General features: G+C 37.2%; 6 protein-coding genes across 8 annotated transcripts; 4 read left to right on the top strand and 2 right to left on the bottom strand.

The window, feature by feature from the left end:
- The first annotated feature begins 53,391 nt into the window (after positions 1–53,391).
- Positions 53,392–55,395, top strand: si:dkey-5n18.1 (uncharacterized protein LOC570444 homolog). Its single transcript, XM_056764770.1, has 2 exons — positions 53,392–53,884; positions 54,891–55,395. Exons 1-2 carry the CDS (start codon positions 53,414–53,416, stop codon positions 55,059–55,061), a joined length of 642 nt encoding a protein of 213 aa, XP_056620748.1. The 5' UTR covers positions 53,392–53,413; the 3' UTR covers positions 55,062–55,395.
- Positions 55,396–55,936: 541 nt separating this feature from the next.
- On the bottom strand, positions 55,937–67,864 carry dsc2l (desmocollin 2 like). Its single transcript, XM_056764769.1, has 16 exons — positions 67,566–67,864; positions 65,317–65,410; positions 64,639–64,829; positions 64,430–64,543; positions 64,188–64,343; positions 63,926–64,070; positions 63,183–63,337; positions 62,922–63,056; positions 61,857–62,042; positions 61,190–61,437; positions 60,337–60,479; positions 59,651–59,872; positions 58,834–59,070; positions 57,656–57,771; positions 57,289–57,555; positions 55,937–57,151 (listed from the first exon to the last, which is right to left on the bottom strand). Exons 1-16 carry the CDS (start codon positions 67,605–67,607, stop codon positions 56,939–56,941), a joined length of 2,664 nt encoding a protein of 887 aa, XP_056620747.1. The 5' UTR covers positions 67,608–67,864; the 3' UTR covers positions 55,937–56,938.
- Positions 67,865–76,293: 8,429 nt separating this feature from the next.
- dsg2.1 (desmoglein 2, tandem duplicate 1) lies at positions 76,294–87,178 on the top strand. Of its 3 annotated transcripts, none has more exons than XM_056764961.1 (15): positions 76,294–76,535; positions 78,092–78,220; positions 78,578–78,739; positions 78,864–79,005; positions 79,161–79,324; positions 79,684–79,815; positions 79,903–80,088; positions 80,248–80,569; positions 82,180–82,348; positions 82,460–82,602; positions 82,961–83,182; positions 83,308–83,544; positions 84,185–84,312; positions 84,398–84,682; positions 84,779–87,178. In XM_056764961.1, the coding sequence occupies exons 1-15, from the start codon at positions 76,482–76,484 to the stop codon at positions 85,979–85,981; spliced, it is 3,678 nt and encodes a 1,225-aa protein (XP_056620939.1). In that variant the 5' UTR covers positions 76,294–76,481; the 3' UTR covers positions 85,982–87,178. The 3 variants fall into 3 exon arrangements, with proteins under 3 accessions (XP_056620939.1, XP_056620941.1, XP_056620940.1); XM_056764963.1 differs by having other exon boundaries at positions 76,295–76,535; positions 80,248–80,497; XM_056764962.1 differs by having other exon boundaries at positions 76,295–76,535; positions 80,248–80,515.
- An 8,616-nt stretch (positions 87,179–95,794) lies between these two features.
- Positions 95,795–107,792, top strand: si:ch73-74h11.1 (desmoglein-2-like protein). The gene is given in 16 exon segments (XM_056764815.1): positions 95,795–95,851; positions 96,972–97,073; positions 97,811–97,969; positions 98,208–98,346; positions 99,425–99,471; positions 99,473–99,595; positions 99,675–99,809; positions 99,913–100,098; positions 100,263–100,924; positions 101,744–101,886; positions 102,036–102,257; positions 103,144–103,383; positions 104,439–104,557; positions 105,577–105,672; positions 105,793–105,852; positions 105,972–107,792. Coding segments are annotated over 16 exon segments (3,279 nt in total). The 3' UTR covers positions 106,761–107,792.
- Positions 107,793–116,777: 8,985 nt separating this feature from the next.
- ttr (transthyretin (prealbumin, amyloidosis type I)) lies at positions 116,778–121,888 on the top strand. The gene is made up of 5 exons (XM_056764273.1): positions 116,778–116,850; positions 116,981–117,137; positions 118,514–118,653; positions 119,635–119,770; positions 121,221–121,888. Coding segments are annotated over exons 1-5 (543 nt in total). The 5' UTR covers positions 116,778–116,848; the 3' UTR covers positions 121,329–121,888.
- Positions 121,409–135,689, bottom strand: b4galt6 (UDP-Gal:betaGlcNAc beta 1,4- galactosyltransferase, polypeptide 6). Its single transcript, XM_056764272.1, has 9 exons — positions 134,909–135,689; positions 131,781–131,897; positions 131,556–131,669; positions 129,541–129,662; positions 128,181–128,297; positions 127,684–127,871; positions 126,589–126,711; positions 126,285–126,386; positions 121,409–124,657 (listed from the first exon to the last, which is right to left on the bottom strand). The coding sequence occupies exons 1-9, from the start codon at positions 135,021–135,023 to the stop codon at positions 124,510–124,512; spliced, it is 1,146 nt and encodes a 381-aa protein (XP_056620250.1). The 5' UTR covers positions 135,024–135,689; the 3' UTR covers positions 121,409–124,509.
- Between the last annotated feature and the right edge of the window lie 8,490 nt (positions 135,690–144,179).

The raw sequence follows: 144,179 nt of genomic DNA, 5'->3' as shown, positions 1-144,179 counted from the left end.
TATAAGAATGTTTCCCAAAAGCATCTTTATAATGACAACCAGAAAGTGGACCAGAAAGCGGAAAAATATTATTTGTTTCAGAAATTACACTTTGAAATTGAATTCTGACGTAACAGGATAGCATGAAAAGTATTCATGTTTATCTTATTAACAGTGCCACACGTAGCAGGACAAAATCTAGAAATGCAATAAGCTCAACTACACACTTTAGTTTAAAAAATAGATCTAAAATTAAAGTAACCACTAATCAGGAATCCAATAAACAAATTAGCAAGAGGAGTACTTGCCATTAGGCTGTTACACAAAACCTCATTCAAACACTTTACACGTAAAGTGGCCGTAACTCAGACAGTTTCTGCATGTCTCATGTTAATCTTGAGTACTTACAGAATAGTATCACATCCTTCAAATATCCATAGAGTCTTTAGTTTGATCACATTTACAGACGTGCTCAAATTTGTTGGTACCCTTACAGCTCATTGAAATAATTCTTAATTCCTTCTGAAGAGTGATGAAATTAAAAGCTATTGTATCATGTATACTCCATCCAGGGTGTATCCTGCCTTGATGCCCGATGACTCCTGAGATAGGCGCAGGCTCCCCGTGACCCGAGGTAGTTCGGATAAGCGGTAGAAAATGGAATGGAATGTATCATGTATACTTGCATGCCTTTGGTATGCGGAAAGAAATGAACTATTGCTTAATCTACAAAGATGTTCTAAAAACATTTGTTGGTACCCCTTACAAAATATAATACATATTTGGATTATAGTGATATTTCAAACTAATTAGTTTCTTTAATTAGTATCAAACAGGTATCCAATCTTGTAATCAGTCATTCAGCCTATTTAAACGGAAAAGGTAGTCACTGTGCTATTTGGTATCATTGGGTCTTCAATTTAACATAGAAATGAGTGCATATCCGTGCGCAGAAATCATTTTAGGACAGGGTTTGTTTGTAAAGAGATCACTGCTGCAGGCAACAGCAAACCGAACTCCAGCTGAGGTTTGTATTTTTTATTGGATATTTATGTTTTGTAAATAATTAATTGTTTTACTATTTTTACATTGAAAGCATTGTTGGTTTTATGCTTTGGTTGCATATTGCATTAAATTGTAAAAAAAAATAGCGGACTTCAGTCTTAAATAACTTTGTCTTATACTTTGAGTTATAGTAATGTTTTAATGTAAAACTGAATGTTGATGTGAATTAAGCCCTAGTGATCATTTTTTTAAGGTGAAATAAAATGTGTATAAAATGTGTAATGATTTTAATAAAAAAATACTTTGGGTGAAGAGAAAAAGGTCTGTGCCGGAGGAGACGGATGCATGTTTCTAAACAGGATCTAATGCTGCTAATTTGTATGTTAGTTCTGTCTGTCAATTGCAAGAACCAGCGTTCTTCTGCCCAGGGTGCCGCCAAACCAACCGGATCCTGTCACACAACGCCAAGCAATTTTAAGCTTCATATACTTCATTAATGTAATGAAAATAAGAAATCACATTGGAATCTATTTTTACATTGTCTTACAGTGTACACGAACTGAGACCTGTCGTGAGATTTGATCGTAGCAACTGGTCAAGTAAATTTTGATAAATGGCAAGTTTTGCTGGAAACGACTGTACGTCCTGTTTTCGGTCGTACGCTCATTTTATAAATGAGGCCCTTTGTGTGCATCACACTGAACATGGACATGAGAAAGCAAAGGAGAGAGTTGTCTGAGGATGAGGCTCAGAATGAAAATGAAAATAATGGACAAGCAAGGTAAAGGCTACAAGCCCATCTCCAAGCAGCTCGATGTAACTGTGACAACAGTTGCAAATATTATTAAGAAGTTTAGGTCCATGGAATTGTAGCCATCCTCACTGCGCGCGGCCGCCAGAGGAATATCGACCCCAGATTGAACAGAAGGATGTGAATGGTAGAAAAAGAACCAAGGATATCTGCCAAAGAGATACAAGCTGATCTCCAAGATGAAGGTGCGTCAGTTTCTGATCGCAGCATCCGTCACTTTTTGATCAAAAGTGGGCTCCATGGAAGAAGACCCAGAAGGAAGAAAAACATAAAAAGCGAGATTGGAATTTGCTAAAATTCATATTCACAAGCCACAATCCTTCCGAGGTAATGTCGTTTGGAAAGATGAGTCAAAACTGGAGCTTTTTGTCAAATCACATGAGCTCTATGTACACAGATGAAAAAAAAAAGCTTTCAAAGAAGTGAACACCATACCTACAGTGAAACATGGAGGAAGCTGGGTTGTGTTTTAGGGCTGCTTTGCTGCATCTGGCACAGGGTTCCTTGAAACTGTACAGGGCACAATGAAATCTAGACTATCAAGACTATCAAGGCATTCTGAAGCGAAACATACTGCCCAGTGTCAGAAAGCTCTGTCTCAGTCGCAGGTCATGGGTCCTCCAACAGGATAATGACCTAAAACGCAGCTAACATCACCCAAGAATGGATAAGAACAAGACACTGGACAATTCTGAAGTGGCCGTCTATGAGTCTTGATCTGAATTCTATTGAACATCTATGGAAAGAGCTGAAACTTGCAGTATGGAGAAGGCACCCATCAAACCTGAGACAGCTGGAGCAGTTTGCTCAGGAAAAGTGGGTCAAACTACCTGTTAACAGGTGGAGAGTTATCATTGAGAGCTACACAAATGTAGCATTCTTCGTTTTTGTTGAAGGGTACCAACAAATTTGAGCATGTCTGTATAAAAGAAAGATACCGCTGTACGATTCCGAATACTTAAGAAGCGTGCAGGGTGGGGGGTATTGGGTGCAGAACTAAAGCACGTGTGCACCCATTGCCAACAACATACAGACCTATGACTCAGTTTCACTTATCGCTTTCGTTTCATGTCCGGCATCTTTTAGCACTCGGACCGCGCTGCGCCCTCTTTCAGTTTCAAATGATCTCCAAATCCAAAGGTATATCGACAGTTTATATAACATTCCTCACCAAAATACAGTGAAAAGGACAAACACAGCTAAATTCGAGAACGCAGTGCTCTCTCTCTCTAACTCCAGCTGGTTGATGCGTGGGTGTGCTATTTCATCTGGCTCTCCCAGGTTGACGCGTGGGCAACAAGGAACTAAGAAAAGTTGTTACGAATTGGATTTTCATGTTAAAAAAAAACTTTCTAAAACCCATACGAACGCTGGGGGAGTGTATCAAGCACAGAAATACTACGTCCAACTCGTTTTTTGACAAGTTGACAATGTCAAGCATGAGAAGACAGCACGTTTAACATTGGAATGAAGTCAAAAGACAATATGACTATTGTAGTCTAATGTCTATTTACAGTGTATTGCAAACATTAATATAGTCAGAGCAATTGCATACACTCATATTAGCTCTTATACACTCATATAGCAAACTCCATTTAACAAAAAAATGTGTTTCTTAAATCTCATATAATGCCCAATATTACTTATTCTAATTATTGTTTGGATTAATAATCATTAAAATGATTTAAAGAGTTGTTATCACCAAACATTTACAGCCTCTCTATGGCAGAATTTAAGCATCACTGGAGCACAACAAAATTTCACCATGCAGGTACCAAAACATTTGTATACACATTATGAAAATCTTTCTTAGTGACATTATTTCCATTGAGCTCAGTGTTTACATTGTGTGCACATTTCATGCAATGTGATTTAACTGCATTTAGTTTGATCGGTTCTCTGCTTTGACCGATATGATGGGAGCTGAATATGACGGCACAAATTGCTGTAGTAACAAGTAAACACATTTTCTTATTTTTATTTTGTTAAAAATGAACTGACTTATAACGAAATAAGTTAAATGTTTTTTTCTCATTTTGTTTCTATCTGAAGTATATCTAACTTTTTTTAAATGTCGATTAGGCAGTGTCAAATGAATGATTATACTGTTATTATACTGCACTCACTCAGCATCAGAATGACTTTGACTGGCTTTAAACACAAATCATGCAGTGATCCACAGAATCAAAGCAACAGGTGTGTTCCACTTCATGAAGTCATCGGAGTATGACATCAAAGTACCACGAGGGTGCCTCAAAAGCATTGATATATGCTTAAAATCTAACACTACTGGGATTCGTGCAACTTTTCCTTAGAAAAATCGTATATCAGGGTCGTGTTATTTATAGTCTGAATCTGCGTCAAACTATTTTCGGCCATCTGTAAATAACAATGAATTGTTTTCTCTTACGCAAAGGAATACAATCAAGTTTTATAGATTCAAGCTACAAACAATAAAGCATCTTACCTCGTTTTTTTTTAAACACTCATTTGACAACATCTATCCATCTGACATGATCGCAGACTTTCAATGCTTAGAATTCAGAAAGTCTGTTAAAAAAGAAGTTTGTGATCCGCTTACACAGGTAGACCAAAATCAGTACTAAAATAAAAGTCACATTTTCACGTCATGAAAAGTTAATAAACAGGCCTGGTTTAATTCAGAAAGTTTTCTGACCAGACAACAGAAAATCTATATAAAGTAGGTATTTATAGTATAATATAATATAAATATAATTAGGTACAGAAACATTAGAAATTAATTTGATTGTTTATTGAGTAGCATGCATGGCCCACTGCTTCTCCATTGGATGCCATCATTATATACTTGATGTAATACCAATAGTCAAAGTATAACCAAATTAGATAAAAAGAAACATAATTCTAATTTAGTATTTTGAAAGTGAACTCATTGAGTGTCACTCAGGTTATCTGATGGCGTCTCATATTATACATCAATTTAAATACAATTAAATAAGAAAGCCTACATTTATTTTAAGTGAGAATTTAACATTTAATATTCAACACTGAAGTAAACAAGTTTAATTGGAAGTTTACTTTGAAAATGTATTTTAATTTAATTGGAAGTTTTAATTTGATCTTAAATAGTGTAACTCAAATAAATAAGTAAACTGTTTTATACAGTCTTAACCATTAACTGTGTGTGTGTTTGTGTGCGTGCGTAGATGAATGTGTGCGTGTGTGTGTTTGTGAGGCATTAAAAATACTCTGCAAATAAGCCCATTTATACACTCTTATGTCCATTAAAATTAGATGAATTTGAACACTTTGCTGAAAATCAACCCAGTCCAACAGAAACTGCAGTAACCATGCTGGAATATGAGATGGACTAATGGTCCCTCGAAGTAATGTTGGCCAATCAATTTCATTTCATCACCAATGGTGTTTTTATTCTAACTTCCCAGGAAACAGTAAGGTGTGGATTATGAATGATTCTGATTAAAAGCAGCTGCAGCGTGTGTGAGCGTACGTTGAATGACTTGATTTGAATGGTTTGCAAAGTGACACTGTTGGATGTGGCATTCAAAGGGTTCCAGCTGTGAGAAATGCAGAGCCTTTCCACTTATCAGCACAAATGCAGTAACACGAACACGCACATCTACATACAAAAACATATGCAGCGTAAAACACTACATCATTTTCTTTGCATTCGAAAATGTCGATAAACATTAACATTTGTTCACAGCACATTGTGTTCGCCCTCTGAAAACAAAAAACACATCACATCATTTGTAGCAGATTCGTATGAATAATCACATGCAGTCATAATCTTGTGTCAAAACCTACTTTGCCACTTTTATGACATTATTCTGTATTCGAAAATCTCATCAATATTAAAATGGATCGAAGATGGCCGACAGAATAAATAAATAAATAAATTGTAATTATAATGAAAACCAAAAAGCGTGATTGAGATGCTCATGTGGAATAATTTTTATACAGTGGTGTGTCTCTCACAATGACTGACAAACACAGAAACCCACTTACCAATGGCACTGAGGTGTTTACAAATTTATGTCTAGTGAGACACGAGTTAGCTCAGTTTTCGAGGTAAGAGAAGGTTTCGTAAGAGCTTCCCAGAGGTTTCTGGACATTTTAAAAGATTCACCTGATCGGAATATTTTGTCTGCATTTAGACAATCGTCTGTAATTCTGCCATTATTTTCTACAGTCCCTTCTATTATTTCAACAATCCTTCATGTGTCTGTAATATTGTTATTTTATGCTGCAATACTGCAGTGTGGAAACTGAAATCTTATGAATGAATTCAGCGTTTAACTGTGTGTCAAACATACATGAGTCTCTTCAGTACATCTTACCATACCGCTCTTCCATTTTAAATTGGACTTTGTTTCCTAAAGGCTTTCCATTAGTTATCATGCAAGCACTTTGTTCAGTCAAGGAAAGTTTCTTTGTTCCTTTGGGATTAGTTGGAAACAGAGGCGGAGCTAGAGTTTAATTTATGGGGTGGCCAGGGGGTGGTCAAGGCAATTTCAGGGGGTCCACAGACCACGGCAGAAAATGTGTGTGTAACCCTGACCTGTGACATTTGTACAGTATACAAAACAGCTGCACAACTTAATGGCATTGATGTAATTCTGAATGTATTTGGATTAAATACATTATAAGATATAAACAATGAAAATGTTGAAAACATAGTTTAACCATGACAACTTGTTTAATTTAAACAGGAACAAAGCAGCACCAGAGGTGTCTTTAAACTGATGTGGATCAGAGTAGCTTACATGTTTGATAAAACATATACTCATTCTATGGGACTGCAAGATTAGAACAAAATCACTGCTGATTATTGCCCCTTGATGTTTCTTGATCTTGATTATTACTTTCAGATAGTATTATATTGTTCATGATTACAAGCTACAAAACAAGCTGAGAAGCGTTTATGAATTATTGTATTGATGTTTTATTGCCGTTTTAATTCTCTAAGTCTAAGGCACATAAACATCAGTTAATCAAACGGGAAATATATAGAAAACAAACAAAAAACATTAAACATCATAAAGGCTTAACATAACCTAAGGCTTTAGGTTATACAGTAAAGAATTCTACTAATGAATCACTTTCTTACATGCCTCTGATTGGCCAGTATATTCATGCCATGAACTTCATTGGCTGTAATGCTCAAAGCTTTAGAGAAAAAACACTGTCGTCCGTATTCGTTTCACATAATCTTATTAAGATTAATCTGTTAATGGAGCCTAAGGTTAATTTACACAATAAAAAGTTCTTCGCACATTCAGTCGTATGCGTTTTTCTGTATTTCGCTTGTTTGTACGGTGTCTCATACTTGTCAAAACGCCCCTCAAAATGCTTGCTCTGTGAAAAATGCAGGTGGAAAACCTGCCCAGTCCAAATTTTTTTATGACGGACCAAAATATCGAAGGCAGTCTGTAAATGCGATTGACACAAAGTGAAATCCTATTGATTTTTTTATCGCGCGCGGTGACATGTGCAAGCACTGTAGCCAAACATCAAAATAAAAACGCAACATTACATAAAATATAGAACAAACAGATCTATATTTGTAAGCTGTCAATTGCAGTAGTTTTTTGTAGAGTAAAAAATGACTTTTTTCTTCAGGTCGCAGCTACTGTATGTGTGAATTATGTGATTGCATTAACTATATTTGTACTTTAATTTAAGAGGCGCAATCTTAGTCATGTCATACAAACAATTAAAGCTGTAAAAGGGCAAGAAATCACAAATGAGTACAATTACAACATTATTTCAAAGATTCTAAGAAAGACTTTATGTTTCAACTTTCAAACACATAATTCAAGATTATTGATTCTTTAAACTATTGAGGATAGTATTATTTAGCTTGTGGGTGATTTTTAGAGACATGATTTAATTTGTTTAATAAAAGCATGAGATCATTATAGCTTCATCTATAGATTTAACTGCTGCCTATAGGACAAACAGCTGATACGTTAGAAAGATTTTGTTTATGTTTCTCTTTTCACTTAATGGGGCAAAAGCGTTTTACATAGCAAGGACAAATGATTTTGGAATAAACCCAGATTCAGATATTTAATCATTCAGCTCATGGTTTTGGTAAGTGTCACTTACGGTGCCCTGTCTGTAGGCCCATGATCCATCAGTATTCAGCTCATAGGTACCCAACATAATTACAACTGCTAAATGTCACAAAATATCACAATTCAATACACGGGCTTGAGCAAAATATCACTCTTCTCTTTCAGACGCTGATGCACTTTAGACTCTCGGCAAAACATGTTTTTCAGGACGATTGGTCGTTAATGCTTTGTATTTGTCTGAATATGTGGATTCATTTGTTCTAAAGCTCATGGTGTTGCTCACTGCTACAAAACAGCTTCTATAAACAAACAAAACGTGTAAAAACGAGCCCTTTAAGAATAAAGGCATGATAAAAATACAAAGCTTTTACAAAACAGTTTTTTGTTATAAAACTTTATGAATGATAACGATGTTTATTTATTCATGCATTAATTATTTAATTCAGTTTATATTTACAGACGTTTATGTCATTTCAACATGTATGTTGTTGTTGTTTTGTTCAAGGAACACAGAATTTTTTTGCTGCTTTTGTTTACTGGAAAAGTTTAGTTATACCACATTTAAAAAAAAATGTTTTGTTGAACAACTGCATTGTTCGATTACAAACTGAACTCATTGAGCGTGTATTCTAAAGTTCACAGTTTTCAGCTCCCAGTTGCAGTCATTCACAAGATGGCTCAATAAAAAGGAACATTATCAGCTCTCAATAAATTATAGCTTTTATTTCAGTAATCATATGACCTCAAAAACTTGTAAAATAGTATTTTATGTTCTTTTTGGAACCTGACATACCCACTTTCTATGTACTGTCAACGTAAAGAAAAGAGTGACAAGAATATTTTTCAAACCTCCCCTACTGTCTCCCACAGAAATAAAAGCATACCAGTTTAAAATGTGAGTAAATAATATTTTTGGCCCTAACAATTCATCCCCATTTCTTTAACACAGTGTAGGACATGTGTAATTATTCTTTCGCTATTTCTCTTGTGGAGGGACAGGCTCATATCAGCATGAAGTTCAAAGCCAGGCCGGTGGACTGCTTTTCCATGGCAGGCTTTGATCTCCCTCTCTGTTCTTTTTTCCCTCTAAAGTAAAATATCGCCTTTGACACGTCTGACCAGAGGCATCATTGATTAAACCGTGCACTTGACTCAAATGAGCAATGCCGTTCAACAGATCTACAAACAGACTCCACGGTCAGCAGATCTGAGGTCTTCTCTGTCCATCTTCCATCACTGACAACGCAGATAATCTGTCATACATACAAACTAGCAAAGCATTACAATAAAAATAGCCACCGGGGTCGATCCATAATTAAATACGATAATGTGTGGAAGGCGATGCAAAACGAACAGATGTTCAGATGGGTGGAAAATGAACCAAGAGAAAACTCCAGCTCTTTTCTTTTTTACTTTATTGAAAGAAAAGCAAAAAGATACATTAACTCAACAAATCCAAGTCCCCGGCTTGCACAGGCCTGTTGTTGAAAGTCTATTGTGCGTTTCGATCCGTCTCACGCAATCAGCCTTGTTCAAGGGGATTTGGGCGAACCATCGATTTCTACCAGAGACGCTGCCCACAATGGCCTTTTGTAGAAAATGATCATTTTCAGATTTCTGAAGCTGCACAGGTTTGCTGAAGATCGCTTTATGGGCATGTCTCATCCCCGTTGTGAAAAATAAAAAAAGAGATGAATCAGTATATAAATAAATAAAACAAAGACAGCTGAAAAGCTGCTTCTCTTACCTGCGTAAACTGGATTAAAAAACTGGTGTTATATTAGCCATTGTTGACCTTACTTTTGCCGGCACTATTTGCTTCCTCATTGGAGAAAATGTGTATTTGATCAAGCATAATTTTTCCTTGCGAGTCACGAGTTTGGATTAAAGTGATAGTTCACTCAAAAATTCATCATTTACTCAACTTCTTGTCATTTTTAATCTGTTGAACTTTCTTTCCTCTGCAGAACGCAAAGGAAGTGGTTGTTAAGTGGCACCCATTCACTTGCATTGGTTTTGTGTCCATACAATAAAAGTCAATGGGGGCCAGTGCTGTTCGATTGCCTACTTTCTTCAAAATATCTTTTTTTTTTATGTTCTGAGAGGAAATATAGTCAGACATACTTGTAATAACAAGAGAGTGAGAAAACGATGACCACATTTTAACTATCACTTTAAAAGAAGCTGCTTCTAGTCTTTGTTAGACTACATTTGGCTTGTTATGTACAGTTTAAAACCTTATTCCTTCATTCTAAATTATATTGAACGTCATTTTCCTGGGACGATTTCCTCCAGATATGGTTACAAAAAGCTGTGACAGGGCATCATTTTCTGCACAGGGCACTTCACCAAGAGTAATTTAAAGTTAACAGAAACATTTAAGTGTTTTCCCCCCCATCTGCTAGGAAATCTTGTGATTACACAGTCAGTTGCGAGGATCTAATTGCATTGAAAGATGCCTGCGAGCGGCGAGCGAAAGAACGATTAGCATATTTAAAAGTCTGCACATAACGATGCAAATTCCCTTTGAATGTTAGAGGCGACAGACAAGCGAATGTACTGTGCAATTATATCTTATTACCATACAGACCAGCATACAATGCTCTCCATCCACCTGCCGCCCACTATCCAACTCCCACACGCACGTATACACAACCATTCACACGCGCACACATAGTTTCATCCAAGGTTCCTTTACTTCACAATGAATGGTCTCGTAAAATAAAATTCAATAATGAAATGATGAGAAATTATTCTAAACCGTTTTTAAAAGACTGAGTCTGGACCTGATTTGCATAGAAAAAATCCTTTCATGCAAGGTTACTAAAGAACACCAACATTGTAATCACCGCCATAGGGTTCGAGCGCACTGTCGTCTTTGCTCCTCTCTCAGCATTCACACACACACATACACAAACACACACTCTTACTCTAACTCACTTTCCCTCGTAGACGACATCTCAACTCCCTGCAGTCTTCGCTGCATTGACTCACTGTAATCTATTTCTCAGCGGGTCTCTGACACAGTCTGATCAGCTCCACTACTCCACACATCCAGGCTCAGTCCACGGCTCTCAGGAGAACATATGTCTTCTTAAATGACAACAGCACTGCATTGAAATGAAGTTGTTAGGCCAAGTTACTCTGGTCACGGGTACCACTGCTGCCCAAGTCGTTAATCTTAACTTGTTTTTTGGAAGGTGAGAGAGAAATTTTGCTGTTGAAAGCTCTACATGTTTCTTTACAACTTATTTTGCATATAATAGTGAATCATGCGACACAGTTGAAAAGCTGAACACTCCAAATTAAATATTCTGTCATCAGTTATTCACCCTCATGTCCTTGAAAACCTTTATACTGTATGACTCTTTTCTCAGAAACAAAAAAGAAGATATTTTGAGAAATGGTTCTGCTTGTATACAATCAAAGTCAATGTCCTTTGGTTACCAACGTGCTTCAAAATATTTTCTTTTGTGTTCTGCAAGTCATACAGGTTTTAAGGTAATTTTCATTTTTGGTTGAACTATGCTGTTTAGTTTCTTTGTTCTGCAAAGAGCTTCAATGATTTCAAACATTCCTACTTTGGGACAATATAAGGGTGGGAAAATTGTGACGCAATTTTCATAATTGCTCTTTCAAGGTAAACGTTTTCAAGGTTAACGTATGTTTTCTAAATATATTCTTGGAAAACCAAAACTAAGGACTATGAATCAAGTGACTTGTGACATTGTTGGAACTAAAAAAGAACATCGAGTAAGACGTCTTATGTTCCAAAAAGGCAATTGGGCCTTTTTCATTCTCTTACACTAACTTTTGTCCTCTTGAGCTTCGAAACATTTTATTTTCGCAGCTCGGTAAAATTTAGTGCTGCTCATTTTCCTGCTGCTGAGAACCAAAAAAATGACTAAGAACAAAGAGGGTCTATTTTTATGACACGCTTTTTTCCTCGTAACCCTAAACATGGCTCATTAAAATGTGTTATTTCCCTAGAAACCTTAGAAAAATGTGCAAAAGAAGCTTCAAATAAATCTCTCATTTCATGAGATAAATGCTTTCTTGTGCATCTTATTTCTCCCCTAACGTTTGTGTCCTCAATATGCTTCTTTTAAGCACATGAGCATAAAGTCTCTTGCACATTGACACATAACCTGCACATAATTACTTCTTTTGTAAAAGAGGCTTGTTGTTTTCCATGTCATTATGAGAGCAGTCATTAAAAACACTTTATCCAACTCTTTAAACACAAATAAAAATATAATTTTGAGAGTCAAGCCATACAATTACAAATAACTCAAATTATATTTGTATTATAATTGGGGGTGAAAAAAATAAAACCCAGGCTCATTGGCAGTATGTGACTCTGCCTACATTTCTGCATAACTTGAAACAAATGTCACTAAACAAATCATTGCATCTTTCTGTTGGAATGTTTTCTCCGAAGGTTTATTAAAGGTCACAAAAAGACATATACACAAATTAAAACCTGCTCATCTTGTTTCACTATTTGTAGTGTAAAACTTTTTTGCTGCCTTTGCGAACTTACAAACTTTGGTGTTGGTTACGTTGACGTACTGTAACTTTAAAAATAAGTGAAAGTTGTTAACTTATTTTGATGAGTTGACGTAATGCAAACACACTTAAAATGCAAAATAGTGTGTTTCGAAAAACCAATTTAATTGAATTTATTACTTAAGGCACGCAAATACATACATGGCATGACTATGCAACCTACACTTTCCTTTCAGTTTAATTTTAACAAAACATACCTGACTATTACACAAATGTATTTTTCAGTTGTCATTGTTTCTTGTGCTGTAAAACAAGTTGTTGTGTTCTGCCAAACACGATCAACCCGAAGAGTAACAAACATCAGATTTGAATTGTGTATCCACCTGTCATATTAAAAAGAAAATACTCATATTTTTGGAATCCGTCAAAAGCTTGTTTTGAGCTGAACATTTTTATTGTTGTTCACTATAACAAACTGCCATTAAACCTCTCTCAGAAGTCAGAAATTAATCAAGTGTAACGTTCAACAATTAAAATGTATTTTTTCATTATGAACTGCAAGTAAATAACTGAAAATTCTGTCTTTCTTGTAAAACGGTAAAATCCAAGGATGACAACATCCTATATTTTAGCGTTAGAAATACTACTGTAACTAAAGAGCTTTTATATACTGGTGGATTAACCATTACAGAAATAGGCCTATAACAAATGATTTTGGTAATCACCAATATAAGTTTAGGGCATCTAACACATTTCTTTATACAGTATAAATAAAATAATAGCACACGACAGGATACGTCAGAACTTTATGTGCTGACAATGACATACATTTACACATAGCATCACCACAAGGCAACATCAGAAACTATCATTTGCATGACAACTCGAGGTTTTAATCCAGCATAAAATAACAGGAGAGCCTTTCGGTATCTGTCTCTCACCGTTGCAACCGAAATGAGGCTGGTGACAAATCTATACAGAGGCAAAACTGAAAGGCTCAGTTGGGCAGCACATCAGTCAGCCGTAAAAGAGCATGCTGTCTTCTCTCACGCCTTTGTCTCTTATTCCCTTTCGTGGCGTAACTTTGTACTTGCTTTTTGTTCTCCCTGCTTGCAATTGGAATAAAACTTTTATAACTTACGTCTGTCTGTTCACAGTGGATGCCTAAGAGAAGCTGGAGAGAAAGAACTAGGTCACGATTCGCATCTGTTTCGCATAAAACGGGAGAGACGGGACCGAGGGGTCTTGCCAGTATTGATGGAGAGAAAAGGTTGAGATCGGGAATGTTGTGCGGTTCACCTATTTGCAAAACAACCAACAGTCAACCACAATCCTCTGAATTAAATGAGCTCCATTAAACACCCCAGTCTATAGTCAATGAAGGAAATCGACTCCGCATGTCACAGTCTTTTAAGAGGAGAAGGAATGAAGCAACACGTTGAAAAAATATATATCTGACAGAGCTTCCAAGGCATGAAGATTCCAATATTAATTGCCTTTCCATTAGGACGACAAACACACTTATCTCATGAGACATCAGCTGTGTTGGTATTTCCTTGCAGTCTACTCTATTAGCACCAGCGTGTCACCAGCTGGTCTTTCACAGTTTAAAGGGATTGAGCAGTGTCAAAGTAAATTAGCCACATGTGGTCTTGGTCTGTTCTAGCACGCTGGTGTGGTCTGTCTGTATGACCGTGTTGGCCAGAGAGCATGCTAGGATTGGTCTGGTGTTGCGGTGCAATTGTCGGTCTCTTTTTGTGTCGGATACGGCTAATGTAGCCTCTAGCCACACGACGACACGGTGATAATTGATCTGTGAAGATTGTTGAGAGCTACTGGCAACTCCAACCCGATCGCAAACACCCAGATTGACAGAAACACAAAATTGACTCCGGTACTTCCAGAGACACCCTCACTGTTGCTGTTTTCGTCTTTGAAATGCTGTATTTGTGTGTAACCAAGGGGCTTTTCGGAAGACGGCATTGATGCATTAGCCTAAGGCCCTTTTGCTAATCAGGTTGTGGGTAATATCATTCTGTGACCTTTTCTCTTAATAACAAATTTTTTGCACAGCCTAATCCCCAAACCCCTCCTTTCCTGTCATACCGTATCTCATTCCCTCACGCTCTTTTCTCACCATCCCTCGCTCGCGTTACTTCAAACACAGCATAATCTTTTGTCTCTGATTGCATTAGTTATGAGGGGAAAGCAGCTCTCTAATGCAAGTCGGTACGGGGAGGAGGTGCGCCGATTTCATTTCCTTTGGCCTTGTCAGGGGGCATTTAAAGAAGGAAAACTACAACTGCACAAAACATGCCAATGCATGCAATACATCTACGTGCACATTCCAGTAATATTATTAGGCTATAACTTAATGCATAGAGGTCAATACAGAGACAAACCTAGAATAAACATGCATGCATGGACTTTGATGTCTAGTTACACATCAGCCGCTACTGGGGAGTGCATCGCAGATGTCAAAAATATGTGTGAAATCATGCTCTAACAGCAATAAAAACACATTGAAAGAAAGAAATGCTGACCAGGTTTCCCAAATCCACGCTATTCCCACTGAATTTGACTACTTTTAAACACAATCCGCAGATTGTCTTTTATTCCACGGGTTGAAGAGTTAACATATTCATAAAATATAGTTGATTTAAATTCATTCCTTGATTGGACTATATGACTGGACAGAGTAAGCATGTTTTTGTGAGGCAGGGGCATTGGTTTTCATTTCTATGCTAACAGATTGGCGGGTCTTGTCATGATCGTGTTGAGTAAATAAAAAATTTGTTCATCAACTGTAAATTTTAAGGCATAATCTAAAAATATACTACGTCAATAATTTAGAGATGCACCGATATCTGAGCCAATAATCGGTATAGATTGATAAAAGTAATGTTTTACACTATCGGCTAAAAACAGCCAATGACCAGGGCCGATTTATTCTGTCATATAAAAGAAGACAGGAAAATGTAATGACTTTGTCCTCTGTGTAATGTTAAAAAACATCACAAGTTTGATGTGTAAAATTCTTTCATCAACATTCATAAAATTAGGAAATATGAATTAATTAATTACTGATCAATAAAACCACAACACTATCGGCATCGGCAGATATTACTCTGAATAGTGGACTATCGGTATTGATGAAAAAATGTAGTATCGGTGCATTTCTACAATAAATACCACTATAATAATTATTATTAGATGTTATACCATGGTCTGTTTGAATACTCCATTCTGATTTGCTGGAAGGTGTGCATTAAAACCCTTTAACGGATGGATAGAAGTCAGTTTGATTACAATTTAAATTAACTCATAAATAAACTTGTTCGATCTAAATTACAATGTAAACATCAATAAAAGCTTTAATTTGGTATAAGCGGGATAATCCACAGCTAGCCGTGCGTTAAAGGATTTGAATGCACTTCATGGAGATTTGTGGCCTCCACGTCGTGCATTAAAACCCTTCATTGCACGGCTAACTGTGGATTATCCTTTACATAATTTTCATTGATTGAAGGGTCTAATGCGTTACAGTGACTGTAAAATCTGTATTTTAGGTATTAGAGTGGCATTTTTTGAGTGTGGTGTTTGTGGCAATTTTTGGGGGCTAGTTTGATTGGCCATTGGAAAGATTTTCTTATAAACATCTGGCAACCCTGTGGTTTTCATAATGCACGCATGACGTTAAATTGGGCTTCATTTTAATTCATGACAGATATTTCCTTGTTTCGTATTTTGAGTCCTTGTTAAAGATTATCGCCGTTTTCCCAAATACAACTCATTCAATGTTTCTCCCCACACACCTTCAGTCAATTCGAGGGCCTTCTGCACGCCCAAACAACAACAACGGTCCAATTAAAACAACAAATGCCATATTCATGAGCCTATCGCGGATACCCGTAATGGATTATTCCATAATTCATTAGCGATTAAAGTGAGTAATTAGTATTGAGAGGACTATGATAAAGCGGCGTGTTGAAGGTCAGAGAGGACCTGATGGAAAGCAGCCTCACTCATTGGGAGGCAGTTTGGCATCCACTGAGTCAGTGCACCCTGCTAATGAGAACATAATGTAATCACAATGTGCCTGAAGGTCAACGTGGGGCTTTGAAAAATATTCTTGTTCCTCACTATGAGAAACTAAACTCAGCCAAATTCAATTAAACGGCGTAATCTGGGGGCAGGCACACTTCCGTGTTAAAAACGAGGGGAAACAGGCTAAGACAGTCAAACACATTCAAGGGCAAAGATAAAATGTTAAGATTTAAATTTGGGAAACTGTGTTTCCTACGTTCAGAATAAAAGCCTGAATCATATGTTTAAATTTGTGACTCTAAATATGACAACCAGGTTAAAGTCTCATAATCTAATGAGCCTCAACATTGGGTTTCAGCTATTCATTTCACTAGGATTTCAATCTTTGACATGTCTTTAATCAGTTTATATTTAAGATATACAATATGTGTAAATTTGATTTTCATTTATTGAAAATAGGCCATTAATTCTGTGTAGAAAATGGTAAATAAAAAAGACTTTAGTTGGGTTTTCACAGTCAGGGTCACATGGCAGACAGTTTTATATGTACCTGCTAAAGATGACATGAAACAGATGCAAGAAGCAGTTTCCGTCCCTTGGACTTGCATTTATGACATAACTTTTTATTTAAATCACATTTTTGAAGTTGTCTCATGTCTTTAAAAAATGATGGCCTTTCTTTCTTTCAGTGATTTTTATTAAATGCGACAGCTGCTGTTTTTATACAATAAAAGTGTTTAGTTGGATTACAAATTATAACAAACACACCATAAGAAATCAATCAAAAGAAAAAGAAAACATCGTTTTGGAAGGGGCAACCTGTAATTGTTAAGAAAAACCAAATGGCAGTTATATACTACAATAGAAGAGGCAGTCTGTGAAAAAAACACTGCGTATCTTTATTGGAATTTCATTTCAAAATGAAAGATAAACGTATAAAATGTAGTTTTACTCAAGAGACATTACCTCATTTTCAAGGAGTGTATTAAAACAGGGAAAATATTTTTTAAACGGCTAGTTACCAATTTCTGAAGACATTATGGAGTGATAAATGGTATTTCATGAACAAATATGATCATCCAATAACACTCCCTCTGCTACTATAGCAACCCCACAGATAGGTTTCTATTTCCGAAGCTAATCATTAAATGCAAAAAGCAATCGAAATGGAATTGTACCTCAAAAGGATAACTATAGGCTAAATATAGATGAAAGATTGTGAGTCTACAGTGCATAGAGATGCATTAGAAGATGAGGATGGCAATTATGAGTTCAGAGATGATTCTGGCTGCCATCTCTTTCCCTCAAAATACACTGACACACACACACACAGGTTCACAAAACACATCCCAACACTCCCAGCCTAATTACAAGGCCATGCAATAGCTCTCCTCAGGGAAGATTATATAGCTCGATTTCTGACAGGTAAAAATTAGATACCTAATGGAATGAAGCTTTCTACCAAGAAGAGGACAGTAGAAAAATGTACTTTTTAAAAGCCTCTTAAATTAGATTTTAATTTGGAGAGTAGCATGAAGGAACTAATAGACTAAATCAGCTAGTTTTCGTCTCAGTTTATTTCTCTGTGTGTGTGTACAGGCATGTGTGGGTGGATGGATGTTTGTACGATTGGTTCACTTTTCTTCCGTGCTTAAAATTTAATGAAGACTGTTCATTAACGGGCCTAATTACAAAACTTCGAAATCTCCCTCATCAGCCCTGTCACAATCAAGAACTTCTGATGGAAGATGTCAGTGGTCTCCTGGAGCAGTGATTCTCAGCTGGTGGGTTGTGACCCAGAAATGGGCGGCAGGTCTATTCTGATAGGGTCACTAAGACGCAGGAATAAACAATGCTAAATGCAATTCATTAAATGCAACCAACCTAAAAGCAGTGAGAAGGACAAAACAAAAATCGCTGAACTATACATCGTCACATAATCATTTCTGATGTGTGTGTCAATAGAGCTGCTTGTGTATCGTTCGGGCATCACGTTTAAAGTTAAGCTGAGTACATAATCCAACCCCTACTGACTGCTTTGACCATGTGAGCGGTAAAATCCACATTCCAAATAAATAACTTTTGTAATTGCTAGAAAAATCTGCGCATGTCGAGCAATATCAAGACCAAACTCAGGACCTTATTGTGTCTGATCTTTTCATTTCAAAAGGCTACCTAACCGTGCTCAAAAAAGTTTAATCCATTATACAATTTTATAACACAGCTATGGTTTTGAATCAGGATATTATACATTTAACCTATACAGGTAAGCAAATTTAGAATGGTCTTTTATATATTTATTTATTATATTTATTTTTCTTATCTTCATCAATCTTATTGCGTTTCAAATGGTCTAAAATGTAAGACTTTCCCTTCTCTGTTAAACAGTTTACAATATACAACTGATAACATTAAATGCCTTAATTATGTCCAGGAAAAACTGATTTGTCTCAAAATACATACATTTTGTATATTTAGTGCAGCCCGGCCCTACTTTTCACTTTGTGGAAGCTCAAATCAAACCTCAAATGATGCAAGTGCCAAACATCTCCAGGTTGTTGCATGCTTCAAAAACTATGCACTGCAGGTGCAAAATGAGCGAAGGTAAAAGAGACCCAGGCTACATTAAATACGAGTTCACTTTCAGAGAGGATAAACATGGCTTGTGTAGACCACAAATGTGTTTTGTTCTGAAAATTGCTGCCAACTAAAAGCATGAAATTATTGACATTCAAGATAAAACTAGAAAGCTAAATTGAGTTTATGGTTATATATTCAAAATGCTATGCTTGATTTTAGGGACATTTTTCAGTTATTTATGTGAAAATATGCATGCATCTCTTTCTGTAGACTCATCACATTGTAGTGGAGGTTGAATATTATGTTGTTTTTTTGTAGCTGGTTAGATGATGATGCTGGTATGCCAAAAAGATGCCCTTGCCATACTCGATCAACAGTTTCACCAGCTATGGTTCATTCAGCCAGTGAACATCAGCTGGAATAGCACCAAACCATTCTGAAACCAATAAACTCTAAATCAATCCTGCCCGAAGATGTTATTTTCAGCAGGGTTACTAAGTAACGCAATGTGATTAGTTCACATTGAGACTTCGTATAATGTAGATATTTCATGTAACATTTGCTTGTAACAATGAAATCGCAGATGCTCTGACACCAGCTGCCGTATTACATGAACTTTCTATTTTAAATCGTAAGTTAAAATCTGACAAGTTTATTGTTCTAAATGGAATCTTCATAAAAGTCACCATGGTAACTAAACGAATAAAATAGGTTTCGGAGTTCTAAGGCTTTTTTTTCCCAATACTGCCCACTAAGCCCAGTAATGGATGACCATGGATGGACACCATATGTACACATTCACATTAATGTAATGCACATTTGCAGTACGGACTTACATAGTGCGCTAGGCAAGATCTCACCAAAGGAAAACAAAACAAAATACTGTAGTTTTACAACATCTTAAATTCTGCCAGATCCTGTCTCACCGGCAAGTCCAACATTGCATCATCAAATCAATGAGTTGTGGAGCACAAAACTAGAGACTCTGTATGTGGTATCTTTCGAAAGGTTAGAACTTCAGCTTCCTTATTAGTTCACTTGAAAGACCGTAATAAGAGCCGAATTTATCTTTGTCTTAAATTCAGGTAAAAGAGCCAAATATGCACCTCAAAGAGCAGTGTGGAGATCTTAGCGGCATCTAGGGGTGAGGTTGCATATTGCAACCAATGGGTTAACCCACCCCTCCCCTTTGAAGGCACTACGGTGGCTGACACAGCACTAAGATGTTGTCAAGTTTTTGCTTCTTTGCCAGAGGAAACACGCTCTGTAGAGTAGTTTGTCCGTTTAGAGGTACTGTAGGAACAACATGGTGAATTCCATGCAATGGGACCCAAGGTGTATGAAGATAGAAATTGCTCATTCCAAGCTAATAACAACATAAAGCTTCAGTATAAAAAGTTCTTTATACACCTCTGAAGATTAGATATATTATACGTTATATGTTATATTATATTGCATTTCTGTCAATAGATCCTCCAAAACAATTACACACTGGACCTTTAAAGGAAAGTTAAGTTCTTCTGCTGCAAAGTAGAAAAAGCATGAAAGTACTAACACTTTAACATCAAAACAGATCAACTTTCTCTGCCCGCTGTGCAAGCTGATCATTTTATGTAAATAAAAAGAAAGCAGGCAAATCCCAGTTACTAGGTCAATATCTATGACGACATGTGTGAATGAGAGAATTGGTTGTGTTTGCTCTGTAATGGTTTTGTGGGATGTGTGCGTCTGTCTGCTCCAAGCTCAAAAAACTCTTGCAATACCCCAAACATTTGCATGGAGACAAAAACAGTCAATTATTGTACAAATGAAATATGAGAATGAGAAACGCAGGCAATTTCTTCCCAAATCAAATAAACACAAACATGTAACTATTCCGTGAAATACGGACCGGTGCCTGAGGCTCTCAAGAATAGAGCTGGAGAGACACAAAGGCAGAGATGGCAAAACACAAGAGGAGACAAAGCCAGAAAGACATGGAGAGCTCTTAGAAGAGGCTTGTTCACACAACGCCAAATGCTGCAGGCCAGTGCAACAGACAGTGAGCTGGAGGGTCTGAAATGATGGCAGCTAAAGCCACAAAAATGCAAAGGTTACACTGTGCCAGCAGGGTGTATGTTCACTTTTTAAACAGAAACACAATTTTTGATAAAGGTTGCACGCAGAAACATGCATGTTGAACAATCCATGTGAGAAGTTTTATTTAAAAAATTAAGTAGCTTCAGCTGGTTTTCTATTCTGGTTTACTCTTCTGACCATACTTTACATACTCACACATACGATGCAAGTCAATATACACAGTAGAATTGGTAGAGCGAGCGAGCAAGAGAGAGAAAGACAAACAAAGAGGTCATACTCTGTCCTCTTGTTTCATTAATGCAGTCTGTCAACTGCCGGTGCCGTACCCAACCACATCTGAAGTTGTCTGCATTCATCAGACAGATGTGAATCGTGCAACAAAAGAGTTTTTGGCAAGGCGGGCTTCACAGCAGGTCAAACTTTGCAAAGCACGCAACTCATTGGATCTGACTGCAATCAAGGGAATAATGTATATGGGCTCTCTTCCCAATCACGAAATCACATTGCATTTGTCAAACAAACTAATACATCCATCAGACTAAACGTATAAACAGTTGCGTACAGAAGTCCTAATGAGAACAGAAATTAACATGAGGTGAACCGCCATATTAACCCCCATAAATGCTTTTATTGCACTGCCGTGGAATATGATTTGTTGATTAAAGGGGAACTGCAAACGCACGCTGCATTCATGCTTTCCGTCTGGCGTCATAATTAGACGACGATTCTGGGAGCAGAAAAGGTCTTCCAACCTGAAGTGGAGGTTTGATTAAAGATGCATTATGCAAAGCAAGCACCCAAGCATACTTACAGGGACTTTGATGTTACGTGACGGCCTTAGATGATTCTCAAGTTAATTCTTGCCCCCCAATTAGCTCCAAATGTGTTTTACTGATGGAGGAGGAAGGAAACTAGAAGACCATCAGGAGTTGACAAAGAACTCTGGAATGGCCCAAACTCTGGAATGGCCTCCTTTTATCCATTAGGTTGATCACTATAGAATCTTTGTTTACAATAAAACTAAAGATTCACATTTTAGAAAAAGCCTATAGCATGCGAGTCATCCGGAGTGTGCTCCATTTGTATACTTTTTTATCTCTTGTTGTATGTCTTTGTGTGGTTTTTACTATTTATATTAGAAAAACTTTTATAAAGCACAATGGTTCAACGACGTTGTTGTATTGTGCTATATAAATAAAAACCAAAAAACAGAGAATGCTTACAAATAACTTTCAGTTCGTCTTTTTTAGACTTTGCCCTTTCGAAGCCACAAAGAATATGATGCTGAGCGTTTTCACAGTATCACACGGGTTACATTAAAAGTGTGAAAATGAGTAAAAATACTCACTGCTCACAGTATGACAGAGGAGTTGTTATGTCCCCCCCAAGCACAAGCATGCACACGAACACACACTGTGCAAGTTCTCTTAAGGGCTAAATTCTCAGTAAAGCTAGTTTCAAAACTGTTAAAGGTTAGATGATGTACTGTTGTTTATTGTTTTATACTATTATATCAGGTCTACTTATGACATTCGGGTGGTTTTAACATCCAAAAACATCAAAATCAATAAGTAAAAGGCTATGTTCTACCCAGGTTTTGAAGCCAGCTCTGGAAACGTTCGGTTTTAATGGGCGTGCCGCATTCAAGACACTTGGAAGTAAACGCCCACCGCTTTGATTGGATAGCAGTTTGCATAGTTGGAGCTTTCTGTGAATTTGGTTAGAGACGTAACGTTAGGTTACACATAAGCACCATTCACAGTTTTCGCGGGGCATCAGTATTATCTGGAGACCTGCTGTGAATTATAAATGACCTCCCCACATCAGTATTTCATGTGAGGCAATCGCACAGGACGATTTAACTCAAATTTACTGAATTATTTCCCTGGTGTGATGGCAAGGCTTTGCGTATAGCTTAGTATTAGCTCCCGAAATAATACCAAAACAAATCAAAGCAGACTCCATTATTCTCAAACGGTGGATACAACCTTCAAAAATGATATATGAGCCACCAAATCACAGAGATTGCGATTCGCACAGGCTTAAGATCACAGACAACCTCTGCAATTAATACAAATGACTAGAGCTCTGAATAGTGCTCAGGGCAAAGCGAAGCGATCTCTAACAAAGCATAGTGACGCATAGTACAAAAAGGTTTTACTCACATAAGATTGCTGCACCATTCCTATCGGATCCAATTGAGGCCCCGGCACTGCTTTTTAATTTTAAACTCTCCACAAATCCAGTGTCGATCTGCCTTGTTCACAAAGGAATCCTTGGAGAGATGAAACGAAAAAAACGCTCCATGTTTTTCCCACAGGAGCTGGAACGTCTTTACAAATAAGCTTGAACCCCACATTCTTAATTTAGGATTCCGAGGGAAGGTTATACAGTGACTGTATTCTTCCATAACCAGGGTTGGCACAATATTAAGCTATCTTTAACGGCATGTTTGTTTATTGCTTGCTCGCTCCATCTGGTTCCGCGCCACTGGCTCTGTAATACGCGAACCATTGGGGGGGGGGCTAGAGAAGTAGTCGTTGATATTTTTCATGGAGGCGGTGTTCAACCTATCAATGTCATCATAGATAGGTGCATTCCAGAACATAGCGATCGCTGGGCATGGTGTCGATAACAGATGTACTCTCCGTAACAAGGGCGTTTTCAGTTCTAACACTTATATGATGTTCACGTGAATACGATTGCCTCTTATATATCAAAAGCTTGGGTTACAATTGTGATTTTATTTTATCGCAACTTTAAAGCTTTTAATTATGCATTTAAGTGCTTTTTTGGTATTATATTTTAGTAATTCCTTATGACAATAAATAAGTCTTTGCTTTGGATATTTTTTTATTAGCTGGAGAAAGAATGAATTTTGTATTCCCTGTAAATCATAAACCATTGTGAGTAGTTGAGAAATGCAGTCGTCATTGTGTTTTTCATTCAAATATCTAGTGTTTATTATGATTAGGGGTAGGTTTAGTGTGATGGAGAAACTTGAAATTATATTTTTTACTCCTTATGCGTCTATTGTTGCAAAATGCCAATTACTATCTAAAAAAACCAACAGCTATGTATTAACTGTGTTTATTAATAAAGGGTAGATACTTTTTAGTAATGAAAATGTCATCATTTGCTCACACCCCCAAGTTGTTCCAAACATATATTAATGTATTGGTTCCACACAACCAGTGTTGGGTAAGTTACTCTGAAAAAGCAATTAATTACTAGTTACTCATTACATATTCAATAGTGTGATTAGATTACTGTCCAAATTACTCTGTCCAAAAAGTATTTAGTAACTCATTACTAATTACTTTCTATGTCCTACATCAACCTTGATTAGTTAAGTGATTCAAGGATAGACATGAAACGGCTTATTTAATTCATTCAAATAAATAATATTATTAACCAAAGTATTACAAATGTGAGAATTATACATTAAAGCACAGATTTTAAAGTAAGACTTTGAATTATGATGTCAATTACACTATTGCACACACATATATTTCAAAAAGTATTTAGTTTAATTACATCAAAAGTAACTGTAATTAAATTACAGAAAACATACGAGTAATCCCTTACTTTACTTTTCAAGGGAAAAGTAATTAAATTACAGTAACTAATTACTTAGTAACTAGTTACACCCAACACAACTGAATGATATTCGCAAAAAATTACTAAAATGACTAGTCAATGGCGCCCCATAACTGATTGGTTTCCCACATTCTTTAAAAATACCTTTTTTTGTGTTTAACATAAATACCTTTATAAAGATTTGTAACAACTTGATGGTGAGTAATCAATGACCGAATTTTCATTTTCGAGTAAACTATCCCTTTAACCATTATTTCAAGCTGCAAACTGTAACTGTTGCTTTAGGTCTGTTGAAAAACATCTGACATTTCCTGCAAAATCCAACAGGACAGCTCAAGTTATGAATCATTGTTGTGTATTGTGGTAGGGTGAGGACTTGTTTATATAAGTACTTCCTCAATCATTTATTTTCGTTTTATTTGTAACAACGTTTTTATTTAAAGATGTTACTTCTTGCAGATTAAGTATTTCATTAAGAACAACGCCAAAGTCTATTCAATCATGTCAAATGACATAATCACATTAGATCACATTTGTTTATTAGGTTGAAAAACAAACCGGATCAGATTTGAGTCTTGTGTGCTCTTTAAGCGCTGACAGACAGAAATAGCTTCAGCATGCAGTCGGGTTAATTAAACTGATAACAACGTCTGCCTCATTACTGAAAATGCTGTGTCATGCTCCCAATGTCCGCTATTGATCACCGCTACACCGCAACAGATGCGCTCGCATGGATGCACATACACATATAGAATTTTTCTAAAACATCGATTCGTTCTTTTTGTCTCCTGCCTACCTTTTTTTATGCTCTCTCTCTCTTTCTTCGACTTTCTCTAAAGTGTTCTTAACATTTATACCTGTAGACTCTTTGCTTTCCGAACAAACAAAAGTTACAACGTTGCATTGTCTTCTTGGTTGGGTTTATGCGTCAACTTTCAAATTGATTCCTTTTTTAATGCAAGTTGTGTGAGACTTCAATGGCATTTTATTGGTCGGTATTCTGCCTGCAGTGTCGTTTAATCTTTTTCGATTAATCTTTGCTCCAGTTTAAACCACGAATCACGATAAGATCTGGAACCCAAATGAGGGAGAAAACATAACCGATTCCATTTTAAACAAGCTTGGGTGTGAAAACGTCTAACAGATTCTCACATTTAACCTCTCTCACACTTTTCTTATAGTCTCCTTTGTTTGCTCTCCCTCTCGCTCTCTCTTTCGTTTTGACAGCACATTTATCACCTTCTCTATTTTAGGTGCTTTAATTAGATCTGCACTTAAAGCTGCTGTCATTGTGCCGCCGTGGCGCACAGCGCTCGTGTCAAGAGGCGCTCATGCATAGGGCTACCCAGATCGTGCGCAAGCGCGTGGAGGTGGCGGGGGGGCTTCACCTTTGCCAGCGGGGAGGAGATGAAGTGAAACGTACTTATCAACTCGTTCAATGGGCCTCAGTGAATTTGTTAACTTTTCTGCTTGAGAAGAATGAAAAGCAGCGGTTGTCACGGTTCTTGAGATTTACGCGTTCACCTGTTGTCTTTCTTTAACTGCAGCATCATCGATATCATCTTTGACGTGTTTTCTCGGATGTGTCAAGTTCTTTGGAGATCATTTGTTTATGTGGCCTAAACATGGTCTCATGATTGAAGCATAAGAATCCCCGCTGAGCCTTTTAGCAGATGAAAGCTTGAAATGTGTAGAATGGAGAGCGGAGTAGTTTGGAGGGGAATGTTGTTTTGTAAATGGCAAACATCCATCTCTGGATTCAGCTGGATTTGTAGATTTTGCGAGGACAGAAACTGTTTACATTTTATTTAAATACATTCCTATATCACATTAGCAATTGCTTGGCTGGCAAAAAACACCCAACCACAGCCACTTGAAGAGGAACCATAGAACTTTCTGAGCCAAGAAAATGACCTCTTCAAGTAACAGCATTTGCCAGCGTGAACAGAACCTGTCAAACCCTGACCACTGATCACAGGTGCTCGGGCTAAATATAGATATAAATTTCTGATTGTTATCAGATCACTGCAGTTGGGGAACTCAATTTTTAATGAACTCAGACTTGTCATGGACTCATATGCAGGGCCGGACTTTGGGAGGTGGGGGCCGCTGGGCTCGAGTCGATTTCGTCCCCCCTACGGTTTAAATAGAATAATTTGCTACATGTGTTTGTTATCATTAGGAAATGATAACTGAGCTTTTTATTCAGTGTCTTGATTTACACGTTTATAGTTCTTGCTTTGACAGTGGAGGCATTCTTACAAAAAGTCATTCTTAGGCATTCTACTATGTGTTTCCGGTGGATCTTGAGAGATTATGCCTGTCGAATTGGAAATTTGGGAACCCCTGCATTCACATGAAACCAACAATGACCAATACAGTTCTCAGAGTTTATTAATCTTGTTTATTTTTAGTTAATGACAAATACAGTTGTTCAAGTTAGTAACTTACTGGATGCCTCCAGCAGGTGATGGTCCTCTGGATTCTCTGCCTAAACACATCAGGATGTGGTGCCACAGTGTAAGAAATCTAGTAGCTATTTTCATTTCTTTTGCATTCTTGTCTCTCAGTTTTTTTGTTTTCTTTTTAGCGCAGCACAGCGATAGCACTTATCAGCCATTTCAACAGTAGTAAACTTCACGGGTAGGAAGGATCCACCAATAACCAAATCATGAAACACCAACATGACTGACGGATAGTTTAGCCAATTAAACAACATCCTTCCTTACAAAAGGCTGTAGTAATAAATCGTCCTAGACTACTGAACAATCTTTAAACTAAAATTAAAATGACTGGCATATTACTAAACAAATCAAATGAAAGAGAGCATGCGAGGCCTCCTAAAGGGCCTGGCCCATGGGCTGGAGCCCAGTCAAGACCAATGGTAAGTCCAGCCTTGCTCATATGAATTTGTACTCTGACATTTTGGACAGGAACATTTTTGAGAGTACAGTTGAGTCCAGACACTTGATAAGTAAAAATTAAATTACTTCAATTATTTAAAAAAAATTTGACATAGCATTGAGCATAGGCAATCGCTTACATTTATGTTAAACGCATGGGCGTTTTAATCTGAGGTGGGTTGGCATCAGGTTGGAATGCACAGAATTTGCTCTAAACAGGTGTTTAGGAGCAGCAGATTAATTTCCCCTTATAACCAACAAGGTCAAGACACGATGTAATAAAAGATTCACTATGTAGTGGAGACCACTTGCAAAAGTAAGAGTGCAGAATGTGGTAAGTAACATCAATAAATGGAATAGAAAAGAAAAACCCTTATTTTGTAATCACAGGTAAACACATTGTTCGATAAACCTTTTAAAGACCCCCTGAGGAGATAATCAGGTTTTTAATGTTTATGTGGTGTTTTTAATATGCTTTAAGACAAACAATGTGCAAATTTATTGTTGAGGATTTTCCCCAGGAAACTGCAATTTACCAAAGACAGTTTAAACACGTGGTTTGAAACTGCACCGGTTAATGATGTCATAAATATGTAACCAATCACAAACTCATTTGACCACATAGATCAGCAGTTTAAGGCATAAATATGCAGAATAGATTTGGCCTAAAATTAATCACTGCACTTCTGTGTCCGCTCTCAGTTACACTTTCAGGTTAAGCAGCGTCTAGACCTGCCAAATGTGTAGGAAGGGCCAATTTGCATCTTCATGAAATGCATTAGTTTAATGAAGCTGCGGTGTAGAGTTACATTCAAGATATTTTAAGACAGGAGTTTTTTTATACTAGAAAAACATAAAATATGTCATTTTGATGTCCACATGTGGACTTTAACTAATATCTAACTCAAATATTCAAGGTAACACAACAGACAGTTTTAATTAATGATCTAGGAAGCGGATTCAGACGCACCCAATGATGTCTCCTACAATCACTTGTGAGATGCATGTCAATACCATTGTGAACAAGCCCAGAGCAGAGATTATTATATAACTTCCCTTTGAGTATTAATGAAAATTCCTTCAAATTCTAAACAAACTGACTTATAGCTGCAATTCATAACTTTGAAAAACAGTCCATAATTTGCTGTACATCATCTCTGAATCCTAAAATTCTACCTCACTTGATGTACTTACTTTACATAGGTGCAAGTCAAATGATGTCTAACCATCCACCTCATTTCTACATGAATCACGCATAGTGGACTAGATAGGGTATGATTCAAACTGTGTAACTGTTAACACACCATTAAATGCAGCTTTCCAGGGTGACTGTGCCGTAAGCAAAACTGGTCAAGTTAAAAGGGGGCGGGGCCACTCAATGTCTCATGATGTCTGCATTTTAAAATTACATCAACACATCAAATAATGCTCCAATGTGATTCACTGGGCATTTAAGTAAGGATACAATCAATGCATCAACTGTTTTGTTACACAAATTCTTGGAAACGTGTCTTCTACTGTAGTGCTTCGATATAACACACAATAATAATAGTCCAAAACCTTCGAAAGTCCAGAATGACTTTCCGGTTATAAAATCCATACATGGACAAACTCACCATTGAAATTCTATAGCCGTAGCTGTAATGTGTTTTTCCATAACAAGCTTCTTGTGCCTTTGTTGACTTCGAAAGCTAATGATTCTTGAAACAAGAAAATATATTTTCACTACTAAGCAACAAGGAACACATTTACAGTGTGACTCGGTGTCTTTACACAGAAAAACGTCCAATTGTAAAGCTCCCTCAGGTATTCATTAAAATATTAGGAGTACCACGACCGCAGACTTTCGTTCTCTATTTTGTTTCACTAAATTGCAAACATTTTTCTGAATAACATTAATTTAGTGGCGCTATTAGAGAAAGCTTTACTCACATGTCAGTCACGGTCTCTGGTGACTAGTGTAATTAGGTCACTGTGGATCGCATGTTAATCTAAACACTGTCGTGAATGTTTATGAGGAAGAGAACATATCAACGCAAATGTGAGATAGGGACTTCAATTCATCCAAATGCTGTGTCAAATCTTTTGTGCAAGACATGATAGGATAAAGGCTAGTGGCTGACAGACTCAGTCCTCATTTACTTTCTTTATATACCAAAAAGATCCAGTGACTGTAAGTGAAAGTTTAAAAAACCGTCAGCGGGAGTAAAACCTAAAAAATTTGTGGCAAACTTTCCATTTAAGCTTTCCCTGCCTATCATGTTTCAATAGATAAGATTCATGTCACGGTGTATTTAACATTGCCAATATTATTGATAACATCTAAATTGCTTGGATATTATCAGACTGATAAGAAAAAATGATATGGGTTTGAAATGGTCTGATATTAAAAAAGCAGATAAGTGGTGGGTATATAACACAAACGCAATGACAGTAGACTTTCATGTTTAACATAATGTTAATCTCAGGCAGCTGAATATGAATAAAATATATAGGCATTCAAATGTATTATTAGTACTTACCTTACAATTGTTACGGTTTATATGCACAGAGTCCACAGACATGGAGAGATCAGATCTATATGGTGATGAAGACATTAATGGCAGGTGGAGTGATGGCAAACGAGAGACAGGTGAGGGAGCATGGAGGATACTGGGAATTGAAGTCCATGGGGAACACACAGGAGAAACAGGCTTGGGAATTGTCTGGGAGGCAGACAGGACCATGAAAATAATATTTGTATATTATCTTTGTGGATATTGTGTGTCAAATGCTGGCTTTACATCCCAGTGGCCTTCTTATGTACAAAATAGTAGCACGCTATATAGCGGGCGAACAGACAAAAATATCATCCAGTTGTAAAAATGTATCTGCAACTAGGCCTACCGATAGTTTGCAAATTGCTAATTTTGACCTCATATTTCGTTAATGCAGATCCAGTAGTCTATCCACACTAACCAAACCTTAGTCAGACAGACACACATCATTGAGCTTTTGATGAGATGATTAGAAATTGATTTGAACAGTTTAATGACTATTAACAACTGGCATACGTCCACACACCACTAGTTAATGGACAGAAGCCTCTCAATGGACAGAAATTTAAGCGTGATTGACAGATATGTGGAGACTACAATTTCCATAATTTCATCATTGTCATTTGATGGGAGACAGTGGGGTTTATTAATTTAGCTGCAAACGTGGGTGAGTCCATTACATTTTCGTCTCTCAAACCACTTTGGGACACGTCACGCATTAGCTGCATTCAGTATCACATTCAACAACGTACTAGAGATCAAAGAGATGATTGAGACATCACACAGGCAGATGCAAACACTCACATGTACACAAACAGTGATACTTTAGGGCAGAATGCATGAATTAGTCTGTTGGTGTAATTAATCTCACTGCCATGCTATTTTGGCTGCTGTACTCATTAGCTCGAATAAAGAGATTGACTTTTATCAGACAAGTCTGTGACATGCAAAAAAATATTTTAAGAGATTCTCTAATTGTTGCGGAAAAAAGATTTAGCATTCCTTATTCGTTCCATAATCTGTTAAGGCCTGCTCATGCCAATAATGATCCATATAGAGAACGATAACAATGAACGTCCTCTCCAACAAACAATAATGTTTAATCCAAGCAAAAGTTTCCATTTTGAAACGGCCAAGCCCGTTGAATTGAAATCGGCTTGTTCATTAGCTTGGAAAAAAACATTCTTAAAGTGATCCCAACTATGTTATTATTATATATTACTATAGTTCTGCTGTCCTCTGCTATTTCCAACATAACTATTTTTAAAACACAATCTTTTTAAATTACTATTATCACATGTAAATGCGTAAGACCGGAAATGCAAGCTCCTGCTGAAAAATCTGCAATTTCGCATCTTTTTCGCATTTTGAACTGCGAACCAAAATTTTAAGTTTGGAGAACTCTGACTTCCAAATTCGTATCACGTGATGACAAGGTGTGTTTCGTTCGACCTTTTTAAAGTTCTTGTGGTGCTAATTTTTGTGGTAATATTTATTTTCATGTATCGATAATTTAGTGTATTATCTAAAGTAAATTTTGAGCTTATATCATTGATACGATATATCGGTATATTGCAAATAAACAAAAACATCTTATTTCCCAACTGTCACTGTCAGAAAATTCTAGAAATTAATTTCTAAATATTATCTCAAATATTATTCGTTACGCACATATTAAATATCTGTGCAATATCTAACTGAACCAGTTAAGATTACTCCGCAGTACACGAGCCAATCAGAAACAAGTATTCCGGACGATATTCCTGTCATTTGCCAGGTTTCCATTACCATTTAAAATGCGCAAATTGAAATTGCGCAATGAAAATTTGGCCAATGGAAACACGTCAATTTCGCAAATGTACAAAAAGAAGTACAGCCAGAATGACTTATCGCAAGAAGAATCAAAATATAGTTTAATTGAATAACATCATTTAATGGAGTCATGCCGAGATATTGTTTAAGTTGAAATTTAAAAAACATTTCTTAAATTTTGCGTAAATCTGTAATTTTGAAGAATTATAACGAGAGCAGTTTGTAACTCCCCGTTTTGACATTAAGGATACTACCCCTGCCCTCAACACGATCGTGAAGGGACCTGTTTACCATAAGCTTACTTACAATACCTTGTCCATTTTGGAAAACGTGCAGAGACTGCAGTGCAGATGCATCTGTCCCAGACCCCCTTATCGCATGCACGCATAAACACTGTGGGACGATTCACATTTCCCATCTAAAACCGTGCGAAAAACCAAAAATGAAAATAAACAACAACGTCTATATTGGATATCCAGTATCAAAATAAATACAAATTAAATAAATATATTTTAAATACATTTATAAAGTTCTAATTTCATAAAATCTTTCACAACTTATTGTACTTACAATTAGCATGTAGCTATGCATGATCATACAGTATATAAAACACTATAAATCAGTGACTTGTCTCCTTGTAGCAGCAGGTCTCAATCATGTTGTGGCAGATTCTGCATGTATTTGCTGTGCATTAATAATCCGTGCAGTGTGGAAGGAGCCATCAGTGTTCTCGTGGCAGAAACGAGCTGTTTGATGGAACGCTGGGGACACACATGCTGACTACTGCATCAAGGGACTGGAGTGTCTTTGAGGGCAGATGTGCCTGGAGGCCACACATACAGGGAAAGACAGACTGATTGGATGGAAACACAAACGAGGTAAAGGACAGCTCTTTCTCCATCACGGAGCCGCTTTGGACAGATGCCAAACCCAGAGACAAAGAGGAACTTGGCTTGTAGTCCTTGGAAAAGTGAAGTCATTCTACAGTACAATCCTGCTTGTCTTCCCAGAAACAGAGTGTATAATGTTCACAGACAATAGCAAGGAAGTGAAGGAGCTCTGTTCACAGCACAGAGGTTACAGGGTTGACAGCTCTATGTCGACGTGTTATATTATTTTGTTTTTCTTTGCATTCTAATTTACCTGACTGACTCCTCAGAGATTGAAAAGGGACTGACAGGTGACAGAAAGTAAAGAAACTCGGTCTGCATAACTGTCATTCTGCTCTAAAAAAAAGTAATACGATGTCTGTTAGAAAAGACGGGTTGGAGAGCGTGATGACATTTGGCTGGAAGGAAACAGACATAGAAAAAAGACACCAGTAGAGTGTGGGGTCAAATCCCTACTTTGTGAAAACATCCAGCAGACATTTTGTATATACCAGTGGCGGATAGCTAACTTGATAGTTTTACATTGCATCGTTTAATTTGGTTTTCCTGTTCAACCACTAGATGGCAACACCAGACATGAATTATACATACTGTACAGTATTTTTGTAAAGCTATATCAATTTAAATGTCTCAAATACAATACATTTGGTTCCACAATAAAACATTTCCACCGTGACCATCAGCCGATACATTGTCATCTACTAGTTAAATCACTGTTGGCACAGTCTACAATTTATAGCCATCATGGATGCCATAGGGCTAATCAAATCAAAACATATTATATTATCTTCAAAACTGTAAACATAATACAACAATTACAATTCAACATTTGGAAAGTACAACATAACACAACTTACCATTTAATAACACACTCACTCATCACTTGTATTGAAATTTTGACTGAAATTTCCCCCAAGGAGGCGGGGCTACTGGTTGGAGAGTGATATTCAGGCTGCTGATTGGACAATAATATTAAGACCTTTATACAGACTTAGACCGGCAAAATAAACTCTTTTATCCCCTCTTTTTTCATGTGGCTGAAGGAATACCTACTTTGTGCCAACCCCCCCTGGTATATACACTAAGTTTATATCCTGTAGAAAAAAAAGAATAGTTTCATGATATAAAACTACATTAAATGATTATTACCGAGGCTGTTCTCAGTCGCTCCCTTCAAAGCCGTGTTCCGGGGTCCCCAGCATAATTAATGATATATGAGAGTTCTAAGGGAGAAATAACACAACGGGAGGGTGGTGGGTGGATACTCCCGGCCAAAACAGGAGTCTTGTCAGGTAATGCATGTCCATGCATAGTCGGGCATCGAAGACCCGTCAACTTATAAAATAATACGAAATAATGGAATATATCGTTCGTCATATGATATATCAGGCCATTTCTTAATTTCAGTCTCTATCTGTGTTATACATCACAGGTGAGGAAAATATTTACTGTTTTTAAAGGTGTTTTGAGCAAGCTCCCACCAAATTGTTTTCCAGCCGGTAAAATGGAAGTGACAAAATTGAAGTACGTCACAATGTTTACTTAAAAAAGTTAATTTGTGACACTGACCTTGTCAGGTTTATACAAGTTTTAAATGGCTTTTGTGAAACAATGGTAGCTTGAGTGCGTGCTATCAATAAGGCAATAAGGTAAAATTGTTGTTTTGATCATATGTGACCCTGAACCGTAAAACCATTTATAAGAGTAAATGTTTGAAAATCGAGATTTATGCATAATCAGAAAGATGAATTATATACTTTCCATTTATGTTTGGATTGTTAGAATAGGAAAAAATTTGGCCGAGATACAACTATTGGAAAATCTGGAATCTGAGGGTGCTAAAAAAATCACAATATTGAGAAAATCGCATTACACTTGTCCATCAGAGGCGCTGTAGCAGGCGGTTGCTGAGAAGAAAAAGTGTTTTTTATTCTGTCTATTCGCTTACTGCTGTAATGACGTTGAGCAGAGAGTAGATGAATCCGAAAGCAGAAGTTCTAAGCTCACAAATAAATCAAACTTGAGTGAGTAATTCCCGAAAGAGCGAGCAGCAGCGAGTAAAGGCCTATTTATGGCCATCTTTGTTTGCGGTTTTGATGCATCCATTCACAAAATAAAGTGTTTATATACTTACTGTAAGAAGTGTAGAAAATGTACATAATAAATCTACATAATATCCTAATATTTTTTGCATTAAAGAAAGATTTTGACCCATACAATGTATTTTTGGCTATTGCTACAAATATACCCGTGCTACTTATGACTAGTGTCCACGATCACATACAATTGTAATAAAAAATTGTATTCAGTTCCAAAAGTTCTAAATAGGTCTTTCTGGACCCACAATATGATTACATAAGTTAATTACTTAACAATATATAGAACGTTTTTTTTTTAAATCTCCTAATAAGCTCCATTTTGAACATTTTCAACCTTTGTTAAATCAAATGCTTTTAAAAGAGGATTAAGCTCTGCCTCTGGGCCATTTCTGAGTCTCAGAGCTTCTCTCTCTTGAATACACTGCAAATATAATTACAATCACATTATAAAAAAAACTATGTCACACAAGCAAAGCAAAAATGCTTTTAAGCATTGAAAAGCACTGTGTCAGATCACCTAATCACAGCAGTTGATGAAAGCTGTGAAGCACCTTCATAAGGAATAATAAGTGCAATATGTGTATTAAGAGGCGCGGGCACATTAAAAGATACAATACACAAACGTTTTGAATAAAGCTCATCAGAGAGACAGAAAACATGAAGAAAACAGAATTACAGGAGAGAGAGTTTGAGAACGGCACGATAGAAAGATTATTGAAATCCGTATTAAGACAGACAACACAGCAAAGCAGGTATTTTTAAAAATGAAAGAGAAAAAGCTCAAAAGCATTTAAGGGTCTTAAAAAGTCTTTTTCATCTCGATAGATTACACTTTGCTTTCATTCAGCCATCTTGAGGAGAGCTCTCTGTCACACACACTTAAATACACATTTGTACATATCCACAACAAAATTCTATTAACCTTTTCGTATAAATCAATGGATTATGGTGAAAAGTCGTGACCAATGCATCTTTCCTCGACAGGGCATCACATGCCATTGAATTTTCAAGGGCAGTTTATCATAATTCTGCATGTTTAGCAGCATGAGACATGTTAGAAGATTTTTTTAAGTATATATAATAAATGACAGCCAAGTTGATATAAAACTTGAATTCAACAATAAATAAGGGTGAAAATGTGTTTTGTAAAACTTGTAAAAGGTGTCATGATTTGTATTTTCCTCTTAATCAAACTCGGTAATCTGACATCTATATCATCATCATTATTATTATGAATTACTTGTATTATTATTATCAACATGTACCATTTGAAAATGGCTGTTTTACACTTTAGTTTTATACAGTTGGTTGCTTTTTTTGTACTCTCGGTGAATCTACAGAAAATTAGGTGACATTTATGCAATATGCAAGAAAGAGATAATGAGAACAAGAAAAGGGGACAAGACCAAAAGAGATTTGTTTAGTGTTCAAAAACTTAACATCTATCCTTAAGGCTATACTAAAGAGAGTCAGAGATGAGAGAGCATAAGATTGACAGAGAGCTGCAAAGTGACAAGGATGATTTCTTGGTGTTTGATTCTCTAGAGACTGGTGAACAAAACAAAGTGTGCTGCGCTAATGGAGTCTTTACTGAGCGAGATTCACCTTGTTGTTCTGAGTTTAGACACGACTGACATCAAAAATATCAGACTCCCCTCCGCCAGACTGCTCGATAGACTCATTGAGGCTCTCAGTGGGAGACTCAACGTCACCAATTACACACACAAACACACACTTTATGAAATTCTAAAACCCCTCAAAATCCTCTTAATGCTCTTATTGGTAGGGCTGTCCAACCTATCGCTACATTTTTTTAAACCAAGTTTGACGTAATATACAGTAAACATGGCCATTGTTTCAAGCATGAGCGAGTGTGGTGCTCCAGCTTCCAGAGCCGATGCATGGGTTATAATGGGAATTGTATAGGTTTTAATTGAAACTACAATCGTGTCTGGTATGTGATGGATTCTATTGGTGGGGTGTTAAAAATAGCCCCAAGTGGTCCACAGCAAGTTGTATTTTAAGCCTTTTTTTATTTTAACATTGTTTGTTTTAAAAAGTGTTGCAATATTTTGTAATATGTATCGTATCTTAATATCTTGCAATACATTGTATCGTAATATGTGCCCTTGCCAATATACAACCCTACTTTTTTGTAGTAAATTCAAATAACCTTCGAAATCAAACAATATATTCATAGATTAACATTTTCTTTCATAACAAGGCTTCATGGTCTCATGTTGGGAAACTGTCATGACTCTGGAGGAAAACAGAAAATTCTGAGACTCAATTGCAGGTACAATCACTGAATTCGTTTAGAAAAAACAGTCCAAAGAATCACCAGGCGACACCGACCTCGAGTACAGGAATCATGTAAGTCCGAGGGCAGAGGTCTCAACCCAACGGCACTCACTGAAGAATCAATAGAAGACTCACCTCGGGATCTCCTGATCTCCTGGGAGAAGCCTAGACCCGCCGGCCGATTCTGGATGATAGCAGTGATCGCTGGTGGAGAGGCGCCGGGGCGAGGAGTGACGGAAGGTCCGGAACGCCAACAGGAACTAAGGAGGATAAGCACAGCAAACTAGGAAGAGATGGGCCTAGGCACTGGAGACTTGGCAGAACTAGACTGAGCCTAGTCAAACTGTGGTTAAGACAAAGACTGAAACAGAACTAGACGCGCTAGACTCTGGCAGTCAGAACTGGCAAAACACGCAACTATCTGACACAAGACGAGAGGACAAGCAGGATTCAATAGTGGAGACCAAAATAGCTACTGATAGGGATGAGCTACAGGAGTGCAGGTGATGAGGTGATGGAAACCTGGTGAGGGGAAAGCCTGGCGGGGAGACACGGGGGCGGGGCAAGTGACGTAGACACGGAACATATGTAGAGCTGTCAAAACGGCTCCCCACAAGCTTGACAAAACATACACTCACACAAGACACAAAGCCATGACTGAGATCACGACAGGAAAACACTTACGATGCTGAAAGAAATCTGTTTTAATTGATCAAATAAAATATGTCACGGCACACAAATGAGCAACGAGGCCATACACAAAGAACTATTCAAAGGTTTAATGAAGTGCTATATCCACAGGTAAGTTCAAATCCACATGTTTTAAACAAACAGGTAATCATCCACGGATCACAGGTCTGAACTAGTGACGTGGGAAAACAACAACTAACAATATGACAACTAGACTTGACCACGAACAAAGACAAAGAACAGTTTATGTAGTGTCCAGGTTATGTGTGTCACTTGCGGATGAAATCAAGGTGGCTGGTGGGGTGCAGTGCATGCTGGGGAATGTAGTCACTGGGGTTAATAGTCCGATGAATGTGAACGGTAATGATGCGGGGGGGGGGGGCGTGGCTGACAATGTTTGAGTTGTTACGAAATGATTTGGGATTCTGTATTTCTTCGTTTATTGATTTGTTGATCATCTTCCCCTATTGTGCCTACATTTGTATTTAATGTGCCCAATGCATATCTGTTTGAGTTACCGACCATTCGGCTGCACTTCAGTTAGCTTTTTAGTTTTGTGTTTGGTACGAAAGGTTTTTTCCAGACCTTGTATAAAAGGTGTTAGTGCTAATAAATTATAAGTGCTATTCAAAAACATCTGACCTCATTGTAGCCTGAAATGGTCTCAATTAAAACCTATTTTATCACGAATGTGTGTGTTTCATGTAGCTGTGTGAAAGTGTTATTGGGTGTATCTGTGTATATACACACAGTGTTAAGTGGATAAGTGCTCTCTTTGAGGCAAGCACACGGAGAATGAAGCCATTTTGTTTCTGCTCAAGGCTCTTGTTTGAAAAGGTTCCACATTCAGACCATCACATTTAACATTTAATGGACAGTCTGTACAAGGGCAGCGCTGTTGCTGAAAGTAAAAAGGAAGAGAACCACATGTGTATGAAAAGAATTTGCTGGATAAACAAATTGAATAAGCCAGAGAGAGCAAGGAAGACTAAGGTCGTCAGAAGCACTTGAACCGCAGAAACAAAACACTTTTCTTAATTGAAACAACACAATGACTGTATGTTTATTCAGAGGTATGAGTTTTAAAATATTTAACATCTTCGCTGAATATGTGGCCTTCATTTCATTAGTTGACATGATCATGTGATTCTTTGGTGCTGTTGTATACTGGTCAAAGCAACTATCTGGAATGTTGAACTGTGTTTCAATCCTCAGAGGATCAATGACCTTGAGGGGGATTGTCATTGTAATAACTTTGTAATAGCTTAACATCTAGGTTGATTTAATTCAAAGCTACTAACTTACCTTGGGTGTATTGTATGCTTGAACACAGACTGTTTTGATGGACTGTCCACAATAGAGGGGTGGCTACAGGAGTGTTAGCGGCTAGCTGCGTTGTAATCTGTGTTAGGCTATATGCAGCATTTTTACCACATAACATATATTGCTCTCTACAGTAAATAAAGTTGTTTCTAGATTGCTAGTATTTGCTCCTAAAATGATTAAATGATTAGCAAGTGAACTATTGAGAAGTATTAAACTTCTCAATGTGAAAAAATCCTTTGGATGAGTATTAAAATAGCTGGATGATCTCTAATTTTGTCTGTTGGTGTCAAAACAGTGTTCAAATCACAAATGTTCCTCAACTATAAACTGTTTATATCTATAAAATCATTTACTTAGGCATTTGGAAAGGCTGTTTGTTAGATGTTTTTTGAACGGTGTTTAGTTAAAGAGATAAGAATAAAATACAAATGCTGTCATCATCTGTTCACCCTCAAAATTTGTGTGCCTTTCTTTCATCTGTAAATCACAAAAGATATTCTGAGATATGTCTTTGGAAGTCAATGGGTTTTTAGAAAAGTATCTTCTTTTGTGTTCTTCAGAAAAACACAAATCCAATTTACATTTACATTTAGTCATTTGGCAGACGCTTTTATCCAAAGCGACTTACAGTGCACTTATTACAGGGACAATCCCCCTGGAGCAACATGGAGTAAAGTGTCTTGCTCAAGGACACACTGGTGGTGGCTGCTGGGATCGAACCAGCAACCTTTTGATTTACCAGTTGAGTGGTTTAACCCACTAGACCATCATTTATTGTTGCTTCATTTAAGTCTGATTATTGTATTTTGGGAACTCTGTTGTAGACACTCTACTTGCTTACACAGACAGCATGAATACCTTAACCTGTTAATATGTGAAACAAAATAAATACACGCTACTCACATGTGCGGAATGAATCCATCTGTCTCAATCTGGTTCTGTCCCTGATCAAAACATCAGCTCACAGAGTTCCGAACTGCCCAGGCTGGTTATCACTGGGGTGTTTCTATTGTCTAATGAAGCTTTGAAATTTTCAGTGTACCTTTGTCAGAACAAAAATATAATTGAAATGCCAGGGTAACTATAAGTACTCGTAATCATTGAAGGATAAAGAGAAAGCATGCGTATAAAGCTGCAATGCGTTTAATCAACTACATGCTCAGTTGGATAGTTCTGCTGTTCTACATTATTTAGGTTCTGCCAATCATTTACTGCATGTAATGGGTCAAAATATTGAGCAATGTTTCTTTCCTCTCTATTCATCTATCACGCTCTTTTATTTTCTGTGGCACTGTGTTTATATGCAGCCAGTTTCTGCAGAACTTCATCACCCTGCATGCAAATCAGATTGCAGGTGACCTCATCACTGAGATAAGTGACCAATGTTTAAAGCGGGCGTAACAAACAGGGTTTCTGCCAATCTTATATTAATCTTGAGTACCTATAGAGTAGTGATGCATACTTCGTATCTTCGAAGAGTGTTTAGTTTGATCACATTTATAAATGATAGATACAGCTTTACGATTGTTTCCGAAAACATACGGTGGCGTGACGGGGGAGGGGTAGACTGAACCAAAGCACGTGCGCATACATTGTCAACAAAACACAGATATGAGTTTCACTCACCGTATGTGGTTCGTGTCCGGCATCTTTTATCGCTGGGACGGCTCCATATATCAGTTTCAAACAATCTCCAAATCCAACGTTATATCCACCTTTTATATAACATTCATCACCCAAATACAGTGAATAAACAAACACCTGAACTTCGCGAACGTATGCTCTCTCTCTTTCCTGCTCACAAGTGAAAGTGACGTCTGCGGATGCTCCTTCTCGAGCTCTCCTGTGGCCGTGCCGTGTGCTTTTCCGGGAGAATTGTCCAATAAGGGACTGAGAAAAGTTGTTTCAAAACAGTTTTTTATGTTTGAAAAAAAACTTTACGAAACCTGTACGATCCCTGGGGGATTGTATAGAGCTACGTAATACACCCAACTCGTTTTTTGACAAGTTGACCATGAGAAGACAGCACGTTTAACATTGTAATGAAGCAAGAATGCATGACACATGATTGCAGGGCCGCTTTAAAGCAATTGGCTTTTGCCGAAAACAGGTCTAATCGCATCCGCTTAAGGTCTATTGCAAGCACTTTTTACATGTAGAACTGTTTTACTCAAAATGCCTTCAGGAAAAGATATTAAAGACAAACTTAGTCAAGAGTCTCTTATATGTGCAAATTGATACATACAACTTAAATCTAACAATAGAATATATGAAGTAAAATTTTGTTTTTTATTTATTACCTAAAATAACAATAGATATAAGTGTTATTTCAAAATTCTGTTACCGTTTTCTCCAACAAGCGGATGTAACAAGACTTGATTTCTGGTTTGGTCATGTGACATTCAACAAATACCCTATTATCAATAATTATATTTGTCCGAAATAGCCCCCATACCCTAATATATTGTACTCTTTGAGGGGGAATCCATTTTTAGTGGTGTCCTAATCCATAGGGAAATTGATTGAGTGCACTCATTTAATCCCATGATGCATCTTAATAACGAGTTTACAACCGATGTACACTCACGGTAAGCTGCTTGCCTGCATCATAATGCTCGAGCTAAATTTCCAAATTTCGGCAGATGATGGTGCCAGCAGCACTTTCAGTGCACTGAGTGTCCGAATTTACTCACTTGTATTCAAGTGAAACAAGTTCACTTGTAATCCAAGAGCAGGTCAACATACAAAACAGAGGTCAAACTAGTTACATCACCGGAGACAACAACTAACAAAAACATCAGCGTAAAATAATCGAGACCTGACCCTGACTGACTGCAGTGGGTGAGTATTTAAAGCAGGGGTCTTCAACTACTTTTCTTTGAGGGCCAGATTCCAAAAGTATCAATAGGATGAGGGCCAGTTTTAAACAATATCATAATTTCTTGTTATTTTGTATTTCCGTTTGGCCTATTTATTGCACATTGTTTCTTTTATATTGGTTGTGTCGCTGTTACTTACAGGTCATATACATGTATTAAAGCATGCACACAAATATTGCATGCAGTATACCTATTCTTAATATTTAATTAAAAGGGATATGGCTTTTTAATTGCATTTTATATTCCCCAATACGCTGAATGAAATTGCTGTTTATTTACTCACCCCCAGTCCCCCAGCGAAGATGTGGGTAGTATTCATTTTTTTCAAGAAGATATTTATGAAGATATTGAATTAATGAAGTCAAATAAAAAAATAAAAACCTAAAAAATTCAGCACAAAAGTAATGGCTGCCTCTTGACGTGAAACTGGCGTCTTATAAAGCAAATCAATCGATCTTAGCAAGAAACTGAACGCTATTATCGAATCATCGTGTGAAATCCAATCGCATTCATGTGATGCACTTATAAGGTCAGATCCTTTGAAGTGCAAGTTCTGGATGGAGATGAACAGCTGTTTTTGTAAATATAGCAGTTTAAATCATACATAATGAATGCAGTAATAAAAACAACATAATTTTTTCCGTTTTTAACAACAGTTCACGTGGTGTAGTACTCTTCCTGCAGTTACTGTCAAGTAAATAACATTGCAAATAACATTAAGTATCTTGGACAGACCGATTAAATCGCTGTATAAGACGCCAATGAGTATGTCCCGCCGGAATTACTTTAGTATTGAATGTGTGACGGCAGCGTTTTGGACTTAACGTCATCTCAGGACGTGCATTTCTAAAAGCACACCGTTCTTAAAGTCTCTCCACTTATTTGAAATGTTAATGTGGGCCAAGTATAGATGATTGGCAGTCCGCATTTGGCCCGCGGGCCGCCAGTTGACAAGCCCTGATTTAAAGAGTCCATTTATGTCAATCAGGTGTAGATGAAATCAAAGCTTGCTGATGGGGTGCAATGAATTATGAGATTTGAAGTTCAGATAATGGGAGCACAGGTAGGAATGGTGACAGATAAAGGTGTTCTGATAAGGTACGACAGAACAAGCGAGACTTGCATCGCAAGTTTTACTTGATGTTAGCACTACGTGTTAGCGCTGGATAATTCAGAATGTTTTCTAGAAGGCTAAAACATATGTAATGATCCTTTATACAGTGAAACTTATGATTTGCAAGGTACATTAGGAAATGAATAATGGAACCATTCTTGCGTAATTCTTGGATCAATTGTATTTGGGAAGAATGCTCTAACTCTACTGACAGCGAAGCTATGTCACATCCACTACATGCTATAGGCTATTACACAGCTACTATACACATTTTGTTCCAGAACGGTCTTGCAGCATGGTGGCAACCTTTCCACAGCCTGGTACTGGGTCATGACCCGGCGGTTGGGGACATCTGCTTAAAACAGTGTTGAGTGTGTCCAACAAATGTCATGATTTTCTCTTTATACCTTTTTTATTGCAATAATGTCTAAACTGTACAATACAGACTTTCCATGTCGTCCATTCTGCATTTCACTTCCTGCCATCCATCTCCATTTCAGGTGTCATCAGAATCATGTGACTTCATAAGCTATTGCGTATTTTTGTTCACAGATGAAATGGATCATGGCAGACTGTGACTAATGCATTTCTGCAATGGCATCAGTCCCTCGAAACTTCTGAATGATGGTATACCCACACTGCTATGTGTCATTATAAAGTCTAACGTTCCTGCCATATCAACCGGCCCAGTGTATAAAATACTTGCCAAGTGCTCTGAGGACGGCTCTATGTAAAGATGTAATGGCGCATAAAAATCTGCATTTAAATGTGTCACTTCTCCCTGTCTAATATCAGAACTGACTCACCACTCTCCATTTGAATACACTCTTCACATTACACCGTCTTTGAAGACTTTTGGGTATTTTAGATTGTTAAAACACTGAGCTGAATCTAATCTATTTTCGGTATAAACATTGTGATATAAAAGTGCTTACAATCTCATGGTAACTATTTTTCAAGGTCACAAATTTTTATTATGTCATACTTTTTATTATGATCTGTTCTGGTAACAGTGACTGTAGTTGTCGGTTTGGGGTTGCGCTTTAAACTTTTTTTGTCTTAACCATTTTTGTATGATTCACATTGTACACATTCGTATGAATTATGCCCCGTTTCCCCCCACCAGAGCGACATAATCTTATTTATTGCATAGGTAGTTTAGCTATTACCAGCAACACTAGCAACAGTAATGACAGGAAGTGAGCGTGTCTCACAACATGACAAAGTAAAACATTTTTTTGATTTTATGCACATCACATAACGGGCGGTATGAACTACCTAAAATTGTTACAAAGTCCTGTGAGATTTACATTACATTGCTGAGTGAAGTGATTACAAATCAGTCGCAGTAGCGACCTCTTGAACTTAAGAGTTCAAGACAACTAGACATAAACAAAACATTGGCCACTCAACGACCAAAATACACTATACATTTGTTTTGTTTTTGGTGGTTCTTAGTTTGATACATTTGCTTTTTTGAATGTTTGCTGCTATTGCAAATCTCTCATTTTGTCTGTCCAATGCTGCCTTTATTTGACTAATTAATCTCACATTGTGGTCATTTGTGTGGGTTGTTGCCGACTTTGCCTCAGTGAGGTAGGGTAGTGGCCACGGCATTAGCATCGCTGTTATCAGACACATAATGGATGTAGTGCTTTGCTAATGGGAGAAAATATTGCCTGGCATAATTCATTTGCAAAAATGTAATTGTTGTATTAAGGATGTGTGGTCCCCAAGGCTAGGGCATTGGCCCTGATAAGAGATGTTTCATTAAATTTACTTGTTTACAATCCAATTACTTTGGGTAGGCTATTGTCATGTGGGTGTGAGAGGTAAAAAGCCAATTCTGTCAGTGATGTGAAGGTCACTTATTACAACAACAAATTGTGGAAAGATAAACTAAAGTGTTTTTTTGTTGTTATATTTGGGCTCTGATTCTGAGGATATGTACATCAAAAAGCAAAGTTGCAGTTTTTGGTTTGTGTTTGATGAAATTTTAGGCTATTAGTGTAGGCTATTTGTCTCTTTGTGTGTACAGTATGTAATTTATGCATGTAGTCTGGGACCATAGTGAAATCATGCAATTCTGTGCTTTAATTAATTACAAGGAACGTACAATGTTGTATTCAAAATAAATATTGGTTTAAGATTTTGTGCACATTTAGATGTGCTGTTTGTGCTGGCATGGAGTCCACAAGTAAACCTTCATGATCCATGTTATCCCAGCATGCTTTGAGAATGTGCCAAACAGCATTTTGTGTGATTCTATGAAAAAAAGAATCTCAGACTCAGGCATCCACCCAAAATCTAAAATCCTTTCAAATCATTTACTCGCCCTCACGTCTTTCCAAATATGACTTTCTTTCTTCTGCAGAACACAAAGGAAGATATTTTGAAGAACGCTAGATGCCAAACAACATTGGTCCCCATTAACTTCCATTGAATGGACACAAAACCACAGAGACATTTCTCAAATTGTCTTCTTTTTTGTTCTACATAAGAAAGAGTCATATATAGTCTGGAAATCAACTAGGTCTTATTTAGACACGACAGAGCGAAAGTGGCGTAAACCTAAAGAACCTATTGACCTCAGTCTCTATCAGCCTCTCTTCACTTCTTTATATGCTGATGTCTCTTTTGCGAAAACCCAGTACAAGCACGCTAAAATCAACAACTCGCCTGACTCTCGTACTCTCTTTAAAACCTGCTCTGCTCTTCTTTGCCCGCCTGCCCCTCACCTCCATCCAACTTAACAGCTGATGATTTTACGTCTTTCTTCGTAACGAAAACGACCACCATCAGCAGTAAGTTCTGTATGACGGCGCCTCTTGATCACGCCCAAACCCCCGACACATGCTTGTTCCCCTCTTTCTATCTCCTATATCAAGATGATGTTTCCAAAGTCGTGTCTTCTAACCATCCAACTTCCTTCCCGCTTGATCCCATCCCTACTCATCTCCTCCTCTATCCATTGGTTGTTCCTGCTCTGACCCACATTATCAACCCGTCTCTCACCAGTGATACATTTCCCACAGTCTTCAAAGAGGCCCGTAATATCCCGCTACTAAAGAAACTCTCTTTATCCGTAGAGAACTGCAGACCGGTAACACTCCTCCCCTTCATTGCTAAAACTTATTAGCGTGTTTTTTTTAACCGTGTCTCATCCTTTTTCACAGAAAGCAACCTCCTGGACAGCAACCAGTCTGGTTTCAAGAGCGGTCATTCCACTAAAACAGTGCATCTCTCTGTCATTGAAGCCCTGACACTGGCAAGAGACGTCTCCAAAACATCTGTTCTTATCCTACTAGATCTATCTGCTGCCTTTGACACCATCAACCACCACATACTGCTATCGACCCTCTCAAGGCTATGGTGTCTCTGGAGTGGTGCTAGGTAGTTCAGGTCTTACCTCTCAGGTAGGTCATTTACAGTATCCTGGAGAGGAAATGTGTCTCTTAGTCCCAACATCTCGACACGGGGGTGCCCCAGGGCTCAGTGCTTGGTCCTATGCTATTTTCTATATACATGACATCCCTAGGCTCTGTCATTCAGAAACATGGCTATTCCTATCACTGCTATGCAGATGATAGACAACTCCACCTGTCATTTCAGCCTGATGATCCGACTGTTTCTGCATTTCAGCATGTCTAGCCTGCATTTCACTCTGGATGAACGACAATCACCTGCAGCTGAACCTTGCTAAAACAAAGCTGCTTGTAATCTCGGCCGACACAAAGATTCCTCACAACATCTCCATTCAGCTGGGCTCATCAACCATCACATTTTCCAGAACGGACAGAAACCTGGGAGTGGTGATCAACAATCAGCTTAACTTCACTGATTAGGTTGCCAGCATCACCCGGTCCTGAATTAGATCTTCCGAGCCTACTACGCAAGTCCTAGTCCAGGCTCTTGTTCTGTCCAGACTGGACTACTGCAATGCGCTAGTAGCTGGACTTGCAGCTTGCACAATCAAACCTCTACAGATGATCCAGAATCCAGTGGCGAGAGTGGTCTTCAATGAACCGAAGAGAGCAATCGTCACTCCACTCTTCATTAAGCTACATTGGCTCCCTATAGTCGCTCAAATCAAATTCAAGACTCTGCTCCTGACCTATATGACCACCACTGGTTCGGCACCCCCTTATCTTCACTCGCTACTGCAGACTTATATACCATCAGATCCCTATGCTCTGCAAATGAACGACGTCTTGTGGTGCCATCCCAAAAAGGTAAAAATTCTCTCTCACGTACATTCTCGGGATCGGTTCCACATTTATTGAATGATCTGTCGGCTGCAACAAGATCAGCAGATTCTGTAGCCATCTTCAAGAATTGTCTGAAAACACATCTCTCCCCATCAACACCTGACTGGTCAGTTCTGACTTCTATCTCTTTTCTACTTCAAAAAATAAATAAATAAACGTATCTATGTATACTGTGGTGAGCTATATGAGACAATTTTTCTTTTCCTGCACTTATGCTTTTTGTTGTCCTTATGTTGTTCCAATTGCTTCCTTTGTTTCCCTCATCTGTAAGTCGCTTTGGATAAAAGCGTCTGCTAAATGACTAAATGTAAATGTACTGGGTCTGACAAACAGGAAGGTTAATAAATCTCAGTATTTTGGGTTAACCATCCCTTTAACATTAAAAATTACATTTACAAATTAGCTCAAATTTGTTCATATTACATTTGATTACACAATTTGGTTTCTATATATAAAATTGATCAAGTTTATTTTATACAGGATTTCTAACGCCACTTGGACTTCTGGACTCAAACTGTATGTGTGATTGCGTGTGGTCTTTTTAAAGACCGACCGTTCCGTGTCTATGTAAATGTTTGACATTTTTCACTGATTTTCTGAGCGATGAAATTCGTTCATCTTCTGATTTGCTCTGTCATTTGTCGCTCGAACGAATCTATCAGACACTTGTGGCAAAATAGAGACAGATTGTGATGGTTTCACATTTACATGCACACGTGCGTAGAGAAACGCACACGCATTTCCAAAGTAGCCCGAGCCAGAGATTTCCAGCTGAATCTCCAAGTTCATGTATTGATCGGTTTGTCTCTGTAACTTTTCGTGTATTGAGTCTTTAGTAGGAATGGTTGAAGGCCTGTCCTGTTGCCATTTTTTACAGGAATGTGTGTTTGTGTGTGTTGTTGCCAGTTTTCACAGGCATGGGCTGAAGTTGGTCCCTCCATCTCTATTTCTCTTTCTGTTAGTGTCTATGGAACGCTGCCATTGACTGTCATTGTGAAAACACACATTCAAGTAAACAGATTCTAGGCTGTGACTTCAAGCTCTTGCGCACTCTCACTCTGTCACACACACAAACAAAAGAACAGCCAGGGAGAGTCATACACTCCACGAGACTCTAGAGCAGTGGGGAGGCATCTGATGTAAAACGGTGTGTGAACAGAAGCAGCGGTCCGGGTTCTGCCAACAGTCTGTCCTGATGCCGTGTGGAGAGATCCTGCTGCGGTCCTGATGGGACATCACAGGAAAGCCTCAGCCTTACCTGAGCTTCAGACTGATGTCACATTGATTGATGTCACTTAATAACACATTCAGTCCATTTGATTTTAATAAATGGCTGTGTTTAAACAGACATCTTAAGTACAGAGTCATTCCAGCCTTTTTTAATGCGAGCACTCGATCAAACCATGACGAGAGAGAGAGAGTTAGAGAGAGCCGGAAGGGGTGGGGTGGGACATGGGACTTTGAATAAGCTTAAGTGTGAGAGGAAGATAGACTGATAAACAGATACTGTGTGCCTAGTAATTGCAAAAAGTAGGTCTATCTATTGCATATGTTTTGCAACTTTAACAGGAATTTTTGTTTAATAATAACAAGACCAAAACATTTACGATGGCTTTAGGTTGCATTCAGAGCATTTCAGTTGCATCACTGTTGGTGTCAACCACACTCACAATCAAGTAAATACACCATAGCAAGAACGCAACATATAACACCAAACCTCCTGTTTGTGAAGATAATCCTTAGCATTACACCATTGATCTCTCTTTTCCACAGTAGCTCTGTTCAAACGTCAATGTGTTGACAAAGGGTTCAGGTCCAGGATGAAAAAGGAACAACAGTGCCACCTCGTGGCTGCATGATCGAAAGTACATGTGTTCAAATACACAATGGGCTTGCCTTCATTTTTACAAAGCAAAGATCGTATGACCGATCATTTCAGAGAAACTGCTAATTGTATACATTAGATAAAAATGATGCATTTGGCAGATAATCATAATGCATTCAATGTAAATCACACCATTAATGATAATTTGGTAAAACAAAAGTATTTAAGTTTCTTATAGGCCTATTTCTCTTTACTATTATTTATATAATCTAGATTGAAACATCAAATCAAATCCCTTTATTGTCACTCAACCATATACACAGGTGCAACAGTAGGTGAAAAACTTGGGCTCCGTTCCAACCAACATGGCAGTATGACAGACATTAAACTACTGCTTAAACATTGTGTTTAATATATTTTCTATGCCTTAAAGTCCCAGTGAATTTTTTTTTCATTATATGTTGCAGCGTTTAATTCTAAATGGTTTATCAATGTGGATCATTCTCTTTTGAAAAAGTGCTTCAAAAAGAGGCACCCGGGCTCGTCGGAAAGGTCCCGGCCTCCTTTTATGTTCCATTTTACATCCAACAACAGCACCCATTTGTTGTTTCTTAGACATTTTTGTCGCTGGCTAGTGGCTTCATCTGCTCTTTCCTGAAAATGGCTGTCAGTGTGTCTCTGGCAGAAGGTGGAGCTATTCGCTCATAAGGCGAAGTCTCATGAATGGTAATGGGCGGGCATAAACAATGTGACATCAGATTGATAGGTGATCCCCAACAGCCTGTTTTGTGTTACTTTTGTGGTTTAAAGGAGATTACAAAAAGTAGAATTGATGGCTTTGTATAATTACAGGGTGTTTCTGCACACCCGCTGGGAAATCAATTTCTGGTAGATAAACATTTAATAGTGCATTTTCAAAAAAATACATTTGTATTAGAAACATTCATGTAAATTCACCTACGCACCTAACACGTAGTTCCAGGTCTGTGTTTGGTTATTTAACAATTTATTTTATATCTAATTTATATTAATGTTAACACATAATAATATTTGATTGTATATTTGTTTGATTAAATTGAATTCAAACTATTTAACAGTAATTGACTCTTTGCGGATGTCTACCGGAAGTCACGTTTTTGGGCCACACAGCGCTTGTTATTATTGTTGACCCTGAAATATCTATATGAAAAGTGTCAATTCTTTCTATTGTTTAATATATTATAACATATTGACAATATATTATTTTAATATTTTTAATAATATATTAAATTGTGAAGTTAATATATACGAAAACATATTTTCTTTATATTTTAACATATTGTATTTATGTAAGGGTGGCAACTGGCAGTATTGTGTCTACCATTTAGACATCAACACACAAACCTCAATGAAGGTGACGATCAACGAGCATTATTCCTTTAAAATAACTAAATACAACAGACAGTAAACAATGACAACAACAACATTAAGCCAACAAAAAGGAAATCTTTTTAAAATATAATTACCACCAAATTGAACATGATGCAATGCATGCTGGGAACGTTGACATTGTTTGTTCACATTGGGAAGTTGGGAAAACATTTGATCCATTTTGTTAGGATTATATTTGGACTAATCTCTTATTCAGTATACAAAACAACATTTTAATCGTTCCTATTAAAAATTCTTTCTTTAAGTTACCATTGTCATGGAAATATTTTGCAAGTTACATTTTGCAGTATGGTAAAAGCATGGTAATACTATTATAATGTAGTAGGCTATTATATAAGATACTAGGGTCCCATGTGCAAGTTAGGCTTTTGCACAGTATTGTGCAATATATAGAATGGGATGTATAAGGTTATAAATATTCCCCTTACACCTGCTCCTTGAAATTGTGTTACACATTAGGATGTATTTAAAAGCTTGGAGCTTATAGCAGCTCATGGTGCAGTGGCCTGCAGGCTGATACACACACGGTACAAAGCAGCAGAGATATAATCTCATCTTGAGCACAACTGATGATGTGCCTTACTGCTGTAACCCTCAAAGGCCTCTCTCACTGTCTTCAACACAGAGCAACATCTCTCACAGTCTCAAAGCAATAAAGATTTCTGGTAGCATTTCTGTTTTAACAAGGCACATCGCTGCTGCGAAGATGCTTCAGACATTAGGGGTGGAAAGCGCACATTAAATAAGGCCTTTCATCGATTGTGTTGTTCTTTATTATACATCTAAAAAAGATCTTTTGAGAATAAAATGCTATTTAGCGCCAACTTATCCCGTGCCTTCGTAAATCACCCGGATAAAGCCAATATTTCTTTGGTGTGAACAGCTGCCATTGGAGACATTTTGAATGTTTGCATATGGTAGTAAAAAGAAAATGTTTCTAAATGACGTGTCTCACTGTGCTAAGGGTAGATAGAGAGGAACGTGATTAAATCAGATTTACAGATAAATCAACACATCCTACTGTGAGATATTAAAGGATCCTGCTGGGAGACGTTTACTACACTGTTTCAAATATGGATGTATGCATCTGCATACTGAGGTTTTATTCTACAATGCAAAACCGGTGAAATACAACACGATCACAATGTATAATATGTACACAGCATGTATATCTGATGCAACATGACAAATGTTTCTTTTATTAAACGTGGCCACAAATTCTGAGCAAACAGACCTTTTACAAATCGCTCTCCGTTCCCTCTTCTTTTATGTTCCCATTGGATGCTTTAGTGAATGTTAAAACTACCTTCTTCAAGCTCCTAATGAGATCCTTTGGGAGTCCAAAAACTTTTCCTCGCTAAAGATCTATTTTGTTAAAGTGATCGTGTTTAATTCTTTATTCCTAAAGCACTCTTTAAAGGAACCACCTCAATCAATGGTGGCTAATTAAATCTTGTGGGGAAATTCGGTTGACAAAAATTGCCTTGATAGTTATATATAGATACAAAGAGGAGGTCTGTGTATTTTATGCCAATATTTAACTGTGCACATTTCCAAACATATGCAATGCTTGATGCGTAAATAATAGGCAAATATGAGAATTGAAAAGCTAGATGTGCCTTAAACCTTGTCAAGACCTTGTCAATGTTAGCAACTGACATTTCTAATGTATTATTGACTACCATAAAATAATAAAAGATATTTTGAGGAATTTAGGAGTGCAAACAGTTCTGGGGCACTATACCATTTTAATGTTTCCTGTATGGTAGTCAATGGTGCATCAGAAATGTCTGAGGTTACATTCTTCCAAACATATTTCTTTGTGTTCAACCGAATATACATTTGCACAGGTGAGTAATTCATGACAGAATTTTAGTTTGGGTTGCACTATCCCTTTGAAACTTGAAATGAAACCCGATGATTAGAAGTGAAGCAAGTGAGACCTCTGGTGGTTACATCTGACTCTGCTTGCCTCTTATTAAAAAGTCTGAGACCACATTCATTTATATACAGTACATAATTTAGTTAGAACTATATTGATGTGAGTCGATGTGATTATTAGATGTGAGTGTGTGTTGGTGTATGTGTGTGTGGGAATGTGTGTGAACACGATCACTATAGATCTTGACATTCAAACGCTGCGTGACATTTGGAGAAATTTTATTTTCTGTGACATTTTATGAAAAACGTGGCGAGGGTGCGTATAATGAAGCCGTACGTTTGAGCGCATAGCATTTGCATCCCTAACAAAGTTTTGACAGAATCAGCCAGGGGCTTGTGAAACTTCTCTAGCTCTGAACACCTAAAAGAACATTTTTAGTTTTACTATATGCTTTAAAAAATGTACTTTGATAGCTGTAGGTGGCAAAAATTACACCTTTCTTTTGAATTTATTGGAGGACAAACATAAACAAATAATAAGAAAGATCCATGGTCTAAGCGTTGTTGCATAACAGTTTTTAGACTTTTAGGGAAGTTATTGCATTGCAGTATTAGTTTTTGCTGATGCCAATAAAAATGAATCAGGTGATGGACAATTTCTCAACTTCATCATGTGACCGCCTAACTCCACCAATCACAAACTAGAATCTTTGCCTCATAGAAACCATCTTCCATGAGCGCTGTCACCTCTTTTTTGTTATTTCACCATGACCAAACACTGGTTAGTAGCTCTCTTAGCAGTTTTGTTTTTGACTAAAGCAGGTATCTGTGGGACCAGTGGTGAAAACCAACTGGGATCCTGCAGGATTGTGTGTGACCCCTCCACAGACCGCTCAACTGACCGTAGCAATGGCTTGGTTATCCCTCTTGCCTCTTCTGGAGTTGGACCTCCTGGTCCAGCGGGGCCTCCAGGTAAAACAGGCCCTCCCGGCTTACCTGGACCTATGGGTAAGAGCGGCATAACAAATGGAGGTGTGGCATTTTACGCTTCAATGAAGGATGAATTCGAAAACAATGCAGTGCTGAAATTTACTGATGTGATAACTAATCTGGGAGGTGGTTATGATTCCTCTACTGGGACGTTCACCTGTAAAACACCAGGAGCGTACTACTTCATCTTTCACATTGTGAAGAGTGGGCAAAGTCTACGAGTGGACTTGGTTCTTAATGATCAATTGGTAAGTTTACCGCATTTAACGTATTGGGATTGATTTAACATTGTGTGTACTGCAGAGGGGGGGCACGGTGGCTTAGTGGTTAGCACGTTCGCCTCACACCTCCAGAGTTGGGGGTTCGATTCCCGCCTCCGACTTGTGTGTGTGGAGTTTGCATGTTCTCCCCGTGCCTCGGGGGTTTCCTCCGGGTTCTCCGGTTTCCTCCCCTGGTCCAAAGACATGCATGGTAGGTTGATTGGCATCTATGGAAAAATTGTCCGTAGGGTGTGAGTGCGTGAGTGAATGAGTGAGTGTGTGTGCCCTGCGATGGGTTGGCACTCCATCCAGGGTGTATCCTGCCTTGATGCCCGATGACTCCTGAGATAGGCGCAGGCTCCCCGTGACCCGAGGTAGTTCGGATAAAGCGGTAGAAAATGGATGGATGGATGTACTGCAGAGGAGCAAATAAGAAATGTTTTACATCAGTAGTTTTCAAATTTATTTAGTTTGGTGTTGGTTTACCTACATAATAATGGATCATAAATATTCAATAATTCTTTATTTTAAATTCATAATTACCTTGACTGAGTCTCTCATGACAACAAAATTTCTGACGACATATTTGTTTCTTAAATATTATTTATTTGTTTTTAAATCAATAGTAGATATGTACGTCATATAAATTATTTAATAAAATACCATTTATTTATTTCTCTTTTTACATATATATTTGTGATCACCATGAAAAAAATGTTTTTCACATTTTTTTACTTTTCCAACAATCTTTCTAAGATTCAATTTTACATCTTGAAATTGAATAATATTAATAATAGAAAATGTGTGTTTGAGACATGTTTTGTATGTGTATAAAACACAACATACCTTCACAACACAACGCTACCTGTCCAGCTGATGAAAACTGATCTAAAGCATTACATGAATCGGCAACAACTGGACTGAAATTCTGAATTGAAGAAGAAATTATTTATAAAGTAAAAACCTGATTTTTTGTTTTGTTTTTGTGTATTAGGTTGTGGCCACTGCAATAGCTGTGGACGTCCTTCATACCGACACGGCAAGCAACAGTGCAGTCGTGCAGCTGAAAGATGGAGACCGGGTCTATGTCCGTCTGAACAACAGTATCCTAAGCAAGAAACAATTAGCAGACCGCTTAAGTACTTTCTCTGGTTACTTAGTGTGAGAGATGTGAGGAAGACAGGATTTTTCCTTTTTGCTTAAAACTCATTCTTTCCTTTTGAATGACATTCTTTGCATTCAGACTGTGGGTCTGATTTTGAATAAAGAATGAAGACGTACGCATCCGCAACACCTCCTCAGTCACAACCGTGTTAAAAGCCTGGTCTCACTAAAGTAAATCACTGCTTTAAATAATATTCTTTACAAGGGATTACAAGGACAAAATCAAACCCTGAATTATTGATCTTACTTAACTCTAGTGCAAGCAGAAAAATATTCAACAACCTTTCACTGCTGTTGGTAAATTGTAAATAAAAATAAGCTCTTCTACTTCTAAAGATTTCAAACCTCTCTCTAGAGATCATGCTCCAAACATTCTACCGTGCATGTGGTAGTTTCATGGTTAAAGATGAGGTTTTCTCTGTATAGATGTTAGGCTGGGATATTCATGAACCAGTACGGCCTGTATTTACGCGTTTTGCTCCCTGTCGCAACATTTTACTTCACATCCTTCATGTTACGCAAACAACAAATACATTCAGAGGTATGTCATCTCATCCGGGGATGATGTTAAGCGTGGGGGAAAACAAATACCAGTTACCACAGTTACTCTGGGGAATACATTTTCATCAGATTTAGAATTTTACCGTTGTAGGACCAAAATTCCCCAACAATTTTTTTTCTCACCAGGCAATTAAATGTAATATATATTAGCATACACTCTACAGAGAAGACACTTTATCTTTGTTACTTTTTACTGACTAAACATAAACACGATTTCATTTACTCCATTTATACATCAGTTGTATTTACATCAAATTTAACACCATGTTTTACAGTTTACCATAAACGTTTAAACCATTTGGGCAATACAATAAGGTCTGTTAACAATTTTATTAAAATATTTACAAAACACATCCCTTACTAACTTTGAAATAAGAGAAACCCACTACATGTATGAATAATGTTACTGATACCGTTTACAGCAAATACGACAAAACTCCAGCTAAAACAAAATCAAAATAGCAAAAAACGAATATATTCTCGTGTTGTTTTCCCAATGTTACCTATTCCTATTGTGCTCATGCATTCATGTACAGTGGTTTACATTTAAAATACAAAAGATTTGGTTTTGAGAAGTGAAATAAACCCATCGCAACTACACAGAATTAAAATGACAAACAAAACGTTAAAAAAGCTACAGTAGAACCGCACAGAATAGAAATGAATTCTTTGTCGTTACGTCAGTGCTTTCTGAGCTGTAAAATGTTCAAAATTCAACACGTTTGCCACGTGTTTGCATTCATTCTCATCTTGCAAATACAGACTCGGGTAATACTTCACACAGCTGAGAATTCCATTTGAAGAGGGAAGGACTATTGTCCCTTCTCAGCTCTGTGAGGAAAAGATGTGCAAAGCAGATACACAGCAAATAATTATTAGGCTTGTTTGCAACATTTTGGTTGTAACACAGTCACACACTCATACAAAAGGAAACACACACTCACTCGCATTTTCATCCAGCATTCCTAAAACTAACTGTCTTAACCATTGGTTTTGACTATCTATATAAAGATAGAAACAAAATATCTAAACAGTACAGATGAACTTGAATAGCAAAAATGTTGAGATAATATATCTTGTTTCCAGATCTTAATTGCAGTATAGTTTTCTTGTTTAAAGCATCAATCTAATACTGTTTGTTGAAGTGTACTTACGACAATAACAAAATATATTATCTTGCTTCTCAAGTGACTTTATCATATTGAACAATGTTTAGATATTGTTTCAGGCAAAAAACACAACAATATTGCTGAACATATTTTGCATTGGGGTTCAAAGGTCCAGGACATCCAGCATAAAGTACTTCCCCTGTCCAAATCATATCTTGGTATTAGTTGTCGTGTAGCAGACGTCAGCCAGTGGTCTAAACTTGGGTCCGAGAGTGTTCAAAAAGTCCATGGTTTCACGTTCACCCAGGTTGCTACAACATCCTACAGAACCGGCAGGAGAGCCCATCCCTTCATTCCCATAAGTCTTCAGCTGATCATCTGCATACCGCCCGTCCTCCTCTTCTCCAAAGTAAGCCAGTTTCTGTCACACAGCAAAGGTCAAAGGTTAGGTCACTTGACGATAACAACAGAACAAAGATAACCGAACCTGTTTACACCGTAAACAGAGCTCAATAAAGGTATAAACGGTTTGCGTCTAAACATTTTGGTTTTTCTCACCCTGTCCAGGTAATTTTTATTCGATCTCCACGTGTCGAGAGTGTTCACGTTTCCATACTTCTGGTACGTGTTGTTGGCATAGAGACTGCCATTATGATTTCCAGGTAAGGTGTAATTCACTGTCGCAAAATCCTGAGTCGTGGTGTTGTAGACGCCTCCGTCCTGGAAATACTTCTGATTTGAGCGACTATCACCCACATTCTTAGTATCCCTATCCATGCCATTGTCCAACCCGTCCAATCCATCAGTCACCGAAAAGATATCTTTCTATAGAGACAAAATCATTGAAGGGAAATAAGGTCAAATAACTAGACTGTACTGTACACGCTCAGCGATTTGCTAAAACATAAAACCGGGTTTCTCTTACCACTTCTTCACCAGGAGCCTCCGTGTTGGATTTAAGCAGCATTCCACCACTTCCTGTTTCATCATTTATGGCAAACTTCTCACTCTTAGTGTTGCAGAAGAAGATTAGCAACAAACCTGATGGAGCAAGAAAGACAGACTTTATAGAAAGAGCCATTTTAATATGACGTACCTTATATAAATGATCATGTCGTTTTTGTATGTACCCGTTCGTTAAAAAGTTTAGGGTCACTTTTAGGGTCATACGTCTGTTTGGTGTGAATTTGTTTTTGTAAACATTTGTAACTATTGCTTATTTGTGTCAATTTTTTTTAAATAAAATGATTAATTAAAAAATATTTCATTAAAAAAACAAAATAATTTGAGAATGATGTACTTTAAAATGGTTGAATTGGACCGAATGAGAGAGAAGCAGAGAAAATGCAGCAATAAGAGTCCAGCAGAAATGGCATCGCCTTAAAAAGCTGTTTGATAAAGTATTTTTACAAATTCTACTCAAATTGTTGCAAGATTAAAAATCCTCAAATATAACAAAGTCTTGTCTTATTATTATTTTGAAGCCTAAGGCCCGATTCACCTTTCGCGTCTTAAACGGGCCTAATGCTGTGTTCAGACCAAACGTGACTTAAGCGATTTGCGTGAATACATTACATACAAAGTCAATGCAAAGACGTGAATATCCACAAACTTGTGCTGGGCGACGCGAATGATGCGAATCGGGTGGTGCGGAAGAGCTCATTGACACCTAGTGTTTGTACCTACAAACTGCGTCGCACGGTTTTTCACGTCACTTAAGCGAAAATAACGAACTATTGTCATACATCATTTGAAATGTATGGCTATATTCTCATTTAAATTTATTTCAAATGTTACGTTTTTGCATTTAATGCCTTAACCTCTCTACAAAAGTTCCCTTTTTAGATTTCGAGAACCACAAAAGGGGTTCTTTAGAACATTCTCAAAGAATTCTGCGATTACATGACTTATCGGGTTTTGTACAAACATTTGGAATCAATGCCAGCGCAAGTGCAGAAGTTCAGAAACTCTGAATGAAGTTTTCACTAGATTTGCAATTCTGATATTATTATTTTTTGTGTATTAAAATAGAAAAAGTGCAAAATAAAGTGTTACAATTTATACAACTGATTATACATTAAATATATAAAAGGGGAAACTCACACAACAGCAGCAGCAGCAGGCCAGACAGGACTAAAGCGAGGATGCCCCAGCTGCCCAAAGAGGATGAGGCACTTCGAGCTCCGCACTCTCCAACCCCATCTACCTCCCTCTCACAGGAGCAAACTCGCACATTCACAGTCTTCTCCTCCCCTAATCCCTGCAGATCTTTTACTAAAAGCGTTACAGTGTACAGACCGTTGGGCATGTTTACAGCCTGTTCCAGCACCACAGAGGAACCTGCCAACAGAGAAAATGAAGGAATGTCAGGAAAACTAGGCCACTTTGAGTTTAACACAGAACACTTATCCATTAAAGGAACAGTTACCCCAGAAATAATACAGTAAATAATTTTCAGTAATTCACCTTCGAAATGAACATTCTATCATCATTTACATATCCTCTTGTCATTTCAAACCTGTATGACTATTTTCTGCAGAACAGAAAAGAAGATATTTTGAAAATGTTGGTCAAAACAGCATAGCCCCCCGATCACTTCTATTGTAACCAATGCAAGTGAACGGGGGTCTGTTAACAACATTCTTCAAAATATCTTCTTTTGTAATTACAAGAGGGTGAGTAAATGATGACAGAGTTTTTCATTTTGAAGGTGAGCTACTCCTTAATGGTACTACTGCTTGCCTTAAAAGTGTATCTTTGCATTAAAAACCACCACAAAATTTTACCTTTGGTGAAATAAGAAACTCAGATTGCTTTAAAATGACATGAATGAGTAAATAAGACGTTTTTTCACTATTCATTTAAATTTTAAAAAGCTGTTCCACAAGCTCAAAGAGGCATCATCGTCCTCCAGCCTTACTTGAGGCATCCTTCAGTGTCCATTTCCCATCATCCTTTTCTCCGAGTTTAAAAATGAATGGAGTCGAGTATGGTGACTGATCTGCGTCCACAGCCTCGACTAGAACCGAGCTCAGCGTATCACCCCGATTACACATGATCAGATCCGAATTTGTAATAACTGGCTTGTTATCATTCACGTCTTCAATCTGGAGTATAACCATCCCATTTCCGGTCTTCTTACCTGAGAAAAGAAACATTACATTGAGTCTCATGCGTTTAAACACCATCGCTTGTTTGGCATTACATACACAACAAAATATCTACACTTCCGAGAAACGTCTTTGAGGTATAAAAGCTTGAGATAACTGAAGACAACTGTTCCATCTCTTCCCGGAATGTCATTTAACAACATTCTGTACTTAGAACATGTAGCACGTTGACAATCATCTGATAGATCGTCAGTGTTACATCACACTGACACAAAACCCACAATGATTTATCAGAGACTTTGTTCATGTCCTTACCAACCACACCCTGTGTATTACAGAGCCAAATGGTTCTGGAACACACACACACCCATTCATAGAACGAAAGGAGGGGTGTGCTCACAGTTGCGCAAGCCTTTTTGTGCTGCATACATTTTAGAAACTATGTGTGTCGACGGTCTACATTACACAAGGTTTACTGTAATTATGCAGAACTTACTTTCATCCACTGCTTTGATGCTTATGTTGTAACGATCATTGGAGACCAAAGGTGATTCGCGGTCTATGGTATTGGCAACTTTCAGATCTCCAGTGCTCTCAACCACTGTGATCCAGTTTCCAGGGTCGGTCAACTTATAGTACCTACAAAATACAGTGGACAGAACAGTTAGGATGTTGGAAAGTGTTGTCAAAATACTCTTTATAGATTTCATACAGATATTAAAAACTAAATCTAAAGATCTCCCATATGGTCAAGGCAAAACAGCATATACGGTTCGAAGGTTTATAAAATTTTACTATATTCATAACTCTCAAAACTAGTCTAAATTGTACCCATCATATATGCGGCAAAGTCATGTGAAGGTGTCACAACACATTTTCCGTGTTTTTGACTCCTAAAATAACTTGAAACTTTTAAAGTAATAATTTTCGATGCAAATTTCGTTTTTCGATGTAATTTCAAGTAAAACGGCTTCTAGAATGTAAAAAAATGAAGGGGGAGCCCCGATTTAGGGAATTGATGCAACGTCGGAAGTAACTGGACAGTCAATATAATTTCACCCATATTTAAATCATTGAAAAGATATTAATGATTGATTATAGATTGATTAAAGATAGTGAGGGATTCAAAGTGAAAAGAATAAATATATAGTGACATGTACAAATAAACAATTTACAATAAAGACTGCACTATTTTAATTAAAATAAAATAATATATATATATATATATATATTAAATTATAAATAAATTAAATTTAAAAAACAAAGGTGGTAACTTGGTCTCGTAATTCCTGGTCTAGTTTGTCAAAACAGCTTATACGGCTATATAACCACATTAACACAGAACTCACTTTATTCCATTGCTGTTTTTGTTCTCTGGGTCCAAAGCTTTATACGTTCCAATAAGGGTTCCATTCGGAAGGTTCTCCTTGACCTTGAGATATAGAATGTTGGGGGAGAACTCCGGACCCTCATCCTCATCTCCTACAGTGAGCTCCACCGGCACAGATTGCCAGGTGGCTGAAGTCCCAACCAATGGAGCTTCATTACGGGCAGTTACCTCAAGCTTCACCACGGGAGTTTTTTCATAATCCAATGGCTTATAGAAGAGAACAACACATGTCAGAACAATGAGAAAAGTAAATCACAACACTTCTTTGAACAAAAAGCACCAATATTTTAAATGGAAAACTGTGAAGAGCTGTTGAAATGAAAGGTCTGCATAATATGTGCTCTTTTCCTTTTAGAGGAGATGCCACATATGCCCTAGTTTTATAACAGGGTGTGTCTGACAAGCCTTTTCACACACAGCTCTAAAATGGTGAGCTAACCCTGCAATGCTGTTATAAATAATATCAACACAATAGTGTCAAAGTTTTAACAAGAGCTCAACAGACCCGTACAGCTAGCTACATGAACACAGGCTACTAGTAAGAAGCAAAATGTGATAATAAAATTCATAATAAAAACGTATTTTCAGACGAAGTTATAAACTGAATATGTTTTATCTTATCATACCTTTATGAGATACAGAAGCCCCTCGTTGGTTTTGGGGTCAGTCTCCATCCTATAGTTCCCGCTCCTGTTTCCCCTGGTGACCTCATACAGGGCCTTCCAGTTGGGGGTGTTTATCATGTCCTTATCCTCGACAGGGATCCTAAGAACTAGCACATTTTGCTGGTTCTCCATCACCTGACCCTTATACTGTTAAGAGAAAGCAAACATATGCCTTAAAAATCAGACAGCAAATGTGATTCCTTCATCCAGAAGAATGTTTGTTGTAAATATAAGTACTGTATATATACGCTTTATAGCATCCCTACAAATTGATTTTTCATTATCAGTATTATTGCTTTGTTTTCTAGTAAAAAAACACCTTACATAAAAGACAAATTAAGTTTTAAATTAAATATTACATTAAAGGATTTTAACATTTTAACATTTCATAAATTAGTTTCTCATTTTATTTTCATGAGACATGCTAAATGTACAGTACTATTCAAAAGTTAAGGGTCACTTGCTCATTGTTGAAAAACATTTTTACGGCTCACACAAATACAGATTTACACAAAAGAAATCATATACTTTTTATAGTTACTGAAGAAAATAAAAATAAATCAAACTGTTATATTTTACCCACATTTGCCTAGAATTTGCCAAGAAAATGTACTTTTGGCACTTTATCAACCAGATTTTTTAGGGCTCACTCTGTAATGCTTTGAACAGTATTAATAGAGTTCCCACTTATTCTAAACTCTTCCATGGGTTTTTGATTTCTAAGAAACCTCCACTGTTATGAAGAAAAATGTGTTGATTATATTTTTTGTCTGTAAAAACAATTTTAAGGTTCTTTTTAAAGAAACATTTCAGTCCATGTTTGGTGACCCTAAACATTTGGCCTGTGTTGTATCTAGTTATCACCAGAAATTTCTGTGTTTTAAGAATAAAAAAAATAAAAAATCTGACAAATTAAAAGATGTTCGATACAACACAGATCAAAAGATCAAATTTGAATAAATAGAGAATATTTATTAATATATAAAGAAATGTTATATTGCTGTAGAGACAATAAAAAGACCTTACCAACTTCTCTTTAAAAGTGGGAGGGTTATCATTAATATCTGTGAGAGTAACCACGATGGTCCCCACATTGGAAAGTCCATCTGGAGCGCCGCCCATATCTCTTATCTCAATGCCAACAAAGACTTTCTCCTGAGCCTGGAAAAGAGGAACATAAACCTTCCGTTTTTAAAACAGCAGAACACAATTCCCATCCAGGTTCAGAAATATGACACTAAACACCTGAAAAAAAGTACATTATATATATATATTTTAACCATGTACCTCTCTGTCTAGGTTGTTGGATTTAACAGTTAATACTCCGGTAAAACCATCAATGGAGAACATGTCGGTAGCGTTGAGAAGAGTGTACTTTATGAAAGTATGAGAGGTTTTGGCCAGATCTCTGTCTGTGGCATTTACTCTTCCTATGATAGTACCTGAAAAACAAAATCAACATCATTATACTGTAGATTATTATTCAAAAATGTCTGTTCATTGCATTTAAATAAAAAAGTAGCCCAAATCTTTTTTGAAAAACTAGAATTAAACAATGATAATAAATGTTGTAACAGCAATAAACTGAAAAAAGTTTAAGTTGAGTTACTAAAATCAAAAATTAAATTCATATAGCAATTAACAAGTAATAATAATCAACAAACACATAATAGAATTACAAAAGAACATGACAAAACTGGCAGAAAATTAAATAAAAAATATTTATAAAACTTCAAAAAAGCTGAAAACAAAACTATAATATAAACTTTTAAATATGTTTAAAATAGCAGGTTCAGCAACTTTTGTCACCAACTGGGAATATTTTGATCTGTTATAGGTCTATCTGTGAAAAAGTCTATTGGTGGAGCCAATTGAACCGTGAGGTGAATCTGCTCAACAACATTTAGTTCTTCATATGGCTAAAAGCCACAGTTTAAAGAAAGCATAAAAAACATGCACAAAAATTGAAATACACAACAAATGATGCACTTTACCTTTAAATATACAGTTTAATTAATTTTTTTCTTTACCTGCATTGGAGCGTTCTTGCAGGGTGAAAACCCGCATTCCGACAAACTCAGGGACGTTGTCATTCTTATCCACTACATTAACAGTGATTGGGAGATATGCATCTGTTTCGATGTGGGTCCTTTTGTCAAACACTTGGGCCTTAAACTACATAAAAGGCACAAGAGAAACATTTAGTTGTGTGACGCTTCAATTTCAAACCATAAGCTAATTCTTTTTCCTTTCCATTGTTCTCTATATAAGGACTGGAATGTAGAGACTCACTACAAACTGTGGATACTGTTCACGGTCAACGGCCCTGGTCACATGAATCGTGCCAGTGTCCTTGTCCAACGTAAAGAGACCAACAGGGTCTGTAGTAACACCTTGCCCACTGATCTCATAATACACAGTGTGGTTTACCGAAGAGGCAGACGAAATCTGGGCAAAGACAAACAGAATCTAGTAAGTAAAATAGCAAGGCAAAAGAGGAGAAACAGTATTTCCGGAGGATGTTATAGTCTCACCGTCTCCAGATACTTTGGGAAAGGAGGACTGTCATTTTCAACAATATCAAAAGGCAAAGGCCTCCATCTTCTCTTGATACGCCTGTGAACCACGTTGCCAGATTTCTGTGAGGCCTGCAACCAAAACATATAGAGAGAAAATCCTTGAGTGGCTGCTGCGAATCCAACTGGATGAATCTGGGGTTCAGAATCACAGACTACGGTTTTACCTTATCTTTACATGTTAGAATAACATCCACCCTCCAATCAAAACCACTCTCATCCTTCACATGTACAGCAAAGCGTTTTGTGGCGATCACCATACCACGGAGTGTGATGATGGTGCCATCTGTGTTTACAGCAAAGTCAGGGTCGCTCGAAGTGAAGGCCACTTGTCTGAGCCCACAACCTTGGAGATTTACTGGGAAGAGAATACAGCGACTTTAAATAAAACTTTTACTTTGAAATCAAGTGTTAACCAGGGTTACAATTCCATAACATCGGGCTAAATTGAATTATTTACAAGAAATATTAGAATCAACAATTTTAAAGCTACTTAATGTCTACTAATAAGTGAATGTTGTCAAACATATAGTTAATAAGAAATCATACTATAACAAACAATAGTGTTTAAATAGAAAGCTCATGGTATTATTTTTGTTCACAGTTGTTATAAAACAAAATACTAAACTAAGCTAGGCCTAATAACAGTCTAAGCTGACCGCCACTGCCATCCACTTCCACATTCTAAGATTCAGTTATTAGCTGCTGTTAACCATTATCTAACCAAAGTTTCAAGTTTACTTTTCATTAACCATACCTGGAAAACCTTACTCTAGATACAAAAAGAAAATGCTAATTTGAATAACTTAGACAAAAAGATTTTGTGAAAGTGCAAAGGTTCATACATTGTTCCGAGATAATATAACCGGCAGGTAGTTGCTTCGGCACAAGAGCGTGAATAGGGCTCAGCTCACACGACTCGCTGCATGGAAACAGCACCTGAGGGAGAGACAGATTGCAAGTGAAAGTGAATTATATGAATAGGGCAGAGAAAGTATCACATTCCACAGTTGGATTAAGCAAATCTTCAACTGATAAGGTTTCTGTCATGTGCGATTGCCAACTGAGAATTAAAACTAAACTAAAATGTGGCAACGAAATCTGAGAAACTGAGAAAAGTTTTATTCTGATGATTTTTTATCTGTAAATGAAGATTTAGAAGATTTTAAGTACTTTTGGAGGTACCGAACATACAACATACATGTCTTCAAACCAATTAATTTCATATTTAAATATTTTGTAACATAATAAGACTTGATTCCAGACAATACATTTTAAAAGAATTAAATTTCTTCTTTTGGTCCAACAGAATTTAGTGGAACAGATACGTTGTGATTAACAAATGTTTAAATACTTGGCACTTAAAAACAAGTACAAAAAATTCAAATGATTAAGAATGTATTTATTTGCGATGTTTGTGTGTATTATTTATCTGCGTTAGAACTGGTTTATATTACCAGACTTTTTTTCTACTGTTCTATCTATACCTAGCAACATATTGGCAACACGCATTGCATCCGTTTACTTGCGGCAAACAACCAGACTAGATCCCAACAATAAAAAAATCATAAACTCATGAATCATAAACTATATAATCCATTATATAATAACACAAGCATGAAAGCAAAACCTTTGTTCACTATATAGAAAGCTTTAAAAAGATAAAGGCTTGTTGCTTGTGACATATGAGAATGCTATGCAACAGCATAGTAATGTTTAATACAATGGGTTTCGGTCAACATGAATCGGTTCTTAATCTTATCTCCTAACTTACTGTTTTATTCTGACCGGTGTAGCCCAGGGCTAAACACAATATCAATAAGTAAAACATGTAAGTAAAAGAATATAGTTGCCAGGTTTGTGACCTCAGATGTCCTTTACTGAAGCTGACCAAGTGCTCTTTTATATATTTTTAAAACACCCAAGAAATAAAATACTTGTCATTACAAGTGCAGATTGCAGAAATAGTTTTATAGCTACCTGAACCTTAAATGTAGATACGTATTCAGGTTTGAGGTGATTCTAAAAAAAAGTAAATTCTAATAATGGATCCACTTAAAATGATCAAAAGCATACAAACGTTTATGTGATGTGAGCATTGTGGGTATTATTTCACAATTGCGCTATATGGCACTAAAAGTGGTTCTTGGATCGTATTCCCACTTTTAGTGATATAAAGAACCATATTTTGGTGCTTTAGGGGTTCTTCAGCGGTTGCTATATAGAACCGCTGAGGAACCAAACAAGGGCTTTACAGGTTCTTTATACGAAAACGGTACTATAAAGCACCTCCTCGGTCACCCCAAAAAAACCTACTAGGAACCAGTAAAGCCCAAAGATATGGTGCTATATAGCACTACAATAGTTCCCCTATATGATTATGAGCAAAGAACCACTTAAAGCGCTATATAGCTCCATTTGTTTTTACAGTGTACAGTGTTATGAGAATGAATGAATCAGTACATATAGTAGCCTAACTCACATCATCTATATTTTACAGTTATAGATACCTTAAGTGTCAATCTGTCTTCAAAATAACTAAACAAATAATAACAATTGATTTTCTTTTACATGTCTATCCTCTTTTATATGGATGATTAAAAATGTTGGTCTGATAACACCAACTAAATGGAAAACAAAGCAGACCACACAAAAGGCCTGATGTCAGCAAAACTGGAGAGAAAAGCTGCTCATCTTCGAAAAAAACAAGCATCAGTGTTTCTGATGAACGTGTTCGGAAATATTTAGCCATTTATAATGTAAATTCTTATTCATGGTAATTTCAACAAAATGACCGCGTAGAAGATTAAGATTATCGATAAAAATGCTCGCGTAATATAAACCTCCAGTGTTATGAAAATAAATATGAATAAATAAACAACTAAATAAAAACTGGAGTAGTTTATTGTTAATATCAGGACAATAACGTCAATAACTACAACGAATTTTGACCATTTGTTCTGAACGGCTGGACATAATCGACAACACACACTTTTTAGATAAAAACACACAAAAATAGTTTGCTCAACTTTTTAAAGTTAGCGGCATTGTTAAAATAATAAAAGCATAATAAATGTAACGCAGAAAAACTTACCGAAACAGCCAGACAGAAGCAGAGAACAGCGTGTCGGTACATCCTTCCTAATGTTATTCTGCTTTGGTTGAATTAGAGTCTGTGGATTCCAGCGCACTGTTTAATCTGGCAGACGTGCTCGGATAAAGTCCTCTGGGTGGTGGCTGGGCGTCGGCTTACTCAAGCCATTGGAAGTCTTAAGAAGGTGTGGCAGCTAATAACGGTTCAGCCTGTGAGTTTATATATCAATAGCGCAAAACTCGAAGCTTCAAAACGCTTTCAAAACAGGTTCAACTTCACTTTGACGTCCTTTAGCTTTTAGAAGCTTTAGTCTCCACCCCTAACTGCCCCTTGGACTTTTTGTGTGTCCGTGTGTGTGTGTGTGAGAGAGAGAGAGAGAGAGAGAGAGAGAGAGAGAGAGGATATCTTTGAACAGAGCAGACTTTCACCAGTGGCACCACCTGACTTACTTGACATGATTAATGCATGACAATTTTAATCTCCATCTGTTGGGTGGAGTGCTGGAGGTATTCATTGTTGTTACACATACATCTATCATCAAAATTCACACATTCAGATTTTTTTATGCATGCAATTACCCGTTCAGCCCATTCACATGAGGCAAGAGATAATAAAGAAAGCTTTAAAGCACTGGCAGAGTTCTAAATAAGCATGTCTTGAAAACCAAGCTTATTCACGTGGGATTTTAAGAGTGATTCCCTGGCAAAGTGATTGTGTGTTTGTGTCAGTAACAGGCTTCTGGTTTGCACTGTCTAACTGCTACATTTTTTTGGAATTTAGAGAAAATATGTGACCTTTGACCTAAAGGTTCACAGAATGCAGCTTGGCCAGAAGAAATCGGGGTAGGGGTTTAACAATTAGAAAAGCAGGAAGACAGGATACAGGTCAACCAGAGTCCTACAACAATAAAACCAAACGCTGTTAAAAGAGCGACTCTCTAATGAAAAAACACAGAGCTAAATAATGTTTATAGAAAAAGGAAAGTCTTAAAAAAAACACTACGGGTGCTTAATGCATTAGCGGAACAAAATGCACTTAACATGTGTATGTATTTTTATTGACTTTTTTATTTTCAAATTGTATAATTTTTTTTGAGTAATGGTTATAATAGCTAGCACTAACATGCTAACGTTCAGTCAGCTTTCATAAGATGTAAGCTTACCCTGTTGAAAAAAAACGGCATATTAGATATGGTTTGATGGTTTGCTTAAACCAGAGGAACAGCACATGACCATCTTAAACCGGCACAAACCAACATCAAAACATATATTCCAGCATACGCTGTCTTTTTCAAAAGGTTAGACAATATTTGTTTAGGTAAATATCTTTTAAAAATAATTAAAAATAATATTTTTTTATATCAGTGGATATTGTTATTAACACTTTTGTCTTGAGGTGATTATGCATTTTTAATTGTTGCGTTATGGAAATATTGTAGGTATAGTTTTCGGACTGAAGACTGATGAGAAATGAGTCAGAAAGAGTGTGAAAGGTGATTAAAAACACTGGTCAAAAAACAGCTAGAGTTTATTCATAGAATGGTTGCATTTCTTGTTAGATTTTTGAGTCATTAATCAGTTTATAGGGCTCATCTACAGGCACATGTTGGATATTTAGACCACATCAGCCTGAAGATGAGATGTCGCAATATGTTGGTGTGTCTGGAAGGGAGTTGTGGAGGATGGGTTTGGAGGAATGGAATTTGGCAGAGCGATGTTAGTTGGGCTTGAATATGATTTTGCATGCAGCAATGCAGCTTAAAGAACAGCAGATGATCTGTTTAATAAATCTATAGGGACTTATAGTTTTGAGGTTCCAACATTCATTCATGTAATGTAATTGAAGGGCGTATTTATCTTTACAAAAGAACAGATCATTGCTGTGGAATGGACTGTTTTGGGTATAAAATGATTTATCGTCGACTATTATATATTTATAACAAGTCAATGTGCTATAACATTGATCTTTTAATCACTTTCTAATTATAAACTATTCACACAAAAGCACACAGCATTTAGAGAACAAAGATTAATAGTATGGATCCTCCAAAATAAATAATAAAAATGCATTGAAACAACATCCATGCTAGCACATGGTGTCATGTACTGTACCTTTTTAACAGAGCTCATAGCCTGAGGGTGTCCTAGCTCTTACGACACATGTCCTGAATGACAGTAGCACCCATCCCCAGGTGAACTACAGAATGTTTTACCTTATCTATACACCCACAAGCATATTTCCTCCCTTTTTCAAAGAAGTTTTTCACTTTTTGCTGAAATGCGTCATCTGTACCTATGTGTATGTCAAGACATAGCTACAATGTCCTGACACGACACTGTATTGTTATGTTGTGTGTCAACCACATGTTCTTATTAGCCAGATAAACATAATAAGCATAAATATTCAAGAGGTTTACAGTCACCCAAACGCCTTCTGTTATAGTCACTTCACTTTAAATGCACATATAATCACATACTGTTTAATGGCCCTCACTGAAACTCCAAATGAGTTATTCATCACAAATAACCACCCCGATTGATCATGACAATTACTTAGTGATGTTGGAAACCCAGCTTCTGCTCAAAATGGGTGTGCACATGCCACACCTGGTCTTGCCTGTGTGATAAATAAAAATCACATAAAGGCCTGTCGTTATATTAAGACTGAATCATTAGAAATATCTGAGTGTGAAACAGGGTTGGGTAAGACTCAGAATTTAGGATTTGGGACTCTTTGTACTCATGTACTAGTTGAACATATGTCATTAACATATGTCGACCACAAACCTTCCAATTGTCTTTTAACCACAAAAAGGAACCACAAACCATCAAATCACACTACTCCCAAATAGATTTATAAATCTCCATTGTCACTACATTATGTGTCGCTCTTTTATTTGTGTTAATGTCCACACAAGCACTGATGCATGCATGTAATTCTACACTTGAGTGTTATAGAGCTTCCTCTGTTCCACCTTTATTCAGTTTCTCAACCCAGGTATTTGACTCTCTCTCTCCGTCTCATGTTCTTTGCTCCATTTTGGAAACCTATGTGTGCATGGAATGAAACATAAAAGAGAGCTGCATAAGCTGCAAAGCAAATGTATTTATATAGCACATTGCATACACCATAATTCAAAGAAAGAAGTTAATGTTATAGTTTACCCTTTATTCAGTCATTATTTACTCACCTTCTTGTCATTTCAAACCTGTATGACTTTCTTCCGCTGAACACAAAATAAGATATTTTGAAGAATGTCGTTAACTGGCCACCATTCACTTTTGTTGTGTGGAAGAAAGAGAGACATAAAGGTTTGAAATGACAAGAGGGTGAGTAAATGATGACAGAATTTTCATTTTTGCAAATGCAAAAAATATATATTTTAGATTAAACACAATTCTGTTTTAAACACCGTGCTCTAGTATTTTTTGGCATTGTTTTAGAAATAATATTAGGCAATATCATTATTGAAGTCACATGCCCTCTAGGTGTAACAGTTCAGATGACAGGTATATGATTGATGAATAATGGGCACACTGAGTCAATGTCACAATACAGACGTTCATTGTTCTACAGCAGACAGCACATCAACACATTAAAACATTTAATGCACCCTGAGTTTCCGGTGTCCAAACCCTTACTTTTATACTAATACAATGTTTTTGGAGACACACTTCATTGTGCATCTTATATCTTTCCCAAGTAGTGACCCAAAAGTGCTGATTTTTTTTCAACAATGGTTCTGTATCACTCTTCCTGTGTTCAAAGCATTCCAGGCAGTCAGTGTGTTTATCCCTCAGCGACACTTTGTTTGGTCCTGTGTTGGATTTTTTACATTATTTTGCTGGAAAAGCAAAATGAAAAACCCCACACGTGTCTACAATTTATACTTCAATACACAGTATCGTGAGTCATGTGCTACTAACACCACCAAGCAAAATTGAAGTCTGTTTAATAGCGCAAATGGGCCGGACACAACAACATGGCCTAAACAATGACATGAGTTTGGTAAACCCCTACAACATGCATTACAATCTGTGAGCATGACTGAGACAGATTGTATTTACAGTATGCTATGTACTGTATGTTTGCTCTGGATCTAATAGAAACCAGGTGAGAGGGTGTAACATTTTAACAAATACCTAGCTCTTATCTATAAAATCCACACAGTCTGTTTATACGAGAATAAGTAGACCAGGAAGGCTAAAAATAGTATTTATATTTATTCGATATTAATATAAGCTTGTTAATAAATCCATTTTTTTATTAGTGAAAATCAAACCACATGTATTGAGAAAGTGTGAAACTCAATCGTCACAACCAGTGAACTCTGTGTGCTGGGAAACATTGTTTACTTGTGACTATCTAGCCACGCCTCCCGGCTGTCTGGCCTTATCTCACAGTTCAGGTTTCCATTCGTTGCCATGGAGCTGTTTTTCTTTTGACTGAGCTCTTAAAGAGACACAAAGATCCAAAGAGACAGGAAATAAAGTGCTGTCATACTAAAAGAGGGGAGTCATGTGGAGAAGGAGCCAGAGATTGTGTGAGACTGAGGAAAAGAATAGTACAGTTTTAAGATTGACAACAGAATGCTGTTATGAGACTAACTGAGAGAGATACGGTACAAAAGAAGCGAGAACAGCGTAATATAGTTATTACAGAATTGAAAAGAGAGAGTCATAAGTAATGTATGAAACACAACTTTGTACGCATGGGTGTGTCAAAGGCCAAATGGTCACGCAGAGACAAACATTCACACCCAGCGCAGTAGTATCGGGTCTTCCTTTGATTGTTAAGGTACAACAGGATATTTATTGTTTGTCTGGTTTAGTGCTGAGAGTCTATTGTTCTTGTAATATGACATTTATACAGAGATGTTTTACATGATTTTTATGACCAGCAGGTGGCACTGATGTGTATGTAATCCATATTGCCGACTAATACGGATGCATAAATGCACAGTCAAGCACTGATTTTGCATTCACTTCCTGTTGTGACCATAAACCAATGTCCTTTACTCTTTCAATCCATATCCTAATGCAAACATCAATCGTAACCAAATGTGACTCTGGACAACAAAACTGTTTTATAGGTCAATTTTTACATTATCTGAAAGCTGAATAAATAAGATTTCTAAGGATGTATGAGTTGTTAGAATAGGACGATATCTGGCAGAGATACAACTAGAAAAATAATAATAATGATGTTTAGTTAATAATGATTTAATAAGATTTCACTCCAACTAGAGCCAAACCTAACCAACCTTAAAGCCTTACGCCAAGTGCAACCCATAACCAACCCTAGCCTCTTTACACAACCACTTGATGTTAATCCATTCTCTCTTACATGGAATATTACCCCCGTCCGAAATAGCACAGTCACACCTACAATTTAGGTGTGAAACATTTGTGCCTCCGCTGCCCCAAGATTTAAAATCTACAACCTTGTGTGACCTCTCTTCACTGTGGGTTGGACAAAAATAAGGGATTCTATAGGACAGGCGTATTGCCATGTGAGAGTTGATGACTAGGGCGTTGGCTGCCTTGTGACACACCCTGCAAGAGGCAGTCAACATGTCTAAATTGCTGTGTGAGTCATACACCTATTGTGCACTGGGACAAGCATGTGCATGCACAAGCTACAGATACAGACCTGTGAGTGTTTATTGTCCAAATGCCAGGGAGTTTCCTGCACGACTGGTTTTTAGTTCATTTTAATTTCTCTCTTAATCCGAAAACAAAATCAACAGGATTCCTGTTGTGACAATAATCCTGATGAAAAAGGTTAGCGCAGAGTTTGCTGTAACAAGTTTAAGGTGTTTAATAATTGTATTGCTGCTAGAGAGACAGAGTGAAAGAGAGAATGTAGAAAGTGTCCACATTCTCTCTTTCACTCTCTCTCTATCTCCCTTCCCTACCTCCCTCCCTCCCTCCCTTGTTGTTTAGCAGTTGTGTCTGAAACTGAATTTATGGTGGCTCAGACAGTGGAGGGTTCATCTGAATGGAGGTCACATTCAGGATATTCTCTTAATATGCAAATGGTTGCTATTAAGATCGTCTCTTGTGTCCATGTAACCATCCTTGAAAACTTTTAAAGTTAGTATTGATCCTCCCAAAAAGCACATGCTTTTTCTGATGAAAATAGACTTGCTTCATTACTTTTTTTAGTATTTTGGGAGAACAAAATACGCAGACTATTCACAGTGACCAAAAAGGTTCAAATAACAGTTTGGCACTTGTTTTCTTTTGCAAATATATAAACATAGATATACAGGCCTAAACAAAATGCAGTACATTTATACTATCCGTTTTACATACGCATCACTAAATCTATTGGTTTCAAGGGTAACATATGTTTTATTCTATTGGCAAATAGAAAGTCAAAAGTCAAAAGTAGATTTTATAATAAATTATAAATATAATAATATAATTTCTCATTTAAATAAAATAGGCATTATCTATGTAAAACAAAAAATATATAATTATATATGACAAAAATAAAGTATTAATTTATGTACAGGTTTGTACTAATATTACATTAACTTGATGTGTATTTTTAACTTAATTATCTATGTTGATTTGTTTAAAACAATATTTAAGTTGTTGTAACTCAATGTAATTGGTTTGTAAAAGTATTTTTTTTCCACACCGATTGAGGTACATATTTCAAGCCTGGACAGGTTCAAACTTCAAGATTTTTATGTCTAAAAACTTGATTTATTAGAGTTTGTGCTACACAAATGATGCTCATTATACAGACAAATATACCGTACCATGTGTCCTATGGTGTGACAGCAAAAATATCTAAACAAACTGTTAATGTTTTATAACTAACATTTATAGCATATGATAGATTTCTCTTCATTGTTAGTTAGTTTTTTTTCTAAATGTTTGCTATGTCACAGGACATATGTGCAGTTTATTTGTCGACTACCCATTTAAGAAACACTGCTGAAACGGGATATAGGATCTCAAGATCAGAAAAGCTGGATACTTATTAATTCTGTTAGGTATTATTAATTTAATCTTCCGTTCTTTTGGTTTTTAAATAAGTTTCCATTACGTTGGTGAGTTTTAAGAAGTTCCCATTGAAGAGTATACCTTTTGCTAGGATGATGGGAGGCTCGTTGAGAGATATTTAGGGTGTTGGTTCAGTCAGAATTTCACTGGAACTGCTCGAGGCAAGATCAGTTCTGAATACAATGAGTGCTGGGAAATGGAATATTTATTTGTGTTTTCATTTAACCAGTGTCCATGATTGAGTCAAATTTGTATTCATTTTGACTTTATAACTTGTTGCATTTTTAACGTAAGTGTTAAATAAAAATACATTTGATAGAAGAGGAAAGGTCATCTGTATAACTATTTGTTGTTTGTTGTTAGAACTTAACTTCATAAGAAGTTGTCATAACTCAAAATTATTGATCCAAACTTTTGTGATGCTTTTTAATATGAAGTTACGCACAAAAGAAAGCATGATCAAATGCCCTATTTGTATAGTCACACATCTATCAGATAGCGTAAATATTTTATAATTAGTCATTTAGCTGGGCAAACCTCAGACACTTTTCAGCTAAGCTGTCTTAAGTATGACCATCTTTAATAATCACATGCTTAAAGTGCGTGACACTGATAAATTCATTCAAGTATCATCAAAATGAAACCAGAGAGTATTTATCTTTGATCTTTAATAAACAGCAAATCCAGGTTCAGCTCAATATGGTTTCATCACGTTGACATCTTTCCGTCTTCAAGTTAAAGCTCTGACGGTAATTTTGTACAATTTAAAATATCAATAAGCTGTTTTTCGTGGGGTTTGAAAATGACAACATATCAATAATCCTCAAAGTGTGCTTTTACCAGCAGGGCATACCAATTATCCATATGATGTATTAAAATATACATTATATCCTTTTTATACATTATAATCAGTGTTGGGTAAGTTACTCTGAAAAAGTAATTAATTACTAGTTACTCATTACATATTCAATAGTGTAATTAGATTACTGTCCAAAATACTCTGTCCAAAAAGTATTTAGTTACTCATTACTAATTACTTTCTATATCCTACATCGACCTTGATTAGTTAAGTGATTCAAGTATAGACATGAAACGGCTTATTTAATTCATTCAAATAAATAATATTATTAACTGACCAAAGTATTACAAATGTGAGCACAGATTTTAAAGTAAGAATTTGAATTTTGAAGTTCAATTACACTATTGCACACGCATATATTTCACAAAGTATTTAGTTTAAGTACATCAAAAGTAACTGTGATTAAATTACAGAAAACATATGAGTAATCCCTTACTTTACTTTTTCAAGGGAAAAGTATTTAAAATACAGTAACTAATTACTTGGTAACTAGTTACACCCAACACTGATTATAATGTTGTGATTTAGAACTTTTTCCATGCAGACTTTGTTTATAAAAGTATGTGTAAGTATGTGTGCAATGTGCAAGTAACTCGTACTGCTTACTAGTTAAAATGTATCAATAAATCCCTTGCCACCCATTATGATACATATTGTAATTATGCATATTTCTTATTCCTCTCACTCACTCTCACTCTCTCTCTCTCTCTCTCTCTCTTTCTTTCTTTCTCTCTCTCTCTCTCACACACACACACAAACACACACACACACTTGGACTCACTCACCCCCTCACACACATATACACACACGCACACCCATCGGGATTTAGATCCTCCTTTAACCCGCAAGGTAAGGGCGTGGGAGAAATGACGATGAAGCAGTTACTCTAAAGCTTTTCGCATCGACATCATTCTCACTATCGTTCATCATAAAGCATCGCAAACACATCTTGGCTCTTCTGGATATTATAAAGATTTTATAAGCAGGTGGCGATAGCAGCGGATCTCAGGTGAACAGGAAATAACACGAACTCCGGCCATGGCCCGGCGTATGTCGCCCGCTTTCACTTTTCTGTTTTGCTTCGCATTATCGGTAAGTATTTCATGTTTGTATCATTTTACTTTATGGAAATCATTTCTTCGCCTGTTTGTTCTACGCTTGTCTTGTAGCCTTTGTTGTTTATTTATTTGTTTGTTCGTAAGTTTAACGTGACTGCGAGTTCAATTGAAATGTCGGAGGGGAGTCGCCTCATCTGTCGAGCAGCCCTTTTCAAATGTTAACCGTGTTTATCACATGGCAGGCTTACTTTAGTCATGTTTTACAATGTATAAATTACTTAAGCTTATAAGTGCAGTGTGTAGAACTGTTGTAACATCCGATCCCAACATCCTAGTGCGTTGGTAACGTTTTGTAAGGGGCATTTCAGAACACAGAGTCGGAAAGACAACAGCCGTCAAGCCGGATCTACAGGTAGACTGTATAACAGAAGTCTATTCTTTACAGAAGTGTTCAAATCCCCACCCAATGGCACCGCAAGCTCATGTTTCACTCGACAACTGTAATTAAAAAAAGCTTTCTATCATAATTTACTCACTTGTGTTGCGGTTTAATATGTGGCAAGGAAATGAATGTTTGATAAGATTTTGTTTTATTCATTTTCAGTCTCCACTCACTATCTTTCTATATTTCTGCTCTGGTGTTGCTATAAGAAAAGTCATAAAGACTAATACATGTAGGATGCTGTACATTGAAGTTTGTATATGTAAAATAATGACATACCGATGTTAATCTCAGTGAAGAATATAATAATTAAATATAGATGGTATTCCTGATAGAGATGTTGCCTTACAACATGTCTTCTGGCTTGTATATTCTTGTTTTACTTCATATTTGCATAATGTCGAAGTTTCATTTTTGTACTTTATTTGTGTCAGTTTCATTTTTTTTTATATTCGGTCCATGTTATGTCTGCGTACTTTCATTTATCCGCTCTCCATTTGACATTACTCGAGCATAGGAGAATGATGTTGCTAAATATTAAGGTTAGAATCTTCATTTTGTACTCTAAACCCCAAAATGTTTGCGTGTTTTAGAGTACCTTGGTTTGTATTTGACAGTAATTCAAAGCTTGAATTGGCATTGCGTATAAACTATTTATGTTTGATGTTTCCGTGTGCCACTTTAAAAGTCTACAGCAACAGGTCTGACATTATAAGAAAATGCTTAGAATCTTACTTAAATGTAGAAATTATTTTTACTAAAATTACGAAAATGTTGTTTATAATAAAATAAAAGAATTCATTGTTTTCCCCTCACTTTTCCATTGAGTCTTGCGGTTTTGTGTGCCAACTGTCACCATAGGGTGAATGAGAAAAATGCGTAATGAAAAATGCAGAAAGGTTTCTGTAAGGGTAAGGTTTAGGGTTGGGTTAGAGATAGAAAATACCATTAACTCACTGTAACAACAAAACGTACAAAACACTGAACTACACAGGTTTCAAGCTGCCTGAAAATGTTTAACAAATATAAGAAAAGAAAGAAAAGAAATCCTCCCTGCCCTGTCCTGTTGTGTATCAGCAAACTAAGAAAGCTGCCCGAATAAGTCTCTTCACAACCTGTTGATCAGTTAAATTTCTGTTCCTCCACAGCATGTTTTTCAAACTAAGGCCAATTCTCACCACAACGTGGCCCTCCACAGGCAAAAGAGAGAATGGATCGTCCCTCCCCAAATCCTAGAAGAGAATGTGGATTACACCAAGAAAGAATTTATTGCAAAAGTAAGAAATCCGTAATGAACATTTACATTTTCTAGTTTACTTTAGATTTTATAACTGTGACCTTATATCTTAAAATGATGTCTGAAAGAGAATGGCAAGTTTAGCTTTGCTTGTAAATGCTACTTAACGTTTATACGTTAACACGTATTTATGAAGGCCACGATCTTTTAATATCTGCCGAAAAATATGATGCAGATTTGAGAAGTAATATAGCTCACAAGTCACAATTAAAGATTAAACGCATAGCAATGGTGTGAGGTCAACATTAAATACAAACCAGGGCCACGTCTAAAATTGACATGGCCAAAACAAAATGATTATAAAATGTTAACAAATGCTTTTTTCTGAAAAATATAGATTCGCTCAGATAAGGAAGAATACAAAGGAAAACAAGTGAGATACTCATTGAAGGGTGTCGGTGCAGACAAGGAGCCATTCAACTTATTTGTGGTGAATCCTGAAAATGGATTTGTGAGAATAACAGGAATCCTTGACAGAGAGAATATCGCTCAATATAATGTAAGTGTGATGGCCATGGCGATAAAATAATAATAAAGCGCTTTGGCTTTAACAAATGGGCTGGTTCACAATCGAAATCACCACATTTAACCATTTACAATGAATCCCCCCCTCGCCTCCGCAGCTTTCCGGAGTGGCTACTTTCACGGATAACTCGATTGCAGAGAATGATATTGGACTGAGGATAAAAGTGAAGGACCAGAATGATAATTCTCCTGTGTTTGGCTCAATGATCTCTGGGTCAGTAGATGAGCTCAGCGCTGTAGGTAAGTGACATGACAGCATCTCCAGAGCAGAGCAACAGTTCTCAAAGCTGCCGCCGTCGTTGCCTTTTTAGCTCAATGAGACTTGTGGTTTTTACCTCATTGTTGTACAAGCAATGTAACTGTTATTAAATGTCTTTAATTGTCCAATTCGACAGGTACTTCAGTGATGAAGGTTGATTGCACGGATGCTGATGAGCCTGGGAACCCAAACTCTCAAATCAAATATGAGATTATTAATCAGCAACCCAGCGGGGATCCGATGTTTACCATTGGCAGTGATGGGGTAGTTCGTGTCAGCAATCCGAACCTGGATAGAGAGGTGAGAGGTCACGATCAGTGCATCTGTTGATAAGCTGAGCGAATGCATTTTTTGATACAGGATGAATAATGTGGCATAGATATGCCCTTTTGAAAAAATATATATGGGGAATTTACTGGAAAATATAATTTTGTTGTATTAAACAGTAAGAAAGTGTTTATTTCTATACATTGTAATCATGTGCGTATATGAAATATATGTTCAATTTATAAAAAGCAACAATTTCTTATGTATTATTCAAAATATGGTGTAATATATTAACAATGTTAATATTATATTAATATATATTACCTGATTTGATATATTGACAGTTAATATACATTCAAATAAAACATTTGACCAATTGTTTCTCTCCACAGACCGTTCAAGAGTATGTGCTGCAAGTCAAGGCCTCTGACCTGAACGGAAATTCAGGTGGCCATTCATCCACAGGAACAATGACCATCAAGCTCAACGATGTCAATGATAATGTGCCTATTTTGGAGGGCCCGGTAAGTTCATCTACACTATTTAAGTGTCCGCGGCATGATGTTGTTGTTGCAAAGTTATTTTGATGAAATTATTTCTTCTCTCTGTAGACTGAAGGCAGCATAGAGGAGAACACAGAGGGGGTGGAGGTGATGAGATTTAAAGCAAGTGACTTGGATCTTGAGGGGACGGACAACTGGCTGGCAATGTGCGACATTGTATCAGGCAATGAGGCGGGATACTTCAGCATTAAAATGGACCCAAAGACCAATGAGGCCATATTGATGCTTGACAAGGTTTGCATTGTTTTCCCCACAGAAAAGGCAAATCACAAAAGTCATTTTTTCATGATCTCTAATGTTCTTTCATTATTCAGACTTTTAAGTCTCCAGTTTCTCAGAATTTTCTAAATCTCTTTGAACGAAGAACATATTGTTTGTCTGCTTTTCTCGCAGCCTGTTGATTATGAGGATGTCAAAAACCTTAACCTTGGCATCAGTGCAGGCAACAAGGCTGCATACCACCAATCTATTACTGGTGATCAAAATGGATTCAATGTAAACCTGGGGGGCGGAGGAGGAGGCGGTGGAGGCGGAGGAGGTGGAGGAGGCGGAGGCGGCGGCGGCGGAGGCGGAGGAGGCGGAGGCGGAGGAGGCGGCGGAAGCGGCGCAGGAGGTGGAGGAGCTAATTTTTTGTCGTCATCTGGTACGAACTCTGGAGCAGGTGCTGTTTCATTTGAAGGCTTTTCCTTTTTGTCATCGTCTGGTACGAGCTCTGGTATGAAGACTAAAGAAAATTATACGTCGGAAAGACTCAGCTAATTTTACTAATTGTACTAACTTTAACAACTCAAAACTCTCAAATTATATTTATCCTTCAGTGTGAACCTTTGTAATTTAATATTAATCAAAAATCAACCTTTACACAAAGCAAAACGGCTTTTGGGAATAACCCAACACATAGATCTATCCTAGTATAGTTATGAATAAATTACGTTTGTTACAGGCAGATCAGATTGGTCAATGCAATGTGTTCGGTTAAATTAATTTTCTGTAGTATGATTTACTTAATTTCGTCTGTCAAAGAATATGTTTGGACAATGTTGGATAACATTGAGCTTTATTTTTTTTCAATGTTATCACAAAAAACAACAAACATAGCACTAACTGAAGACATTATCAATATAATGCCTTCCAAGCAAACGTTTCAGATAATTATATTGTGTTGATTTCATCTTAGCAAATGATGTACTCCTGTACACCATTTGTTTAATAAATGCTTTTATGTAATAGAAAACAGGGGCGCTGTAAGGGGGTGAAGCTAAAAGGAATCTAAGGGGCCACACACGTTTAGGGACCCATGTGAACGGAGCGCCCTACTGGAACGCGATCCTCGTCCATAACGTGACTACGATGGGATGGAAGTGCCTAGGGGGCTCAGAAACCCCAGTGGCGCCCCTGATAAAAAGCATTTATTTTGACATTTACCAGTCCATGCAAAGCACACTGGGAAATGGAAATCGCCAGTTACTAAAACTCAACACAAATCATTGACACAGTTCTAACTCGAATGAATTAAAGGGAAACTTCACCCAAGAAATATTTTTGATCATTATTTAGTCCTCTTCGAGTTTTTCCAAGCCTTTATACATTTGTTTATTCTCATGAACACATAGAAAGATATTTGGAAAAATTCTTGTAACCAAGCAGTTCTTGGACCCCATTGACTATCATAGTATGAAAAATGACTTTATGAGTTATTTTGAGAAATGTTGAGCAGCAAATGGTTCTGGGGCACTTTTGACTGCCATTGTAAATTTTCCTACTATGGTTTTCAATGGGGTCCAAGAAATGTTTGGTTACAAGCATTTGTCCAGATATATTTCTCTTTGTTCAACCAAACAAATACATTTGTAAAGGTTTGGAACAACTAGAGAGTGAGCTAATTCATGATAGAATTTCATTTTTTTGATGAACCATCCCTTTAAGTTAATCATTGAATCTCATCACTATTTTCATGTCACATATTATTATTGCACTGTTTCAACTTGCAAATTAGATTTTTTTAAATTAAACGTTTTTTTCTTTGTACTTACAAGTGCAAATAGCTCATATGTTAAGTGAAGTGTCATTTAACTGTATAAAATGTTTTGTAGTCTTACATTTTAAAATTTTAAATCGGCAGTTCAAGTTATTTCAACTTAGTATTTCTATAATTTTGTCCAATGATGACTAGCTTTATTTCACATTAGTGTCCAAATCTGATGATATGTGGTCATGTGACATGAAAAACCTCTATGCCCAATCAAAAACTTTTCAAAGTATAAATGGATATTATCCAAATTATTTGTTAACAAAAATCTAACATTTTTTAACAATGTTTTTCAGCATACATTGTAAACATAAAAGTGAAAAATCAACCAGAGGGACCCAAGTTCATTCCCGGAACAAAGGCCATTCCTATGTCAGAGAATGGCAGTGCATTTGACAAGACTAAAATCATTGCAGTATACCCTGCCACTGATTCAGACACGGGAAAAGAAGCTACTAATGTAAGGTAAGTACACACGGAAGCATCTTGGTCAAAAGATGTTCAAAGCGCAACTGTTTTCACTCTTTATTCTGTCAAATAAAGATAGCTTGAACTAACCAAATGGACTTTTTATAGGTATGCTAAAGGATATGACCCAGATAACTGGCTGACAATCGATGAGAAAACTGGCACTATTAGAATGAATAAGGCTCCTGATCGGGAGTCCAAGTTTCTAGTTAATGGAACTTATCATGCTTACATTTACAGCATTACTCAAGGTAAGTTTCAATTGCAAAGAAATGGTTATGAGGAAAAGGTGATTTTTCAGTCCTTTTTGCGTTCTGTGTGTTATTTAAGCATTTTAAAAACTGAACAAAAGCCAAAATGTGCAATCACCAAATGTATTTTGATGCTAAATACTGATTTGACAATCGCAAAAAATTTTCATTCAATTACTAATAACACTTTTCATACATAAAAACGATTTTAATATAGTAACAGAGTTTAAAATTGTGAAAACAGGTCATTGCAGGTACACAACCAGTCCTGCTGATGGCGACACCTTCACATTAAACAATAGGCATTAAAATACAAAATTTGTACAGATTTTTTTTAATGTCATCTCTTCTCTAATAGACATGCCTTCTAAGACGGCAACAGGCACCATTGCCATCCAAGTCGAGGATTTTAATGATCATTGCCCCGTATTGACAAGCAAAGTCCAGACGATTTGCACTGAAAAGCAAGCAGTCCTGGTTACTGCAGTGGACGAAGATGTAGAACCCAATGGAGCTCCTTTTACTTTTAATGTTGTCCAAGAAACATCTACGGGAAAGTGGGTGGTTGAGCATTTGAATGGTATGTGTCCAAATTGTTTGCTGGTCCTAACCATGACTTTAGAAATCAAAATGAGAAAAAATGATAGATCTATTGAATATGTCACCATTGACATTGCTGTTAAACTTGTTTTTTGTTCTCATAAGACACCACTGCCATCTTGAGGGCCCAAGAGAAGCTGTGGCCAGGAAGGTATGAGGTGATGGTGGAGGTCAAGGACCAGCAGGGACTCGGATGTAAAGCACCAGAAAAGCTTATGGTGGAGGCGTGCACCTGTTCAAATCAGGTCAATTGTGATAGAAAAGGTTCCGACACACCTAACGGCTCCAGATTAGGACCTGCTGGAATCGGGTTGCTCATTCTTGGTCTCCTCACTTTGTTGCGTAAGTTACCAAAGTCATTCCGTTTTCACCAGCATGTTAAAATGGATCATGCTTCAGTTATTACACTGTTTATAATGTGTTTTTTTTCCCTTAAGAAAAAATAGGCCAATTTTTGCTGCAGCACTTTCAACTCTTTCTAACAAAACATTTTCGACCATCGTTTATTTTTAAAAGCAGAGCTTTTATTTTGGTTTTCAGTTTTATCGCAGTTTAATATTTAGTGTTTTATGTTAATAGTTAATTTTTTTTGTCATTTTAAATGTACTTTCCCCATTTTAGTATTTATTTGTTTAATTGCCATATAAGCCATGTTGATTTTGATTTCAGTTTAAGTTTAGTTTTTATTTGCTTCAGTAAATAGTTTAAGTGCGGTAACAAAGGTATTTTAGTTAATTGCTAAAGCGGCCAAAAAATTGGGGGAATAATAAATATAACAGATTGCGACAGCGCAAACGCCTTTTTTGATGTCACAAAGCTAGAGTCTTGATATATTTTGGCTAATTTGCCCTGTTTATTTGATTTGATTTCAATGAACAGAAATGTTTTAATAGTTTTAGAAAACTATAATAACCTTGGTTGTCTTAATAACATTGTCTTATAATTGTTGGGTGCTGAAATATTTGGTATTCCTCTTCTACAGTAATACCCCTCCTGCTGCTGTTCTGTCAGTGTGGATCTGGTGGTATGGCAGGACCGTTCGCAGAAATGCCCTATGACACTAAAGAGCACCTCATCTCTTACCATACAGAGGGCCAAGGAGAGGACAGAGTAAGAGATGATTTCAATCACAATATCAGAATTTTCATTAAACTGGAAATCATTATGATTAAATATACCTTCTGTCCTCTGATAGGATGTTCCTATACTGCTTGAAGATGAGGGTGATTTTGGCTACTTAAAAGGAGGCAGCTACGGTGTAACTGCTATGCCGGGCATGAGGGCGGCGATGGGTGGAATAGGGGAGCTGAGCAGAGGCTACATTGAGTCAGCATCTATAGTAGATGGTGGGCGTGATAGAATGGAAATGCACAGCATGAACTCCATGAAAAGCAGTAGCAACTGGGCGGGGAGAGAATTTGCCGGAGATTTCGATGGGATGGCCGCACCTGAAATGTTCTTAAATGAGTACTATTCACAGGTTTGTGTGTTTCCCTATATACGTACACATCAAACCAATGTATTTGTTTGTATATTCACGGGTTCTCAAACTACAGATGTTTCACTCTTTTTACAGAAAAGCAGAGGGATAGATGATGGATTTGCTAAGAGCAACATGATGATATACCAGAATGAAGGGATGGGCTCACCTGCTGGCTCCGTAGGCTGCTGTAGTATACTCGAGGACGACAACGATTTAGCGTTTCTCAATGACCTCGGGCCAAAGTTTAACACTCTCGCGGAGATATGTGGAGGTAAAAAGACCACAGTTGAGCACCATGTACCTCTTCCTCCCCCTCCTAAACCGGTTGAACGTGCGAACATTTCCATCAACAGAGATGTGTCTTCATCAAACACTGTAAACGTGTCTTCCAATACTGCCACCACCACACATGTGGAGAACGTGCTCGTGACAGAGAATCGGCCTACCATGATCGCAAGCATGCAGCCCGCTCAGACACTCCTTGTGCAACAGCAGCCCATGTACTACATGGTCGAGCCTCAGCCGACCACCCTGGTGATGGCTGAAAGACCGGCTGTACAGAATATGTATGTGCTGAACAGCGCCCCCATGGGCGAAGAGGTGGTCTTCCAGGGGAGCAACGTAGTGGCAGGTCACGGCGAGAGAATGGTGTTCCTTGATAGGGGCGGATCTACCCAGGCTATCAACACTGGGATGATACATACAGGTACTCTGCCCGGATCGCACATGTTCGTGGAGAGGGGCGGATCTACCCAAGCGCTCAACACTGGAATGATACATACAGGAACTCTGCCCAGATCTCAAATGTTCGTGGAGAGGGGCGGATCTACCCAGGCTATCAACACTGGGATGATACAGACAGGAACTCTGCCCGGAACGCAAATGTTCGTGGAGAGGGGCGGATCTACCCAAGGGCTCAACACTGGAATGATACATACAGGAACTCTGCCCAGATCGCAGGTTCTGCTGATGGACGGGGGTGCCCAAAGCGGTCACATCCTTCAAGGGACCCTACCGAAAGGGGCTACGAGATCTCAGCACGTGATGATGATGGAAGGAGGACAAGGTGGAATGGTTGAGGGGTCCTTCAAAACAGGCATCTCCGCTCAGGGAGTATCTCAAGGTGTAGTTTACGGAGGATCGGGGCTCGTCCAGGGTTCTGATCAAAAGGCGGCTTTTACTGCAGGGTCAATAAATGGTAACGTGGGATTGAGCGGGTCGTCTCTTCGAAATCCAACGTCGCAAAAGGTCGTAATGCAAGAGAAGAAGGTTATGACATCAAAAACTATCAACTAACGACGCAACACTAATACGTACTATTGTAGCAGTGTTCCAGAGTTTAGATATAATTTTGAAAATGTAAAAAAATGATTCTTTTTTTGAGTATTTGAGCTTATGCCTGCCATTCAATACATCATCTTGTCATCAAAGCTTGATTTGTCGAAAATATGCAAATTAATAATGCTTGTTTTTAATGTCCTTAGGCTTCGCTTTCTGTTTGTGTAGTACATTTACTATACTATATATATAACAAAATGGAATTTATATTTTTTGCATATAGATGGGATGTGATTCCGTATGTATGTGTGTGTTTTTTCACTTCTGTGTGTTCTGTTAAGGTTATTTGCAGAAATAATATATGAATGCGACGGTTCCGGTAGTCCTGAGGCCATTACTGGGGATTTTATGCAAACTAGCCTGAGCCCAAAGCTATTTTAATACTTTATTAAAGACATTAACATAAGTAGAAATCAGTAAAGCGGCACAGGAACAGCAGATCAGTTGGTATGCAGAAAAGTAAAGTTACTGTAAATTAAGATTTATGAATCGCTTTTGCTATTAAATCAAGTACAATATGGTTCGGGAATTTGCCATAAGATCAGTGTACTTCATTGACTAGCACTGGTAAAGTTTTTTATGTGTTATATGAATTTATTAGTTTTTTGGTCAACACTTGGTGCTTACTGTTTTTCACACATGATGTAGAAAGTAGAAATAGATGCTTGGGATGTTCTTTTGCACTACACTAGCCTTTAATTCAATACAGAGACCAAACTTCCATTCCAAGCAATAATGCTAATATGTATTAAATGAGTGTTCTAAAAGAATAATCTTTTTTAGTAAATTATATATATTTCTTGCATACTGCTTGTAATTAATAGCACAATAGCTACATTGCATTCTAATTCTTTTAGGAAGTTAATGGCAAAATAAAAAGAGTTGTGGTGCTGGTCTATTTTTTTGTGGTTTACTTTTGGATTGGCATTGGGTTTCAACTTTTCCATCATCTAGAAGAGTATGATATGTCTATTTTAAGAAGCATTATATATGTAACACCCTCCTTTGATATCTTGTACACACCATAAAAAAATCTACTAGGCGTTAAATACATTGTAAGCATATGGAGGAGATTATTTTTTAAATGTTTGTTTTATAAATGTTTCATATATTTTACTGATTGTGGAAAAGGACAATAAAGCCTGTTTAAAATAATTGTTGTATAACTGTTTATTTGTCTGCAAGTGTCAACCAAACCTGGAATCTGAAAGTCATCAATTCCTGAAACGATATACTAAATGTTTTCCGAGGTTTCAATTTTGTTCGTCAAAATGACATAATAAAATAAATTCCTCTAATATAGTAATGCTTGAACAGTTTTAGGTTTATTTTTTAATGTATTCAAGATACAGTTGATTAGTTTATAATTTTCCTGAGAATTAAACCCACTGTGCATGAAACCAAGAAAAAATATAGACATCCACAGAAAATAATTTGAGAGTGTTCAATGTTTTTTTGCTTTATTTAACATTTCTAGATGAATTGAGGCCAGTCCAGTGACTGTTGAGCTCAACAAAATAAAACAAAATCATACAACAGTAATCTGAAAGACTGACAGCTTGGCAAGACACATGAAAACTAGTTTTCATTTTCTGCAAATAAATGCAGATAGAAACAATATTTTCTATGTGTATAATATATATTTCTATCTTTATAGTTATATAACAATATAAATGAAGGTGATCATTTTATCTAAATACACACCTATAAATAGTAAATTCAGAATATAAATATTGTTACACTGAAAGACATTTTAACATTATTTCAATCAAATTTTTACATTTTATTCTCCAAAAACTTAGTAACCATAAAGTTGACATTTTGCTTTCTATGCACTTTTACTTTTCAAAATATATTTTGATGAAAACATCTTAACGACTCATATAGTGATTTTGTTAATACAAAATCAGTATATGATTTGCTTTTCAAATTCAAATTTCAAAATTCAAATTTCATCTGCTTTTCTGTTCTCCATCACGGTGTGTTTGCATTATGTCTTCATAATGTTTAAGCAAGCGAACGTTCTGTACAGTATATCGGTGACCTGAGAAGATGGATCAATTTGTTTACAGCTTTTACTGGATTTACTTTCTTTAATCACTGTTTCCTAATTTGTTGGACTTTTCCTACACTTTAAAAAATATGGGTTACTTTCAGAACAGAGTTGAGTCAAAGATAGACAAAACCAGCTGTTGGGAAACCCAGAATATGTTAATACAGTATAATTTGACCCAACAATGGATTAAAACTGCCCAGCATTTTGGGTTGTTACAACACAGCATAGGTTAAAAAAACAGTTGGAATTGTCCCATTTTGAACAAAACTGAGCCATCGAAATTTTTAGACTGTATGAACTTCATTTCCAGTGCAAAAGTATCATGGGACTTGTCAGGATGTCAAAGTCTCAACATGACATGTCATCACTTTTGCTTAAATCAAGTTTTAACCTACCCAATAACAAGTGGATATTTTGTAAATTTTAACTACTCTCTTGTGATATTTTGAATGACATAAAGGTTAATAAATGATGACAGAGAATCTATTGGGTATTGTCAAGTGGAAGATGACAGACACCAGACCCAACAATGCAGATGACCTGAAGGCCGCTATCAAAGCAACCTGGGCTTCCATTACACCTGAGCAGTGCAATAGGCTGATTGCCTCCATGCCACGCCACATTGTTGCAGTAATTCATGCAAAAAGAGGCACAACCAAATATGGAGTGCATAGTAATTAACATACTTTTCAGAAGCCTGACATTTCTGTTTAAAATATCCTTTTTTTATTGATCTAATGTAATATTCAAATTTTCTGAGACACTGGATTTTGGGTTTTCCTTATCTGTAAGCCATAATCAGAAAAATTTCAACAATTAAAGGCTTGAAATATTTCACTCTGTGTAATGAATCTATCTTATATATGGGTTTCACTTCATTTTGTTTAAATGTACCTGTACCTGGGCTTGGGACTCAGGTTGAGTGCTGCGAGTGGGCGTGGCTTCAGCGCCAACAGGGGACACGCCCGAGCATTTGAGGGCATAGAGTTCTGCTTATACAGTCACTTTACTCAGATTTTAACTATGAAAATTTCACTTCACATTGAACCTTATCAGTAAACAAACGATTCTGTCACCTAATTTACCCTTTCACTTCATTTTTGTAAAAAACATCAGATGACATACTGATGAATATGAAATGTAAAAGACCGATTACTGGTTCCAAAGCACCTGCACCTATGATGAGTCACACGATGACTTGGGTTCAAGGTTTCACACCTTGGCAGAGGTGTGGATGTAGACAGACTCCCTCTGCTGGGTATCGGCTTACTCAAATGTTATTGTTTGTACTGTCATGACAACACCAGCCACACAGTAGACTCATAATAGACATGGGATCCATACTGTCATTAAAAGTTATTAAGTCACCACGAGACTACAGTAAGGCACACCTAATGCTGTAAAAAATGATTCTGTGAAATGAATTGAGTAAACTTTACTTAATACAATTGTGTCCTTGTTTTTTTTTAACCAAAATTAAAAATGATAGAAAAAAATCTCTATAATTTTAATAAGAATTCCCATTTTTAATTTTCCTAACTGAGCAGTGAATTTAGAGTTCACAGCATGCTGTGCAACATTAGGAGAGTCATTTTGTGAAAAAGTGCTATTTTATGTGCTTAAAATGAAATACTTAATTTGGTTTATTGTTCAGTTGTCTTTGTAAATGAAAGGATCACAGACAACAGTTTTGATAAACTTTGCCTTACTGAAACCTGGCTTAAGCCAAATGATTATTTCGGTCTAAGTGAGTCTACTCCACCAAGCTACTATATGCTTGAGCCACGTCCGGTTGGTCGAGGTGGTGGTGTCGCAACAATCTTTAGAGACTTTCTTACCGCAACTCAAAGAAAAAAGCATACATTTAAATCATTTGAAGTGCTTGCGTTGAACATAACTGTTCCAAACAAAAGTAAAAAAAAACATTGCTCTCACTTACAGTGGCTACTGTGTATAGACCCCCTGGGCCTTACACTAATTTTCTGAAAGAGTTCGCAGACTTCTTATCGGACGTATTGGTTAATGTCGATAAAGTACTGATTGTCAGAGATTTTAATATCAACGTAGATGCTAACGATCCATCAGCAGTGGCGTTTAAAGAGCTACCACACTCTTTTGCAACCAGCAACATGGGCACTATTTTGCACCTATGAAGTCAAAAAAGATTAATGAAAAGATCATAGCACCATGGTATAGCACCACTAGCGCCGTAAAAAGAGAAACATGTAAACTTGAGCGCCAATGGAAACAAACCCAATTAGGGGTCTTTAAAATTGCATGGAAAGAGAGTGCAAAAGTCACTTGCACTATTGTATAGTCTATATTGTTATCTGTTCATAACCACCTGTACATTAATGTTCACAGTATATATCCTTCTGTTTATATTGTTCATAGTACATACCGACTGTCATATTTTCATAGTACATGCCCATTGTATAGTATTTTCCTAATATTGTATTCTGTATTTATTCACACTGTATATCCTGCACTTGCTAATTGCACTTCTGGTTAGACCTAAACTACATTTCGTTACACTGTACTTGTATTTGTGTAATGACAATAAAGTTGAATCTAATCTAATCTAATCTAATAAAAATGTTACAAAAAGGCACTAAAAGCAGCAAAAGCCGAGCACTTCCGTAACCTCATAGAAACTAACAAAAACAATCTAAGGTTTTTTTAGTACAATTGCTAAACTAACAAAAAACAGACATCACCTGACCTGGCTATTCTGCCGCACCTTGGTAGCAATGAATTCATGATTTTTTTTACAGAGAAAATCGAAAAAATATGAGACAACATCTAAAAACAAACCTCCAAGTGTGTCTGAAGAATTAGTATCGACCATCACCCAAAAAGAAAAGCTACAGTTTTTTTCTCCTATAAATCAGGAAGATTTAATTATACTTATTGCAACATCCAAAAAGACATTATCAACTCGTCAATTAATCTAGGACATGTCTCAGGACTCTTTAAACTGGCTGTAATTAAGCATCTTATCAAAAAAAAAAACTTAGACCCCAAACGAATTTGGAAGCTATAGACCGATTTCAAATCTCCCGTACTTCTCTAAAATACAAGAAAAAGTAGTGTCCACTCAATTGTGTACCTTCTACAAAATAACGACATACACGAAAAGTTTCAGTCTTGCTTTTGACCGCATTATGGATTACCTCAGGGATCGGTTTTAGGACCCTTGCTTTTCTGCATATACATGCTGACCCGTGGCAACATTATTAGAAAACATGGAATTAGCTTCCATTGTTTTGCAGATGATACTCAGCTATATATCTCATCAAGACCAGATGATTCCTTTAAGCTTTCCAAACTGGATAAAACATTGGTTGACTAGTAATTTCCTTCTTTTAGCTAGCTAGCTAAACGGAATTATTACTTATTGCACCAAAAACACGTAAACAGAATATCTCCGATTACAGCCTGCAAATTAAAGCTGCACTGTTACCCCAACAAATACAGTTAAAGACCTAGGCGTTATATTAGACGGCAACCTGTCATTTAAAAATCACATCTCAAATATCACAAAAACAGCCTTCTTCCACCTTAGAAATGTTGCCAAATTACGAAATATTTTATGTGTTGCTGACGTAGAAAAGCTTATTCATGCATTTGTGACCTCAAGACTTGACTATTGTAATGCTCTACTTAGTATTTGTCCTGTATGATCAATAAACAAACTACAGTTAGCTCAGAATGCAGCTGCCAGAGTTCTTACTAGGTCAAGAAAATACGATCACATAACCCCAGTTTTATCATCGCTTCACTGGCTACCCATTAAGTATCGTATTGATTTAAAAATTATTTTAATTATTTTCAAAGCCTTAATCGGTTTAGCACCTACTTACTTAAATAAGCTTTTATCACGTTACAACCCATCACGCTCTCTACGATCTCAAAACTCAGAACTTTTGATAACATCTAGAATAACTAAATCCACCAAAGGGGGTCGAGCTTTCTCATACGTAGCACCTAAACTCTGGAATAGCCTTCCTGATACTATTCGAGGGTCAGACAATCTCTCCCAATTTAAATCTAGATTAAAGACACATCTTTTCAGCCAAGCTTTCACTTAATGCATAGTTAATGAACAGCAGCTACGCTAATTATTCTCTTTATTCTCTTTCCGCCTCTGCCTCGGGAGGCCCATCCCGAGGTAGGAAGAAGTTCCACCTTGTCCAGGCGACCGACAGATGCCCATCCCCAATTTGAGATTACGCCAGCTACAGCTGCAGACTGACTGACCATCCCAGCTCCATCTAAGGCAATTCCACCACCAGCCAAGAGAAATATGACAATCGGACCATCCCAGCTCAGACCACTCCATCCCCAACCAAGAGCAAAGACGGATTATTTGTCTTATTAATGCTGAAGTTACAATATTTGGTATTAAATGCTAAACTTAAATCACATGTCACCAGTTTGAGTGCAGCTATGACACGTCAGACGGGATCTGGGATCTTAACTTTTCTGTTTTTCCTGTTTGCCCCTGTAAAGCTGCTTTGAAACAATACACATTGTGAAAAGCGCTATATAAATAAACTTGAATTGAATTGAATTGAACTCCAATGCTCAAATTAGTTTTTCTTCTTTTAAGATTTTTTAAGTTTATCATGTGACATGCTCTTAAATAATTAATTAAATAAGTAATTTAACTTGATTTATTCATGGAACATTGCGTAAAAAAACGCTTTAAAGTGCTTTTTTTAAATATCTGTGTCATTTTTTACAGCATAGTCATGTAGAAGCCTATGTACAAAACATCATTGTATTGTCATAGAATCATTCGGTTTGGCACAGACAAAGTGTCTATTCACATCGTTTATTATTTTTCAGAAGCTAGTGGACTTTTGACCCAACTAACAGGCACTTACATTTAGGAGGCGGACAGCTGGTGCTTCTGTTTAAATTCGCTGCCAAACCTCGGCCACCCAATCTTGCATTGACAAACTGTACTACATACTATTACATAGCCGTTATGACTGGAAAGAACTTAAGGGGAGAGAATTCTGCCCTCGACACATTACCAATAAAAGTTCACTGCTTAGAGGCCTGGTCTTGCAAATATAGTACAAAAAGCGATATCTCCTCTTTCAGTAGGCTATCTGTGAAAGATGGACAGGACGGTTTCATTCACCTTAGTAAATGATCACAGTGGTCCAGAAGATTGAACAATATTGATCACAGGTCCAATCCAGAGCCTGCTTGTTAGTTTTTAATGAATAATTCATGTGAGTGCATTTATAATTTTTTTACTATATTACTTCCATTCAAGATGTTTAATATACATTAAAACATAAAGTTCTTGGAATTTTCTTGTAGAGTTTGAATCGTTCGCTTACAATTAAATCATCTGATGCTATGTTGTTACTATTCATCGAGCCATATTAACTCGCCTTTTAGATCTGTGCTTTATAATGAAGTCAATTTTTTATTTTATTTACATACATTTTTCAATGAAGAAGTCTATATTTTTATTTGAAATACTGATTAAAACAAAAAACTTTAAGACCTTACCCATATGTGTGTGTTCGCATATAAAGTACTGTATGATATTTCTTTTTCACTATTTTGAAACCATTTAAACCTTTTTGACCTTATCTTTGGGATTTGCACCATCTAGTGGCGTGAAAAGGTTTAAAGGTTTCAGTAAAATGCATTTGAGTCACAGGTGGGGATCTTAAAGATGAAGCTCTTTAACTGTTGGCAAGCTGTGAAAAACATATTGTGGCCCTATTGAATTCGGACATCCTTGCCACACTGCATGGATTGATTTCATTGCAAGAACATATCCAAATGAATTATAGTTTTTTAACGCACAATTTCAACTCAAGCACAATAAACATTTCACCATTATCATTTAATATTTAGAGATTCTCTCTTGGTTTGATATTTTGTTATATAATGCAATAAGGCAGTTGTGGCCTAATGGTTAGAGAGTTGAACTCGTGACCAGAAGGCTGCTGGTTTGATTCCAAGGGCTGGCGGGTAACAACTGAGGTGCCCTTGAGCAAGGCACAATCCCCTACTTGCTCCCCGGGCGCTGCAGTGATAACTGCCCACTGCTCCAGGTGAACATGTGTACTCTTGATGGGATAAAAGCAGAGGTCACATTTTGCGTATGGTTCCCCATATCTGACAATTAGGTCACTTTCACTTTTTTCACTTTCATAAAGCATTTTAGGCATGACTTATCTCAAGAAAATTTGGTCACCGGTATATTCAACCTTTTTCTGTAATACTCAAACATTTATTTACACTTACAAATTTTTATTTCCAAACCCCGAAACCCATTGACTATGCCTTGAGTTTGGTTTAGATCTATTGGGCTTGCTGAAAGAAAGACAGAGAGAGAGAGAGTGATAGGCAGTGTTGCCAGATTGGGTGAACCATTTCCAGCCCAAAGACTCACTAAAACACGCCCACTCCAACAAAAACCAGCCCAAATTTTACCTGCCAAAATAATGTGATAGAAGTTATTGCAATGTCAATCAACGATGACAATAACCTTAATGATCATTTCCTTACAACGAAGTATGACAAGATATATTAAAAGCAGGAAAGCAAATGGATCAAAAATAACAAATGTATTTAAGAGAGTTAGAAAATATGACTTATATGTCCAGAAATCCCTTCAGAGCGACAATCAAGAAATTAACCCATGATTTTAACCCTCAAAAACACATGCAACATCACTATGCGGATTTTTGAGCAAAAAGTGCCCACTATAATTAATCGGAAAGCAACGTAAGTTGGCATTTTTACACTCGTTCATGAATTTCATATGCACACACCACGGCAGCCAAAAATTTGCAATTCATTGATACAAAGGCCTACTAAAAAAGAACGTCAGCAACAATAATGCGCATACCTTTGAGACTTACCTTAACATCTGACAGAAATACAGTAAATTTCATCTTTCGTGAAGAATTCAGTGCAGAACATAGGCCTGTAAGGCAAATTTTGCAAGTCCAGCAACCAAGGACGAGTCATTTATAGTCTGTATAGTTTAAAGGTGTGCAAATGACGAACAAAAGTACAATCCCCTATATAAAGTTTGATTTTTATGAAATCATTCAACTGTTCTCTGAATTAAATTATAGTTCTTTACAACGTCTTCGAGTTGTCTGTCAGCACATGTGTAATCCACGTTGTGAGATTTGAGTTACTCCCCACCGTGCAACTGCACATATATTTGGGCAACTTTGCCATTGCGATCGCTTCAATTTACAAAATCCTGTTCTTTTTTGCACCAATACCCCTTCAATCACAAATCATCACATCTCAATGGTAGATTGATTGACAGGTCTCCCTATCCCAGACCCAGACTGGTTAAACTGAACCAATATGGCTGTGTTGAGGAATAACGTGTTTATGACTCCCTAAACATCATTTTCAAACGTTTTGAAATAACTTGACTAATTAAAAGCATGGAAAAGGCAAGCTGGTTATTTAATTTCAGAAACAGTCCAAATTTTGTCCACCAATCTGGCAACACTAGTGGTAGGGGGCTCCTCTACCTCTCATACCTGGGTGTGGACCAAAGTGCTGTTTTACATGCTCCACCCAAACAGTGATCAGTGAACACTAGCCCCTATTTCCAACCCTACACAAGGACACAGCTCTGATCGACAGGTCACTAGAAAGAAAGAAGGACAGAATATAAGCGAAGAGCTGATTCAGCTGTTGAGCTCTAATACATGTCTCCAGTTTGGATTGCAAGAATATGTCTGATCCTGCTGCTCTGCAGTATTGTGGTAAGTCACAGAATCAGTTTTTAAAGAAATATTGACAGTTTTTCATGCTTATTTAGGGGTGTAGCATGAATATGATTAGAACTGTATGCCTTAATAATGTATTATACAATGTTCATTCTGTATACCCTTGCTTTTTTGTGTTTGTCTATGCTTACTGCTTATAACATCAAAAAACCTTTGACCTTTCCAGGGCTTTAATGTGTACGACTCTACAAAATTAAATTGATAAATACAATTGCTTTAATTCTTTTTTGAAGGATATCTTATTATCTTTGAACTGCTGTATTCCTGTACTTAAAAAAAAAAAAAAATCAACATTAAAGAAAGATATTCAAAGATAGATGAATGTGGCCTATTGGTATTTTAACCTTTAAATTGCAGACATACTATTTTTATTGAGGAATGCCTGTGGGCAGTATCATCTCAAGTTCAAACATGTGCTCTGTGCAAGCAGCTTCTTACGAAAAACTCACTATGCAAAGTTAACAATAGTAAGTCACTATCAAATAATAATATAACGGAAAACTAAATATGCAAATAATTAATGTAATTTAAACATTACTAATAGAACAATAATAGTAATCTAGTAATTGCAAATCTAATTTAAAAATGAATGTAGATTTTAAAATGAATGTACTGTAAATAATCAGTATTATGAAAAATACTTTTAACATATTGGACCTTTTAAATATTTAAGGTATTCATGAACCTGATCAAGTTAATAATAGAGATATTATGCTTTTTGTGTAGATTACACTATGTGTGACAAGTCTGCTTTGCTGTCACGACAGATCATAAATTACTCACAAAAACATTCAAATGCAGAAAACTAGTATGTCCACACACTGGAACTTTCTACCATAAACAGCTGGCAACAATGAATAGCTCAAAGTGTATATAGCATTGACATGACTAAACTGTAATAAAAACTGTTAATGAATATAAATGATATTTGTTACAGCTACTTACATCTTTTATAAGGTTTTAGATTGTTAAAGTTTGTTTTTTATTCATTATAAAATTTCATAAAGAAATAACATTATGTCTAGACATATTTTGAACATGTAAAGTAAACTAAGCTGTGTCATGTGAATTTGATGACATTTTTTTTACCCTTTAGGCATCAAGAACCAGATCTAGTCGAAGGAGACGGGAGTGGATTCTTCCACCAACAAGACTCCTTGAGAATGTAGACTACAGAAAAGTGGAGTTTGTGGCAAAAGTAAGCTCTTGTTCACTATTTTTTTCTTTAAAAAAAAACGCAAATTCAAAAAAGGCACAAAACTCTACATTACCCAAAGACATATTTTGCACATTCTTGAACAGGGTGGTACCATGTAAATATTCTCTTTGTTTGATCTTAAAAACTTGATGAAAACTGGATCTACTGGTTGTAAAAGCTTCACATTTCCATAGTTTCACAAGTTGACCTACATAGTGTGCAGTGACGTTAAAAAGTGTGAGAAAAACTAGAAAATTTATGATTTTAGTTCACTCAAAAAGAACAGTTACATTTGTTTCGATGACGATGGTGAAACAAATGTGAAAGAATGCTTTTAACCAAACAGTTATTGATCCCTAGCATAGGAGGAACAATTACAATGGTAGTCACAAATGCCCCAGAACTTTTGCTTTCCTACATTCTCCAAACAATCTTCTTCTACAGTCTTCTATAGAACAAAGTACTATATAAAGCAATTTTTGTTACTATGGTAGTCAATGGTGGCCAAGAACTGCTCTGTCACAAGCATGCTAACAAATATCTTTCACTGTGTTCATCAAAACTAAATGTATACAGTTTTAGAACAACTTGAAGGTGAGTAAATGAAGACAGACTTTTTTGGGGGTGAACTGTTCCTTTAATTGTTATGTTCCAAAATGCTCACTGAAAAATAAATCATGATATAGGCTCCACAAAACAAGGTAGCCTATTCTAAGCATTGTCTTGCTTTTTTCCAGATCCGTTCTGACAAAGATCTTTATGGGCACCAGGTTGAATACAAACTATCAGGACATGGTGCTGACAAGCCACCCTATAATTTATTTATTATCAATCCTGAGAATGGCTTTGTTAGGCTTACCGGCTTGCTCGACAGAGAGAAAACATCTTCATACAATGTAAGTTTTATCCTTGTGCTCAAGAAATACATGCAGGTGTGGGTTGTAATGTTGTAACTTCATACAAGTTACTAGAAACATTTCTGAATAATTTACTTTTTATTGGCAGTACTTTTCTTTGTTTTGCACCTGCTGGTTTTAACACATAATAGTTCACTCGGAGGGCATGATTTATATTTTGATGAAAACATTTACGTATAAAAACTTGATACCACCATATATATGTTGTCATCTGTAGCTGACTGGTTTAGCAATGTTTCGCAATGGAACAATAGCGGAGGAAAGAATTGAGCTGAAGATTAAAGTCGAGGATCAGAATGATAATCCACCAACATTCAAATCACAAAGTGGATCTGTAAAAGAAAGCAGCAAGATTGGTGAGTGAGTTAAGTTCAATTCAATCTTGTATAACAGTGTCTGTTGGTACAAAAAGTGAATGTCTGTGTTTTCTAAAAAAGACAATGTTTTCCAAAATGTTGACAAAATACATGTTTTACATTTACAATCTTTCTCTTCTAAAAATGACAAAGAATGTTGAGGATTCATCCTAGATAACACATAAATCTATGTCAAATCAAATGCTTTCTTACATATAATGGGCGTCTCTCTATTACCACAGACTTGCAAGTAAATCATGGTTTGTGGCAGTGGCCGTGACATAAATCCTACTGACTAAACTGAAAAAAGAAATGAGCTCTTCAACATGTTCCACCCAACACAGAAATACATCAACACATAAAAATGCACATTTTAGTCCCTCGGACTCCAGGGCTAATTCACCTCCACACCATTTTTCTGTCAGCAAGCCTGTTTCGAGGAAAGCTATCTTTGCAATAATAAACTCTTTAAAGCTGGTTAAAAATGTTCCTGAATGTGATTGTTTCGAAACTCAGGGAACGCAAATTCAACATACAATGCTTTGAAAATAAGAATTTGTCAAATGTACAAACGTCAATACAAATGCAAATTTAACTTAATAGTATGAATGCTGAACATAGTAGGCTATATTGAAAAGTAAAAGAATGTCACTGGCTACATCTTGTGTAGAGACATGCAGTGAAGAAATCATAAATCAGAAGAAAATATAATCCAAATTTTCCGTGATTGCTTTCCTGAATTCCTCAAAATATCTTCTTTTGTGTTCAACTGAACAAATAATAACGCAATATTTTTTACAACAATCCATATTTTTTCATAAAAAGGGCCATTTTATTTAAGTGGTCTTGTATGATACGTCTAATTTGAATATTTTCCCATTTTGGCTGCATTTAAGTACTGTCATTTTGCTCTTTTAAGTCTGACATGTGCTACATAGTGAATAGAGAACAAGCATAATAGTGGTTTTAGGCAATGCATGAATTGTAAAAGCTTAACTCCATGTTTCCCATTAGGTTATCATTAGGTTAATACATTCTTCTGTCAACCTTTAACTACATGTTTCTTATGAAACAACAGGTACACATGTGATGCAAATTAAAGCTTTTGACGCAGATGAGCCAGGCCACTATCAATTCTAAAATAGCATACAGTATCATAAAACAAACCCCAATGGAATCTGGTCCCATGTTCTCCATTGACAAAGACACTGGGAAAGTCTATGTGAAGGAAAGAACCCTGGATCGAGAGGTAACAGTGCTTAACTTACACACAAATCAAATCACAAATCACTTAATGTAAAACTAAGCATTGAAATGATCTCTCACAGAGACACGATAGCTATACATTAATAGTTCAGGGGGTTGATATGAATGGTCTGCCATCTGGCAACACAGGAACCGGAACTGTGAAAGTTCAGGTTTTGGACATAAATGACAACGTTCCCACTCTTGAGAAAGAAGAGGTAAGGAGAACAAATATTTTCTGAACCACACTGTACTGTAAGTACAAAATACACTGTAAATAAGCCAATTGTGTGAATGTAATTAGTATATTTTGCCTATCAGTATTCAGGCAGAGTTGATGAGGGTGTGGTTGACGTGGTCGTCATGAGAATAAAAGCCCTCGATAAGGATTTGGTACACACTGATAACTGGCTGGCAGTTTTTGATATTGTAAAAGGAAATGAAGACAATATTTTCTCAATCGAAACTGACCCTAAAACAAATGAGGGAATTCTCAAAATCATTGAGGTAAGTGACGTTTTTAAATGATCTTATTATAACTTTTGTTGTCTTGCCAATTATATTGTGTTGTGTATTATGCAATAATATAGTAAGATACTGTATATTATGTTATTATGATTGTATTTTTTACTTCTTTTTCCCAACCATGCCTATACACACTACACCTGAAGCCTATCGATTTTGAAAAGGTAAAAGAATTGGACCTAAATTTGGTTATTTCTAATGTAGCACCGTTTATAAATGGTAGTGCTTTAGAGTTAGAAGTTAATCTGGATAAAGATGGGGTAGGGGCTGGAGGAGGCATAGGGGCAGGAGGTGGGTTGGGAGCAGGGGTTGGGCTGGGATTTGGTGTAGGGCTTGGAGTGGATGCTGGCATAGATTTGGATGCTGGGATGGATCTGGAGGCTGGAGTGGACCTGGATGCTGGAGTGGATTTGGGTGCTGGAGTGGGTTTGGGTGCTGGAGTGGATGCTGGTGCTGGAGCGGATGCAGGTGGGGGAGCGGATGCAGGTGGTGGAGCGAATGAAGGGGGTGGTACTGGGCTTAAACCTGGAACTAAACCTGGGTCCAAGCCTGGCTCTGCACCCGGTGTCCAGTCAGGCATTAATCCTGGATCAAAACCTGCCTCCAAACCTTCTGGCAAACCCAGACCAGGAGGGAAAGGTTATCCGGTGAAGATCGCTGTCAACAATATACCCGAGGGCCCTGTCTTCTCACCTGCTGTAAAAGACTTCCCTGTATCAGAGGATCCAGAAAATGAAGTTATTCCAAAAGTGCTAGGAACTTATGTTGCTTTGGATGGTGACACAGGAGAGCCTGCTGAAAATGTGAGGTGAGTGCTGCTACGAAGAGAAGTTCCTTTACAAGGATATAAAGAGTGTTAAGGAATACCTTCTAAAAATCTTGGTTTATTTCAACCCATGGTTGGGTAAAAATGGCCAAGGTTCACTGGGGGGACTCTAGTTGGGGATATACTGTATATATATTACATTTTTAAACAATAGATGCAGAAAATGACACTATGTATGGCTGAAATGTGTGTAGTGTTTGGAGGCTATTTCATGGATCAAAGTAAAACATTTTCTACATTTTGAGGTGACACCCTTAATTTAACTCCCTGGAATCCGCCCGCCTGGGTCTTCCTCCCCTCTTCCATTTTTGGTACTCAGTAAATGTTTGTAGGAAACAGTGTTATGGGTAAAAAAATATGTTCATCTTGAAAAAAAAAGGAATATATTAATGTCTGATGTTTAAAATACAATAATAAAATATTTTTTTTATTGTATTTTTATATTTTATTGTATTTTTATTTTTATTCTTTTTTTTTTTTTTACATTTTATTGTTTATTTTATTGCATTTTATTTCATTTCATATTTTCTACATTTGTTATTTTATTTTATATTTGTTACATACAATATATATATTTTTTTTTAAACATTCAAAATGGATCCTACAGACCTGAACATCTTTTCGGTGAACCTTTATTATATTGTTAATAGTTTCTATAGAAACCTAAGTAGAGCAGGAAGAGGGCCGTGAGAGAACGGGCGAGGCCGGTACGCGTTGCACCGCTCTGGTTGTCACACCTACCTTTAGAAATCTTCAATGAATCATTTTAATGTCATTTTTAATTATGAATGTTCCTTTCAGGTATGCTAAAGGGCATGACCCTGATAATTGGTTAAGCATTGATGAGGAAACAGCTGAGATTAAGCTTACTAAAGTTCCCGATCGAGAGTCCAAATTTCTGGTCAATGGCACATACATTGCAAAGATTATCTGCATGACTCAAGGCAAGAACATCTCAGTCATAAAACTTCGCAAGTTACTTACTGCTTCATAATGATAACTTATTTAAGATAAAACAAACACAATGATTTAAATACAAATGCCATGGAAGTTTTTGTTGTTAAATGTACCATCTTTTCCTCTGCACTTATAGATGTGCCAGCTAAGACTGCTACAGGGACAATAGCTTTAAAAGTGGAGGACACTAATGATCAGTGTCCCACACTGACCAGCACCTATCAACAAGCTTGTTCTGATAACAAGGTGGTGGATGTGACTGCTTTCGATGAGGATGCTGATCCTAATGGTGCACCTTTTGAGTTCGTTCTGGTAGAAGAAAAGAGTATGGGGAAATGGCAGATGGTGCCAATAAATGGTAAAGATGGAACTTATAACCCGAGGTTGGATATTATTTATGTCATAATTGCCATTGCTGTCATGCAATGGATCTAGTGAACCTTTATGGTAGAAATTATAGAGATGTATGACTAACTCTTCCACCCTCACTTATTTTCAAAAGAAATATTAAAATATTGCTTGATTTTTCGAAGCATTCTTACAGCCCAACACAGTAACATTACCGCGAGGCAGGATTATCCTTTTTCCGATCAATGGCAGAAATTAGAAAATCATTTAAGTGGCTAATAACATATGTTATCTGATAAGTGGTGCTTACGAAGCAATGCATCAGTATTACTATCCTGCCAGCTCCTAGTTCTGGACGAAACTTCGTATAACTCATCTCTCTCCGTTTGTCGTAGGCCCATAAATGAGGGCTCAAAACTAGCTGTTTATTGAGGGGAGGTGTGCTATGACATGTTCATAGGGCGGGTGAAAAATCTTCGAAAACATGGGGTTGGTTCGTTTCACTCTTGTCTTGGAACATCATCAATTGACATACCAATCAGAGTACCTTAGGAAAAGTTTAGCAAGACCTATATGCCAATCTCTGCTTCAGAACATTGCAGAGAGATGGGGGTTGGCTCGTTTCACTCATGGCTTGGAGCATCATCAAGTGGAAGCTGCAAAGCAACTTCCGAGCAACCAAAAAGAGAACTTTAACAACCATTTAGAAATGGTTTCGTGACTTAAAATGTCATCCCCTAGTGACTGCCCAGTGTTGAGTTTTGCCACGGCAAGCACCACTCACTTTTTCTTGAGAAAATGTATCTAGTGTTACTACTAATTGACGTGCAAAGAATATGTACTACGCAGTATTATTATTGCTGGTCAACCAACCCCCAGTTTTCTCTCTTATATAGAGACATCAGTGAGGATTCAAACTCTGGAGTCTCTGTGGCCAGGCATCTATCAACTTACAATAAAGATCTCTGATGCTAAGGGTCTTGCCTGTGAAGACAACCAAAAGTTTGAGGTAGAAGTGTGCAGTTGTGTAAAAGGAGGCTCCTGTGCGTCAAGGTCAGCATCACAGCGTGGCCCTTCATCAAGAATAGGTGCACCAGCAATTGGATTGTTTCTGATCGGTGCATGTTTACTCCTGCGTGAGTTATACACACAGTAACACACACATGCATGCACATTCATAAGGCTGGTAATCTCAGTTTCTTAATTAATTCATTAACATGAACATTAGACTTCTTTGTGTGTTTAGCTTTACAGCTAATGCTAGTATATGCTATATGCTAATGCAGTGGTTCTTAACCTTTTTATGGTCGCTCCCCCCGTAAACCCATTTGAAGAACTGACGCCCCCCCATACTGTACATTGAGGATAGATAAAATAATGTGTAAAATCGATTATAGTTTATAGTCTTTATTTAGTTAGATCACAGCATCTATTATATGTTTTTTAGGGAGGAAAAGATATCTGATACACTTAGATATGTCTTAAAAATTTAAAAGATCTTCAGCAATTTAATTGGAATGCGAGTTCACCACAGTCTAGAAAGCAGCACTGAAATCTTGAGGGTTCATTGATAAAATGTAATTCTATAACATTTACTTGATTTGTGTCCATGATATTAAGTTAAAAAACTTATTATATTACATTTAAAATTCTCACAATTTGCCTCACATTTTTTCGGATAGTGGTGCCCTGGCCCAGATACACAGTCATGAAGAGCACATATCAAATATTTGATTCCAAAACAAAGCATATTTATTCTTATACCAAACTGTAAACAATTTTGTGTGCTGCTATGCGGTTCAAAGTAAACTAAATCCAGATAATACTGTATATTTCTCAATAATAACATATACTTAATATTACTGTTGTGCAATTCAAATAATTTTTTTTAGTATGCATGTGTGGGGGGGGGGCTCAGGTCTTGACTTTGCTTAGCATGGTAAAAAATGGTAGCACACCCCTGGCTACAATATCATTGTGATGGTATTTTAAAGTATGCCATCATTGCGGTGAACTGCACAGCAGATTACATCGATGCACTGCCCATCATCCAATAAGATACTTTCTAGAGAAAAAATAGTAATACTAACAGGACAGATAGCTCTACTCATCAAGTGATTATACAGGATTTATTCTGACTGTATATGTTAACAGGGTTCTTAAAACAACCTCTTCTGTCTTGTATATTCAGTGGTTCCTTTGCTCCTTATCTTCTGCAAGTGTGGGTCAGTGAGTGAATTCACAGAATTGCCCTTTGAGGCTAAAGAATATCTCATTCCATACCACACTGAAGGCATGGGGGAGGACAAGGTAAAAACACGTGTCATATAAATTCTATCTAGATATTCTTTACATAAAGGTATAAACTCTAATTTGTTTCAGGAAAATTCAGCAAAAAAATAGTTCTATTTACCCCTACAAACATAAGCATAAGTTCATTTTAATACTATAGCTACTCAAGTAAAGTGCTTTATTGAAGTATACTAATGTCAACTACTACTAGTAGTATGTGTAGTATTTTGATACTAAATGGGAGTAAATTGGCTCACTTTTTAGATTATAAAAGTATACTTAATGGAAAAGTTCACCTCAAAATCCAAATTGTGTTTTTTTTTACTCACCCTCATGACATTCAACATGTTTAAAGACGTCCCGGGGTCTTCGGAACACAGATAAAGATATTTTAGGAGACATCCGAGAGATTGCAAGGCCTCCTCATAGACATCATGTTTATAGTTGTTGTCAAGATCCAAAAAAGTGCTACAGATCATCGTCGCTTCGAAAGAGTTCAATTCAGCCACTATGAGTGGATGGACAAATTGAACAATGTCTCAAGTACTTTTCTGGACCTTGACAACAACTATAACACTGATGTCATATGAGGAGTCCTTCTGTCACCAGAATATTTTTATTTGTGTTACGAAGACACCAGGAGGTCTAAAAACATGTTGAACGTCATGTTAAAAACAACACAATTTGGACTTCTCCTTTAAGTTGAACGTTGAGTACACAACAAGTTTATTTATAAGACTTAAAGGGTGGTTACAAGTTCAATGTTTTGTAACACATTAAGTTATAAGTAGTTTTACTTTGTGAGTGAACTTATACTTGTAAGTGCACTAATACATGTATGAACACTAATGTCTTATTCTTTAAAAAGAAATATGCTAATATACCGCATACTAATAACGTGCTTAAATAAACGTTATTTTTGTTTTTGTAAAGGTAACTATATAGCTACATGCAGATGGAAAATAATTTGCTCACATGATAAATTAAAACGCAAAACTGTCTATGTGGACTTGATTTTGTTTGTGATTTCATCGTAGGAGGTTCCACTTCTCAGCAGCCCCGTTGCTATAATAGATCAGAACGGATTTCAAGAGACCACTATGCCCCATAACGTATGGTCCTTGCCTCTTCATGTAAGTGTTGCTAATGAAAACACAACACAAAGTAACAGCAGATTTTTTTACGACCAAAAATGGTTAACAAACAGTCAGCACAACAATACAATCTACTTGACATCACTGAGAAATAAACAGCGTGACATTTATGAAGATATGGCACTTGGAGATGCATTCCTGTGTGAATACTACTCTCAGGTAGGAAAGTAACCATGCTTCTCAAAATCTTCTACACGGCATCTTATCCACTCAACATCAGATATGTTGATCATCAGTGTGACATTAAGCAACTGACAATTTCTTCTTCTTCATCACAGAAAGCAAGCTGTAGTGCTGAGAACCCAACTCTTAAGGACGGTCTTTTGGTGTATGACTATGAGGGTGAAGGCTCCCATGCTGGCTCTGTTGGTGCATGCAGCCTCCCCGATTACGACGATGACCTGGAGTTCCTCAACAACCTGGGTTCAAAATTCCTTACACTAGCAGAGATATGCATTCCTCCAAAGCCTCATTTACCACCTCCCAAAACAGACCAAGTAGTCAAATCTATAGGAACTAGCTTCAAAAGCGAGAGCTCTGTTGCCGGTAGCACTCTTCAGGTTACAAAAACCATCCCACCCCCAGAACAGGTAGAGCAAACCTCCATTACCAATGTTGAGGAGACGTTGGCCACCCTCCCAATGGTCAAAACAAGTCAGACCATTTTTGTACACCAGGAGCCTCTGTACTATCTAGTGGAGCAGCAGATACCAAACATGGTTCTTGTCGCTGAGAATGCCATGTATGTGATCAATGACCACCCTGGGACAGAAGGTTTGATACTCCAGGGAACAAATATTGCACAAGCCACTCTAGATAGGGGACAGCAGGCGATGTACTTGATGAATGGAGCTCATGTAGCTCCAAATCAGCCAATACAGATTCAAACAGATTTGCAGGGGCAAGAAACAGTGTTAGGGGTTACTACCGTCTCCTCTCATGTAGCTGCTCCGGGCGGTATAATGCTAACGCGAACCCAGATCAGCACAGAGGCACCAGTGCAAGGGCAGGCGACCGGGGCACCAGTGTTACTTTCTGATCTTAAAGCATCACGCAAAAAGAAGTAGATACTAGAAGACACTGGTTACGGATGTAGAGTATAAGATAAGCTAAAAGTACAAAATAGCACATCCAGTCCAGATAGACTAGATCCTATGAAAAAAATATTTTTTGTCCCACATGACAATTTATACGTATTGACATGTATGATTAAATTTTATTTTTTATTTGATTAGATTCAATTTTGTGTGTCGCTCCAACAAAAGTTTTAAATGGTTGTGTTATTTGATGCTAAAAAAAACGAATCAATACTAGGTGTAAAAAATTAATAGGCCTACTAGGTGGAAAAAATAATAAATTGCTTACATGGGTAACATTTATGGGTATTAAAGGAGTTGGCTAGACCGGGGTTGCCAGATCTGTGTAACATAACCAGCCCAATGGCCAATCAAAACTAACCCAGTCACCCCAGCCCAAAATATAAAAAATTCACCCCCCTCACATTTGTCACCAGGGACAAAATTAGCTATATAGACCAAAACCATATTTTTTTCTGCTGTTATGCTGGGCATTTTAAGATGGGGTGTCCATGGAAAGGAGTCCATTTTAGAACCATTCTCTAGTGGTCAGTCGGTTTATGTATTGCGGTTTATGAAATCTCATTGGTTTCATGAGAGAGACCGAAGAGATGCTACATGTTTAAAAGTAGCCTAAAAGTAGCTGAAGAAACGTGGATTTGGCAACTCTGGGCTCCACTCATTGAGTGTTATGAAAATACAGAAAAAACTATATTCAAAATATGAAATACAGAAAAACATTTATATAAAGTAGTTCCAACTTATTATAAATGTATTATTTTGTCTTATATTTTGTTTTGTACTGTATGTGTTTCATGCCTTTTGTTTTGTTCACATTGTACACAAGTCTTTCAAGTAGTTCACATGATAACAATTTACCAACCAGTTCGATCCAACCAGCTTTGACACAGCCTGTGGGTCAAAAAGTCAATTCAACACAAAAGAGAGTGACTCGAATGTGATGGAATTTTTTTAATGTATAAGCAAAAAAAGATCATGAATAGTTCACTGACAGTTGACCCTGAGGCGAAATGGCTGACATTCAGCGTCAGGAATTGTCAATCTGCATACATTTGCTCTGACCAAATAAAGAACAAGTTCTCAGCCAGACATAACACGTTATGCAGTATTCTATCTGAGCTGTTTTATTTGTCTTCCACAGCTCGATTTTTGATATTCAATTCTAATAAACATTTCAAAAAATATTTACATACAAAGATAAAGAAACAGAGGTCCACAGTCTTCAGTCAGTGAGAAGAGTATCTTTGACACAAATGATGACATTAGTTGGACATAAGGTTTACCAACATTCACACAGTGGCCTGATGTTTCGTGATAAAGGAATCTTTTGTGGGGCAGTAAAAGCACAGCTGTTGCCAGGACATCTGGGGCTTGACATTTTTATGACCATCCAGAAATTAGAAACTGAACTGATGCTGAAGTCAGAGCTGTTGCTTTTTGGTTAGCACACACACCTCAGACACATACGTTTAGTAGCATATTCACCCTTGATACAAATTATATAACATCCCACACAAGTCCTCCTCTTCTTCCCAATGTTTATTGCTATCACTCAATTTTTTATGTCAATAGAAACACTGTAAAATGAAAACCGTATGTTATTAAAGGCATGTTCTGTGAAATTCAAAATCTCAAAGTGTATTTTATCTTTCCACACTTGCTTATTTGCAAACATCAAGCCAAGTCATGAGATGACTTTTCTCTACCTCTATTACAGTTTTATTTCAATTGCTAAGAAGCGTTTGCCAATTCTTCAAATACTTTTCTAAACTCTTAACACAGCAACACACCTACATCACACAATTAGCCAAATAGTTCATTTTCCGACCAAAACCACAGTTTGTTAAATAAATACAAACTCTACATTGCAAAACCCTTAAAAACTTTTTCAATATACACTTTATCAAAACACTGCAAACCCGTTTCAAAATCAGATCTTTCGGTCAAAACTTTAGCACTCGTTTTCTATCCAACATGAACACATAGTCAATCATACCACAATGACTGTCAAAATACTCATAGCTGGTGGCATTACAAAAACTGCATTACTTATCATGTTTCAGTTTTTTCTGTATAGAACATACAGTATGAAATCTTTTTTTTTTCATTCATTCAGCTGTGTGTGTGTGTGTGTGTGTGTGTGTGTGTGTGTGAGAGAGAGAGAGAATTCATGGTGCATTAAATGTGTACAACATAATATCTAAATGTGAAGGAGTCATCAATACTTTATAGAATGTACAACTGGAAAAAAAAACAGTAAGCGACAGAATTGCTGCAGTGAAGACTTTATTAGCAATATGAAATTGCTGTCAGTGATCAAAACGAAACAAGGACAAACATACATGGCAATTGATTTACAGAGTGTGCAAAAATAAAACAAAATGACAGAATAAAAGGCCCAGAAAAAAAAGTCCTGTTCTAATCTATACGATCTTCAGCATTTCGCCACATGTTCTCATCTACATCACATCTTATGTTGTCTCTCACTATACAGCTTGGATAGAAACGCTTGGCATGCCTTATCCACCGCTGACAGTCCACAACTGAGATGTCTTTGCAGCCAGCATCCATGGCATCCAGGAGGGACATTTGGTCTTGAGGCCGATGATCATAAATTTTCCACCTCCAAGCAGAAAAAGATTCCTCAATGGGGTTGAGGAAAGGAGAGGACGGAGGAAGAAAAAGGGAAATCACTGGATGTTCTGCAAACCGTTTGTGATTGCATGTGAATGGTGGAATGCTACATTGTCCCATGTAATCACAAATGTCCTCATGGTTCCTCCCACCTGTTCTGCTTCTCTGTTTTGTTATGTGTTGCTTTGAACTAAACCAATCCGAAGACTGCCTTTTATTGTGTATGTCCATGTAATGGGAAGTCTTCAACACCTGGCTATGTCTCTGATTGAGATTGGAATCAGCTATTTCAACTTACTCTAATTATCAGTAATTTACCGTAAAAATGCTTATCAGCTGTATTAATATATTTTTTAAATATTTGTTTCAATACTTTGGAGCTGATATTGTTTCAGAAGTAGAGGTTTTATACTGTATCTATGGTTTGGAACAATAGGTCTTCAATTTCTGGCATGCTGTGTTTTAAGCATTTGTAAAAAACACTATAAAGATCCATGATTTTGGTATTGGGTATGCTTATATGTAAAGAAAATGTAGGCATTCTAGAAACATGTTAATTGATTGCATTTTGTGCGAAAACAACATGAATTTTGTTAATGGTATGGCCACAACAGACCGATGTTGTGTTCATTGTGTTTAGAGTTTTAAAAATGTGATTACAGATTGGACAAAAGGATGTTAGCAATTGAAAAAACTGTAATCTGCAAAAATCTTGTTGGAATATCTGACAAAAGCTTTTAATGAAGAAAAACTAAACTACAATTTTGCAAGAACAACGTTATTGGTTGCTGGTGTGAGTTTGTCATCTTTACACTTTACCCGGAGGAACTGTTTAAAAAAACTCATTTGTTTTTTTCACGCTACGTGCTAAAACCTGCTGTGCCAACAGTTTAGAGCAGTCAGAAAATTGCAGCTAGAGCTTTTAACTTCAGTCATTCACAGCCACAGGGGACAAGCCAAAGAATGAGAACTTGCCACTTCACTTGATTTAAAAACGAATCCAGTTCCCACACCTTGACTGTTGATATTTCTGAAATGACTGCACGTTCAAACAGACCTGCCGACGAGTGATCTAAACATGCCAGCATATGAATTACGAGTTAGCCCAAAAGTATCCATTTGAAATAGACTTGAGTCATTTCTTTTCTAAATGCTAAATAAAATAAATAAACGATTACACAAAAAGGAACTAACCTTTTGTTGTAATCTCATTTAGTTTTTTGTTCTGTAGTGTCTATTCGGACAGGCTCTTGTTATTTAGGGTTAATTAGTCTTTCCCCTGTTGCTTTGGTTACAGATTTGTATCACAGGTCTTGTTTAGTTCACTTGCTTTGGCTTCTGTGTATAGCCCAGTGTTTCAATTTCTTCAGAGGCAGATGAGGACAACTTCCTTACTTGAGTGAAAGTACAGAGACTACTGGTCAAATATTACTCCACTACAAGTAAACGTTACCAGAAAGTAGTGAGCCATGTGTTTGTTGAATTTATTACCATTTGTATTACCTTATTTAACTACAAACATAAATTATAGCTACTTTAATGAAACTATGGCACATTTTAAGTAACTGTGGTTTTACTTAAAACACCTAGCTTAATTGGAGTATGCTACAGGAGACTGTGAGCCATTTAAAGCCCTCAGGTTCTCCACTTGATGTTGTCCCTCCTCGACTTGTTAAAGAGGTTTTGTTCTATTTGACCAGCTGTTTTTCCAGTTGCAAATAGCAGTTTGTCTTCAGGCGTGGTCCCTGACAATTTTAAACATGCAGTAGCACACCTGATTAAAAAACCTGGGGCGTGATAACAGAGTATAAAATCCTTTTGTTTACCTCATTTCTTTTCCACTCAAGGAAAAAGAGTGCGTACGCACAGACAAGAGCATCCGTACTGTGCGCAAATATTAACGGCAAGACTTTTTTAAGAAATCCAGATAGGTGCGTGGAAAACAGCACACTCATAAATAGGGCATAGAAATGTGCGTACGCTGTTTTCCATGCACGTATCCGGATACATTTTTTTGGGTGTAAATATGTGAGCACTGTACGGATGCACTTGACTGTGTGCACGCACTCCTTTTCTTTGAGGGAAGAAAGTAAACAAAATGATTTTATATTCTGCTTTCATTTTGATATACACAGTAAAATTAAATATTCCTCTCTTAAAGTAAACACAAAATTACAAGACAAGAGTTAAACAAAAATATCAATTTAGATAGTTATAGCGGATGTGCTTCATCATTTTCTGTGGCATGCTATTTTTCAATGACAAAACTGCATGTTATAGGTCCACAATGTCTCAGGTTATGAGAAAATATAAATATTTAGCGTGCACAATGATTAATGATGTGCTTACATGAATTTTATAGTGGAAACTGTACTCAATGGTCGAATGTCCATTCTACAGTTTGAAAAGGTCTTATGATAATAGTTTTCTGTACAACCACAGCTGCACAGAGGATGATGTCGTGTGAAGGCATTTCCACCACATTATAAAAAATGGCACTGTATTTGAAGCATACAACTTACAGAAAACGGTAAGGGTTGCACGTTTCCTTTTTGAAATACATAGAGTCAGAAAATTGTAGATTACATCGCAATATTTCTGTTTTCACTAAAATCACTAAAAGATGTTCACCTTATCAGCAAAACGTACTCGGTTACTAACGTATCCTCGGTTCCCTGAGATAAGGGAACGAGTACTGCGTAGCAGGACGCTATGAGGGGAAAACTCATTTTTCTCCGATGACTGAAGCTTTACAATAACGCAGTGAAAACTGCACGGCCATTGGTGCGTGTAAAGTAAAACTTTACACCAATGGCAGCGAAGCCGTAGGGTCTTCAGGTTACTTTGACTGAAGCGACGACCATATGCAGCTTGTACGGATGGCCAGGAACGCAGTATTCGTTCCCATATTTCAGGGAACCGAGGTTAGATTTAACCGAGCTCCGGGTCCGGCTCAGAGGAGGGGAGCAGAGATAATGTCACTGCCTGTGCGGAGTAGTGAACACCGTAGGTACGTAACCATGTCTTGGTTTGAGGTCTACCCTTGAGTCATCAGGCCCAAATTCAAGACAGGAGGGGCTCACAGAAAGTGCCTGCAGATCACCCACACGTTTTACCGATGCTAATGCTAGAAGCAGTTAGGGGACGGAGGTCCGCGGACTGCAGAGGCTCGAAGGAAGAACCTTTCAGAGCTCTCAACACAGTAGGTAGATCCCATATGGGAACGGTTAGGGGGCGAGGAGGGCGTAGCCGCCTGGAACCTTCAAGAAACGAACGATCAAGTCATTCTTTCCCACTCTTTGGCCCGCTATGTGGCATGGGAAGCTGCGATTGCTGCCACATAAACCTTGAGTGTGGAAGAGGAGCGGCCCTTATCCAACAGCTCTTGCAGGAAGGACAGAATTAGTGATATGTCACAGGATTCTGGGTCTGTGCCGCGAGTTGCACATCAGGCGGAGAAGACAGACCACTAAAGGGTATAGAGTCGTCATGTAGACGGAGCTCTAGCCTGTGATATCATGTTCATGACACTCTCAGGTAGGATAATAGGCTCCCGTTGAGAGGCCAAAGGTGCAGAGCCCACAGCTCTGGCTGGGGGTGCCAAATGGTGTTGCCTGCCTGAGAGAGGAGGTCCCGTCTCAGGGGAATAGGCCACGGGGCTGCTACAAGCAGCTGAGACAGTTCTGCAACCCAAGGCTGGTTCTTCCAGAGTGGGGCTACGAACAGCACTGTGTGCGCCTGTTCTGTGATTCTCCTGATCGTCTGTGGTATAAGAGCTATCGGTGGGAAGGCATAAAGGATCCGGTTGGGCTAGTTGTGGGCCAAGGCGTCCTTGTCCTTCGAAAAATAGGCTGGAATGAGTGTTGTCTTCTGAGGCAAAAAGGTCGACTTCTGCCTTGCCAAAGACTTCCCAGATTTTCTGAACCAACCTAGGGTGGAGCGTCCATTCCTCTGAAGGGACGTTGCTCCGAGATGATCCTGGTTCTGTCTGCCCGGCACGTGAGCCCATTCCAAGAGGCGAAGTACCAGGGAAAAAAGGCGTCTTGAGGAGAGGCCTCCCTGGTGATTTATGAACGACACAACTGTAATGCTGTCTGATCGGATTAAGATGTGGCGGTCCCGTAAAACCAGCAGGAAGTAGCGAAGGGCCAGCCATACTGCCTGCATTTCCAAGTAGTTGATGTGAAGTCCTTTTTCCTGAATCGACCAGTGGCTGAAGGCCGGTGCGCCATCGCACAGAGCCGCGAGCCCGCACTTCCCAGAGCGCTTGGTTCCTCGACCCCGCTGCTTCGTCCCCGCAGGGTGAAGCGGGAGGGATCGAGGAGCGGATTCGCTCTCTGAAAAGAAAGCTATCCGCGAGCGCAGAGAGGAGAGTCTCATGCTCTCGCAGTGAGGGTATTCCGTCTCTCCGAGTGCGTCTTGAGCGTGGGAAACTCCCAAGTATGAGACACACTCGGCGTGACCGTCAGTAGCGTGGAGGCGGACCCCACACGAGTGCCATGGACGATGCGGCATTTGCAACAAAGAAATTTGACTTTTAGAGCTTTGCTGGATGACGGCAGGGAAAAGGAACCAGCGCTGCTGAAAAACAGTGGAATCTCTGAGCAGAGAGGTCCAGTCCGCTGCAGTGCTGTTCCAACGGCGAAGCTATCAGTCCGGGTAGCGAGGTAGAAGTCGTCGCTGAAGGGGAAGAGATCTGATGACCTTACGGCGATGTGTCTTTGCTTATTTATTCTAAAACATAACAATGATACTGGATTATTTTTAACAATGTGATATGTATGGCACAAATGTACAGTTTAACTGCTGAGTTTGATTCGGTGGACCATGTAATCCTGATTTCTCTTTTGGAGCAGTTGGTGGGCATTAAGGGCATATCACTCGATTGGTTTAGGTGCTACATTTACGCATTTGGAAGACGCTTTTATCCAAAGCTACTTACATTGCATTATACTATACATTAATACTTAGGTATTTGGAATCATCTGAGATCGAACCCACATCCTTGCGTTGTTAACGCAATGTTCTTACCAATGAGCTACAGGAAAGATAAATTATATTTGAGAAAAATTATATTTGACGGATCCGATTTTTTGTGTTAGCTGTGGCGACTCTGTGACTTCCTCTGCTACTCTCTCTTGTAGGGTGCCCCAAGGCTCAGTGTTGGGTCCTCTCCTCTCTTTAATTTCTTCCACTCGGATCAATTATTAAGAAGCATGGCTTGTCTTTTCACAATTACGCAGACAATAGCCAGATTTAAGTGCCTGTGAGACAGAGTGACACTGTTAGATCACAGTCTTGATGAGGAAGTTTTCATGAAAAAAGACAGAAGTTATGGTTTTTGGAGGCACCACTGAAACCCCTTTGGTTGATTTAGGTTCCCGAAATACTTGGCAAGAAATTACTTTCTACTTTTGGACCTTTTTAAAGCAGTGTAGTAAGAAGTGATATTTGTCTTTTAAATGTAGTGAAGTTAAAGTAACAAGTAGCCTACTCCGAAAGCATTCTCAAGTAAAGTGCAGATGCTTAAAAAGTGTACTTAGGTACAGTGATTTACTCAGGTAAATTTACTTTGTTGCTCAACACCTCTGGATTTCATTTGCCCTTCGTATGTTTTTGTCGTATGTTGGTGTGTTGTGTATGCATATTTTGATTGTTTATTAAATTATATTTTGAATTTTATCTTCTTTATTATTCTGGATTGTAAAAAAAATGTTGGTACAAGCTTTAAAACAATGTGAAAACACAAAAAGAAAAACACCATTGGTTGTTGTTACGACCCCATACTCAGTCTAGGAGTAATTTGGGATGCAACATTAAAATTGAATAAATTCCTGTGTGTGTGTATGCAAGGCAGCAGTGACAGACCAATAATACTAATAAAATTAATTATGTGTTTATTATACAAAAATGTTAAGTGACAATAATAATAGGGTGGCTGTATAACAATATATAAACATAACCTTAAACCAAGGGAAAAGCGAACAAAAGTAGTCCCAAAGGATGAACATAACAAAAGGAAAACTAATTAATTTTATAAACCCTCTATTCTCAACTGCAATCCACTCTCAAGCAGGTCTTCAGCGTTCTCACGCCCTAACTACCACCTACACTTACTATCTGCCATAAAACATACAAGGGTGGCACTCACTTCTAACCTAGTGTATCATATACAAACAATGTTCAACCTACGTGTGCTCAAATGTACGCGCGACTTTCTTACCTGTTCGCTTTTCCCTGGTTAACAAAGAAAAAACTACTAGCGAAACAGATTAAGAAACTGGCATAATAGCTAACTAAATTACTGACTAAATTCTCACAAACAACGAGGCTAAAGGTGAGCTAGACTATTGCATGTTCACTCCAGCGTCCAATTTATACCAGAAAGAAGTGGGATGATTGGTGGAGCAAGACGTGACGTCATTTATAAAGACCGGAGATTGACATCTGAATTTACATTTAGTCATTTGGCAGACGCTTTTATCCAAAGCGACTTACAGTGCACTTATTACAGGGACAATCCCCCTGGAGCAGCATGGAGTTAAGTGTCTTGCTCAAGGACACACTGGTGGTGGCTGCTGGGATCACCATCTAATGGATGGGCCAATGGGAGTAACGGATGGACCTGAGAGAAAGATATAGCGAAACAAGAGAGAGAGAGAGACACAAAGAAAACACACAAAAATATCTACAGACATAACACTACCCCCCTTAAGAATAAACTCAGGATATTTAAATATACACAAAGCACAAGATAACAGATTAAACTCTGGAAAGGTCATCAGCTAGAACATTACAATACCTTTCTTATGTTTCGTTTCCAAGTTGAAGTTTTGCATTGACAAAGACCAGCGCATCAAACGTTGGCTCTAATTGTACATACAAGAAAACCACAGGATTATGGTCAGTAAAAATTATAAGTGGGAGAGTTCTGGAACCAACATAAACTTCAAAATACCATGATGCAAACCAAAGCTTCTTTCTCGATTGTAGGGATTAGACGGATGAATCAATGGTGTTTTTACACATTCTGTACTTAAACATGTTGTCGTTCACTCCGTAAACTAAGGTAGGACCTTAAAAATCCTAAAAATGTACTCTCTAAAAATATCCCTTCCTGTGTTCTGCACTGAAAGAAAGTCATACAGGCTTGAAATGACAAGAGGAGGAGTAAATAATGACAGAATTGTTTTTTATGTGAACTATAACGTCTCAGTGCCTTTGGCAAAAATGCGAAAATATGCGAAACAACAGGTTGTGCCTGCCTCTCACGAGGGAACTGTACACTTTGAACTGTCAATAATAGCAAACCCTTAAATGTGTTGCCCTGAAAATATATCACAGATGAGTCTGAACTAGCTTCCCCAGAAAGCAAATAAGCAAAACTTTGTATTTGATCCCACATCAGAGTGGTGCAACTTGACATGTAAGCATTCATGATATGTATAAATTCCAAGGGTTAGTAGTGTTGTAATATAAAAATGTATTGTTTCCATTGGATCAACCCAATTTTATAAGGGGTTGCTTATTCCTCCCTTTATTTACTGTGTAAACAGGGTTCTGCTGATTTCCCGAGTCACATCAGTAGAGGGTGAACAGCTGTATAAAGGGCATTTTGGGGGTTTTCTCCTGCAGTCTTGCTTTAACATGGCTAAAGTGGTGATTTGTGTGTTTCTGGCATCTCTGTTAGCCTTCTGTAGATCGGCTCCGGTGGTAAGTTCAGTTTAATATTCATTGCTGTCTATCTACTTGTTTGAAATGCATTGATAATATAAAAGTGAAAAGGTAAATAAAAACTCTCTGCCCCATGTTAGGGATTGTACAATTCTTGCAATAATCATCGCTACGAAAAATGTCTGTTATCTGATAGCAATGTATGTAAAGAATTGGTTTCTATACCTTATGCTGTACATTATTAATGTGAGGGATAAGGTTGTATTTACCTTTTAAGGTTTCCCAAATTACCTTGTCAGATCAGCCCATGGTGGATGAATTAAAGCGTTCACCCAAAGTACACCACACAAAAAACATTCTGTCATAATTTTCTCACAAGTTGTTCTAAATCTGTTGCAATTTCTTTGTTCTGATGAACAAAGAGAAAGATATTTGCAAGAATGCTTATAACCAAACAGTTCTTGGACCCCACTGACTCCCATTGTAGGAAAAACAAACAGTTATGGGGCATTTTTGACTACCATTTATTTTGTCCTATGGTAGTCACTGGGGTCCAAGAACTGTTTTCTTCCAAAGCATTCTTCCGAATATATTGTTCTGTGTTCAACAAAACAAAGAAATGTATATAGGTTTGTAACAACGAGAGAGAGAGTGATTCATGAAAGAACTTTCTTTTTTGGGTGAACTAGCCCTTTAAGAAAATCGTTTTGAACTATTAACAGGTAAAGGCTTACATCATGACAATCGTGATTTTGTTTCTGTTGTGTTTGACTGGTCGCTTAATGTAATAATGAACATGTCATCAAAATATTTTCAATGAAGAAAGTGTTGAAGTAATTATTTCGTCACTAAACAGTATGTCTTGAAACTTTGATAAGAACCATGTTACACATTCCCAAGTTACCAGACAGCTTGTAACTCTTTTATTTACCCACCAATGTCATTTTTATCACAATTTAGCATCTGGTTATGCACTTAAAAATATAATGTTGTGTCTCTTCTACCTTACCGTATAACTGAAAGTAGTGACCGGACACATAACACTTAACATTTGGGTAGCTTTGTAAAAAGCTGCGAAAACAAGAAAACAAGCCAATAAGAAACACTTTTTGTTCCAACTTTAAAATGTGTATGAAAACAGATAAATTATCCCCTAAGTTGACCTCATCTTGGGTGAGATGAGGTACGATCTGTCACTGGGCAAACTAACACATAGGTTGTAAGGTTATCTACCCAGTACCATACTACAAAGTGCTGCAGTAAACTTTATCTATACCTGGAAAACAAACTTATACACAGTCCAGTCGGTTACTGACCCCAAACACTTCCCAGCAGAGCTGATACAGCTACTTCCACCCATTAAAGGCAAGCTTATTGAAATCACTGATAGTGAACTGCTTTGACCTGTGTCTTAGGGTTTTCATGGTGGTTCAGATGCTCATTGTCCTTTGACGGTGAAGATCCTGGATGCTCTGAAAGGCACTCCCGCTGGAAATGTAGCTCTGAATGTGTATCGCCGGGGTCAAGGTGGGACATGGGAAAAAATTGCCAGCGGGTAAGATCCCATTAACCTTCATGCTACCTTTAACAAGCAGTAAACAATATCGAGAACTTACAGTTTACAAGAGTACTTTTACAATGTCCTTAAAATTACATTTCAGACCGAGTAAAATATTGCTGTGTGTGAATGTAGGCAGACTGCCAAGTTAAGTTGTAAAGCTGAAAGTGAATAAATAAAAAGTCGACTCTGAATCACGCGCACAAGTTGTCTGTCATTTTAATTTCAGCTCTTTGTCCGATTTGTGTCACTCGGTGCAATTCCTGCATACGTTCCATTTGAGACACAGTATGTAATGACCAACCACAGCAGACTAGACCATCTGACCAATCAGATCAAAGTATAGGCTGACAGAAAGGAGGGGATTAGTAGATGAATCGCCGAACGAATCAGTTTGGTCAGTCAGTCAAGGAATAAGGTAATAATAATTGCATATTATTAGGAAAATTTCAAGTAAACTTGTTGTTGGACACTCCATAAAAAAAAAGTAGCACCTTAAAATTCACAAAATATTTACTCTTTAAAGAGACATGCAAGTAACCAAAAAAAACATAATAGACTTATTGTAAATATTTAATTTACAGTATTTACCACATTTTATCTGCAGTCTTTAGACTGCAATTATTATAAAAAAATACCGAAATGACCCCCAAATCTATTTTTACCTCTTATAGGGGTCCCTAATGCCTTCTAATGTATTCGCACCCAGATTATTGTTCATAATTGTATATCTTTACTACAGTAACTACTGCCTGATTGTAGAATAGTCATCCCTAAAGACTACCAAAATAGACAAAGAAGGTGTATCTTTAGAATGAATTCCAATTTTCCATTTTATTTAGGCCAGATGGTTTTATTTGTATTTCTTGATTAATAAAAATAATTTCTATGTGACCTTTAGAAGGTCACATATTCACAGAATACCCATCACTTTCTAAGCCCAGTGATTGTCATTCATTAGCTTTACCTCTCACACAGGAAAGGGGATGCGTCGGGTGAGGTGCACGATTTGATAACAGAGCAGGAATTCACTACTGGTGTGTATCGGGTGGAGTTTGATACTAAAACTTACTGGAAGGCTGAAGGACTCACACCTTTCCATGAAATTGCTGATGTAAGTGACAATGATTGTAAATTACACTCCTAAATTGAGCAATAGATTGGTTGGGACTTTTGCCAAAATATTTTTCCTTCTGATAAAAGGATGTACTTCATTTTATTCAACTTGATAAAAGAACAGTGTAACAAATCTCCATAAAAGGGAAGGAAGGAGACGGGAACCGGCAGACATTTAAACAAACATTTAATAAAGTAATATAACAGCCGGCGGCCCCTCACGGACGACCGCCGGCGAACAAAACATAATATAAATACAAACATAACATAAGTTCGGGCCCGGTCCTCTCTCTTCGACGGTCCGGTCGCTCGTTCCTTTTATGCTCCCATCTCCTACGTGATTCGAGCCCGGTGTGCGCACAGCTGGCGCTAATTCACAATTACTCACCGGACTCGAACCACGGTCTCGCCCCGCCTACTCTACTACAAACAGATATGTCATTATTATTATTAATATTATCATACAGTGAGGAAAAAAACGGGCACTATGAAATGGTGCTGCAAGCAATTGTATAATTACTGTAATTATACAATTGCTTGCAGCACCATTTTATAGTGCCTGTTTAGAATATCTTATTGTAGGGTTTGTTTCCTAACATCCCCATTATGAAATCATTACAAAATGTTTCACTAATATTGCATGTATAAAGTTATCACGACATTTACCAATGACAAATAATGTTGATGAAATGCTCTTTTGGCAAATATATATAAATTTATACCTGAATGATTGTTTTGGATGTGAACCAAGATCTATATTAACTGTGGGGAAGTAAATATTTAAGAACCTACATCCTATAATCTTGTTTTGTATAGATGTAAAGTAAACATACCAGTTTAAGATAAGAAGCACCCAAACATATGTGAATAGTTAAGTTTTACAATGAGGCACTGAGATATTTTGACATTGTGTTTACATATGTGAACCTGGACGACCAAACCAGTCTTAAGGGTACACTTTTCGAAATTGAGATTTTTACATCATCTGAAAGCTGAAGAATTAAGATTTCTGTTGATGTATGCTTTGTAAGGATAGGACACTATCTGGCGGAACAACGACAGTTCCCATGCTGTATCTGAGGTTGCAAAAGAATCTAAATATTGAGAAAATCGCCTTTGAAGATGTTAATCTGAGGCACTGTAGCAGGTCATCCACTCACAGGAATAAAGTTTTCATACATTTAGAGAAGGACATTTATAAAATATCTTCATCAGACATGATCTATACTTAATATCCTAATGATTTTTTTATTGCAATAAGAAAAATCTAAAATTTTACCCATACCATGTAATTTTGAAGATTACTAAAAATGTTCCCATGATACTTAAGAATGGTTTTGTTGTCCAGGGTCACATATTTGTAATATGGACCCGTTCTCTTGGACCCCATTGAATGTAAAATACACTTGTCTACCAGATGTGCTTCTCAGTGGCTTTTGTGTTGGCAGGTGGTATTTGAGGCTCATACGGAGGGTCATCGTCATTACACTCTAGCTCTTCTCCTGAGCCCCTTCTCATATACTACAACAGCCGTCGTGGTCAAAGCACATGAGTGAAAACACACAACAGCTTCACAAACTGAACAGACAAACAACACTCACTCCAACCACACTGATGAAAGACATCCGACTCTGAATAAGTTGTCAACTATAAAGTCTTTTAATAATCATTACAGAGCGTAATGCAGTGAACAGACAGACCGGTACAACAAGAAAAAATAAAACCTGGAACCAGGAATTGTGCATTTCAGACAAAGCAGCTGGGTTTTCCAGACATTCTGCTTCTCACATCGGTGTTAAAGCGACACTTCACCCAAAAATGACAATTCTGTCATTTACTCACCTTCACTGTTCCATATCTGTATAAATGTCTTCGTTCTGATGAACGCAGAAAAATATATCTGGAAAAATTCTTTTAACCACATTTATACAGATTTTGAACAACTCGAAGGTGAGTAAATGGTGACAGAATTTTAATTTTTGAGTGAAGTATCCCTTTAATGTGGACCCTCCACAACAGAGAAACAAAAAGGTTTTCAAATGAATGACTAGCATATTTTCTTCTGATGTTTAGACGTGGACATTGTTCCAGATTCAAATAAATAAAATAAAACAAACTGTGCACCCAATTTTTTTTCTAATCACCGTCCACAAGCACCCCACTGCACATCTCAAGGTGGAAGTGAAACTGAAATAAAAAAACTCAAGGCACAAATATGAATACTGCAAAATTGAACACTCTACATTACAGATTTGTAATGGTGAATAAATCATCTTTTAAAATTCTCTATCTATTGTTTCTGGATATATTTAAAAGACACAGCTCAGGATGAAGAGGGGCAGTTATGAGAGGACAGGGTGGGTTTGGGGTGAAGCTTGAGATGAGATGAATCTAAACCAGCATACAGACGACAGCACTAAACAGCTTCCTCGAAACATACGACTAACCACTAAATCGAACGAACAATCACGCCGAGCAGTCTTACTGATGCGCTTATGATGTGGAAATTCTTCCGATCGGGGGAATGTGATCTGAAGAATCAAAGTGACATTCAATCTTCATATATTGCAACCCACCTCAGTTTCATGATCATTTAAGACCACGTGTGTAAGCGTCACCTCAAAACTTTCTTCGCAGGCCCGAAAGATTGCGGCATAAGCTACTTTATTATCTCCTCGTGCATGCAAGACGAAAATTAAAACAGTGCACTGTGCTGGTGGAATGATATTGTTTATTTAGGCCACTGGAAACTAGTGCTCGTGTACACCCTTACCGCATTAAACACACGTAAGTGTATACATCTCAGCCATCGCTTCCACGTGGGGCGTAAACCGAAAGTACAGTACGTCAAAATCCCATCTTTGCCGCCAAACTCTCTCTCGTCCTTTATGTAAAATGTCAACTGTTATTCTATAACCTAGAGCTATTCTCACACACAGACTGCATATATGACATATACTCTCAACAACATACATGACAACCTCAGTTTGCACACTTTGAATAGGTTAAATAGACTTGGTTTGATGTCTTAAGGAGCTACATTTTACTGTACAAAGGGAAAGAAAAGAAGACTTTGGCACTAGTAACCTCCATCTAAGTCTAACATCTTGTTTCCCATCTGTTCTTTCCAAAATCATTTTTCCGGTTGGTCAAAAGGATTTTTATAGCCATTACGGAAGAAACGACTTGAGAAATAATGTTTAGAGAGTATTTTAACTTCAAGACTCTTTTTTTGTCGCAAACCATGCTGCAAAAATAACCTTGCTGCTGTTGTGTAATTCTGAGTCGACACACACACGATACGAGAGGGTAAAAAACAGCAGTGTTAGGACATATTTGATAACTTAAAATACACAAAATATGAAAGCAACGGTACGCGTTAACAACTCAAACCTTAAAATTATCTACAAAGGCAAACATACTAACAAAAAGACCGTTGTCCTACAGCTTGTGATGCTCAAAACTTTACTAGCATAAAGTCGTCATGGCCCAAGTGTACTTCAGATGCCATTCAAGAGCGACGCCAACATCGCTCTCTCATTTTGGCCCTACTCGCGGTCCCGACCAGAGCGCAACCAGTAGTTCAGGAGCTAAATGCACGCAAACACACAGGTTGAGACACACGCAAAACCCCGTCGAGGGCGTTTTGGCTTTAGCAGCTGCGAAACCCGACAGGACGCCGGGCCATTCTGCGACCTCGTAAACACCCCTCGGACTTTTCGGTTCTACCTCTGCTTCCTGCGCAACCTTGGAGTAGTTGAGACGGGAGAATGATCATGTCATCAACAAACAGACATTCAATGTGACAAAAATAAAAATTAAGACACAGATCATTATGTAAAAAAAATAAATTAAGGCATGCAGCAGGTAATTTCATCTGTTTGTCGTTTTCCATTACTTCTGCATTCTACGGTCATCGCTCAATATAGTTTTAGTCCATCAGTCAAACTGTGCCCCACACCTTTCGATATAAAATAATAATAAAATAAACAAAACAACAAATAGCTGCCAAAAAATAAGTGTTTCCACTGGAATCACAGGCAATTTTTTAAGTGATAAAGCTTAAGCATTGCTTCAAAGGCCAGATATTTACACAGGGACTCTGGGCATGCACTTCACAGCCTTCTGTATAGCAGGATTTAGGGGGGAAAACACCACTTAAGTGAACTGATATGCGACCAAAACGTTACTTAAGTTATAGAAGGACAGATTTTAAATGCATCCATTAAAACTGCACAGACTCCCTCTAAATGATTTTTGCTCTTAAAAAAAAAACATGTATAAAAACGTTTCAGATAACATGACAACATTTCTATTGGCATCAAGAGTGCTGCTGTAATGAAAGACCAAGCTGTCTAATGTTAGCACAAAGGACTGGATTCGACAGAGTTTGAGAGCCTATAAAATTCAATTAAGGCTTTGCAGTAAACATCGGATGTGTTGATGCTGGCACTCCCCTCCGTTTTTGAAATGTGATCTGATTCCCTAAAGCCAGCATGGACACAGGAACATGCAAAGAAACAAACGCAGTCACGCCACACACACCCACCCTCCGACAGATATGATACAGTATTCACACACACACACACACGCGCATCACCCAATTAACTGTGCATTAGACGGGCCTTTGCCTTTGCCCTTTCCCTATCCTGTATTTAAGGGCATTTGGCATTGATTCATCACCTTTAACTCCACCCATTCGCAAGGTCACAATGGGGGGGGGGGGGGCGGAGCCTGTCAGTAGTCTGATATGGGGGCAAGTTCGGGATTCAGATTCACTGTGATGTTCTTATAAATGCTACTCAGAGAGATCTTCGGTGAATAGTGCAGATTGTTCAAGCCGTCCAGATGTTGTCTCTCTTTGGAGTACCGCAGCAACTTGTACCTGAGGGGAGAGCAAGGTGAACTTGGGTTAGACCGGTTCAAGCAGACCTTGAGATAACCTGTAATATGCAACGATCACTACACTTATTGATGTAAATATGCTTTTGTCACACGTAGGTCAATCCACTGTAGGACACGCACTGACATGTGAATACAACGCTGGGTCAGGTTAAGTTGAAATAGGTCAGAGGTAAAGATCGAACATATGCAGTGAAACGATTTTTCACCTCCCGAAAAGGAACTGTTCACCCAAAGATAAGAGTTTTGTCATTTACACTCAAATTATACCACACCTGTGTTCTTTTTAGATAAGAAAACTATTTTTTGGTTTTACATTTATATTTAGATTTACAGTAGCTTTCTGTGATGAACAAACCAAATAAGTCATTTATGGTCAATTACCATAAATTGGTAAATCGGTCAGATCAACGTGTTCATTTTGGAACATAAAACCTCCAGTCCCAATTCGCTTTCATAATATGACACAAAGTCGCAGACTGAAAACATTAAAGTAGAGGAATCTTAGTCAGGCATTAGTGACACTGCCAAGATTTCCTACAAGCATTTGTTATGCCACTGAGAGAGAAGCAATCACATTGAGAGAATTACCTCCAGCCATATTAAATTACTGCATACATACGGCGCAGTTATATTAAGCATTCTAATCTAGTCGCCAAAATGGTCCCCAGTTTGCCATGGATGGCCACAGCCATAACCTGAAATGTGTTGGAGAACTAAAAATGTTATTTTTAGAACTAAAAATAATTATTAGTGTAACTAAATGTTTAATTAAAAACACTGCTGAGCAGACAAAAATAATAAGTAGTTATTTATTTGGGCTTGATATCAATTACAAAAATTTGCAATTAAACTTATTTTTCCAGTTAAAAAATGAAAATTCTGTCATAATTTACCCTCTTGTCATTTCAAACCTGTTTGCCATTTTTCTTATTCGCAGCACAAAAGAAGATATTTTGAAGAGTGTTGGTTACTAAACAGCGGTGGAACCCATTCCTTTATAGTGTAAAGACACAAAACCGATGCAAGTCAATTGTCCTTTTAATACTATTCTTTAAAATATATTTTTTTGTGTTATGCAGAAGAAAGTAAGTCTTACAGGTCTGAAATCACAAGTGGATGAGTAAATGATGGAAGAATTTTCATTTTTCGGTGAACTATCCCTTTAACACACTTTTATCCCTTAAATGACTAGTTACTTTTCAGAAAGAAAAACAATCTTTAAAAAAAACTACATTTTGGAATTTGGGTAAATGCCTTTACCTACATAACTATGCTTGCTACACACATCTCTAACAAAAAGTGCAGAAACTTGTTTGTTTTTCAACGCCATGACAGCTTCTATTTTCATAAAAAAATTGTCATAAGTATCAGGTCTATCAAATCAATTTTTGATCAAAATAACATTTGCTTTCAAAAAAATTGAAGAAATGCATTTCCAAATGTGTCAGGCCTATGTTGCATCTGGACAGTGTTTTAGGGGACAGTTATTTATCTTCATAAATGACTATTCTTTAAAAATATATACCTTTTCATTATCAACCACACGTTCAAGAATATTGTGATGTATACAATCTTATCCAACAATGTATGCTTGTGTGTTCGCTAACCTTCCAAGGAACTGGACTTCTCCTCTGTGGTGATGAGCTATAGATTTGTACTTGCCAAGATCTCCCTCCGGCCTGGTCACATTGAAACCTGCGTAATGAACCCTGGGGACAACAAACACAAACGTTTCTGTTAGACATCTATGCTTACAACAACATTATAAATACTGTGATTACACACAGGATAATATATAAACTGTTTGCCGTATGTTAAGTCATCACACTGAAAAGTCTAGTAGTTCTGCAAACAAACTAGCCAGCTATGCATTGCTTTTAAGCTTATGTAAATACAACTAGTTAAACTAACCTGTTCCAGAGATCATCGTCCTCTCCCCCCCAGCCCCAGAATGCATTGGGAAAGCCATTGATCTTACGGAATTGTTTGACAGTAAGTCCACTCACTCCACCGAAGAACTCATTGTAAGGAAGGCTAAAAGCAAACACACACACTTGGTATACAAGTCAAATACTAGTCAACTGTAAATCAATTAAAACAAACAAAATAAGAAGAGTTAAAAATAGAACCATTACCATCATGAATGAAAGAAATAGGCAAACAAGAACAAGCCTTAAATAGTATGACATCACTTCAGACAGGAATGAGGAAGCACAGTCTAATTTTACTTCCTTGCAATTTCCGATCAAATCAACCAAACATTTTTCTTTCACTCAGAGTACGTTGAGAAGATTCGTCGCCCTTTCAAAAGGACCAACTTTTGAAGAGGGGTCTAAAATTTAGCACTGTATTGTAAACTACTTCAAACACTTGAGACAAAGTTTATCCCCAAATATTTGCATATGTCCCAGGCAGGTGTCCACATGCTCAGTTGACCCTCTCACACCTACATGCATCTGTTTTTTCCAGGTACTTCTCAGAAATTGCTCAAGTCATTGTTATTAGTTGATATGACTCACTAACGTCACTAGGGGTGTAACCATACACTGAGCTCACGGTCCCATAAAATGCATGACCTTGATTACGACAGTATCAAAATCATTCTAGGTTTCATTTCAAGATTTTATTGACCATTTTGTATGTAAATTAATAATAACTTAAGTCAACGCAGGTTTAAACAAACGTCAGTGTAAAGTCTTGAGTCTACTGAACACGATCTTACACATTCCACACATAAATAGCTACGGCAACACAGAGTGTTTCACGATCAATGAAAACACAACAGTCACATCTAAACATCAAAGGAAATATTGTACTCATTAACTCTATAAGTGCTCAAAACACAAGCCTTAGGCTGTTTAACATACACACTTAGCTGCAATTGTGATTTATAACATCATGAGCCGGGCTATCAGAAGAATGTGGTTATGACAAAAAAAACAAAGGAAGAAAAAATTGAGTAATGCAGAAGGAACGGATTTGAAGAAATGCTTCTTGAATGCTTACATGTACATATATTTATCAAGCTTTGCGGCGAAATGTCGAGGCATCTGACCACAGCCGTAATAGTTACGGTCGCTTTCCGGGATGTGATCGACGTCGTGAAACACCACACAGTCCCAGTCCAGGTCTTTCATAGCCTCTTTGAAGCCCACGTTAAACAGCATGGCACGGTTAAAAGGCTGAGTACCAGTCTGAAAACACAAAGTATACTTCAATATTTAATCGTCCAACTTCCTTTGCTGATGTAATCAAGGCCATGGAGGCAGGGAAAAATAACTTCCTCATTTCACAAGCCAAACACTACATATATTAAAATAGCTTAACCTACAGTATATGCCATTGCGTTTTTGACCCTTTTATGCCGTTTTAAAAGTATTTCAACAAGTATGTTAACAATGTTTTGGCTATGTTTGCCTAGTTAATGAGAAAAACAAGCAAGCAATGCTCATGTACACCAGCAGATGTCAGTACAGCGTCACTACACATCTCTACATACGCACCTGTTCAATGACATAGAAGGCGAACTGCAAGCGTTGGCGTTGAAGCATGGGAGCGAGGTGCTGAAATAGAATGGGAAGATGCTCGTGGCGATTCCTGAAGGGGATTAATATGGCCACCTACAAAAGGGAAAGGGAAAAAGATGACAGAACATTACATTGATATCTTGAATGAACATACACAAGAACACCTTGGCCGATCTTTGGAGTAACATTTCAGAATTTCATACATTCATTTTGACTGGTTAATAAAACATATTAGAAAATAAAATACTTAAATAGTATAACATAATTCTAATAAAACATACTAGGGCTGTCAAATGATTAATCATGATTAATCGCATCCAGAATAAAAGTTTTGTTCACATAATATTTTGGTGTTCCGGGCATATTAATTTTGTTTTTATAAACACATACATGTAAACATATTTAGGAAATATTTACGTGTTTATTTAGAATTACCTACCATATAAATTATATATATATAACCGTTTATACATTTTTGTCTATTTTTTTCTTAAATTAATGCATTTTTGTGTATGTTTTTATGAAAACGTAATTAATATGAACAGAACGCAGACATATATTATAAGGGCTGCATCTATCGATTATGATACTATTCAATGATTTTCCATCGATAAATCCAGAATTCGGATAATAAATACTTTTTCTTTATCAAAGAGTAATACTTAACATACAAGAGAAAATAAGACTGGTCCCTTAAAATGAACAACTAATTTGTTTCCTTTTTAGAAAAAATAAACATTTTATTTCAATAAACTATCACTTATTTATCAGCATGAGAAATACGTGTGAGGGTGTGAACAGACTAAAATGCGTGTCTCAAAGGGTATTTGTGAGACCTGAGAGCCCTTTAACATGCGAGTTTAGCGGGCTGAGCCTTAGTCATAACAGTCCGTGGGGAAACGCAGTGCTTAATGGATTAAACAAAGCTTCAAGACAACAAAATTTGCCTCGATTTTTTGTATTCTAATTACTCGAGCAATTTGAGGAATCAACTTTTATTCTGGATGCGGTTAATCATTGGACAGTCGCATTATATAAATTGAATAATAATGCAAATAAAATAAAATAAAATAACTATATCATATAATATAATATACAATAAAAAACATAAGTTAAAATTAAATAATAAATAATTATATATTTCGAACAGAGAGGACATTGTTTTTTCACTTCTGTAACGCTCAAAAAACAGTTTTGGCATTAGAGGAAATGTCTCCTCCCCTTAAAAACTATCAAAAGTACACGTGGTTTGCGCACCGCAAACAGAGTATGAGAAATAAGTCTTGTTTTTCCATCAGTGAACACGTCAAAAAAATGAAACCCAGCGGTGATCTACCTTCCAGCGTGGTTTGCAGTCTTTGGGCTTCCAGTGGCCTCCAAACTGAATGTCTAGATGTCGAAGCCTCTGTTCAACCTCCTCCATAGGAACATCTGTCATGTTGACTTCCAACTGACCCTCTGTGAGGAAAAGCGATAGCATGAACCAAACAAATCAACATGAACCAAACAAATCAACGAGTACAAAAAAACAATCCCATCTGTGAAGGAAGTTTGAACTTATTTTAGCTTAAAACACATCTGTAACTGAACAGCAACCACTTGAGAAATGCATAGCATGAGAAGCTTGAGAAGATTAGTCAAAATCAAATATTTTAACACCTCACAAAAGAAAAGAGTGTGCTTTTGAGAAAAGTGTAGAGAATTTTTTATCTTGAGTCAGTACATTAGCTCAGTTCTACAATATACATCTAGACAGCAAAGCCAAGCTTTTGAAATGATTATTATAATAATTATTATTACTACTACTATATTATAAACATGATCTTGTTTTTAATTCAAGTTTTGTATTTCACCATTATTTAAATTGAAGTACTTTCATGTAGATAGAAATAACTCATTACCATTCTAAGATACTAAAAACATAACACTTCATTAGTTATGTATATTAAATTGCATTTCTGTAAATAGATCCTACAAAAAAATGACTAGCAGCACCTTTAAGGTTAATGCACCAACTCTACTAAATACAATACACAAAAAATACAAAGATTGTGTGAAGTATCAACATCAAGCTTCCATTCTATTACTATGAATGCTCAATAGGGCCAGTCTAGCAGCAGTCGTCCCGACATTCCATAAAAAAGAGCCAATCATCAACCGTAAAGACCAAGTACAGCAGGGATGACGTATCTTGACCAAGTCATAAAACCATAGAGTTTAAAAGATCGCAAAAATAAGTTTGATGATTAACGAAGGTTTATGATACCTAACATCCCTGATTATGTCCAAAGTCATATTTAGAATCTTATTAGCAACCAGCCTTTTTAAGACACGGTCAAGTTTGAACAAAAATCATAAGCAGGTTATTACTGGTGTGTTAAATCGTAGAACAAAACGTGAAAATATTCAGAGCTTTTGTTAACCACAGGCCTTCTTTAAAGGGACAGTTCACCCAAAAATGAAAATTCTGTCATTTACTCACCCTCAAGTTTTCCAAATCTGTATAAATGTCTTTGTTCTGATGAACACAGCGAAAGATATTTAAAAGAATGCTTATAACCAAACGGTTCTTGGCCAACACTGACAATCATAGTAGGAAAAATTGCTTTATAGATTTCCTTGTTCTGTTGAAAACAAAAGAATATATTTGAAGAATGTAGGAGAGCTAACAGTTCTTGGGGACTTTTGACCACCATTGTAATGTTTCCAACTGTGATATTCAATGTTGGCCAGGAACTGTTCGGTGACAGAAGTTTTATTTTTGGGCGAACTGTCACTAAGGCATTTAACAAAAAATCCATTCAAAAGACACATTGAATTGGGCACAATGGAACCGGAAGTGCTAAAATGCTAACTCTCTGGGTTTTGAATACAGAAATAAATCACCCTGCGCCACTCTATGATTCTCCGAGAAGCAGGGCTCTGTTTTATTTTGACCTCTTTAAATATATCCTTTTCCACATTCAAATAGACAGGATATGGTCTCAAATGACCGCGCTAGATGCCCGGAGGCATTGCAAACAAGGCCGCCGACTAGAAGGACTTCCCTTAAAAAGATTTTTACTCAAATCAAGTCCGGTCTGGTCTGGTCTCCTACATGCGTTTTGCATACTGAATGGAGGAGAGACTTGCTGCCTATGTACAGCCCTTCAAATGATCCTCACAATGTTTCGTTTAAGATAAAATGCTGCTTATCTTGGCAATATACAGCAAGGCAGCTTTTGGAACACAGCCATTAAGTCTTGAGGCTCAAAGGACACAATCTGGGAGGGTTATCGCACATCTTGTGCTGTGCTTTCAAACATGAGAGGACAGAGAAAAACCCGACTTGCGCAACATGCGGATACTTACTCATAGAAGGTAACCGTTCAGGGCAGGGCAGGTTTAGAGCATAGGTGAAGTTCTCAGGGAGGTATGTGGTTGGTTGAGCGATATATTCACTAGAGTTATTTCCATCTGGATAATCTGTTAGGACACATACAGACATTCATATATTAGAGGAGGGAAACAGGTGTATGGCAGTGTGATCGAGTTCAGACTCAAATTCTGGTTTGACCCTTATAAATGTATGCTTACCTGTACCATTGAGAGTACTGTTCTTATTGGTGTATTGCCTGATCATGTGACCGATGGTTCGAACATTGTCTCGTAACATGATACCCTGAGCCTGTACCATGAAGAAATATGTGTTGACTGCGAGAGAGAGAGAGAGAGAGAGAGAGGTTTATTTAATTTTCTGAATTCCATTTAAGGAAGCAAAGATAAAAAAAAAGAAACACTGACATAAAAAGCTGCTGAGAATTGCAGAAAATAATTAAAGAAAAACAATGACATAAAAACAAAAACAGAAAATGCTGACATGTAAAACAGAAATTTGAATAGTAAAACTAAAGACCTAATTTGGTTTATTTAAATGAATGTGGTCAAAGGACAATGGTGAATCTATTCTTTAAACCTATTACAAAAAGCATTGCGAGTAAAGAATTTCCAGACCCACAGACTTCAGAACATCAAAATGTATGTTTATTTCAAATAAGCTGGTTGTCGCACTTCGGCACATCAGTCTGGTGTAAGCATGCTGTGAAAAGATCTCTTTATGCAAATATAAGAGTTTATGTCCTAACAAGCCACAAACGCGTCAAGCGACAGGAAGTTTTGCCAGTCGCTGGGTTTCCATTCCTGGTTTTCCGTCCCAACCTTATCTTTGCACTCTGAACCTATGAGACGATTTTACGCATGAATGATCGATTCCACGGTCCCGGTTTTAAAACAAAACATCAATGACGGCACCACTACATAGTGCTACATTTCAGAGCAAGTCCAGATATGATAAACAAAAACTTGGATATGTAGATTGTTTCCTGTAGCATGCATAGGTCTAAAAGGAAGTGGTTTCGTCTAGCGCCACTCGCATGCACAAAACAAGGAACGCAAGTAGTCAAATGAAACCAAACCACAGACATCACAGAACAAGCCACAAGAGGAAAGGGAAACACAGACATTGTTTGCCTACTAACTATAGTATAACTCTGGCTGCTTTGTTAAAGCAGGCCAATAACTAACTAGCTGGTGGATATTCATCATGAAGAAAATTAGTTTGCCAAGCTTTTAAATACGATAATGTACATTGCCCCAAGTGTGTAAACACCTCAACACCACACCCATGAGTGCACTTTTGAATTTCAAAACTGTGGAAATTCTTAAGACACATGTCCTCCACCCCTTGTCGTTGTAAAGCATTAACTTCTCTGGGAAAGAGCATCACTGAGGGTGACACCATCCTGCTTGCGTTTCAATTTCCATCAGGACATCGCATAGGGCAGCCAGGTTTTACCAGGCTCAATAAACAATTTCTTTATGGACCTCACTCTGTGCACAGAAAAGAGCCTCCTTTTTCTGTCAATATTTGTTTAGGGAGATTATATGGCAGCTTGGTTGATTTTACGCACCTGTCAGTATTAGATCTACAGAATATTGCCTGCACATACATAAATCCACATTTATATAAATTTGTTCTTTAAATGTTGCTGATATGTTAAATAATACAAAAACCCATCTGGTTTGTTTGGTTGGCACACTTGTGCTTTGCTGAATCTGCAAAAAAAAAAAAAAAACATAACCACAGCAATAACATTCTCATCGCTGATATGAATCTTGGGAAAATGTTATCTCCAGCCTTTGAGTCAAAATGTATATTGCCTCGAGTCTTTATTCATCAGATATGGTCCAGTGAACAACAGTCACAACCATTGAAGAAAAACAGGATCCTTCTTAGGAACCTATTAGACAAACACAGTCGGAACTATTAAACAGGATTTGATTCTGTGTAGTGGCATGTGTTGGAGGTTTGCCTGGACTTCCAGGGAAAGCTTTGAGCGCACTCACCAAACCAGCGGCAAGAAGCTGATCTGTTTAATGTCACTATAATTTTCACCGGAACCCTGTTCCACATACACTTATTGTGATCTCTCAATTCCCAAGAAGCCAGACGCGCTTTTCTTCTAATAGCTTTGATGATAAAACAGTCAGGAATGCCTTACATTACTAACAGCAAGAGTGGTTATGATCCACATTTGTTACCATTATCGGTCTCTGTGGGTCTGTCCTGATAATGTGTTGAGGTCTATTGGTGGAATGCTATCTGTCGGATGGAACCGACTTAACGCCATTAAATCCTACTGGAAGTCCAAAACACACTAGATGAAGAGATTTTGTGAGGGTTTTTACAGCTGATGGTTCATTGCAGTATTTGTAACGGATGCCATAAGAATTTGTATTGATTCTCAGTGGGATTCAATGGGGTTCTTATATCTCACCAGTAAAACCCACCATTAATGTACCCCCAGAGAACATTTCAGTTCCCATGAAAACCAATACAATGTCCATTAAAACCATTAAGTACATTTGAATGTCTTTTTTTTTTGCGTGGCAACCATGTTTATGTCTGTGCTTACTTTGGTGTTACTTGTATCGATGGAAAATAATTTCACCGCAATACGAAAAAAAGGAACCCACTTTGTGTAGTTTAGACATCCTCCAGTAGCTCTATCAAGAGTCAACTGCACTATACATAAAAAGCCCATAACTCAAAAGCCTTCATGGGTGATAAGTATAGAGGTGATAATCATAATGGTAAATGGTCACCAATTAACTGACTTAAAAGTATTAACGTGACCAACAACCATGTTTTTAGTAAATGAATGATCAGCTGCTATCACACAAAGTAATGTTGTAGTATACTAAAGAAAGAATTCACTACAGTTTTTTCATTTCCCATAATACAGACTACTACAGTGCACTATAGTGCTGGACATTATACAATAAAAACAGTTCATTAAAATTAACTTCATAATTTTAAAGAGACTTCAATAAATGTAAAACGTTACTGTAGTAACCATGGTAGTGAAACCCTCTCCGATGAGCTTCGATCACGTAAATTGCCTGTGTTTTAAAACCAAGCTTACTATTTAAACGTCATTTTATGGTGCGGGGCTTTTCCGGGCATCACTCTTAGAGAACAATGCGCCTACGGTGCCCAAAAATGCCACCAGTGTAGGTGAGCAGTTGAAACACAGCCCGCGTCACAAGCGCTCCGCTCGTTTGGATGGTGGGAGGAAGCGATGGATGAAACGCGATTACCAGTAACTAAATCTTTTGATCACATTACTGCTAATCATCCACATGACTCACGCTGTTGTACTAACCTATTCCCGGAGCCGAATAGATGAAGTAGAGGCAAGTCGTGGACATGGAGAAGAAAAAGATGAAGGCCATTAAGGAGCGGTTGGACAACCGCATCAGCCGCCTCGCCTTCCACATTTTATCGGTGCTACCAACTGTCTGTCAATCCCATAAAATAACGCAGATTGAAGAGAAGAGACGCTGCTTGACGCGGTGAAACGGTCATCCGTTGAAACGCGGCGGTAAATCAGGTAGCTGCTAAAGTCCGCATCGTTCATTCAGCCGTACGCAGCGGATGCTAGGCCGCACTGCTCGTTCGCTATCCCGACAAAGTCAAGAAATTTCCAGATCAAATAATAAATAAATAATAAAACGCGAACGGGCCTGCATCAAACGGAGTCCGGGCTCGGCGTGAAGTCAACCCGCTGCATTTCTGTCCGGTTGTTGATGCTGCTTTAGCGCTCCGGTGTGTTTCAATCGCGGACACGCCTCGTCGCGTTGATGATGATGATTGGAAATGATGAAGGGAGTGAAAGTGATGATGATGATGATGAGGGACCTGCCCTTCCTCCCTCTTCCCCCCTCTCTCTCTCTCTCGCGCGCTGAAAGCCCCTCGCTCCAGCAACCAGCTCTCCGGCTCAACGAAACGGCAGTTAACCTGTGGTAGAACTACCGAAAACAGGGATGAGAGGGACCGAGTCGAATGAACGCGACGGTCTCGACTGGAACTCCTCCTGCGCTTGTGGTTTTGCTGTCGGTGCAGGTGCAGACACTGTTTCCGGTGGGCGTTACCCACAAAATGGCTCTACCAAGAGGCGGCGTTACGTCTCGCGCTTGAGAAAGGGGTTTCAAAATAAAAGTATTTACGGATCGTTTAAGCAAGTCTATTAAGAAAGTAAGAGATACAATAAAAAGAAAGATAAAGATAAAACATCTACAAACGAGTATAGTTTGATGGAACTGATAATGTTCTTCATGAAAAGAGTTGTGTTGTAGTGTTGCACTATAATAAAAAAATATACCAACCAACCAGATAAACATTTTATAATAAAAATAATTTAGAGAAATGTTTAACACATTTAAATTAATATGAGGTGAGTTTGGACAAAATACAAAATATTTGGTACTTAACCATTTTTTAAAAAAACAGTAGCCTATACACACAAAGTTTAAACAATTTATTTTATCTCTGTACTTCCTGAACACATTTAGATTGAACAAATAAGGTGACAGAGCATATCAAATCAAATATGAGGATTTTATTTTTTTGTCTGCATAAGAAACTAATAGGAAGAACATTTTTATTCAAGGTCATTCCAAGATCCTGTGCAGAAAAATGCATATTTTCAGAAGAGAGGCTTGTTAGATGTTGGAAGAATTCCAGCTAGCAAAATGCCTTTGCAGCTAATATATCCATGATAACCAAGGTGACATTGGGGAAATACATTTTTACCAACCTTCTTTTGTTTTTGGAATAAAACTTGTAATATTTGCATTGCATTACATATTAGGAAAACAAGGGTTAAAATTGTGGCTTTACTTTGCATAAGCTTTATATAATGCAGTTTATAGAACAACTGAAAAGTCACTTTTAGAAGATGAGGTTTATGTTCCTTGCTGGAAAATAGACGATAAGGCACGCCTACTATCACTCTCTGTAATTGGCTATAGTTTAGACCACAACATGACAAGTCATGCTGATAACAGTCAGTGAAATATGATTCAGGTGAAATACAATATCAGTAAATAGGTTTAGTAATATTTTACTGTAATCAGAGAATCAAGGGGATAGAGGCAGATTATACAGCATTTGATAATATATTCCTGTCTGTTTACGCACAGAAACCCGTATAAACTACACCTGATACCAGCTTTATTCACACCTCAGCTAAAACTACCATTATTTATTCATGATCGTAGAACATCTACACCAACAGTTTTATGTTCTTAGGTAAGATAAGGGTGCAGGGTTTGGCAGTCAGACAGGTTTTCACACACACACATATATTTAAATACTTAACATTTATTTGATATTTCTTATATATATATTTGTATATCTATAAAAGTGTCTGCCACATGAATAAATGTAAAAGCTGAGAGAGCTTTGACCCTAAGCACATAGCTTTGCTGGGACAACAAACACCCACTTCAACTCCAGGAAAAGAGGTTTAGAGAATGGATGGACATTTTATAAAATCCACACACTCTAAAAATAATTTGTTATGGTTGCTGGTTCACAGAAAAAATATGAGTTAACTGAAATGAATCTAATGCAATTGTGTTGTGTTGACTAATATTTTTTAAATTGAATTTACTCTGTTAAGTTAAATCAACAATTGTTTACAGTGCAGATAAACTGAATACTAAATTTCAGGCTTCTGACCTGTAGAAGAAGCCAATGCACTCTACGAATATGGCAATAATATCAATGCTGTCATCTCCCCTCAAACCCTCAGAAGAAACAGTAGGGAAACATAAATATTAACTGGGAACTTTCAAAATCCTTAATTTAATGGGGATTTTACCTTCAGTGTTACCTTATTTTTTTCAAAGAATAAAAGAAGACACTTTGTAATGCAGTCAATAGGATTGTTTGTCCTCAGCATGATTTTAATTTCGTATACTAAACCCACAATGTCATAAAACAGATGATAAAAACATGATGAAGACATGATTAGTCATTACACATTACACATTAACTGAAGTTATAGGAACTTAAAGGTGTACAAATGTGTAAAAATTATGCCCTTGAGAAACACTGTTAGCACTCTAAACGAAGTTTGTTTTCCTTCTCCTTACCTGATTTTCATTTCTGATTATAGGAATAAACAGAACACATTTTTCAAGGAATCTAACTTCAATTGAATACCTGGGTTTGTGATTTAAGAAAGCTGCCACAAAGTCCGTTCAGTGCTTTAACGTTAACCCTTATGTTCTGTTAAGATTCTCTTCACCTCCTCATTGATTAAAGTCTGAAAATGATCATTAACGTTGAAATAAAATTTTCTCAGTTTACAAAAACTCTGTACATGAAACTGTGCAGTACATAAAATCAACTACATCCAGAAATAAGTGTTTCGTGACCTCAGGGGCCACAAAGATTCAAAGCATGTGAAAATCATGTGAAAAGCATGTGGTAGCTCCCAACAGCATGTACTACTGGGGTCATCAAATCACATTTGTGTAGTAACAATAAACAGACATCGGAAACATTAGGATTAAAGGGTTAGTTCACCCAAAAATTATATTCTGCAGAATGTTGGTAACTAAACAACGGGGGTACCCAATCACTTCTATTGTATGGACACAAAACCAATGCAAGTCAATGGGTGCAGCCGTTGTTTTTCATTTTGGCTGAACTATCCCTTTAAATTCACCATGAAATCAAAATAGACAAATCTTTTTTTACTGTAATATTAAAGTGTTTTTTTTATGCCAAGTGGATACTATGAATAGGGGGAAACCCTGTGGAAGAGCATTGAGGCCACTCTTTATTTTTGTCAATTATCTGTTCCCTGCCACCAGAGGGCACCACACACCACACTGACTATGTCATCATGGATTTCCCAAGATCCCCTCTGATCACCCAGTCACTATGTACTCACTCCATTACACATTGCACAGTATTGTTTGTTTGTTTGTACCTAGTGTCTTCATTGTTCCTTTTTTTCTGTGTTTTGACCTTAACCTGGACCTTGTGTTTTTAAATGTTTTCTGCCCGTCTCAACTCCTTTGCTTGTTTGCTGGAATACATTTTTTGGATTTTCCCTTTTAATAAAGCTGCACTTGGATCCGACCTTGCCTCCTGTGACCCCTGTTTGATACAATTATTACCCATAATCACATTCCACATGTCTATAAAAAAAATATAAGCACAGTTTTAAATGATATGTGTTGGGTGGAGCTGGGTAGATCATTTATGAATTGTTATCAGTAACCGATTACCGATGATATGACAAAATTTGTAGCTAGCAACGTAATCTCTTAAAAGAGTAAAAGAGTACACATGTTTATGAACGTAATCTGACTACTTTTAGATTACTTTTAGATTACTTTTGACATCTTGATTTAGAATCTTATTTGATGTAACATATACAGTATTTAAGCAGGATCATTTTTTACTATTTTGACACATATAACGAGGGAGAATATTCCATTCTTCATCACCAACGAGACCCTCGACATCTTTTTAAAGAACAGTAAGGACAAAATACTTACACTCATAACTTGTTGTTAGTGTTTACTGATAGTGAATAGTTTTCCCCTGAGTTTCCTTATAAAAAGGGTGTCTATTAGGGGTGTGACAAGATCTCATGCCACAAGATGTTGCAAGATTAAAATGTGACATGATATCAGCATGATGGAGTTTGTTGGTGAAATGAATTTTGAAGATGCCCTGCCACTTTTAAATAATATCATAATTCATAAAAATAGACCATAAATTACATTCATTCAAGCTTAACTTTCAAAATGCAACTATTTTGCATTTTGTGATGTTCAGTTGAATAAACAACACATTTTTTCATCAATTAGAATTACTTACAAATAGTGTAAAAATAATCTTTATTTGTGTCTTGTCTCATCACGTAAAATAAGTGTCACACCCCTAGTGTCTATAGATCCAGCCATCAAATGCTAAGTGCCGCTTTATTTTGCATCTCTGTGCGATTCCAAACCCCTCCCCTCTCTGCCAGAAAAAGCTTCAAGAATCACAGACAAAAAGTGGGTACGGAAAGTATTCAGATCCCCTCAAATTTTTCACTCTGTTATATTAGAGCCATTTGCTAAAATCATTTAAGTTCATTTGTTTTCCACATATAATGTACCCACAGCACCCCATATTGACAGAAAAACACAGAATTGTTGACATTTTTGCAGATTTATTAAAAAAGAAAAACTGTAATATCACATGGTCCTAAGTATTCAGACCCTTTGCTCAGTATTTAGTTGAAGCACCATTTTGATTTAATACAGCCATGGGTCTTTTTGGGAAAGATGCAACAAGTTTTTCACACCTGGATTTGGGGATCCTCTGCCATTCCTCCTTGCAGATCCTCTCCAGTTGTCAGGTTGGATGGTAAACATTGGTAGACAGCCATTTTTAGGTCTCTCCAGAGAAGATGCTCAAGTGGGTTTAAGTCAGGGCTCTGGCTGGGCCATTCAAGAACAGTCACCGAGTTGTTGTGAAGCCACTCCTTCGTTATTTTAGCTGTGTGCTTAGGGTCATTGTCTTGTTGGAAGGTAAACCTTCGGCCCAGTCTGAGGTCCTGAGCACTCTGGAGAAGGTTTTCGTCCAGGATATCCCTGTACTTGGCTGCACTCATCTTTCCCTCGATTGCAACCAGTCGTCCTGTCCCTGCAGCTGAAAAACACCCCCACAGCATGATGCTGCCACCACCATGCTTCACTGTTGGTACTGTATTGGACAGATGATGAGCAGTGCCTGGTTTTCTCCACTCATACCGCTTAGAATTAAGGCCAAATAGTCTCATCAGACCAGAGAATCTGATTTGTCACCATCTTGGAGTCCTTCAGGTGTTTTTTAGCAAACTCCATGCAGGATTTCATGCGTTTTGCACTGAGGAGAGTGTTCCGTCGGGCCACTCTGCCATAAAGCCCCAACGGTGGAGGGCTGCACTGATGGTTGACTTTCTACAACTTTCACCCATCTCCTGAATGCATCTCTGGAGCTCAGCCACAGTGATCTTTGGGTTCTTCTTTACCTCTCTCACCAAGGCTCTTCTCCCCTGATAGCTCAGCTTGGCCGGACGGCCAGCTCTAGGAAGGGTTCTGGTTGTCCCAAACGTTTTCCATTTAAGGATTATGTAGGCCACTGTGCTCTTAGGAACCTTAAGTGCAGCAGATTTTTTTTGTAACCTTGGCCAGATCTGTGCCTTGCCACAATTCTGTCTCTTAGCTCCTCAGGCAGTTCCTTTGACCTTATGATTCTCATTTGCTCTGACATGCACTGTGAGCTGTAAGGTCTTATATAGACAGGTGTGTGGCTTTCCTAATCAAGTCCAATCAGTATAATCAAACACAGCTGGACTCAAATGAAGGTGTAGAACCATCTCAAGGATGATCAGAAGAAATGAACAGCACCTGAGTTAAATATATGAGTGTCACAGCAAAGGGTCTGAATACTTAGGACCATGTGATATTTCAGTTTTTTTTTTTTTATAAATCTGCAAAAACGTCAACAATTCTGTGTTTTTCGGACAATATGGGTTGCTGTGTGCATTAATGAGGAAAAAAAATGATTCACAGTTTTTTTCATTTGCTAACATCCTTTTGTCCAATCTGTAATCACATTTTCAAAACTCTAAACACAATTAACACAACATCATTCTGTTGTGGCCATACCATTAACAAAATTCATGTTGGTTTCACACAAAATGCAATCAATTAACACGTTTGTAGAATGCCTACATTTTCTTTACATATAAGCATACCCAATACCAAAATCATGGATCTTTATAGTGTTTTTTACAAATGCTTAAACGCAGCATGCCAGAAATGAAGACCTATTGTTCCAAACCATAGATACAGTATAAAATCTCTACTTCTGCAACAATATCAGCTCCAAAGTATTGAAACAGATATTTTAAAAATATATTCATACAGCCGATAAGCATTTTTAGGGTAAATACTGATAATTAGAGTAAGCAATAGTTGATTCCAATCTCAATCAGAGACATAGCCAGGTGTTGAAGACTTCCCATTACATGGACATACACAATAAAAGGCAGTCTTCGGATTGGTTTAGTTCAAAGCAACACATAACAAAACAGAGAAGCAGAACAGGTGGGAGGAAACATGAGGACATTTGTGATTACATGGGACAATGTAGCATTCCACCATTCACATGCAATCACAAACGGTTTGCAGAACATCTAGTGATTTCCCTTTTTCGTCCTCCCTACTCTCCTTTCCTCAACCCCATTGAGGAATCTTTTTCTGCTTGGAGGTGGAAAATTTATGATCATCGGCCTCAAGACCAAATGTCCCTCCTGGATGCCATGGATGCTGGCTGCAGAGACATCTCAGTTGTGGACTGTCAGGGATGGATAAGGCATGCCAAGCGTTTCTATCCAAGGTGTATAGTGAGAGACAACATAAGATGTGATGTAGATGAGAACATGTGGCGAAATGCTGAAGATCATATAGATTAGAACAGGACTTTTTTTCTGGGCCTTTTTTTCTGTCATTTTGTTTTATTTTTGCACACTTTACTGTAAATCAAAGGCCATGTATGTTTGTCCTTGTTCTGTTTTGATCACTGACACCAATTTCATATTGCTAATAAAGTCTTCACTGCAGCAATTCTGTCGCTTACTGTTTTTTTTCCAGTTGTACATTCTATAAAGTATTGATGACTCCTTCACATTTAGATATTATGTTGTACACATCTAATGCACCATGAATTCTCTCTCTCTCACACACACACACACAACTGAATGAATGAAAAAAAATAGATTTCATACTGTATGTTCTATGCAGAAAGAACTGAAACATGACAAGTAATGCAGTTTTTGTAATGCCACCAACTGTTAGTATTTTGATAGTCATTGCTATATGATTGACTATGTATTCATGTTGGATAGAAAACGAGTGCTAAAGTTTTGACCGAAAGATTCGATTTTGAAACGGGTTTGCAGTGTTTTGATAGAGTTAGTGTATATTGAAAAAGTTTTTAAGGGTTTTGAAATGTAGAGTTTGTATTTATTTAACAAACTGTGGTTTTGGTCAGAAAATTAACTATTTGGCTAATTGTGTGATGTAGGTGTGTTGCTGTGTTAAGAGTTTAGAAAAAGTATTTTAAGAATTGGCAAACGCTTCTTAGCAATTGAAAAAAACTGTAAATGATTTTAGCAAATGGCTGCAATATAACAAAGAGTGAAAAATTTAAGGGGTCTGAATACTTTCCGTACCCACTGTATGTAAGTGTAGCTATGCGTATTAAAAGAATGTAGAAAATTGTTTGAAATAAAAAATAAAAAAATGAAGGGAAAAGCACTTAACTGTAAATAGCTTACAGCCGTTCTGTGAATAATATGTAATCCATAAAAAAGTAACTGTAGTCTGATGTACTATGAGTATTTTAAAATGTAGTTAAAGTCTACATAAAATGTAGTTTACATAAATGTAGAAATATGTACACGCCAGATCCCCATGCTTTGCAAACAAATGACGTCTGGTGGTGCCATTCCAAAAAGGTCAAAAATTGCTCTCACGTACCTTCTCTGGGTCGGTTCCACATTTGTGAAATGATCTGCCCGCGGCTACAAGATCAGCAGATTCTGTGGCCATCTTTAAGAATCGGCTGAAAACACATCTCTTCCGTCAGCACCTGACCAATCAGTTCTGACTTCCATCTCTTTCTACTCTTTCTTAGTGTGTTTGTCCTTGATCTTCATTACATTTAAAGGATTGGGTGTAAACAATTGACTCACACATAGATTGAGCTCCATCAGCAAATTCTGCACCTAACTTAGTCAGAAAGCTCCTGTCTATGCTGTTCTTCTGCCAAGGTTAATGGAAGCATCCAATTCCAGCTGTGTCCCAATTGATTGAAACCTGTATAGGAGCAGCAGCAGTTCATCGCCAGTCACACATAGCTATGATTAATTAGTAAATTTAAAAATAAAGGAACAAAAACATTGTGAATGTGAAGTTTTGTTTCATTTTCAAGTTTTGTACCACCAGTCCCAGTTTGTGTAAGTAAATGCACTGATATTAACAAATACAACCTTATTGAAAAGTGTTAAAGATGAGGTAACATACTTAGTTTCTACCAATCTCATAATCTTGAGTACCTATACAGTAGTATTGCATCTTCGAAGAGTATTTGGTTTGATCAAATTGATAAAAGACAGATAGCTGTGCGATTACTTCTGGAAAATGACGAGTGCCTAGAGGGGTGCAGGGGAGGGGTACGAAACTACAGCACAAAATACATCATCGCACTATAACTTTTAGCGCTGGGACAGCTCCATCGATCAGTTTCAAACGATCTCCAAATCCAGCGTTATATCCACCGTTCATATAACATTCATCATTGAAATGCAGTGAGCAAACAAACAAACACAGCTAAACGTCTGTCAACCGTGCGGAGCGCCATTGCTGGGCGTGCTCTTTCGCTCGCTAGATGACACGTGTGCGTGCTTTTCCGAGATAATTGTCCAATAAGGGACTAAGAACTCTTGTTACCAAATGGGCGAATTCATGTTCGGAAAACAGAACCTGTACGACACACTAGTGGAATGAAACGAGCACAGAAATACTATTTATTGC

The sequence above is a fragment of the Triplophysa dalaica genome, chromosome 13, assembly GCF_015846415.1.
Source record: "Triplophysa dalaica isolate WHDGS20190420 chromosome 13, ASM1584641v1, whole genome shotgun sequence".
NCBI lineage: Eukaryota > Metazoa > Chordata > Actinopteri > Cypriniformes > Nemacheilidae > Triplophysa > Triplophysa dalaica.
The sequence above is the reverse complement of the archived record's forward strand: the minus strand, read 5'-3'. Positions and strand labels throughout refer to the sequence as shown.

Bases quoted from the DNA above. Each gene is read 5' to 3' on its own strand.
- dsc2l (XM_056764769.1), bottom strand. From the start codon at position 67,607: ATGTACCGACACGCTGTTCTCTGCTTCTGTCTGGCTGTTTCG. The intron at 64,344-64,429 runs GTGAGACTATAA...GTCTTTGCCCAG, and splicing joins TCCCAAAGTATCTGGAGACG to ATTTCGTCTGCCTCTTCGGT. The intron at 63,057-63,182 runs GTACATGGTTAA...CCTCTTTTCCAG, and splicing joins CCAACAACCTAGACAGAGAG to GCTCAGGAGAAAGTCTTTGT.
- si:dkey-5n18.1 (XM_056764770.1), top strand. From the start codon at position 53,414: ATGACCAAACACTGGTTAGTAGCTCTCTTAGCAGTTTTGTTTTTGACT. The intron at 53,885-54,890 runs GTAAGTTTACCG...TTTGTGTATTAG, and splicing joins TGGTTCTTAATGATCAATTG to GTTGTGGCCACTGCAATAGC.
- b4galt6 (XM_056764272.1), bottom strand. From the start codon at position 135,023: ATGTGGAAGGCGAGGCGGCTGATGCGGTTGTCCAACCGCTCCTTAATG. The intron at 127,872-128,180 runs GTGCGTATGTAG...TTGTGTTTTCAG, and splicing joins CCTTCTATGTCATTGAACAG to ACTGGTACTCAGCCTTTTAA. The intron at 126,387-126,588 runs GTTAGTTTAACT...TGTTGTCCCCAG, and splicing joins GACGATGATCTCTGGAACAG to GGTTCATTACGCAGGTTTCA.
- dsg2.1 (XM_056764961.1), top strand. From the start codon at position 76,482: ATGGCCCGGCGTATGTCGCCCGCTTTCACTTTTCTGTTTTGCTTCGCA. The intron at 76,536-78,091 runs GTAAGTATTTCA...GTTCCTCCACAG, and splicing joins TGTTTTGCTTCGCATTATCG to CATGTTTTTCAAACTAAGGC. The intron at 78,221-78,577 runs GTAAGAAATCCG...TGAAAAATATAG, and splicing joins AGAAAGAATTTATTGCAAAA to ATTCGCTCAGATAAGGAAGA.
- ttr (XM_056764273.1), top strand. The intron at 117,138-118,513 runs GTAAGTTCAGTT...CCTGTGTCTTAG, and splicing joins TCTGTAGATCGGCTCCGGTG to GGTTTTCATGGTGGTTCAGA. The intron at 118,654-119,634 runs GTAAGATCCCAT...CCTCTCACACAG, and splicing joins TGGGAAAAAATTGCCAGCGG to GAAAGGGGATGCGTCGGGTG.